Here is a 119,953-nt window from a genome sequence, read left to right on the forward strand (position 1 = left end):
CAGACAACAGAAGATTGGAAAAACATAGCCTGATCTGACCAGTCTCAGTTTCTGCTACAAACTTCAAATGTTTAGAAGTTAGAATCTGGCACAAACAACATGGATGGATCCACTGTGTTGGTTCATGCTTCTGGTGGTGGTGTAATGTCATGGGGGATATTTTCTTGGTACATTAGTACCAACCAAGGATCACTTAAATACCACAGCCTACCTGAGTATTGTTGCTGACCATGTCCATCCCTTTATGACCACAGTCTGATGCCTGCTTAAAGCAAGATAACATGTGATTCACATCATGGATGTGAAGCATGAGAATATCATGAGCTTAAATCTGAGGAATGTTTCCAGCACCTTGAGGAATTAAACTCAAAAACTGCTATGTTTGAGTGAGAGGTTACTCATGAACGAATTAGGTATAACCTATTAACTTTGAATGCTAAATTAATGAACTAATGATTATCTTACAAACACAAAGATTATGGAGTATGTAACAGGAAAATAGCTGTTCTAGTTGAGAAACTACTACTTAAGGGGTCATTATTAGGTTGGTCCTAGGTCAGTCCCTTGGCAGTCTTTCAGATGCTAAATTGATGATAACATGCAATTAATCTGAAAAAATGTAACACTCAAAGGAAGACAAGCAAAGACATAAGAATAATAAGAAAAAACTTTATTTATCCCAAAAGCTTGGAAATGACTGCAAACATTACTAAATAGCTAATGTTTTTAAGACATTTCTCAATTCCTTCATTGCTTTTCTGTGGCTCTGGCAGTGAAGTATATTTGAGTACATTTCTCAAAATTGGTCATCCATCTATCCATCCGTCCATCTATCCATCCGTCCATCCATCTGTCCGTCCATCCATCCATCCAGTTCAGTGTCACGTGGACACCGGATCCTATCCCAGCTGGACAGGACAGGTCACCGGTCTCTCACAGGGCTAACATGAAGAGACAGTTAACAGTGTCACATGTAATAACATCTGTAAGCATATTGTGGATAAATGGCAGAAGAAAGTGCATTGTAACACATTCTTATTTTGCTTGTCATAAAACTGACTTTTGATTGTTTTTATATAATATTGTTTCTTGCACTGTGGTTATATGACAGCGACTGTGGTGTGAGGGTTCAATTGTTCCCACCAGCTGTTACCTTAAATACCAACAGTGTTACGCTGCTTTGAAATATGAATGAATTAGAGCTGCCAAATGTGTTTATTGTTCAGTAATAAGGAGCTAGTTTTGTGAATGGGTATTTTTACCAGTGAAATTGGGAGTAAAAGGTTATTTAAAGAGGCTTGTGGCTCTTTTACTATGTGTCACAGTACATGAATGACCAAAGCAGCTCCCCTGCAGATGAATAAATATTTGCAATGTAAGGTTTAAATAAAATTGTACTGCGTCTTTACATGCGCTGATTCCAGTCTGTGTAACACATGCCACACAGTCAGCTTTTTTATATTTCGCTAAACACCCACACATAGCTCAGAAGGCCTTAGTCACTGTCCTGGTTTCCATTAGACAGTTACTCAGTTTTCCCCCAAACTCTGGGGTATTCCTAATGTGTTTTCCTATTTTTAGAAATTGCTTAGTCATGGAGTCCAACATATGAATAATTTATCAGCCTTTTCAGTCCTGTGCTCTGAATTTCCCCATTTACAAATAACCTTAAAACCTTGAAGGTTATTGAGAAGAGGCCATTGTTCTCCCTGGGATCCCATGTGTGAGTTTCATGTGGAAAACAAATATAGGAAGCTACTCTGACTCATCTAAGATACTATCATAAATGTGATCACAAAATAATGACAAATCCAGCACATATTTGTAATCCATTTCAGCCTGCGCTACAACATGGCTACATTTTGGTTTTAAACTGAAAATTGTGAAAATACCACAGAGCAGGAATGTAATGTTTTTATGCTTACATTCTTGCATCTTTTTCTTACATTATTGCATGATTTTGTTCTTGCAGGCAGCACAACTTGAACATGGCTTGACTGGCACAGAATATGTACACACTGCCAACAGAGGGGCAACAATCAGACAACTCCCCAAAACAGGAATGGTTTTACAGGTGGAGACCACTGACGTTTTTCCCTCCTCATCTTTTCTGACTTTTTTCACTAGGTTTGCATTTGGCTATGGTCAGTGTCACTATTTGTACCATGAGGTGATACCTGGACCCTACAGAGGTTGCACAAGTAGTCCAACTCCTCCAGAATGGCACATCAATATGAGCCATTGCCAGAAGCTTTGCTGTGTCTCCCAGCACAGTCGCAAGAGCCTGGAGGAGATTCCAGGAAACAGTTATTCTAGGACCCATCAGCAGGACAGTCTCTGCTCCTTTGTGCAAGGAGGAACAGGATGAGCACTGCCAGAGCTACAAAATGACCTCGAGCAACCACTGGAGTGAATTACTCTGACCAAACAATCAGAAACAGACTTTATGAGGGTGGCCTGAGGACCCGATGTCCCTTAGTGGACCCCGTGCTCACTGCCCGGCACCATGGAGTCCAATTTATATTTGCCATAGAATACCAGACCTGCCCTGGCACCCTGTGCTTTTCACAGATGTGAGCAGGTTCACCCTGAGCACATTTTATAGACATGAAAGGATCTGGAGAAGCAGTGGAGAATGTTATGCTGCCTCTAACAGTGTTCAGTAGGGGAGGCATATCCATGGAGAGACACATAGACCTCTACAGGCTAGACAACAACACCCTGACTGCCATAGAGATGAAAGTCCTTGGGCCCATTGTCAGACCCTACACTGGTTCAGTGGGTCTTGGTTTCTTCCTGGTGCACAACAATGCCTGGTCTCATGTGTTGAGAGTATGCAGGCACTTCCTGGAAGATGAAGGAATTGATACCATTGACTGGCCCCCACACTCTCCTGATCTAAATCCAATAGAACACCTCTGGGACATTATGTTTTAGTCCATCCAGGTCCCGATATGGGAGGAGATCCCCCAAGGACACCATCCATCCTCTCATTAAGAGCATGCACACATGTTGTCAGGAATGCATACAAGCACATGGGGACCACACGAACTACTGAGTACCATTTTGAGTTGCTTCAGTGAAATTTCGGCAAAGTGGACTAGTGTAGGAGTCGGTGGAAGGAGACACGAGCAGGTATGTAGTCTCAGCTTTATTCGGTAAAACACACACAACTAGAACTCCAAATATATCTCCCCCAAAAGGAGGAGTCAAGCCCTTTTATCCCAGGCCTCTCTCTCCCGCCTTTTCCAGATCTATATCGGTCTCTCTCTTCACAATAAGAGCTTGGGGCATTCTGGTGTGAAATGTGCATATATGTGGCCACCACACAGGCCCCCCCTGAACACACAGAATGGCAAACAATACAATAATAAAAACAGCAACCATTTTCAACACAACATAGCAAAAATAAAATACCACCTCAAGAGTATCTCCTAGGGGGTTTAACAAGGCGGCCGCTACGGCTGTGCTTGTCGACCACAGGTGGTGAAAACGAGGGAGGGGCATAGCCCCGACCACGGCGAGACTGCCCCCTGGCAGGGGAAAAAACAGCAGCTGGGGGCAGGTCCTCCGAGTGAGGCATAGAAACAGGAGGACGACCGCGGCGCGGAGGTTGGGCCAACTCAATAGGACCATCCGGAAACATGTGAGCAGGCTTAAGGCGATCCACCGAAACCCGCTCCTGACGACCTCCCAGCTCAACCAAAAAATCCTTAGGTCCCACCTCTAGCACACGGAATGGACCATCATAAGGAGGTCGAAGTGGAGAACGGTGCGCGTCATGGCGGATAAAAACGTACTTGGCAGACATCAGGTCCTTTGGCACATATGACTGTGGAAGGCAGTGATGCGCCGCTACTGGGGCCAAAAACCTATCATTCCCCGGGAAAACCGGCCCGCTCCTTTTGTCGGCCCCCGAAGCAGATGCACCAGGAAGGAATTCCCCTGGAACCCTCAAAGGCTGGCCCAGGACCAGCTCGGCTGAAGAAGACTGCAGGTCCTCCTTAGGTGTCGCACGCAGGCCCAGCAGGACCCAAGGAAGGCGGTCAACCCAGCTGCTGTCCACCAGCGCAGCCCGTAAGGCAGCCTTCATGGTACGGGTGGAACCTCTCGCAAAGGCCATTGGCCTGCGGGTGGTACGCGGTAGTGCGATGGAGTCTGACGCCAAGGTTCTCCGCCACAGCAGTCCACAGCTCAGACGTGAACTGAGGACCCCTGTCAGATGTCAAGTCAAGCGGTACGCCAAACCGAGATACCCAGGAGGAGACGAACGCACGAGCAACATCTGCTGAGGTGGTTGACGCCAAAGGAACTGCTTCAGGCCACCGAGTCGTCCTGTCCACCATTGTCAGGAGATGGGTGAAACCCCGGGAAGGGGGAAATGGACCTACCAGGTCTACATGGACATGTTCGAACCTTCTCTGGGGTATGGGAAAGTGCTCCAGAGGGGATTTGGTGTGTCGTTGCACTTTGGCGCGCTGACAAGCAACACATGAGGAAGCCCACGCCCTGACCTCTTTCCGGAGGCCGGGCCACACAAACTTGGCCCCTACCAACTTAACTGAGGCTTTAACTCCTGGGTGCGAAAGAGAATGAACTGCCTCAAAAACCCGCCGACGCCAGCAAGCAGGAACCAAGGGGCGAGGCCTGCCCAATGAGACGTCGCAAAGTAGGGTTACGCCACTATCCTGAAATGAGACATCTTCCAAACGCAAACTGGACTCGGCCCTCTTAAAAGCCTGAATCTCCGTATCCGTAAGTTGGTCGGCAGCCATGGCAGAGTAGTCCACTCCCAAATGCACAGAACTAACCTGCGCCCTGGACAGACAGTCAGCCACCCGATTACACTTGCCGGCGACGTGCTGAATGTCAGTGGTAAACTCTGAAATAGCAGAAAGCTGCCGTTGCTGCCGTGCAGTCCATGGTTCTGAAACCTTTGCCATGGCAAATGTGAGAGGTTTGTGGTCTACAAAAGCGGTAAAGTCACGGCCCTCAAGCAGGAACCGGAAATGACGCGTCGCGAGAAAAAGGGCAAGGAGCTCCCTGTCAAACGTACTGTACTTTCTCTCCGCATCCCGAAGCTTCCTGCTAAAAAAGGCGAGGGGCTGCCAAGCACCGCCCACCCATTGTTCGCACACGGCCCCGACTGCAAAATCGGAGGCATCGGTAGTAAGGGCAACAGGCGCCTCGGGAGACGGGTGGGCCAGCAGGGCAGCGTTGGCAAGAGCAGCTTTGGCACTGTCAAATGCCTGCACCCGCTCAGGTGTCCACTCTATCTCTTGGTTGCCTTTCTTGCCCTGAAGTGCACTGTACAGAGGGTGCATGAGGTGAGCAGCCCGGGGGATGAAACGGTTATAAAAGTTCACCATCCCCAAAAACTCCTGCAGGGGCTTCACTGAGGAAGGGCGCGGAAAAGCAGAAACTGCCTCCACCTTAGCGGGCAGGGGAAACGCCCCTTGGGGCGAAACGAGGTGTCCCAAAAACTCTATGGCCGGCAGACCGAACTGGCATTTAGCTGGATTCACAATCAAACCGTGCTCACTGAGACGCTCAAACAACTGGCGGAGGTGCACTGAATGCTCCGCGGCGGAAGGGCTGGCAACCAGTATGTCATCCAGATAGACGAACAAAAATGGCATACCACGCAAAACGGAGTCCATGAGGCGCTGAAACGTCTGTGCCGCGCCCTTCAGACCGAAGGGCATTCGCAAAAACTCGAAAAGGCCAAAAGGAGTGATAACCGCGGTCTTGGGCACATCACGCGGATGGACAGGAACCTGATGGTATCCCCTCACCAAATCCACCTTTGAAAAAATAGTTGCCCCCGCAAGATGAACCGAAAAATCTTGAATGTGGGGAACCGGGTACCTGTCATTAGTCGTCGCATTATTAAGGCGCCTAAAATCCCCACAAGGGCGCCACCCACCGTCAGCTTTAGGGATCATGTGCAACGGGGACGCCCACGGGCTGTTTGAGCGGCGCACAATACCAAGGCGCTCCATGTTTGCAAACTCCTCCCTGGCTATCGCTAACTTCGCGGCATCGAGACGGCGTGCACGCGCAAAAACCGGCGGACCCACAGTGGTAATGTAATGCTCCACACCATGTTTAGCTACGGCTGCAGAGAAGGTGGGAACCGTGAGGGTGGGAAACTCGGCAAGCAAACGCTGGTACTCATCACCTGTGGCAAGCATGTTAGCGAGGGGCAGGGGGCCAGGACTACCAAGTGTACAGGGGTAGGTATCAAAAGACACAGCATCTATCAAGCACCTATTAGCTACATCGACCAACAACCTGAAAGCACACAAGAAATCAGCGCCGAGTATAGGTACTGACACAGACGCTATCACAAAGTCCCAGTTAAACTGACGTCCCTTGAAACACACAGTCACCAACCTCATTCCATATGTGCGAATGGGGGTACCGTTCGCCGCGTCCAGCAGGGGTCCGTGACATTGTCCCAAGGCGTCCGCAGCTGAAGCCGGCATGATGCTACGCTGAGCACCCGAGTCCACAAGCAGACGGCGTCCCGAAGCAGTGTCCTCAATGAAGAGCAGCTTGTCCGAGCTGCCAGCGCACACAGCTGCTAGTGAGCACCGGCCCTCTCGTTTCCCTGGTGCTGGAAGGTACACGGCGGAATGCAGCGCTTCGCCTTCACTCCGAACCGGCGATGATAGAAGCAGAGCACGCTCTCCTTCCTCCGGCGCTCTGCGACGGCGGCCACAGCACCAGCTTCTCTCGTCTCCGCCCCTTGTAGAGCCGCACTCGGTAAAAGTGCATGCACACCGGAATGCCTGGATGCCAGCAAAATCTTGTCCGCCTCTTCAGCTAGCCCGCGGTAATCCTTGGCCCGTATCAGAGCGGAGCTGGCTAGCGCGGTGCACACGGGAGGGGGGAGCTGGCGCAGGAACAGATGCGTAAAGAGAACGAAGCGTCGCCCGGGCCGAGCAGAGCCAGCATGTGCTCCATCAGCTCGGAGGGTTTACCATCTCCCAAGCCATTCAGGGATAACAGGCGATCAGCCCGCTCTCGTCTGAAAGCTGATAAATCCGCAGCAGGTTCTCCTTCAGCGCTCCATACTTGTTAGCAGGCGGCGGGTCCCGGAGCAGTTCCCATCAGCCGGCGGGTAGAAGCAGAGTCCACGCGCCGCGACGACATGGTAATACTTGGTGTCGTCTGAGGTGATCCCGCGGAGGTGAAACTGGGCCTCCACATGCTGGAACCAAGGCTCTGGATCGTGCTGCCAGAACTCCGGGAGCTTGACCGTGGCCGCAAAAAATAGCGGGAGAGAAACGGCGGCGGCTGGTGAGGAAACGGCGGCGGATGGTGAGGACACAGCGGCCGCGGCCGTTGAGCTGTCGTCAGCAGACATGTTCTTTAGTCGGGGTCACCAATGTAGGAGTCGGTGGAAGGAGACACGAGCAGGTATGTAGTCTCAGCTTTATTCCGGTAAAACACACACAACTAGAAACTCCAAATATAACTCCTCAAAAGGAGGAGTCAAGCCCTTTTATCCCAGGCCTCTCTCTCCCGCCTTTTCCAGATCTATATCGGTCTCTCTCTTCACAATAAGAGCTTGGGGCATTCTGGTGTGAAATGTGCATATATGTGGCCACCACACTAGCCTGCTGCATCATTTTTTCACTTTGATTTTCAGGATTCTTTGAATTCAGCCTCTGTAGGTTGATCATTTTCATCAAACAATGTGGAATCCTTTCATTCTTAACGCATTACCCAGTCCATATCCGTCTAGATGTCCAGCATGATTTTTTTTCCCATTAAGATCTGATGTTTTCAAAGTGATGTGCAAGTAAAAGAACAACTTTGACTTCAAACAACTATTTGACACATTTTTCAAAAAATAGACAAATTAAATAGAATTTGCACATTGCCAGAACTGCAATAATAAGTTCAGTCTGTATTTAAAAAAAAGAACAGCTGCAAAAAGATTTAGTGCGAGTTTAATACTTTTCACTTAGTGGCTGTGAGCTTGTTTTTTTTACTGAGCAGCTTTCCAAAACAGGGTTGTAGGTTTGATACTGCCACTCTCAAGTCATGTTCAGTGTTCAGCCTTAGTCTTTACTCTGTCTTCAGTGAGGCAGCAGCAGAAAAACCCACCGCACAGAGACAGGACGTAGCAAAGAGAAGCAGAATGCCCACAGCTCTCTATCCTGCGAGTGGATGCTCTCTCGCCACACCAACCCAAAATTCACTCAGGTTGTGCTGAAAACCTCAGCCTGAGAGTGGAGTCAGAGGTCACCTCGATGAACTGGTCTTCTTCAGCAGAAGTAAAATCAGCAGGTGCAGCTGCATTAAATGGATCTTACAGCCAGTCATACTGAGCACTGTTGCATGGGGAGTATTTCTGAAAAAAAAATGCTCTCGGGGATGAGATGTGCTCTTTAAGACGTGATCAATGTGCTGAGTCCCAACTCACCGGCTTCAGCAAATTCACTCAGATCCTCAAAGGAATCAACATTTCTTTCATCAAGTCGCCTGCTGCGCATCTCAAGTTTTCTAGTGAATGCACTGACTTTATCTGCCAGTTGAGGAAGATATTTGTCTCTGCCTTGAAGCTGAAGATTTAAATCATCAAGCTTTCCAAATATGTCGCTGAGATGGGCCAGCTTCATCAGAAAGTCTTCATCACTAAACTTGCTTGCAACTTCACGCATGTGTTCCTCCTCCGAAAACATCCGGATTTCTTCTCTGAGCTCAAAGACTCACATCAACAATTTAACTCATGAAAGCCACCATTCCTCGCTGTGAAACAGCTACATGATCAGCTCCCATCGCCTCACAAAGTGCCAAGAACAGTCTCGCTTCTTTTTCCTCCGTCGCGTTCTGTAAGACAACAGTCAAGAAGCTTAACAAGCTCATCAGCTGTTGTGTTACTTGGATTCTGGATTACTTGGATACTCACACTTGGATTCTGACATGAAAAAGAGAATATAAACAATAAACAGTCTTTATTGCTGTCCGTAGCCTTGTCTACCACTGGTCTCTCCTCATCTCCTACCACATTCACTGTGAAACCAAGAGCAAGATCATCATGTCTCCTTTTTGGCTTTTTTTTTGGCTTATCATCAGCACTTGCCTCATTTGTCTCAGAAGCGACGCCTGCTTTTCTTTTCATAACTCTCAAATATCGCTCCATTTTGATGACGCTCTGCGGCTGTGACAGCAGCGAATGAACAGCTTGCCAACATAACCTACATGAATTTCTTCGTTCCGCTGTGAAATGATTCCGATGTTAACATTTGTTCCACGTGACTTTTCTCCCAGGTCGTTCACGCCCCACCTGTCATGGCCCTGCGCCTCACCATTTGGGCACACCCCACACTTTGAGAACCACTGGCTTAGAATAACGAACAAAAATGGGGAGGAACAGCTAGCATGGCTTTGTGTAAGGGTAAACTACCCAGCTGATATATAGGCGCAATATTTGGTGCCAAATCCTCATGCAGGAAATGAACATTCTACAAATGAGTATTTATCTATTTGCATTGTTAACTGCAAATAATTCAAAAAACAGAACAGAAAAATTCATCAAAAATAAACAAAAATAGATAAATAGAAATCTTTTTCTTCATGTCAGTCTAGAGATTTTGGAATTTTAGGAACTAAGAAAAAGGAAAAAGTGAAGCTTTTGGATTTTCAGATGCTGCATTATAAGATACTTTATGAAAAAGCAGCTAAATTTCCCCTCTGTGGGACAATAAAGGCTGTTTCTTCTTCTTCTTCTTCTTAAATCAGGCCAGCGAGCAGGTCCCAGGTTAGCTTGTTAACAGTGACCGAATTTTAACTAGTATTTACATGTCCTGAAGCCACATAACGCTGATGTTGAGTTTATGGCCAGCTGACAATGGAAAGTCCAATCTGCTCTTTAGCTTTTCAGCACTTTTGTTTCCCTCCAACAAATCCTTCCAGCTGAATGTTCACCGCAGTTCTGTGTCTTTGACCAGCACTGCTGCACAGTCATGCTGCAGCACAGAGCTGGCGTTCAGTGGGTCAAACAGCCTGTGCTGCCACAGGGCCACACATATGCTCCAACAGCAGTTACTAGGTGAAGTTGCCTTATATAGAACTGAATTAAAATCAGGCTACTACAGTGGAGAGGGGATTGTTCTCTGTGTGTGTGTGTGTGTGTGTGTGTGTGTGTGTGTGTGTGTGTGTGTGTGTGTGTGTGTGTGTGGTGTGTGTGTGTGTGTGTGTGTGTGTGTGTGTGTAGGTGTGCAAAAAGGAGAAACGGACAAAATTGCAGTTGCTTACTTAGTTGTGCTCAATTTGGGTATGAAAACATGAATTTCAGTTTGAAATTGATCACTTCAGTTCTAAAGGTGTTCTCAGGATGGATTTTTGAGACAAATAGAGCAAACTTAATGTGTGTCAAGCATGCTTTGGTGTTGATTGCAAACACTGATGCTTACAAAATGTGCCAAGGAAGATAGGGATAAGTGCTTCCAGATCAGAGTCTGAGAAGGTCTCTAGAATGACCATAAACAGATGAGTGAGCAGACCGGGCTTAGAGGGAAGAATAGCTGCTAGGAAGCCATTATTGAGGCCTGCAAACATCCAGAGACGCCTCAGATTTGCCAGCGAGCACAAACACTGATCTGGTGATGATTGGAAGAACGCTGCGCTCAGCATCATCGTGTTTATGTGAACAGAAAAGCTGGAGAAGTTTTGTTATCAAAGCCAAAATGGGGCCATACAAAATATTGTGTTTTTGGTTATTGTGTGTGATTGAGGACTATTCAGTTGTTTCAATTAGTTATTTTCCCAATAAATAACAATGTAATGTTTAGCTTTAAATATGCTTTTGGTATCCATCCATCCACTCATCCTTTTCAGGGTCGCTGGAGCCTATCCCAGCTGTCATAGGGCTAGAGGCAGGGTACACCCTGGACAGGATGCCAGCCTGTCACAGGGCTAACACAGAGAGACAGACAACCAATCACACTCACATTAACATCTATGGGAAATTTAGAATCACCAATTATCCTAACCCCACTAACTGCATGTCTTTGGACTGTGGGAGGAAATTGGAGTACCCGGAGAAAACCCACGCAAACACGAGAAGAACACGCAAACCCGGGCCAAAGTAGCTCCGAACCCAGACCTTCTTCCTGTGAGGTAACAGTGCTAACCACCGTGCTGCATCACGTTTTTGACAGATTACTATAATATTTGTGTTCTCTTGTTTTTATAACAGGTGATCTAATAAATTTGATAAGCACTGCATATATAAAAGGTTGATCAGATTATCCTGTGTGTTGGTAAATGAGATTTAGAAATACTCTCAGGTGCCTACTGTCAATTTTAGACAAATCCAGGATGCCTTTTTTCCCTGGTTCTAGTCACAATGCTCGACTAACTTATCCCATCACCTGTATTTGGTCCCAGGTTCCCCTGGATTAATCTTTCATCTGGCTCTGACTGTGGCACAGTAGTTGTCACATGTGTGTCAGTGGAGCAAACATGGCTGCTTGAGCCAGCATCTGCTGCGAGCAGTCAACCTGTCATCCACCCATTTACCGTCCTGCTGTCGAGATATCCAGACACAACACGCCCAGCGTTGTGGCCCATCAGGCAAGCCGTTAGTAAGCAGTCTGCATAAACAGACGAGCTTATAGCCGCAGCCCAACAGAGCACCATCTGCCCCGCACGTGGAGCGGAAGACAGCGGACTGGGTGGGAGAGGGGGAAGAGATAAAGGGATGAAACGTGCTGCTTTGCTTTTGGCTGGTGGGGAAAGAAGCAAGCATAAGTGGGTCAGTGACTCACTCAGAATAAAGGGAAAATCCATGAAAAATCCATGATTTTATTCAATCCTTCTTATATAAGGCCTCAGCATGGAAGAGTTTAATGGACACGATGCAAATGAGCAATGCCAGAGGGCAATGTTGCTCAGGATAAATTGCACACACTGACTGCACAGTCATGCTGCAGCACAGAGCTGGCGTTCAGTGGGTCAAACAGCCTGTGCTGCCACAGGGCCACACATATCCTCCAACAGCAGTTACTAGGTGAAGTTGCCTTATATAGAACTGAAGTAAAATCAGGCTACTACAGTGGAGAGGGGATTGTTCTCTGTGTGTGTGTGTGTGTGTGTGTGTGTGTGTGTGTGTGTGTGTGTGTGTGTGTGTGGGTGTGTGTGTGTGTGTGTGTGTGTGGTGTGTGTGTGTGTGTGTGAAAGTGTGCTTCCATCCATCCATTTCCATGTGCCTCTAACATCAGCTCCAACAACTCCAACAGCAGTGTCACTCTTTTTCACACACACACACAAACACACACAAGCATCTACCATCAACAACTGCAAACACACAGTTTGGCAAACATTTTAATCACATCTCTCGTAATTCCTTTTAAAGGGCAGTTCCGCTTTATTACAACTTGGGTCTATTATTTTCATAGTTTTGGCAACATCTGTAAAAAGGAGCGAGGCAGGGCGAGGAGCGAGAGCTGTCAGACGACCACACAGGTTGGTTAGTCGTGTTTATTTCTAAGTGAAAAAAGGCACGAAGCACACACACACACACAAAGGTGGAGCTGACTTGATCATCTGGCTGTCTGTGCTTCTTGCTTTGTTGTTGGGTTTGTTCCCAGAAACACAGCAACATCTTTTCTAAACACAATGTTTTAAAATTTGAGAGACGTGAAGGCCAAACTGCCAATTATCTTTGTACTCGGCTTTTATAATATGCACTATGGAAATATTCCTCCGTTAGACAGCACGAAATCATGTGAAGCAAATTTTGTTCATTGTTTTTTTCACCTGGATGATTCAGGTTTACAGTGACGCGGTCTGTAGGTACAGTTTGTCTGTGGTCACCTGTAAACAGCTTTAGACTTGTGACATTACAAATAGGAAAATCAGTCATTGTCCCATTTTAACCTGATTTTAGCAGAAAACCTTTCAGACAACAAAGCAGAACACAAAGCCAAAAGAGTTTTAGTGTGAAACTAGATTAGAAAAGACAGTGTCTTTGTGATATGGTGACACTGTGACATCATTAAGGAGGTATCAGCAAGGTTTCAGAACAGCTGAGGTCTCAGACTAGTTAGCAACCCCCTTGGCAGCCTCCTGCCAACTACTCTGAGTTTTAGTGAAATTTGAAAAAGCGTCACACAAACATCTGAGTTTCCAGTTTCTGTCACGCATTTCACAGTTGCGTACCGTTCGGCAAGTAGTTTGCAAGTGTTCACAGACAAGCCGGCATCTTATATGCTGTGACTATGGCAACCTGCAAGGAGATTTTTGGTGGAACACTGTTACATCTTTGCAAACAATGTCACAGTTTAACTGCCTGCAACCTCCCAGCAACCGCTCACCAGCTGGTCACAGAATACATATGATTCCCTTGCAGGTTGGCAGATGGTCTCAACCACGAGGGCTGACTTCTTATGCTTTTGTGTGCTTTTTTCTATTTTAGAGACCATTTTATTGTATTTTATGGTCCCAATTTTCTTTTAGACCTTGTAAGCCATAAAATATATTTAAAAAAACATTTTTGGTAATAGGCTTGAAGCAGAGAAAAACACAACACAGGCACATGGCAGCCAATCAGGCACCCTACAACAGAATGAGGAACCCCCCCTCCCCATTTGATTTTTGAGTCTCAGTGGCACAAGTTGCTGCTGTTACGTTGAGGATGGCACAATATCTGATCCAGTTTTTCTCAGAGGCCTTAGCTCAGTTCTCAAAAGACACTCAATGTTTTCAAACCATGTGTGAAATCCTTGAAAGCAATTTGTTTCTCATTCAGTGTAAGCATTGTAAATGTGTTAGGACACTGATGAAAACTTGTATGTTTGGTTAGTGATCAACTGAATGTTTAACTCCCCAAAATAAGTCAGCAATATTCACTGGAATCATGTGCAAAAACTCAGTTTTGCTTTGACAAATGCATTCCTCTGACAAATGGAGTTTTTGTGTCAGGCATTAAAGTCATCATCACCAAAATGACAAATTCCTCTGACACCGTGTTAACCAGGGTGCACAAAAGAGTTAGATACTATGTCAGATTCTGAGAAGAACTGACCTGACTGCTACTGTGTGCTTACATCTTACTTTGCACAGAGCACAAACATTTGCATGCATGGGTAGGAGGGGGGAAACAGAAAGTAACCAAAAACGATAAAAATGTACACAATCGTGGATGGTACCAAAGAATGTAGTGCGGAACCAATACGTGGAATTGCACACCACAGAGACAAAACAGTTCTGGGAATCACTGGACATCATGTTGCTCCTCTTCTTCAGCAACACATTCTCAGATCACACCCACTACCTTCCCTTGCAATGTAACAAGAGAGGAAGTTTCCATGCTGCATCATCCTCGCACTCTCCCCATATTTTGTTGCCTTCTTCATGCTATAACACCACACATCCTTAGTGTAGACGGTTGTACCTTCAGTTTTTTTTGCCTGAATGTTTTTGCCCTCGAAGAATGAGAAACGCTCTTTCTGTCTGACAGTTTGACAGGCGCAAAGCGCATTTTTTGCACCAATGAGGTGTTCCCAAGAGCTGTTAGACAAAAGCTTTGCATATCTCATCACGGTGTGCAGTGTAAATTTAAAAAACTGAGGAAACTGGATGAGTGAAGGACATAAGAAGAGGTGTCGGGCCTAAAATTCTGTCTACACAAATGAACAATATCCGAAATTCACATCCCTAAGAAACAGGAAAAATCCAGTAAAGACCTGATACAGGCCCTGAGAGACACATCTGACCCTTCAGGTAATCCATCTGCTGTTTGTCAAAACCACCAGAAATAGTCTCAGTAGAAGAGAAGCTGTCAAGGAGCCATTCTCAAGGAAGCGAAGCAGGGAGAAAGGGCTCTTATGGAGTACTGAAATCAAATTTGAGATCTTTGGTTCAAATCATCGTCAGTATGCACGGAGGAGGTCAGGAGAGCTGTACAACAGTGAGTGGCTACAGCCAGCTGTAAAACACGGTGGAGGCTCTGTCCTGGTTTAGAGCTGCATTTCAGCCAGCGGTGTTGGAGATTTTACCAAAACTGATGGAATCATGAACACAGAAATGTACAGTCAGATTCAAATCCACCACACAGTCTTCATTTTTCAGTATAACAACAATCCCCAAAACACTACCAATGCAGTAAAAGTACACCTGGATAGAAAAACATCTGGAATCATCTTGATAGACATTGGAACAAAAGAAAGGCAACAGGAACCAACCTTCCAGGACAGACTGAGAGAGAGAACTTGAAATCATCTTATTAGATTAGAATTCCAAGCAGGTAAAGATGTACATCAAGAATGGGCCAAGGATTGGAAAATACCTGCCGAGGAGGGCAGAAGGCAGGCCTCAATAGCTCAATGCTGTCATGTGACCCAGGGTTCATGGAAAAAACTGAGTGCGACGCTGCACCACCAGCTTTAATGTGTTTTAGCACTGATTCCTTAGAACTTTCAGATTTGGATGAACATCATTCTTCCAAAAGATATTCCTTCCTTTGGTGTTTTGACCATGGTGCAGAAGAATACCATCAAAAGCAGTTTTCAAATCTCCCACTGGTGTTTTTCTGGATTTGATATCTAGCAACTGTGAATGCCAGAGCATATGCTTTATATCATTTTTCATCCTCATCAAACTGTGATCCAGCATGCCCTATGAGGGGCATTGTCATCTTGGAAGAAGCCAGTCTCTTCAGGCTAGAAATGTCATCGTTGCATATAGGGGATTACTCAGCACAACCTGGTATTGATTTTCAGTAAACCCTTCCTCCCAAGTAAGCAAGTGGACCCAAGCCATCTCAGTAAAATACCCTCCACTGCACAAGAGAGCCTCGAGATTCCTTCAGTACACGGTTAAAGCGTTCAGGTTTTCATTAAATCTGTGCCCCATCTGTGCCTTCAAAGGTAAACACACGATGAGTACATAACACCGTTTTAATCGCTGCATATCTTCAAAGTTTAAGATCCTACTTTCAGTGAATGTTTCAGGATGGGGCTTGGTACACAGATCAGAATGCATACAGCTGAGCAAATATCAAGCTTTGATATTAATCTTTCGTATTGTTTCAGCTAAAGCCACACACATGTACTCCTGACAGGCCTCAGATGGGTGACAGTAGAGTTTCAGCTCACGGGTACAGTTACAAGTTTATTGATGCTGTAAGTCTTGTGAAAATTCAAACAAGTATCCTAACGGACGGTACTGAGGGTGCATAAGTTGTCTTTCTCCCTCCACGTATTTATAAAAGTCATTGCATAAACCACAAAAAAACATGCAAGCATATAAATATTTAAGCTACCTGTCACTGGATGCATTTGCGTATCTTGATTGGACTCATGTGTGTGATGTATTGTGTTTCCAATGAAGTCTATTATCTGTGTTACAGACAGCTGTTTATTCATTGTGTCCAAGAACTCAAAAGGAAACTAAATACTTATTTTTCTCAGACAACCTGGTTGGTTTTTGTTGTTTTGAAATTTTGTTTTATTTTTTTAACCATCATATTGTGAAAGTGATGCCCCTCAGAGACCATATTTTGGAGTTTCAGGTCTTGAAGAGTCGAGTCCTCTGGTAACAGACTAAACTCCAAGCCAAGCGTCCAACACAGGAGACCCAACGCGTCTAAATGAAGATCCCTCTGCTTATACTTGACATCCACAAGAAGTACGCCGCTGCACCGCAACATTCACCAAACTGCTTCACTGCAAATGACAACTTCAACAAACTCTTTATTTTCACTTTCCGTCCACACAGCAGTGGGCAGCTGCACACAGATATGTGCGTGTGAGTCAGTGGGTGGCACAGGTTTCCCATCCTGATTAAAGAGGTTGCTTCAGATGTTTGGTTTGGAAAGTCCTCATCATCATAGTGTAAGAGGTGCAGACTGTGAGGACTCTGAGATGTTAAGCATGCAAGAATATTGTAATCTCAGTGACACTGAATAATTTGCTCCATATTTCCATAGTCCTCATGTTTTGTGCTTTTCTCTTGCAGACGCAGGAGTTGTTTTTCAGTTTTGAAATCTTGCTTTGTGACTGAGTTTGCAGCTGCAGTTTAACTTTATTGTTGTTCTTGTGGTGACCTTCAGTCTTGTGACATTTCATGATTTTTTTGCTTTATGGTTATTATACTGATTACTTTCAGATTTTCAGTCTTGTAGTTCAAATCTTGATTTCTAGGATTTGGGTTCTTCAGTGTTTCCCTCTGTCAAGTCTAACATCTTGTTAGTATTCAGCTTTGTATTCATGCTTTTATTTATTTCCTCTTTTACTTTGAAGGCTCCTGATTGTCTTCACCTGTATAATTTCTTTCACCCGTGTCTCATTCCCAATCAGTACAAAGTGAGTGTGTGTGTAAAAGGGACGTTTTCTCAGCAGGAATGCTACCAGGAAGGATGCTTCCTGGCAGCAAGCCAGAGAAGAGATGTTAGGAGTGGCCAAGGTGAATACGAAGAGATATCGCAGAATTTGAGACGATTTAAAAGCCTGACTTGCTCGTTTCTTGGGCCAATGCTCCAGAGAGGTCACCGTCAGCAGAACAGAGGACAGGTTTATTAAACTGGTTTCAGACAGTTAGCTGGGAAACAGACAGAAACAGAGTTACAGGATAAAACGGTGCAAAGAAGTGCTGGTTTCATACTGACAATGAGAATCTGGTGGAGCATCAGCTGGTCAATAAATACCACGAGTCTGTTCTGATGCTTGTATTATGATCTGAGGGTTATGATCATGAGGATGGAGCGGCGGCAGCCTCAGTGTCCATCTACCTGCAGAGCGTGTGTGCTGTCAGATGGAAGCAGTGTCAAAAACATGTGATGTAACCGGTCTGTGGGCCTGCTCTTAAATGTGCTGTTGTGGTCCATCAACTGTGGAAAAGAGTGCAGTTAAACATTACAAAGAAGTGAAAACAATGAAAAGTATCCATAGCATCCACTGTCTGTACTTATCATACTGTATTTTTGAGCTTTGATTATTTTTGTTTCTCCCATTCCTGGTGAAATTTCCTCATTCCCTCTCTTCCCTAGTCCGTCCCACTTGTCAGTCAGCACTCAGCTGAAGCACAGGTAATAAATGAAGAAATACACATTATCTCATGGTCCTGGGCCGTGTGCCCCAGCGTTTTGTGTTTAGTTCTGTTATGTCCTAGTCTGTTCTGGTTTTCACAATTCATCTTAGTTTCCTGTCTTATTAGTTATGGTTTACATTTTGATTTCCTAGTTCCCTTGGTTCTTGTCCCCCCTGCGTCTCTGTCCTGTGTCTGTGTGTTTCCTGTTTTATTTTGAAAGTCCTTGGTTCCTTGTGCTTGTCTTTAGTTTTGCTTCCCCTTGTCTCGTTTGGTTAATTACATTCAACTTTGCCCTCACTTGTTGCCTGTTCGCTGATTACCGTGTGTGTGTGTGTGTGTGTGCGCGCGCGCGCGCGTATTTAGGTCCTCAGTCCTGTCTGTTCCTTGTCATGTTGTTGTCTATGATTCCACTGTTGTGTGTCACTTTGCTGGTTTGTGTTCTTGTATTTAGTTCTGGAACCCATGCTTCCCAGTATATTCTTTTGTCATTCCACAAACACCCTTTCAGTTAAGTTTTTGCCTGCGAGTCCTGCATTTTGGGGTCTACCTGCTCCTGCCTCACAGCACACCATGACACATTATAGGACTTACAGAGAAAGGGGTTCCAATATGTGGGTATTTTTCCAACTTTATGGAAGTAGCAACAGGCTACTACAGCATATTCCTACTTGTCAAAGTAAGAAAACAACTTGATGAGGAACTTTTGAGCTTTCCTGTGGCATCAAAGCAAAACGAACTGGTGTTTCTGAGCTGTTCTTGAGATTCTTTAGATCGGGGCATCGTGTGCTGTTTTTGGAGATTTTCTGCTTCACTTTGTCAGACAAGTTGTGCTTGAGTGATTTCTTGATTCAACAGGTCTGTGAGAGGGCGAATGCTTTTCACAGCACAGTACAGAGCTAACAGGTCTACAGTGGATATGACAACCACAGCTCTCCATGCTGCCCTGATGCTAGGCTCCTGTTTGGGAACATCATCCTCCCTCACAGACCCAGGATTTCTGTTATAATTTTATGGTTACTTTTAGACACTTGTGTATCTGTATTACTACAGTTTATATATTTATTTTTACGCCTTTGCAGGCGTTTGCACTGATAGGGTTGCATCCAGGTTCCACTGTACGTGTGAAATGACAGTAAAGATTTTTCTTTTTTTTAACAGCAAATTCTAAATGTGTTGCCTTTGGCTAAAAGATGCACCCAGGGAAATAAACTGTCCATGGTTGTTACTGTGATGGAATGTGACATTTATGCCTTAAATCAGTGGCAGTTCAGTCTTCTTACTCTGCAAACACACTGCAGAGTGATGAGTTTGGCATTTAGCACATAAAAATGTGTCAGAGCAAGTGTGAGACCAAACTTGTCACTTGAGTTTCTGTGTTCCTGTTTTCCTGTAACTGTCACTGGCAGCCGTCCTTCATCTCCCTGACTCTCTGCCAGCCAGCAGCCTCCACACACCACACTGCATCCCTGCATCTTCTAGTGACAGAAACCGAGATGTTGCATTTCAAATGAAATCTCAGACATGCTGAGACTGCAGTTCCCTGTTAAAAGCTTTTTCCATTTGAATGAAATTTCCATAAAAAGTTGTTAACAAAAACCGGACCATTAAAACTATCAAATTAAACGCTAATCACATAAACTTAACTCCTGCTTGTTGCTTCTGCCTGTGCTGGGATCATGACACCTCGTGGGATGGCAAAATTCCAATAGCAGGTTCACCTGACATCTGCTGGACAGAAACTGTCATTGCAATTCAAAGATCCATCATTTTCACAGGCATTTCTCTGGTTTCCCAGACCAGTGCTGTTTTATTAGCCCATTTCCAATAAACAATATTATGAGCCTGTAGCAGCCTGACTATTCAGGGTCACCTGATCCAACTCTGACCTAAGCTTTATCAGAACGGAACGTTGATGAAGCCTGATTTTAAAAGTAGAGAGGGTCTCCTGAACCTAAACTGGGAGCTGGTTCCACATGTAAGGAGTCTGATAGCTGAAGGTTCTACACAGAACCCTGTAATGGTGTTAAACACTGAGCCTCCTTATTTTGCCTCTGCACACTACCACAAAAAAAGCATCACAATAACTGTTTAGAAACCACAGCCACTCAGGGAGTGGGTGTGAAAGTGGCTGTAATTCCTAAACAGCTAATGTGATACTTTTATTAAACCTGTGAAATTAAAACTGAAAGTCTGAACTTCAATCACATCTGGATGGTCTGAGTTCGCATCCACTGCAGTGCTGTACAGAGACACAACTACAACTACAACAAAAAGAAAAGTGTCATACAGATCTTGTAATTATACAATCTGACCACAAGGCGGCAGCAGTAGTTCTCCAATAATGTAGCCAAGCTACATCACGTGACAGGTTTGTTTATTTATTAATTTTGGTTACAGTTGCAGAAGCTTTCCTCAAATTTAGCTTCAAATTCCAAACCTCTGAGCAGGAAACTTAGAAAGTATGAAAAAGGTCAAACGAAGGTATTCTAATACTTTGAGAAAGTATCCATGAATGTGCAAAACTAAAACAAAATCCCACGTTTACATTAATGATCAGAAAAGCTGCAGTTACATCATCATCTACTTGTTTCATTCAACTGCAGCCAACAATGTGTGTGTGTGTGTGTGTGTGTGTGTGTGTGTGTGTGTGTGTGTGCGTCTGCGGTTAAACACATTTGCATAGAATTTGTGTTTTGTGTTGCTTTTGAACACTTGTTGACATTTTGCTTAAACGGCTGCAGTCAGGATGAATTTGCCTTTAAATGCTTCCTTTTTAAACAGCTCATTCTGGGGTCACAGAGATCACTGCCCCACTGTGCCACAACTGCACACCAGCAGCATGGTTTAGAGCAGTAAAGACAGTGAGTACAGAGCAGACCAAGCTATTTTGTCTTTAGAGTTTAGAAAATAAAGATAAAAAAATAGTAATCATATAATCATAAATGGCAGGTATGAAACCAAAGTGGTTCTGACATCCCAGTTTCTGTGGAAAACATTCCTGTAGTTCCCACATTTATACTTTGTGCCAAGAATGTTCACTTCATTTCCTTCACTGCATTGTTTGGGCTGTGGCGTGAATTTTTCACATTGTACCATTAAATGCTCAACTGCGATATTTCCAGAACTCCTGCATCACATGGGATTTAAGGCAGAAGCACTGATGGATCATTGTCGTGCATGTGGGAAGAAACAAGGTGTTGAAATAGTGGGGAAGACAGGAAATACTCCCTCCCAACACTTTACTGTACTGGCTATGGAGCTGTTATATCATATTTTCAATGCACACAAGCTGCTTTGATTCACACCCTGACCAACAAATCACCACAAACACACACACTGAACTACATCTCTTACTTCATTACACATTACCATCCATCCATCTTTATACCACTTATTTGGGACCAGGTCACAGGGTCAGCAGTCTAAGCAGAGAAGCCCAAACCCACTCCAGAGTCTAGTGGCAGCGTGGTTTACACCACTGCATCCAACACTTTGCATTGTGTTGGTGATGTAAGGTTTGGATGCAGCTGCTCGACCATGGAAACCCATTCCATAAAGCTCTCTGTGCGCGGTTCTTGTGCTAATCTGAAGGCCTCATGAAGTTTGGAGGTCTGTAGTGATTGACTCTGCTGAAAGTTGGTGACCTCTTTGACCCCTCATAATTTACATAAAGTCTCAACCCCTGAAACTCGAACCCCCAACCAATCACCTGTTGAGGCTCTGCCAACACAGGAAAGACCAAGGAGGTCCCACGTGGACTAAAGAAACAAACGTCACCAGAGTACCTTTTAGTTTATGACAGTTCTAGCAGGTGTCACAATGATGAAGCTTCTTTCAATTAAAGCCTCTGCTATGGAAACACCTCTTTGACAAGACTTTGCTTTTTTTTCTCATTTCAAATTGTTTCTGAACTCTTCATGCTATGCTGGAGCCTCAAGTCTCTACCTTCTCTCCCCTCAGAGATCGAGGATTTCAGCAACAGACAGCCACGTCCCGTAAGCGGCACGGATGTAGTGCATTTTATATGACAGGCTAGACCCTCCTATTTTGAGTGACACCTCGTTCGGCCAATCATGTAACTGGCTGCAACAAAATCAACCGAAAAGCTACGTGACACCCCCTGGCTATTACTGGCTCTGGAAAACCCATTTCTTAATATGACTGGCCGAATGAGGTGTCAATCAAAATGGACAGGACATGGCCAGTTAACATAGGAATGGTCCCAGAGGAGGCCTCTATCAGTAGGAAAAAGCTGTAAAACTTCTAAAAATACAGTTAGAAGTCTAAAATTTATGCCCTTCCCATTTTCCAAAGCCATGCAGTGGGCAAGATTGGAGACTTTGCCAGGCCAATTCTAGCCCCGGGCCTGTTTGACACCCCTGCCATATTATATACCCTGCAAGCTGGTGAGAGACCTCTCGTCCATATTAATCATGGCTGTCTACATACCACCGAGGGCTAATGCTAAGTTAGCTTTAGAGGAGTTGTACTGCCTGATCAGCAAGCAGATGAACGCCAACCCGGAGGCGGCTGTGATTGTGGCGGGGGACTTTAACCATGTTGAACTGAAGGCTGTGTTTCCCAAATTACATGTTACAGTAGACCAGGTCTACTGTAACATCCCTGGTGCTCCCTGGTGCTGGTGCTCCCTGGTGCTTACAAGGCTGCAGCAGCCCCACACCTGGACATGTCTGACCACATCTCGGTGGAACTGATTCCTGCCTATAAGCCTCTGGTCTGCAGAACAAAGCCGTCCACCAGGACAGTGCAGGTTTGGACTGAGGAGGCCTCCTCTGCACTTCAAGACTGCTTCGAACACACAGACTGGAGTGTATTCAGGGTAGGGGCAGACCTGGAGGAGTATACATCGTCTGTACTGTCTTAAATTCAGTTTTGCACTGATGATGTTCTCCCTGTCAAGGCCATCAAAGAGTTTCCCAACCAGAAACCATGGCTGAACAGCACAGTACGGTCCCTGCTGAAAGCCCAGGATACTGCCTATAGGTCTGGAGATAGACTGGCTTATAGCAGGGCCCGATCAGAGCTGAAGAAGGGAATTAAGCAGGCCAAGCTCCGATACAAGCAGTGCATTGAAGAACACATCAATGGCAACAACCCTCGAAATATGTGGAGGGGCATCAGGACCCTGACAGATTATAAAAATTAGCAGTCAACTGGCCAGCCATGACCCCACCTTGCCTGAACCTTAAACAGCTTCTTTGCACGCTTTGACAGGTTGGGCAGCAGAGAGGCTACGCATCTCCCCCAGCTGGAGGAGCAGCACCAGCCCTTGTCCTACAGCAGCACCAGGGTGAAGTCCACCCTGAGGAGGATCAACACCTGCAAGGCTTCGGACGGACAAGGTGTCAGGCCGGACTCTGAGAACGTTGCGCTGACCAGCTATCAGGAGTGTTCCTGGACATTTTCAATCTGTCCCTGCAGCTAGCCATGGTTCCTGAGTGTCTCAAGTCCTCCATCTCATACCGGTAACCGAAGAAGACGTCCATCACCTGCTGAATGATTACCGGCCTGTTGCTTTGACCCGGTAATCATGAAGTGCTTCGAGCGGATCCTTCTGAGTATATTAGAGACTCCATCCCTGCAGACCTGGGACAGCCTCCAGTTCACTACAGAGGGTATCGGTCAACAGAGGATGCTGTCTCCATCACCTTGCACACAGCCTTGACCCACCTGCAGCGTCCCAACACCTATGTCAGGATGCTATTTATAGACTTCAGCTCATCATTTAACACCGTCATCCCAGACAAGCTGGCGCTGAAAACTATGTGAGGTGGGTTGCCTGTGTCACTGTGTCACTGGATCAGAGACTCCTCACCAACAGGTCTCAGGTTGGTGAGAATAGGGAGGCAACATTGGTCCCCCTCTGGTCCTTAACACAGGCACACCGCAGGTGTGTGCTCAGTCCGTCCTCTTCACCTGTTTACACACGACTGTGTTGCCACCCACCCCATGAAACAGTGGTGAAGACGCAGACGACACCACAGTAGTGGGTCTCATTTCAGACAACAATGAGAACCCACTACAGAGAGGGATCCAGCAGCTCACCCAGTGGTGTTCAGCCATAACCTTGTGCTGAACACAGGAAAGACCAAGGAGGTCATTGTGGACTTTAGGAGGTCCAGGAAGACGGAACACACCCCCTCCTCATAGACGGAAAAGAAACAGTGGAGCGTGTGGAACATTTAGTTCTGGGCCTCCACATCAATCTGACCTCTCCTGGTCTACCAACTCATCCCACCTGGTGGAGAAGGCAAAACAAAGGCTCCTTCTTCCTCAGGAAACTGAAAAGGGCTGGACTCTCATCTCAGGTGCTCCTGAATTCTACCGGGCCACAATTTGAAAGCGTGCTCTGCCTTAATGTGCCAGTGTGGTATGGCAGCTGCACGGCACTGGAGAGGAGACAAACTGGCCCAGGTGGTAAGAACAGCACAGGGCATTGTGGGCTGCCCCCTCCCAGCCTTGACTCTATATATGCAAGCCGGGTCAAAAAGAGACCAGAGCCATGTCACAGACCCCAGCCATCCAGGCCACAGACTGTTTCAACCACTTCCATCAGGAAAGTGGTACAGAGCATACGGACTTCCACCAACAGACTGAAGAACAGTTTCTTCCCCAAAGCTGTCAGATCCAATCACCCCCCCCCCCCACCCCCCACCCCCCCCCCCCACCCCCCCCCCACCCCCACCCCCCCCCCCCCCCCCCCCTCGCCCCCCAAAGCACCACACACAAACCTCACACACCTAATCTCGCTTGCAGTCACTCACACCCAGACACCTACCCCACCAGCAACATTCAATCCCCCACTACAGCCACACACTGCACTCACACTCACACACCCCTCCCACACACCTACTCCCCTCTGCAGTTGCACACATAATCCCTCCCACTTAATAAGGGGAGGCTGGAAATTACTTCCTTCCTGCAACTATTCTGACATCTTATTTATTTTATTTTATCTAACTTATTGTGTATTGTTTACTATTGTTTCTGTTTATGTATAGTGTATATATGTCTTTTTTAACGAAAGCTGCAATGGAAATTTCGCTGAACATTCAGTGACAATAAAGCAATCTAATCTAATCTAATCTAATCTAATCTAATCTAATATACCTTTGGAACTTGCATGGAAAATTCATTTTGCACCTCTTAGACACTTCTGATTAAGAGGTTTAAAAAGATTTAACATTGAGTGATGCTTTTAGATAATTTTTTTTAATAAAATGGGGGGGGGGGGGGTCACTGGTTGTTGAACTGGTCCCACCTTATAGATATGTACACAGCATTTTTTCATATTTACATATTCATAGTTATAATCTGCTTGTGCTTATTGATCTATTGTGGACTTCTGGACTGCCAAGCTTGGTGCTTGTTTTCAGGAATATGCAGTTGTCACTGAGGGAAAACCTGTGTGGAATTATTTGATTGAGCTTGATCCAGTTCAATTTTATTTACTTTACCAGTCGAAGGTTTGTCCAAACTTTTGACTGGTACTGTAAATAGCACCAAATCACAGATGTATCAAGGCGCTGTATATTGAAAGGTAAAGACCCTACAATAATTAGAGAGAAAACCCAACACTCAAAACGACCCCCTTGAGCAAGCACTTGGCGACAGTGGGAAGGAAAAACTCCATTTTAACAGGAAGAAAACCTCCAGCAGAACCAGGCTCAGGAGGGGTGGTCATCTGCTGCGACCAGTTGGGTGTTTTCAAAAAGGAAGGCTTTAAGCCAAATTATAAAAAACTTTCCTAGTTATCCAACTTTAGTTACTCTTTGGTCTTCCTTCCTTTGCTTCTCTCTGTGTGCTTTTGAAAGTTCTAGCATCATTCCATGGTTTCCCCCAGATCACCGCACAAGAAGCATTTTCAGGGGTGCTCTGTGTCACCGAGAAGAAAATAATAAGGAGAAGAAAAGCAAATACAGATGAATATCTGCATTTATTTCTCTTCTTTTACTTATTTTCTGCTCGGTGCTCAGTGTGAGCGAGAAGAAAATAATAAAATCTTTTACTTTGTGGTCAGCTCAACTCTGAGATATGTGTCTCTGAAATTTGACTTTAGCGCCTTTTTTTTTTTTTTTTTTTTTTAGCGGCTTTTTGTGACAGTGGAGAGAGACAGGAAATGGGGGAAAAATACAGGGGAAGACACGCGGGCAAATCGGCGCCGGGGCGCGAACCTGCGCCGCCGGCGCCGCAACGTGGCGTGTGTATGTGGTCGCCGGCTTCTCCGGGACGGAGATCTACTGTCACAGATGCACCTTTTCTTCTTTGGTGGGGAGACCCTTCTCTCAGGTCTTAGTTCAACATTAACCTCGAATCTCTTTCTTCTCAAGCCAAGCTTGATAAGGGATTCTTGGTCACTGACCAAATGGTCAGTGTCCATTGGCTCCTCGGTGCATTCTTGGTCAATGTCCATTGGCTCCTCGGTAAGTGCTTGGTGAAAAATCCAAGACTGCAGTAATCTGAGGATGGCCTGCTCTTCCTCAGATGCTGAATTTTTGTTTTTCTTGAAATGTTTGTCACCTTTTGCATAGGGAGCTTTTCTAACACAGTTCTTAACTTTATGGTAATAAGACACAGAGGAGTTCTGGCTTCCTCTCATGGAATGGGAAAACTGGTCAGAACGGACAGCCAAGCAGGATTTTTCAGCCATTTCACTACAAGAAACTCTCTCTTGTAACTTGTTAATGAGTTTGGATACATTTCTTCGAAGTTTTTGTCAAATGAAGACAATTTAGATATTCAAATGATGAGCTCTGAACTTTATTGTGCATTCACAAAGTACAGTGTTATGTTATGTTCTGCTTTGGAAGTGTTGGGGCTTAGTTATGGAAGGCCTTTGATCTTTAGAATTCCAGAATTCCTTTGTTACATCTGATGCCGTAACATAGGGGGGGCGGGGCCACAGGGGCATTGGCCCGATCTGAAATCTGATTGGCCCCCTGAAGTGCCCCTGTCCTGTCACTTATTGGTCCTTTGTCCGAGAGCGAGGATCAAATTATAAGTGGATGCAATTCCATGCCGAAACACCAGTAGCGCTAATGAGCCAAATAGGAATGCTCAGCGTGAACAAAGCTTACAGAAGCAAAAGAAGATTTGAACGCTCTCACGGAGAAAGTGTTTTAACCGGCAGCCAGTGTTGCCAAGTCCGCTTATTATAGGCCGCTTTGGGCTTGTTTTTTTTCTAAAGTCGCTTGCAAATCTCGTGAGTCGTGGGCTGCGTTTTTTTGGGCTTGTTTTTGAACGTCAAGTTGCTTATTTGGGCTTGACTTTCTTTTCGAGTGAAACTCGTTGATTATCTCTCGACGCCCCATTATAAAGCAAAAGACGAGTGGTAGGGTAGTTTGTCCCTTCCAAGCCCCCGTTTCCTGTTTATCGCTCCCGCACAAGTTGACCGGGCGTACACCCAAACAAACACAACAGCCCAGAGTGAAGAGGCAGCGTAAGGTGATTTGGGTCGGCTAGTTAACAGGTTAAAACGTTCACCGCTACGTTTAATGTCGGTCTGCTTGTTACAACTATCTCAATTAAAAGCAAAGAGAGATTAACTAATTGTGTTCATGTTATTCTGCTCAAGTTCAACAACGCAGCACAGCTCAAAACACTGCTTATGACCGGAGATTTCATTTACACTACATGACAGTGCATTCAGCTCCAAAACACAGTGGATGCCAGAGGATTGGGTTTGAGAAAGTTTGGTGGTTATTTCTGTCCAGAAGTTTTGTATTGGTGTGTTAAGTGTGCATTGTGTGCAAACATCTCAGTTCCTTAACAAAAATATATTCCACATTGTCAACTGATTCTAATTTCTGCCTTATCCAAGCAGGCAATATATATATTATATATATATATATATATATATATATATATATATATATATTAGGGGTGGGACTTTAACGAGTTAATTTCAATTAATTAATTACGGGAAATTAACAAATTAACAATTTTAACGCATTTAAATTTTAACCCCTAATATAATATATATATATATATATATATATATATATATATATATATATTATATATATATATATAGAGAGAGAGAGAGAGAGAGAGAGAGAGAGAGAGAGAGAGAGAGAATTTAAAGCTACTTTCACCCTGATGGTGAGTGAATACTTTTGCCAGTATACTGTAGTGTTAGACTGAATGTGAGCTAAATTAAGCAGAAATGGTGCATTTTGTGAACAAATGTGCACACATTGTAGGGCTATACTACTGCAGTAATTCCATTTTGTTTATTTTGATATGTCCATGTATTTTATTCTGTTCACATGATCTACTGGATCTCCCAGATAGGAGACACGTTGGGTCTAATCTGGGCTTCTGTTTGCATTATTGCTCAGTTGTGGCACTGGGAAGTGTGCTGTGGTCCAAATGGAGCCTAAAAATCCTCCTTCATAGACTGGTGACCAAACTGACAGACCCGGGATTATCCCAGGATTCCCACCTTTGCCTGGAAAATCTTACAGTTCCCACTGCCTCAAAAAGCCCAGTGTACACTTAAAGATCCACCCCATCATGTACCCTTTGTGTGTGACCTGCTGCCCTAGGCCACATTTCAGGACAATAAAAGCACAGATTAAATAATATTTTTTTTATCCCAAGCCATAACTGCGCTAACCCTGCTGGAATGTTATTTTTTTAAAAAGAATTAATCATGCTCTGACTGTCGGATATGAAAACGTCTTGTGTGGTGGTGGTGGTGTTTACTTTCCTCTTTAGAATTTCTGTTAAATTTTATGGTTACTTTTAGACACTTGTGTATCTGTATTACTACAGTTTACATATATTTATTTTTAAGCCTTTGCAGGTGTTTGTACTGATAGGGTTGCATCCAGTTTCACTGTACATGTGAAATGACAATAAAGATTTTCTTTTTTATAAACAGCAAATTCTAAATGTGTTGGCTTTGGTTAAAGGATGCACCCAGAGGAATAAACTGTCATTTATGCTGTTGGTCATTCCTTCAGCAAGTGGCAGTTGATTTGTGAATGAGCGCAATAAAACATTTGTTACTGTGACGTGATTCAAAAATAGCATTTAAATGTAAATCTGCTTTGATGACTTAAACCAGTAACAGTGCAGTCATCTTACTCTGCAACAGTGGCGGCTCCACATATTTTCTGCAGGGTCTAAGGGGGGCAAAGCATTTTACTGAGGGTGCTATGAAAGATCTGTCAGTTCTCAACACACACAGACACAAGTTATTTTTTGGGGGTGTTACAGGGGTGCTATGACTTTTCCAGGGTGAGCTATAGCCCCTAGCGCACCCCCCCCCCCCCCCCCCCCCCCCCCCCCCCCCCCCCCCCCCCCCCCCCCGGCGCCGCCACTGATCTGCAAACACACTGCAGAGTGATGAGGACTTCCACATGTGAGGAGTCTGATAGCTGAACCCTGTGAGGTAACAGCTCCTCCTTTTCCCTCTGCACACTACCACAAAAAAAGTATCACAATAACTTTAGAAATCGCAGCCACTTGGGGAGTGTGTGTGAAAGTGGCTGTAATTCCTAAACAGTTTAATGTGATACTTTTGTTAACCTGTTGAATTAAAACTGAAAGTCTGAACTTCAGTCATATCTGGATGGTCTGAGTTCACATCCACTGCAGTGCTTGTACAGAGACACAACTACAACTACAACAAAATCATGCCCAAATACTTATGACATAGCTTGTAATTACACATTCCTGACCACAGGGCGGCTCTCGTCCTCCAATATTGTAGCCGAACTACATCATGCAGCAGGTTTTTGGTTGGTTGGTTGATTACAACAGAAAATTTAAGGTAGAACTTAATATACTAATAATAAATGTAAAAATAAAGCATTTTACTTTGTTTTCTCTGCATTGTTTGGCTCTGAGTAAACATCACACAGTCCACTCTGCATTGTAAAGCTGATTTACTGCTACCAACAGTGTGGATGATACCTGCCAGCTGCACCGCACTCCTGCATCGCACTGACCAGCCTCACTGCAACAGTTTGGTGTCTTTTCTCAAGAACAAGAACTTTTTGTTAACTTTCCACACAGGACATTTCATAAGTGGAGTTATGAAATAATCTGTGTGCTTGACTTTTCTGTTTTGCTTGCATTTAATATTAATGTACAGACTTTTTCTTATTATCTTACAAGATTAAGATTTTAATAGTAACTGTTTTTTTGTATTTACTTTGGGTATTGAAAATATATTTTTCTGTATATTGTTATACATTGAGCATTAAATTGTGCAGTTCATCAATTTTTGTAAGTTTTAACATGCCTCTTATCCACTGTCAGCAGGCATAGGCTCCAGCATCACAGCGTTCTTCTGTGAATAAACAGATGAGAAAATGGACGGATGGATCTGAACGCTCAGAGGTTACGTTTGCAGCAGTTTTCCTCAAATTTAGCACCAAATTCCAAACCTCTGAGCAGGAAACTTAGAAGTATGAAAAAGGTCAAAGGTATTCTAATACTTTGAGAAAGTATCCGTGAATGTGCAAACTAAAACCCAAAAATCCCACATTTACATAATGATCAGAAAAGCTGCAGTTCCATCATCATCTACTTGTGCACATGTTTCATTCAACCACAGCCAACAATGAGCCGTGCTCTGTGCGTGTGTGTGTGCGCGCACATGTTGTGTGCGTGTGTCTGCGGTTTAAAACCATTTGCATAGAATTTGTGTTTGTGTTGCTTTTTTGAACGCTGACGGCTTCCCTTAAATGCTTCCTTTTTAACAGCTCATTCTCTGGGGTCACAGAGATAACTGTCCCAGAGTTTAGATAATAAAGATAAAAAATAATCATATAATCATAAATGGCAGGTATGAACCAAAGTGGTTTCTGACATCCCAGTTCTGTGGAAAACATTCCTGTAGTTCCCACATTTATACTTGTGCCAAGAATGTTCACTTCATTTCCTTCACTGCATTGTTTGGGCTGTGGCGGGAATTTTTTCACATTGTATCGTTAAATGCTCAACTGTGATATTTCCAGAACTCCTGCATCACATGGGATTTAAGGCAGAAGCACTGATGGATCATGTCGTGCATGCGGGAAGAAACAAGGTGTTGAAATAGTGGGGAAGACAGGAAATACTCCCTCCCAACACTTTACTGTACTGGCTATGGAGCTGTTATATCATATTTTCAATGCAAACAAGCTGCTTTGATTCACACCCTGACCCAACAAATCACCACAAGCACACACACTGAACTACATCTCTTACTTCATTACACATTACCATCTATCCATCACAACAGGGACCCTGCCACCAACGAGTTGTTTAACCACCTCAGTGGGCTCAGCCCCAGTGATGGGTATGTCTGTCATCCTCTTCATTCCCAGACTCTGCTTCTGCTACAGAAGTCAGTGGGAATTGAGGAGATCCCTCAAAGTATTCCTTCCACCACCTCACTATGTCATCAGTTGAAGTCAGCGCCATACACCATGTTGGCAGAGCACTGTTCCCTCCTCCTGAGTTGCCCTGATGGTTTGTCAGAATTGCTTCAAGTCTGACTGAAGGTCTATTCCACGGCCTCACTGATCTCCTACATCCAAGTTTTTGCTTTAGCTACTGCCAGAGCTGCACTCCACTTGGACTGCCACTACCTGTCAAGTGCCTCCGGAGTCCCAGAAGTCAACCAGCCAGATAGGACTCCTACTTCTGGTTGACGGCTCCCTTCATCTCTCCATCACCTCGCTCTGTGCAGCACTCTCAGCAATAAGGGTGCAGAACATGATCCATTCTGACTCAATGTCCCAGCTTCCAACAGAATGCTGTTGAAGTTCTGCTGCAGGTGAGAATTGAAAATCTTGCAAACCTGGGCCTCTGCCAGATGTTCCCAATGCACCCTCGCTATAGCTGTGGGCATACCAGGCCTATCCAGCATCTTCCCCTGCCATCCATCCATCTCACCACTGTTGTTGCTCATGTGAGCATTGAAGTCTCTCAGTAGGACAATGGATTCACCAGGTGGGGCACCCTTCATCTCCCCCATCCAGTGACGCAAGAAAGCTGGGTACCTCTGAGCTGTTTTTTGGTGCATCAGCGCAGAGTTGAAAGGCATACAAGGATACCCCCCCCTGCTCACTGCCTCTCATCGAGGGTACTCCAGATTAGTGCAGAGTTCAGCATCTCTTCAGGAGTCTGGTTTCAGGAGCCCAAGCTGTGCGTTGAAGTGAACCCAACTATATCTAGCTGCTATCTCATCCTCACATACCAACTCAGGCTCCTTCCCCACCATGGTGGTGAGGTTTCATGTCCCAGTAGCTAGCCTCAGCAGCTGGAGATCAGACTGCCAGGGCCTCCACCCCTAAGATGGCGGCGCGCATAGTCGCAGCGGCTCAGTGCTCTCCTTTTCGGTGCTCTGTGAAATTGTGTATGTTGTTATGTGTGCTTCAACTGTGGCTCAACACATCACCATTATGTCGGGTGGACATTATAACATACAGACGGCACGAACTCCTACATATAGGAGCACAAAGTGAGCAGGCGGTTATGGCTGACTTCCTCCACTCTCACAACATCCCGGTGGACATCGCCAGACCACCTGGCTCTTTGTGGTTCATCATCCCTGTGAGGGGGGGTCGCAGACGGAGACGGCGCAGAGAAAGGAGGCAGAAAAGAGGCGGCAGAGCTGGCGTTTGGAGAGGCTACGTAAATGGCCTCATAGACCTCCGTTACCCAGTGTTTTCCTCCGCCAATGTAAGATCACTCCCGAATAAAATGGATGAGTTGAGACTGCTGGTGGCTACAAACAGGACCGTGAAGGACTGCTGCGTTTTGCTCTTCACTGAGACCTGGCTTCATTCATCCATTCCTGATGCAGCCATCGAGCTAGCCGGCAGGACAACGCACCGGCATGACAGAATGCGGACCTCCGGTAAGAGCAGAGGAGGGGTGTGTGCTTGTATGTAAACAACAGCTGGTGTACAGACAGTATGACTGTGAACAGCCACTGCTCTCCGGACCTGGAAGTACATGACTGTTAAATGCAGGCCCATCTATCTGCCCCGTGAGTTTACAGCTGTTTTGATCACTGTTGTTATCTTCCCCCTGATGCTAATGCTAACTCGGTGTTAGTCTCTTACATGACACGGTTTGCAGTCAACAGAGCAGATATCCTGAGGCTGTACACGTCATTGCAGGAGACTTTAACCATGTTGATTTAAAGACTGTTCTACCCAAGTTCCATCAGCATGTTAAATGCCCTACAAGAGGGAACAACACATTGGATAAAGTCTACTCTAACATCAAGCTGGGTTTCAGGGCTGTGCCACTGCCACATCTGGGCCAGTCAGACCATCTGTCCCTGCTTATGATTCCAGCATACACCCCCCTCAGCAAAACTGCTCTTTCTACATCTAAGACTGTTCAGACCTGGCCTGAAGGTGGCCTCTCAACAGCTGCAGGACTGCTTTGAAACAACTGACTGGGACGTATTCAAGCACCAGGACCTGGAGCAGTATACCTCGGCTGTTCTGGACTACATCAAGTTCTGCACCGACACTGTAACTGTGGACAAGAATATCCGGGTTTTTCCAAATAGAAAGCCATGGATGAATGGAAAGGTGCAGAGCTTACTCAGAGAAAGGAACATCGCCTTCAGAGCTGGTGATGGGGCGCTTTACAGCGCTGCCAGAGCCAACCTGAAGAGGGGCATCAGGGAGGCCAAGGCTGTGTACAAGAGGAGGATTGAGGACTGTTTCCAGAGCCACGACTTCAGGCAGGTGTGGCAAGGGGTTCGGCATATTTTGAACTACAAACCCAGCCTGTTAGTTTATCAGCGTAACATCAATCTGGCAGAGGAGCTGAACAGCTTCTTTGCACGCTTTGAGGTACAGCAATCAGAGACAGCCATCCAACATCCCTCAGCAGGCAGCAGCAGCATCCTCAGGCTGCAAGAGCAAGAGGTGAGGCGTATGCTGGAAACTGTGAACCCCAGGAAAGCTGTGGGGCCCAATGGTGTCTCTGGACGGATACTGAAGGTCTGTGCGGCTCAGCTGGCTGGTATTTTTACCAGCATTTTTAACCAGTCCCTGAGCCAGGCTGCTGTCCCTTCCTGCCTGAAGTCCTCCATTATCGTCCCCATCCCCAAGAAGAACACTATCAGAGGTTTGAATGACTACAGGCCAGTAGCACTAACACCAATTGTTATGAAGTGCTTTGAAAAGCTTGTCCGGGCTCACGTCATCTCCAGTCTCTCTCCCAGACTAGACCCCCACCAGTTTGCCTACAGAGCCAACCGGTCCACAGAGGACGCCATTGCCACGGCCCTCCACTCTGCCTTCTCTCACCTGGAGCAGGGGGGGAACTACGCTCGGCTGCTCTTTGTGGACTTCAGCTCGGCGTTTAACACCATCCTTCCTGGCAGACTGGTGACTAAACTGTCAGATCTGGGGATACCACGCTCCACCTGTCTTTGGATCAAGGACTTCCTGACAGACCGTTCCCAGAGGGTAAGAGTAGGTCCCCACCTCTCTTCAGCCATCAGCCTCAGCACCGGCTCTCCACAGGGCTGTGTGCTGAGTCCCCTACTCTTCACCCTCTACACACATGACTGCACCTCCATACATGCCAGTAACTGCATCATTAAGTTTGCGGATGACACCACTGTGGTGGGGCTCATATCAGGCGGGGATGAGTCAGCATACCGGGACGAGGTGCAGCGGCTGTCAAGGTGGTGCAGTGAGAATAACTTGATCCTGAACACCACTAAGACAAAGGAGATGGTAGTAGACTTTAGGAGGACAACACATGTCATTCAACCTCTGTTCATCGAGGGGGATGAAGTGGAGCTGGTTTCAGATTTTAGGTTCCTGGGAGTACATCTGCAGGATGATTTGACCTGGAGTATCAATACAACCAGCATTGTCAGGAAGGCCCAACAGAGACTGCATTTCCTGAGGGTTCTTAGGAGCAACTATCTGACCCAGAATCTGCTGGTGTCCTTCTACCGTTGCTGTGTAGAGAGCATCCTGACCTACTGTCTGTGCGTGTGGTTCAACAGCTGCACAGCAGCAGACAGGAAAACACTCCAGCGAATCATCAACACGGCTCAAAAGATCATAGGCTGTCCCCTGCCCTCCCTCCAGGAACTGTTCAATGCCCGCTGCCAGAGGAGGGCACAGAACATCCTCCAGGACCCCTCACACCCTGGACACTCCTTGTTTCAGCTACTGCCATCAGGCAGACGTTTCAGGACAATGAAGGCCAGAACAAACAGACTGAGGAACAGCTTTTATGCCAGGGCTATCATTGAACTGAACTCTGTGTGGTTTGGACAGTGATGTGGGGTGGTAGTGCTGACTGTGTGCGTGCGTTGGTGTGTGTATTGGGGCTAGATTCGTCTTAATTTACTATTGTGCACTGTATTTTAGTAATCATTTTTATCACTCATATTTTTATTATTTTATTATTTATTGTCTGAGGCACCTAGAAAGGAATGCATTTTAAATTTCGTTGTGCAACTTCTGTGTACAATGACAATAAAGATTCTGATTCTGATTCTGATTCTGAACTGCTGCCCACCACACACTGCACATGACCTTTATAACACCTCCTGTGAGTAGTGAGCCAACCGCTATATGAAAATGAATCTCTGGAAGTTACAAATTGCTGCCCTCAGTACTTACCCTCTAACAGCAGTGCTGTTACAGCATGACATTTAAACACAGACACAGTGACTGTTACGCCCATCTGCAATCCCTACTCTGTGTAGTGGCAGTGAGAGAGTTTCATGGGCTGCCTCTGCTAATTGCTGATTATCTGCACCTGATGAGGTGTGGATAAAGGTGTGAATGAGGTCAGCTTTGCGGGGCTCACCATTTTTGCTCTTCTGGGGGGCTCATCCGGGATGATTTGGACCCTATTTTGGATATTTTTGTGGAGACCAATTACATTTTTTTTTTTTTTTTGGTATGAGTGATGGGTTACTCCAGGTTTTGACTGTGACTGGGCAGACTCCTTTTAGTAAGAGTGTTTCAGTTGGGTGGCTGTGTTGCCCTTCCATCGAAGCACTTGTTTGTTATTTTGCTTTGTTGTTTTAGTTTATTGTGTTTGGTGGTTATCCTGCGAGGGGGTGCGCTTTGGAGTTTGGCAGTAAATGACCTCTCTGGCTTCCTGTCTGCTCGCGAGTTTAGCGTTCAAAGTTGCCTGAAGCCTGGTACTCCGCTGAAGACTAGTTAGGTAAGTTAGTTTTTGTGTCAAGTCAGGCTGGGAGTTGAAACCAGTCACAAGCCATGGTTGTGGTTGAAGCAGGTAGGCTTTAGTTTAGTTGACATATAGTGTGTTCCAGTCATGTCTGCATATGCTTCTGTATATCCATCAATATTCATGGGTGCTGAATGATAAGGTGATTCTTGTGCTGTTACCTTTAGTGTTGTGGAGAAGTTGGCCACTTTTCACATCACTTGTGAGTGTTGCTCGCCAGGTGATAGCAGTAACTGTGTGGTGTTGTGATCATTGTTTGGACATAGTTCTCCATTTGTGGGTAGTTACTAGCACACTTGCTTTACTGAATTTTGTTGATTAAAGTAACTTGTTGTGCTATAGGACCACTTGGTGTGTGACCATTTCTTGTGTGGAGGCAACAGATTGCTTGGTGGGATTATTGGTTGCTACTTTTGGTATTGTGTTGTAGCAATTGTTTGTGTAATCCTTTTGGTTTGTGGCTGTTGTGCTCCTCTTTGTGTTGGTCACATGTTACTTTGTGTTTAGTGCAGCAACTTGTGATCCTCATGTAGGAGTCTTCATGTTTAACGATGTCCACTGAAGTCATTTGAAAGCACTTAGTTATTATATCAGGGCTGGGAGATGGACAACCAGAGGACCCCAGATGGACATGTTTGTTTAGGGCTCCTAGGGGAACCCTTTTGAGGGGGGAGGTGTTACGCCCATCTGCAATCGCTACACAGCAAGTAAATCTATCAACAAGCAATTAAACACAAAACAAAAAATTAAAGAGCAATTTAAATAATTAACAATTAAAAGATACAAATAAAATATGAATATGTAAAGTATGTTTCCAGGTAGGATTTAAATACGGATAGTGAGGCTGATGATCTAATCGGACGATGGAGACAATTCCAGAGTTTTGGAGTTGAATCTGAGAATTCCCGGTGCAAGCCAATCATGAATCTGGGATTGCCAAAAGCTGCTGATCACCAGCAAGTGTAGCAAGACTGTTAGAAAGTGGCCTTCGGCGACAGCACCAAACATTATATTGACAATGACACCATAGTAGATTGAGGTAATTCATTTTGAGCAACACTTTTAAAATGAGTGTCTAAGACATGTTAAGCAAGGAAGCTGCATGTGCTGCATGCGCAGGCCTGTCAAGTTCTTCCACACCAAACTGGCTCATCCATGTCTTTATGGTTCTTGGTTTGTGCACTGGTGCGCAGTCATGTTGGAACATTGGAGCAGGAATCCCCAAACTGTTCCCACAAAGTCGGGAGCATGAAATTGTCCAAAATGTCTTGGTATGCTGAAGCATTAAGAGTTCCTTTCGGTGTAACTAAGGGGCCGACTCCGGGAAAAACAGTCCCACAACATAACCCCCCCCCTCCACCAAACTTTACACTTGGCACAATGCAGTCAGACAGGTACCGTTCTCCTGGCAACCACCAAACGCAGACTTATCCATCAGATTGCCAAATGGAGAAGCATGATTCATCACTCCAGAGAACATGTCCTCACTGCTCTAGAGTCCAGTGGTGGCGTGCTTTACACCACTGCATCTGACGCTTTGCATTGAGCTTGGTGAATTACGGGATGTGTGTGGTCAAAGTCTTCCATCAGGAGCTAGAGCTGAAAACCTGAAAGCAGGGGATTCTGGTGGGTGGCAGTGGCGCAGTGGGCAGGTGCTCCGGAGGGTTGCTGGTTCGAGTCCCCATCTGAGTGCATGTTTTCATTGTGTCCCTGGGCAAGACACTTAACCCACATTATCTAAGGCGCTGTTTACACGAGACTGTTTTCATTTTGAAACGGCGTCGTTTTGATGCGTTTCGCCCTTCTGTTTACACGACAACATAGTGAAAACGATGTGTTTCGGAAACGGGGTCCAGAGTGGAGCGTTTCAGAAACGCACCGGCTTGCGTTCTCGTGTAAACACTTGAAACCGGGGTGATTTGAAAACGCTCGACTCGCACATGTGCACTATGGTTGCGACGGCCACAGTTTTTCGCGCATGCGCAAATTGATAAAAAATACTCGCGGATTCACGAGTGCTTCTTATGCTTTTCTTGTGTTTTTACCGTTTTGTAATTTAGCGTTGTGTGCAGCAGCGATCCAACCTCATCGTCAGTCCACACAAAACCTCTCACATTGGCCGTTTTGTAAGTAATGAACAATTTGCCGCACTACCTACTGTGTCACTCCACGCATGCACGTCTTGCATAAACAAACTTTGCAAAGAGAAAACCAACGCCAACTTGTGGCCTGGCATGGGAACTACATCGTTTCCATCGTTTCACATGTCCTCGTGTAAACGCGGATCGTTTCTGAAACGCCATCGTGTAAACGAAAGGCTGAAACGCATCAAAACGACACCGTTTCCAGTGAAAACGGCTTCGTGTAAACGGCACCTAAGTGTGAATGTGGTTGTGTGTTTAGTGGTGGTCGGAGGGGCTGTAGGCGCAAATTGTTACGCCTCTGTCAGACTGCTCCAGGGCAGCTGTGGCTACATTAGTAGTTTACCACCACCAAGTATGATTGAGGTGTGAATGAATAGTGCATGAAATTGTAAAGCGTCTTTGGGTGCCTAGAAAAGCGCTATATAAGACTAATGCGTTTATTTGCCCAGCATACTGGCATGTCAACCTTGGTTTGTTTTTCTTCTTCTTCATAAATAAGAATACTTTCTTCTTGTTCTTATACTGGTGATTATCACAGTATAAATTACTATGAGGGTATTATTATTATTATTATAGCCAGATTCCCACTTATGTAGGCTATAAATGAGGAGCTGTGTATGAAAAAATGTGTCTTTATAAAAAAAAATTTTGTGGTCTTGACCATTTTTTTTTATATTAATTGTGAACGGTAAAACTGTTTAACGTCTTTTTTATATAAGGGGTGGAGTTGTTTCCCATCACGTTCCTGAAAGCCTAATGATTGGTAGTGAGTAATAAAAACACCACAAATTGCAGAGTGGAAGGAGCTGGAGTGGGCGAAGTCTGTCAGGCTTACACGCACTACTGTAACTACTGTAGTTACTGTACTTGCTGAATGGGACGTTAACGGGAGGGGGCCATGGGTACGGGGTCAGCATTCCATTAACCATTCCTCTCGCGGGACTGTCCCAGCGGAAACATCGCGAAGTTTCCTCCTATTTAGTATTTTAGTGGCATCAGACAGCCAGCAGCGAACGTTGGAGGCAAGTCCAAGAAAGGGGGAGACTCCTGGTTAACTTCCTGCACTATAATCTAGAAGCACTACCGAGAGACAGAGAGAGAACCAGGGAGGCTGCCGCCGCCGCTGGGGCAAAGACGAATGGATATACTCCTCACTTGACTTCTTTTTCATCAGTGAATCGACGAAAAAAAACACTTTGCGTTGGTTGTGCTCATCTACCTGGCTAGTAGTTAGCTAGCAGCGAGGCTGCTGGACGACAGTATCCCAGCTTTTGATAGCGAAGCGCCGAGAAGGATAGGAATGGGTGAGTTTCCATGATGTGGCGCTTGTGTGTGCGTGTCTGTGTGTTGTGTTTATGTGTTAAGGGCTTTTTATTTTTCGACCCACCCTGTTAACGTAACCCAGACTGAGCTTCAAGCCAGGGGTCTTAAATCACGCTGTCAGCTTTTGCCAGCAGGGAGTTAAAGTTAGCCAGCTAGCCTAGCCAGCTAGCTGGCTGCCTAACTGGATAACGCCACCTCCATCCCACCGACGGAGTTGGCTGCGCTTCTAGCTAACGTTACCAGGAGCTCCCTCAGAGCTGGTGTCGATACGGCCTCTGCGAAACCACTCACTGCCCTGAAATTGCTGTAACAGATCGGAATTCCCGTTTTATTCCCACTTAGTAATACCACTTGTCCAAAGTGAGGACAGCGGTTCACAGACGGGAAACTTCTGACTTGAAGTTGGCGACTTCTGGCTCTAAAAGGTTTTAACTTACTTTTCTGACATTTGCTTTAAGGATGATGTGAGGAATAGGTAAATTTTTGTTGTGGACATTGTGCGTCGGGATTTAGAAATTTTCAATGATGGAATACTGTGAGTTTCCACACATCCTTTACTTTTCTCCGCTTTAGCCTGCATGATTATACAGCAAGGGTCTGTTTTTAACGTGGACCTTTACATCATATGAAGGAATCTGGATTTCAGTCTGATAAGAGTCGATTTTTCTGCACTTCAAGAACTCTGCAGTTGCCTTCTCTTGTAACTTCAGTCTTTGATGTTGCGCATATCATGTTTCTGACGCAGAGAGTGTGCTGCTGTTGTGAGGGTCTTACTGCTTTGCTGCCGACATTTCTGAGCAAAACCCTCTGATCTGTGTGTGTATGGTGCAAACCTCCTCTGCTGTATCATGAGACTGCAGCTCTGCAGATTGTGGTTAGTGTAGCTGCGTGCAATAGGATGTGTTAGCTATGCTGTAAAACAGGTTTTAAGCGCAGCCTCTTTCAGCCTTCGTGTTGGGTTGCACAGTGTGCGTTTTGGGAATTTGAAGTCAGGGAGATGCTTAAAATAAAAACAGCTTCGTGTGAGAGCCCACCGCAACAGGTAGCCGAGAATCTTTGTCCCTGGATGTGGTATGCCTTTCATCGAGTGGCTCATTCATGAGTATATCTTTAGCTGTGTTTGAACATGTCCCAGCTATGTGAGTGAGCCCCCCCCCCCCCCCCCCCCCCCCCCCCCCCCACACACACACACACACACACACACACACACACACACTCACACACTGTTTGCTTTCCTTCAACTTAGTTTAGGCTACAAACAGTCGGCCTCAAGGTGACTAAACCCACCACCTGGGTTTTAGCATGAGGATGGAAATGCTGGTGTTTGGTGCAGCAGCAGCTCTCCAGGCTTGAATGTTTAGCCTTTTTTGATGGCAAGAACAGGGGGCGCTGAGATGACAAGAAGAAAGGTCCCCAGATATGAACACATCACCGGAGCCTTAACAAGACTGGACATGGGCCAAACTGTTTGATTTAATATTAAACTCAACCTCTGCTGGCCTCAGCCAGTATTTACCAGCCTGTCGGCAGTGCTGACTTCACACCCTGGTCGTAGTGTAATTGAGAAGGATCATTTCTCTAAGCCTGTATCTAAATATGATTCTATTCGTTGCCTGTTGTTATTCTTAGGTATTTAAAACAGGTTGGAAATCTATGAAGGAGTTGAAAAAAGAATAAAGAACTAGGCATAAATACTCTTACCTGTTAGCTGATATCTGGCCTTATGTGCACAAATTAGGGGTTAGGGCACACTGGATCATTCTCAGCCATATGCAAAGTGTTAATTGTGATTGAGTGCGCTCTCGCTGTTGTCCACTTGTTTAAGGTCTCCTGCACTGGTTGACACTCGTCTTTTTACTGCACTCTCAGTGCTTTGACTGTCCTGGTTTTAGATAGATACACACACCCCACATCTGTTCAGTGGTCATTCTTGGCCTGTCTTAGCACTATTCGTGTGTAGCACATCTTTGAGTTTGAAGGAAGAGAAGGAGGAGTTTGAAAAAAACTCAGTGTGCTGGGTACTAAATATGTTATTGAATTAGGAAAGGATCACTTTGAGATTTCAGTGTAGCTCCCAAAGAGAACTTTTTCACAGCGAATAATCCAAACCATGTAGCAGTGTATATAAAATGACGTGCTCTCAGACGTCCTCTTGGGTGAAGTTTTGTCTTTCTTGTGTCTCCTTCCAGTGGGCAGAGAAAAAAGGTGCCATCTTTTTTTTTTTTCTCTTCCCATCAGAGACTCAACATGTACTTATTGAAGAAGTTCAGCCTGATGTCTGACCTGTGCTGTGTTTGTATTATCCTAATAGCTTTTTAGCTAGCAGTGTAGCACATTATTATATGTAAACTTGTCCAGCTTCACAGTTCCTCCAGATATTGCCGGTATTTAGTACCTCAGCAGTGCAATATCTTTTTTTAAATGCCTGTTGAAAGATGGGATGTATTGTGATTATTGAGTCGAAAGTGTCGACTCAATAACTCGAGAAGTGTTCGGCCTACACTTACCGAACTTCATGAGTAGATGGCTTATGAGCAAAGCAACATTGACATTGTATATGGGGTTACGGGGGTCAAGGTCAAAGGTCACTGTTAAAACGTGTACAATCAATAACTGGGTAATGACAACCGGGGTTGCAACATGCGTATTTTAATAATCGCACATTTGTCGATATACCTATATTTTAAAATGATAATTTTAACAATGAACACAAAGTAGACTGATAATAAATAATGAGATCTATTTGATTTGATAAAATGTTTTTGTTATTCATCTTTTCTAGTATATTTTTTTATATTTCACCGTAGGAGTTTTTAATCATAATTGCTCTGTGTTATTTAATGACACCTCTGTAAACCACTTTCAATTATCTTACACTTTAGGAAAGCTTACTTTAATAAATTTCAGCTTTTTTTTTTTTTTTTTAACCTCCTGTGAGATTATTTCATGTAGGCATGACAAAATATTACTCCAAACTGAAATGATGCAGCTGTGTGTTGAAGCATGTGTTTATTTTGTTACTTAGACCATCCATCCATCCATCCATTTTCTTCCGCTTATCCGGGGCCGGGTCGCGGGGGCAGAAGCCTAAGCAGAGAAGCCCAAGCTTCCCTCTCCCCAGCCACCTCCTCCAGCTGATCCGGAGGGACCCCAAGGCGTTCCCAGGCCAGCCGAGATACATAATCTCTCCAGCGTGTCCTGGGTCTACCACGGGGCCTCTTCCCGGTGGGACATGCCCGGAACACCTCACCCAGGAGGCGGCCAGGAGGCATCCTAATCAGATGCCCGAGCCACCTCAACTGGCTCCTTTCGATGTGGAGGAGCAGCGGCTCTACTCTGAGCCCCTCCCGGATGGCCGCACTCCTCACCTTATCTCTAAGGGAGAGGCCAGCCACCCTTCGAAGGAAACTCATTTCTGCCGCTTGTATTCGCGATCTTATTCTTTCGGTCACTACCCAAAGCTCGTGACCATAGGTGAGGGTAGGAACGTAGATCGACCGGTAAATCGAGAGCTTCGCTTTTACGCTAAGCTCCCTCTTCACCACGACGGACCGGTGCAGCGTCCGCATCACTGCAGAAGCAGCCCCGATCCGCCTGTCGATCTCCCGTTCCCTTCGCCCATCACTCGTGAACAAGACCCCGAGATACTTAAACTCCTCCACTTGAGGCAAGAACTCGTTCCTGAGCCGGAGATGGCACTCCACCCTTTTCCGGCTGAGGACCATGGCCTCAGACTTAGAGGTGCTGATTCTCATGCCAGCCGCTTCACACTCGGCTGCGAACCGTTCCACTGCGAGCTGGAGGCCCCCCCCTGATGAAGCCAACAGAACCGCATCATCTGCAAAAAGCAGAGATGAGACTCTGAGGCCACCAAGGAAGAAGCCTTCCGCCACCTGGCTACGCCTAGAAATTCTGTCCATAAAAATTATGAACAGAATCGGTGACAAAGGGCAGCCCTGACGGAGTCCAACACCCACAGGAAACAAATCCGACTTATTACCGGCTATACGGACCAAGCTCTCACTGTGGTTGTACAAGGACTGAATGGCCCGCAACAATGGGCCAGACACCCCATACTCCCGCAGAACCTCCCAAAGAACACCCCGAGGAACACGGTCGAATGCCTTCTCCAAGTCCGCAAAGCACATGTAGACTGGTTGGGCAAACTCCCACGCACACTCGAATATCCTTGAGAGGATAAAGAGCTGGTCCAGCGTTCCACGACCAGGACGAAAACCGCATTGTTCCTCCTGAATCCGAGGTTCGACTAACGGACGCACCCTCCTTTCCAGCACCCTGGCATAGACCTTACCGGGGAGGCTGAGGAGTGTGATCCCCCGAAAGTTGGAGCACACCCTCCGGTCTCCCTTCTTAAAGATGGGGACCACCACCCCGGTCTGCCAATCCAATGGCACTGCCCCAGATCTCCACGCGATGTTGCAGAGGCGTGTCAACCAAGACAGCCCTACAACATCCAGAGCCTTCAGGAACTCAGGGCGAATCTCGTCCACCCCAGGGGCTCTGCCACCAAGGAGTTGTTTAACTACCTCAGTGACCTCACCCCCAGTGATGGTCAAGTCATCCCCCTCATCCCCAGACTCTGCTTCCACTACAGAAGGCGTGTCAGTGGGATTCAGAAGGTCCTCGAAGTATTCCTTCCACCGTCCGACTATAGCCTCAGTTGAAGTCAGCAGCACCCCCCCCGCACTATAAACAGTGTGAGTGAAGCACTGCTTTCCCCTCCTGAGTCGCCTGACGGTTTGCCAGAATCGCTTCGATGCCGTCCGAAAGTCTTTTTCCATAGCCTCACCAAACTCCTCCCACACCCGAGTTTTTGCTTTGGCCACTACCCGAGCTGCATTCCGCTTGGCCTGTCGATACCTGTCAGCTGCCTCCGGAGTCCCACAGGCTAACCAAGCCCGATAGGACTCTTTCTTCAGCTTGATGGCTCCCTTCACCTCCGGTGACCACCATCTGGTTCGGGGGTTACCACCACGACAGGCACCAACCACCTTGCAGCCACAGCTCTGAGCAGCAGCCTCAACAATGGAGGTGCGGAACATGGTCCATTCGGACTCAATGTCCTCAGCCTCCCTCGGAATGCTGTCGAAGTTCTGCCGGAGGTGGGAGTTGAAGATCTCCCGGACTGGGGCTTCTGCCAGGCGTTCCCAGCACACCCTCACAATACGTTTAGGTGTGCCAGGTCCTGTTACTTAGACTATCTTAATTAATCTGTCCAAGTCAAACAGGGGACGTGCTTATCGCCCCTTAAAGCTCCACATTTCCCTTCTCTGTACCTGGTTAGTACCTCCCAAAGGACTCCACCAGAGACGTCTGTCTTGCCCTCGCAGCAGCAGCACCTGACATTTGGCTCTCCTCCTCGGTCTGTGTCATTGTATTCAGTATTGTGGTGTATTCTGAGGTGTTTAATGAGGTTTGTTGTGTTTCCACAGCTTCTCACTGTTTTCCCACAAACAGATCGCGTCTTAGCTATTTGTGGAGCTAAAATACTTCCACACGTGACCATCTGCCTTTGTGTCTATGTTGTGAGTAGCAGCAGCATGCTGCGCTTGGGCATTACGTCCTTACACATTACACACTTGCCAGGCGGAAGCCTCTCAGTAATTTAGTTACTTTCTAACGTGTTCTTGTTAAGATACATTATCTCAAATGACTGAAGTATAGAAAGTGTTGATACTTGGATTTGAGAATCGATTTTAAAGCATAAAGGTCTGGTATCGGAAGTATCGATATTTCAGTATCAATCAGCACATCGTTACTTCAGTCATAACATGGTATATCATTAGCTAGCTAACTTACTGCTAAATTCTAACTCCATTAAAGCCTTAGGGTCATAAGTCCTCCTTTTCCCCTCTGTGGGACAATAAAGGCTGTTTCTTCTTCTTCTTCTTCTTTTTTTTTTTTTTTTTTTTTTTCCATGGATGCCTGGATGTTACAGTTTATTGTAAAACTGGGGAATTGGACTTGAAAGACTGTTATGTAGGTCTTAGTGGTGTATCAGTGCTTGTTTGCACTTTGAGAACTAAAAGAGCATACCTAAAAATGGCTGATGTTGTTTTGATATGGATATCCATTAAATAAGTGCTGCCGGTTTTAACCACTTTTCTGGGCTAAACGTTGGTGTGTAAATAAAGAAACCACCTTGGCTTGTCTGTCTCACACCCTTCTTGCTCACAGCAGTTATCATTATGCTTCATTTCACTTCACTGTTGCTAACAAAGTGACCTTTTCACTGGATCTAGTCAGTTTTCATACCACTTGAAGAGTCTTTTGTTTTTTTAAGGCCTCCCAAAAAGCTGTGGTACATCCTCCTGCTTCACAGTGTCTTGGGGGGGGAGGACTCTTCTGTTGCTTCTAATTTCTATTTGAGTGCTAACTCTCTATGTAAATATAGCTGAAAACACACAGCACAGCCACTCTCTTATGCTTATATTCAATTTACCCTTCCCATCCACCATTTACAGGGCAAAGCCTTACATCTGACTCAACCTGGTTTGTCTTGTTTTTCCAAAAATAGATAAAAGATAAAAAAACAAACAAAAAAAGCCCACCATCAATACTGTGGTTATATAAAGAATGTCATTATCTTAAACTGTGCCTGTTTAGAACAGGTTAGTTTCCTCCAGCAGGAATGATGTGAAGTGGATTGCCAACATTTAGCTGCAAACCTTTAACAACACTGGACTTACTGTGGAAGAGGAGGCTCATCATGTGTGCACGAAAGTGTTGAGAAGACTTGGGGTAACCATGGCGATTGTCTTTTAGGTTTAGCGGTAGCTTTAATTGAGTTTTGGGAGTTTGTGACGGGCGGCCTGTCCCAAAGCTTGTTTAAATAGCCCTTTTTTTCCTTAGCATGTGGCACTGTTGCATCAGTGTTAAGCAGCCACATTCATCTCAGACTGCTACGACCTGTTTGACATTCATAGCTGCTGTTTGCTTATAGAACTACTGGTTAAGTACTTTGTGAAGCAGGACCGGTTTAAATATTAGCTTAAATAATGGGGATGGATGCTGCTGAGGACAAGTTTGTCAAGTTGACCAAACATACCTTCCAGTTGTTTCTTGTGTGTCAGGGTGTTGGTAAAACAACCTGTTGAGCAGTTATCATCACAGTGCTGTTAAATGGAAAGTGAATACAGGCAGCTATTGTCTTTTCTCCTGACAGCACGTTGCCTTTTATATCAGCCACCTCTCAGATCAATGGGAAGGAATGCAGTTAGGAGTTTCCTCCTTACTGTGTGTGTGTGTGTGTGTGTGTGTGTGTGTGTGTGTGTGTGTGTGTGTGTGTGTGTGTGAGAGAAGCACAGAGAGCGCACTGATTTAGACAGCCTGCCTGGCAGTCTGTTCGCCTGCGTGGCCTTGTGTTACCCCCACCCCCCACCCCCACTCACTCCTTCCTTCCTGTCCCCCTTTTTCTCTCTCCCCTGTAACATCCTCCTGTCTGTCATCTACTTATATAAGGTCTCCTCTGTGCAAACCCTTTACGTGGGAGGAGAGTAAACACCATAAAGCTGGTCTGCTGATCATGGATCTGCACACAGGTGGGGCGTACGGTGGGAATTTGCTGTGCTTGGCTTATAGGAATTTGATAGAAATTGGTATACTTGTCATATATGTGTATTTAGATGGAAACTATCAGTTGGATAGTTTTTTTTTTTTCCCTCTCTTAGTTGAAAATGGAGACTCTCTAAGTTGCATACAAGCCAGGACTTGAATTTCAGTGCAGTACTGGGGGTATGGTGCAAATATAACACTTTTACTACAGGAATTTCCCGCACACAGCTACAGCGGTCAATGAGCTGACGTTGCACCTTCCCTCTGCAACTGATCTGATCACTAGCTGAAATTGAAATCCATGTTAACTGACAATGAAGCCCTTATATGAAGCATGCAACTCTGTGAGGTTTGAGTCATCAATTCAAACCGTAGGCAATCAGCATGAATCATTTTTTTTGTTTTTATTAAATTGTTCTCCCAATTCGGAACAAAGAAAATAATCATTCCATCACACATTTAAAAGTATTCAGATTTTTTTTTTTCCAAAAAGTCTGTTTTGCCTTTCTCCAAAATGTAGCTTTGGATTATAGCATTAATATGGGGTTCCCACCTACGCTGACTCAGACCTCAGAGGGTTAAAGGATGACTTGACTTCCTCTAACTTTGTTTTAAAGCCCTGCAGCTATAAAAAATTATTTGAGTAGGATAAACCAAATTAATTTAATTTCATTGAATAATTCAGTTGAGCTTTTTTTAAAAAAAAAAAAAATTTACTAGTTAACACATTTGCATGTCAAGCAAAAGGTTGCCGGTTCCATTCCAGTCCAAGACACCTTTTCTCCTTCCTGTACAATTGGAAAGGCATGGGATCATTAGAGATATACTGAAATGGACAACTTCCTAATTAAGAAGAAAACAAATGGATTAATGCAGTGCATCATATTACAGGTGCCTTAAGTTCCCTCAGTCAAAGGTTAAATGAAGTGTATCCTACAGAACTAGATTATATTTGTGGCAGTGGCATGGGGTGCACCTGTATGTGCACAGACTACTGTCTGTACTTTGGAACATTAAATAATGGCCCTGCAGCAGATTTTCAGAGCAGAAGGATCACTGGTGCCAACTGCAGTCCATAACAGTGGAGCTGAAGTTCATCTGTCTTGGTTACTGACATTTTCAAGCATTTGCTATAATATGTGTCCAATAAACAGATGACCCAGTAACATGTTGGTGAAGGTAGTGCAGTCACTTCAGTTGCTTAGCTCAGTGTTGAGAGAACTTTAACTCAGAACCTCTCTTGTTGCTTTTATTCCGTTTGCTGAATCTCACTGACATGACTCTGTGTCTCTGTCTCTTCATGTGTGCACACCCCTGATACGTTCAGAACACTTCATGGGGGTATATGGAGGTTTAACAACAGCAGACTAGCTTACAGGACTGCTAGTTACTCAGCAGTCTTGCTGGGACTAAATACTTTAAATGATCAGGCCAGTCATAGCCAGCAACAAAGCAGTCATTCAGTTCGTCCACCAGGAAGTGTTTTTCTTGTCTCTTGATATGGAAAGATTTGAATACAAGATAGAAACTTAAACAGTAAAGAAAGCTCTTGATAACTGCAGTAATGTTCAGGGCCTTGAGATCCTCATTGGATTCAGTTTTAAGGTATAAATGTTAGTTAATGCCATTAGGATTGGCCTAAATTTGATCCACTGTGTGGACTGGAGCTGATCTTGACATTTAATGGCTATTGGCTCTGTAAAGCCTGACCCACTTCCACACTTTGCTGTGGGGATTTGCATTTGCATTCCAGTACAACCAATATAACCAGCTGTCTGAGTTAATATTTAGATTTTTAAAAGTACTGTTTTTGGTCATTATACAAAACATTATAGATATGTGATAATGCAAGTCTGATTTTAATTTTCAGAACAAAAATACAATAGAGCTACATTTGAATGGACTCCTTCACTAAATAGTGAATATCTAAAGAACCAGACCAGAGCTGAATGCAGTAAATTCTGAGTAGGACCTCCTGAGCCAGCTTTTCTTTAGTATTGAAGTCACAACAGCAGCAAGTGTGTGTTTTTTAGTTGTGGAATGTGTGTACGTCTGCAGAGGAAATGGTGCGCACCAGGATACACTCGGTACAATTCGAGCCAAAATTCCCAAAGTAGAACGACTCCTAAAACACAAGCTCTCTCTCCCTCTCTCATTTGCGTTCAGTTGCAGCAAAAATGTCAAGAATCTTCAAGCAGCGCTCCCCCAGGCCTAGGTGTCATCACACTGTTAACATGAATGATGCCATGCCATGCCTGCCTTTTTTTTTTTTTCTTTCTTCTTCTTCTTCTTTCTAGCATTATTTTCTGCTAGTCTCTTCACACTCACATCAGAGACAGCTGACCTTGCTTTCCCTCTGTGGCCGTGCTCAACAATCAGCAAGAAAGCAGCATGGCAGTGTGGTTTGTATCCACTCAGGGCTGTGTTTACATTTCAATAGAGATTGTGTCTGTAGGCTGTGTGGGTCTACCATACAGTCAGACAATGTTAAGTGGTTTGTAAACGGTTAATGTTTTCAGCTGTTCCACATTGTGATCCGTATGTATTACAGGCTGCTGAAGTCCCCTTTCGTGTCTCTATTTACTGAGGGAAGGAGGTTTATTACCCGTGTCTGTAACTGTAGTGAATCAGAGGCAGCTGGACCTGCTGTTTTGACTTAGATTTACACCTGGCTTAACAAGTGCAGTTTGGCTCATCCAGACACATCCTGATGCATTCAGACACTTTTTTTCACCTACCTAGATAAGCTACAGCATGCTGAGCGGTAGATTGACAGTGTGCAGATGCCCAGATCTGTACATGCTGTCTTAATTAATTCAGTGTTACCCACACACAGACAACACTTGTGCAGACTGCCTAGATATATTGCGCTGGCCAGCAGTTTTTCAGAGGCTGTCTAAAATGTGTGTTTCTTTATAAGTGTGCTGAATCTAAATATGACAGTTTCCTTTTTTTTTTCTTCTTCTTTTTTTTTTTACATTTTACAGCTATGTAGATAGTTTTGCCTTATTTCTTGTCAGTTTATAGTTGCTTCATATAATAGCATTTCACCCATTAATAGCACCTGCTATTATTGCTCTGTTGTTATCACAAAGTATAGAAGGTATAATTTATGAATTAATTGAAGAAAACATGTGTGCACATCCTTTCACTCACACAAGTCCACTACTGACATAAACACAGTGTAATTCTATGGAAAACATTGTAATTTATAAATTATAAGTTTCTCCTCTGGAAATGTTTAGTTTGTGGCTAATAAATAAGTACAATTAGCTGCCTCCAGTCAGTCTCTCAAATGAATTGAAGCTTTAACAGCACTTGGTAGTTGTTGGTCTGTTCTGCAGCCCTGGTGAGTTTAGTGCACAGAGGTACATGATCCAGCTCTCCATCTGCTGCAGGTTCTCCTTAGAGTAGACCTCCAGCTCACAATTCTCCAAAGCATATCAAGGACTAATTGTCTCCACCTGCAGTGGATTTGGAGTTGGGGAGTGATACAGACTACTGCCACAACAGTGACTGGGCCACTGAGCCAGCCTGTGGATAGAACAGTTCATGGTAATGGCTTGGGGTAGCCGGTTAGCAGCGAGTAAATTTTCAAGATAGGGACGAGGAGTCTGTCTGCTAATAAGCTGAAGAAAATAATAAAATAAGTCACCATATATACCTGGCTTCATGCCCAAGTCTTTATATGGAAAACAGTTATTGTTAAATGATTACTCTTTTATGTCATCATTTACATAAAAGAAACAGAAATTATGGAAACAATGGTTAAGAGTAGATGAGCACAGTTATGAGTTCTGGCACCAAACAAAGGCGTGCCACGTGCAGGATGCCCTCTCTTTCATCAGCTGGAGCTCCTCTATTTTGACTCTTCCTACCATTTAATTCATGTGCTTTTGGCGTGAGCTCTTAGCTTTCTGTCCCAATTGTGCATTTAGAGCAGGACAATAGAAGCAGTCCTGCGGCAGGGTTGTGGGTGCTGCTGGGCACATTATTGATGTGTTCTAAAAGCTCGAGCTGCTCTTACCCCCCCCCCGCCCCAATCAATATTGTGTTCAGATTAGCATGGAAATGAATGAAAATGTGGCACAATTAATTTCAGATCATTGACTTTGTAGGATAGTTGTGCACCAGTAACAGAGCTAATCAGTTGTAGTCTGGTGTCCTTTGGCCTTGAAGGACTAGTAGACCTGCTAACCTACATCCACACTGCTAGTGGACACATGTAAGCTAGTTCACTTCCTGCTTTGGTGCTAGAAACTTGCCTCTCAACACCTCAGATGTACTGCATAAAAAAGCCTAGTTATGAGCTGTTATGATTATTGAAGTTAGAGCAGTGTTAGCTGTTTCTGGGATAGAGGCAAAGTAAATCTCTGAGCAAAAACCTGAGGATAAACCCCGTCTGAAAGCTCCTACTTGATCTGAGCTTGTCCGGGTTAGTCCTTTTTTCCGCAGGCTTTTCTTCACTTTCATTTCTCAGGAAAGTCTAAAGGCCCCATTGCAACCCTTACCGTGCACCATCAGTAATGTCATCACACAGCCACTTCTATTTATGCTCACCATAGCTGCTTAGGTAGCCACAGCAGTGCTCTCCTGATCGATGACTGTCTCCACTCAATACAGAATACTGCCACATGAACTCTGATATAGAAGAAGTCATCAAAACCAGAAGCAAAGTCACTGTTGCAACATCTCCCTCTGTTTGTATATGAATCTCTGAGCTTTTGTACTGATATGTCAATAAACTGGTGGTAAAAACAACACGATTGTACACTAGTGTCTTGAGCCCAGCAGCGGCACAACGCACCAGACTACAAAAATTGAGAAGTGCATGACTGGCAGAAATGGTGGTGAGTGACAGCCAATTTTACGTCAACCGTGCTGTTTACAAAGCACCTCGTGGCTGGTATAAAACGGCCCTAAGTGTCACCCTATTGGTTACTTCATAAGTTACAGCTATTTAGGCCCAAATCTTGGTGCTGCTGCATGACTCCAGTGAATTGGCAGGAAGTTTGCTCCTGCTGCACACACACACCGCCTGTATGCCAACTTTTTATGTGCATGTATTTAATGTATTTAGAAAGTCATTTCTTCTAAGGAACAAACCAAGAAGACTTTGTCCACTGCTGCACCTCTGGTATTTAACATGCCAACACCTATCATTGACTGCACCCATTCAGGAGCAGCAGCTGAACATCACGAGACATTTAGTTCAGCCTCACAGTGCTCCCTCCTTAATGACCTCACTAACATTTTCCAAAGGAACACAACTTAGTCTGGTCAGTATTATAGACAGAGACTTTTGAACTTGGGTCTTAGGTGTTTGTCCCCATTCTGTATTTATGGGTTAGTAAGTACAAGTTAAAAAATAATCTCTCTGAAAATAGTTTATTTGTTCAAGTACAAATAACTCAGGAATATAACCTGCTGCCTGTGCATGTGTGAGTGACTTTCCACCCTGTGAACACCTTCAGACCTCACTGATTCATAGCAGTTTGTGTTTCCAAGCTGTGAAGTCTGTTTTCCTGTGCATTCAAGTGAAGCTTAAGCTATACTAAAAACCCTGTTCAAATCCTAAAAGAAATACAGTTAACTTTAACATTGTTAACCATTGTTAGCAACAAATAAAGCCATTCATACTACTTTCAGCAACTTGCTTTAAGTTACATTTATGAGTATGACCTTGACCTCTGTATAGCAGGAAAGAGCTTAACATGAAGTCTTAGAAAAAGTTGTGATCTCTAAGGCATTGGTGGTCGCCACTATCCTGATTTGTATTTGCATAGCTCACATTACCATTTGTATGTGAAATTCTATCCTCGGCTCAGGGGCCACTTTTCACATAGTGCACCATGTAGATTACCTTTAAATTCAGTCTTTGGCAGCAGTTTGTGAAAGTAGTAACAAGAAATGTTGTCAACAGCTGGGGTCAAAGGTGGTGGAGTTGGAGTCGGTCTGACCGTAAGATGACATACTAACTGGAGAAACAGTTGAATGGCAGGGAGGACTTCCACGGCAGTGGCTTTTCCACTGGGCCAGCCTGTAGTGGAAATACATGATGGGAAGAGCTGTGGCTAGTTTTTGAAATAAGAGCAAGTGAATGGTACACTATTAAACAATCACAGCTGGACTCTCTCTTAAAAATGCTAAAATGAGTGGCCAGAAATACTTGGGTGGCTCTAAAGCCTGTGTGTAGCATACTGGGAATCATACTTTCACATGGTAAATGGACTAGTTCTACTCTGAGTACTCAAAGCGATTTATACAACACGTTTACATTCACCCATTAATACAAGCACTTCCATGTGTAACAAAGCTAAGTGCTTACTGTCACGCTTAATGACATTCACACACATTCATACTCCAACACTTGCATCTGAGAGCAACTTGGGGTTCAGTATCTTGCCCAAGGATACTTGGAGCAGCCAGGAATCGAACCGCCAACCTTCCAATTAGTAGGTGACCTGCTCTACCTCCTGAGCCACAGCCAGCATTCTTCAACACTGGTATTTATACTGATGACTGTGTTTCCATATATGTTACTTGGGCTGGTTACCTATATATATTAACTAGGGGTGGGACTCGATTAAAAAAATTAATCTAATTAATTAGAAGCTTTGTAATTAATCGAAATTAATCGCATTTTAATCACATTTAAATCTTTAACATGAGAACTATCAGTTTAAGTTTGGTTGATGGATGAATCAATATACATAAGCTTAAACTTCAAAATTTTGTTTATTTTCCCACCAGTCTCCCACACAGACCAGCGAAGGGTGGAAGTGCTTCTGTGATAAGCAAACTCCTGAAATTAAAGTTAAGCATCATAACTGGATAGTTTTATTCAACATTAATGTCTCACTTAATATAGTTGGAAATTAATCATTCCCACAGCTGTATTCCTTGATGTTGAAATGTGTTATGCTTGTTTTAACAGCTTATTTTGAATTAAAGAATTAAAATTAAACCACAAAAAGAAAAAGTTCATTCTCCATTTAACCAGCTGCTTTTACACAGCTGTGTTTTGCACTCATGGTTGCTAGGCGACATGAGCTACCTGAGGTGAGGGCAGGCGACGCTGATATGAAGGCTAGCCGCTCACTTCCGGCCTTTGCGGTCTACGTGGGCCGGGTCCTTCGAAGGATGTGGCCCCTGAATTTGGACAGCTCATCATTCTTATCACATTGTGCGTCGATATAATCTGTATGCCTGGAACTCGTGCACTGAGAAACGTTCCACGGTGCAAAGTGCGATTAAAATGCATTTAAAATTTTAAATTCATTTTTTTCCCTGTAATTAATTAATCGAAATTAACACATTAAAGTCCTACCCCTAATATTAACAGATACCCAGGGATATTTGGGAATATTTTTTTCTCGCTTTTCTTACGTTTATATTATAAAATTATATTGTTTATGAATGGCAATTTGCATTAGATGGCAGCTGGGATGTGCTCTAACACCCCCCCCCCCCCCCCCCCCCCCCCCCCGCGCGCATACCTGGATAGGGATAGGATGGGTGGAAGACAATGGATGGATGGACTTGAATTATGTAAGATCAGTGCCTGTATTCACAAAACCTAGAGTGCGACTGAGAGTCGCTCCTCTACTGATTCCTATGAATTCTGCCTTAAAGGACTAAACCGTGGCAAAAATAAAAGCTTTACATCTTAAGAGATTAAGAGAGGTGGAAAACTGTAAGGAGTGACAAGGAGAAGAAGCTTAGGGGTTCCTTAAGGAGAAGAGAGTGTAGTGGAAAGACAAAGTGTAGAGCTACTACAGGCTCTACAAACACTTTTGCCCCCTCTCCAAGTGAGGAAATAGAATGTCCAGTTTGCATATTTATTTGTTTGCTGATTATTCTGTTGAAAGCTTTAATGGATCGGGTCATTGACTAAAGTGTGACATGCAAGAGAGCCAGTAAAAACAAATTGAGTAGACAAAGAAGTATTTAAGGTGTGTCCATTGAGTCACATCAACTCATGTAAGAAATCATTCTGCGTTCCAGGTTATCCATCTACTGGTTGGCCTTGAGTGGCTCACCGGATTTATTTATTTATTTTTCTACAGTAGGGCTGCAACGATTCATCGACGTAATCGATGACGTCGACTACAAAAATTTGTCAACGTGGAATTTCATCGTCGAAGCGTCGTACTTTTAAACCCATCCATCTATTTTGTTCCCCTTATCGTGTGATTTTGTAATTGCAATACACTACAGGAAGATATGGGGGCAGTATTGCCTCCATTGTCTGCCAGCGACAATACCAACGAAGAAGAAAGAAGCAGAACAGCATAACGCTAGTAGAATAGAGAGGAGGGTGGAAAGAATTAAAGAAAATGGAGACAGACTGTCAAAGGTGTGGGAGCATTTGACAGAAAACAAAATGAAGCTGAATGCAGACTGCAAAGCAGAGCTTTTCACTGCAGTGCTGAGCGTTTAAAACGCCGGCACCCTGGAGCTGTGACGTCAGCTCTGGATGGGTACGTTAGTGGGTTGCTGATACCTGTTAATGTTTGTACAGTAATGTTTCTGTTAATTTACCTGTCGGAAACAAGCTCTCATGGATGATGTTTGCTAAGCACCGCCATTTCAGTTATGTTAGCTAACAAGTGAAGGACAATAGTAGCAGCTACATTGGCTCCTATTTTTTTTTCCTCATATTAATATCAGCGTTCATTCTGAATAGTAAACCTCTGTATGAACTGAATCGTCTGTAAACTTTTCAGCTGTTTTGGACGGAAAAATTTTTTTGATTTAATTTGAAGCCTTATTTGAACTTTTGGACAGAGGCCATTTTTATTTATTTGCACATTATATTTGTTGTCAGACTGTGACACTTAGCAAATAAACTCCCATATGATGTGAGAATGTAATCATACTGTCTATCAGAGGAATAGTGTGACTTTATTTATTCATTTATTTAATTTTAAGGCCACTCAAGCCTAAACTTAGCTGGCATAGTGTTAGCTTATAACAAGCTGTTGTTGTTATAGCCGGTGTTGTGAAAAAAGTGATCATCTACCAAAAAAATGATTGCCCGTATTTAAACAGTTGTACATGACCTGTTGGCCAATAATCTGTCAAACATTTCACTCATAAATGAAGGCATTTTGAGCCAGTAAGAACATTGCAGCTTCTACCTTGTGACAGTAATCAGTTTTTGGCTAAGTGACTTTTATATCTTTTGTTTATCCAGCTAAAAAATGTCATTGACAGTAAAAATGTCTTTTTCAAGAGTGATCTGGCCAAGAGGGCAGCTAAAATTGGAAAAAATTTAGCATCGCAGTTCTATCAAGATATTTTAAGTGGCCAAAAAGGACTGGATTGATTATAATGTTGGTACACAACACAGTCATAAAGATACTTGGAAAACTGATCAGTTCTTTATTTAGCACCACAAGCAAAGATGTTACACATAAAACACATAGAAACATCAGAAATCATTTTTAGCAGTCTTTAAATTTCTGGCACAACACCTGGCTTGTCAGCTGTCCGGAGATGGGATGATTGCATGTCTGATCTGCGGAAAATCAGTAATTGCAACAATATCGGGACTAAAATCACAGGGTTATGCACATTTTTGCGCGTTAGAGCGCTGACTTCAGTTCAGGAGGCTTCAGGCAAGGAGGAAGGGGATGAGGTGGAAATGAGGGAGGAGAGAGCAGTGGAGGAGGAGGAGAAAGCTATAATGAGAAAGAGATATGAAATGTATAACTCTGAAATGATCATATAATTTTTTTTTTTTTAGCTGTATTTAAGTGTTTAGAATGTTTATCAGATTCCCCTTTAAGAATTCTCAGGCATTCTTATAGAATTCTATTGGACTAAGTCATAATGGTCCATACGTGTTTGGTCATTGGACTGGAGCAAAAAACCCTAGACTGAACCTAACTCACAACCCAGCGTCCCTGTGATTGCGGTCTCATCTCACAGTAACACACACATTTAAAAAGAAAATGCAAAATAAAACAGTCTCTTGGTTGCCTTCTCTCCACTGAAGGCTAGGAAAACAATAATTATCTTAAGATGACTTCAGTAGGCAAAATCGACAGCACAAGTGATTGAAGTCGTACTGATTTAGCCGGCCTGCCTGTCTCAGGCAGGGTGTGTTTGTGTGGTCTCTTAGGTGCTCACTCTGCGGTTGCAGAAAGTCCCTTTTCTCCACATTCAATCCTGCGCCCCGTGTATTGAATTAACTCGGTGTATGATTCTGTCTGTCAGTGCCGTCTGTTTTGTTTACTACAGGAGGTCATATCTCTTCCTGTGGTTACACAGACAGATAGTCCCAAATTACTGTCTGGGGCCTTGGATAAGCTGTTTATTTTTGTATTGCTCAGCTTGGGTTGTATTCTTTCATTCACTTAATGTATTTAGACTGTTGTTTACAGTGTAAAGTGCAGACTAGTTTAAAAGTTGATTTCAATACGCTGATCAAAAAAATGATCTGAAACTATTTGATGAGTGACTTTTTTTTTTTTTTTAAGTAAAAATGTTGATAAAGCCCAACACTCTGGTTACAGCTTCTCCAGTGAGAGATCCTTAAGAAGATCCAGAAATGGGTTATGTTAATTGTTGTAGCAATCTCCACCTGCATTGCCATTTAGCGTGTGGCAAAGTCAGAGGAAAATATGCAGATATAAATAAATATTCCTCTGACTTTGCCTCACAGCAGGGGTTATTTTCCACTTCCAGTGAGTGAGCACCAAATCATTTACATGCATCGCTTAATGATTTAGTCAGTAGGCAGCATAAGTGGAAGGATATCAGCTAAACCAGTGTTTTTCAACCAGCGTGCCGCGGCAACACTAGTGTGCCGTGGGAAATTATCCAGTTTCACGTAATATGCCATGAGTGTCTGTGCTGTAGTAGTGACTGGGAATATAATCATGTAATACTCTTCCATATCACTAGACTAGACAGCAGCAGGTAGTGAATTGCATTGTACACAGAGACAAGAGAATTAAGCCGCGTTTCCATACGGAACGACTCGCCACGATTTGACGGCATCTCCATTAGAATCAGGAACACTTTGCCGGTCCTTTTTCCATACTCACTCACCCGAGGTTCTAAGCGATCCAAGGCGATACAAAAATATGACGCGGAGTACAGCCTGCCACTGATTGGCCAGGGAGTGTCGTCACTAGCGGAGGCATGAGAGCGACTCCTTCACCACAATCATTTTAAAAACCCCACAGCCCAGACCGACAGTTTGCAGCGGTAGTTTTGCAACATGAGAGCCATCTGAAATGCACACACAGCATACATATTATTATAGTTAACAATGATAACCTTCATCCATTAAAACATTGTACGGGGACTTATGCATGATGATGATATTAAACTGGCATTAGCTGTGAGCTTGCCTCTATCTCATGTATTGTTGTGTTGTGTTATTCCTGGTAATAGAATGCTTTTGGACAGAATTAGAGTTTGAAAAACACTGAAGTTTTTGAACTTTTTGAAGTGGACATGTTAAGTGCACTTTTTATTTGAAAGAAGATATATATTATATGATAAAGTTATTTTTTGTGTTTATTTGATTCCTATTCAAGACACTTTAATAAGAATGACTATATTGTTAATATAGGCTACAGAGTATCATTTCTTTAACATTTTTGGCTGCCTCATGATTTTTTTCAATGAAAAAAATGTACCTTGGCTTAAAAAAGGTTGAAAAACACTGAGCTAAACAACTGGAGCTAAGCAATATATACCGTATTTTCCGGAGTATAAGTCGCACTTTTTTTCATAGTTTGGCTGGGGGTGCGACCTATACTCCGGAGCGACGTATATGTGACATTTATAACACATGAACCAAAATACTCCAGCCACTTGACATCTCCGTGAACTGCAGCTTTAAGGCAGTCTTGCGTAACCTGTGGGCGCAGTGGATGATGGATGGAGAGCACAGCTTAACGGCAACTGGGAGAATGCGCCACCCAACTTTCCTGGAAGTCATTGGATGGATCAAGAAAACATGGGCTTCAGTGACAAACCATCCTGTTGGGATTCAGAAAGGCTGGAATAATTGGAACTGCAGCTGACGACGAGTCTGACTAACGCGACACAGAAGAGGAAGCGGCGCTTCGTCTACGGAGTGTACGGAATTGTTTAGAAGTGACACCGAGGATGAAGAATTCAATGGATTGATGGTTTGGTTAACTTGTTAGTATGTTCTTTATGCTATGGTTATCTGAATAACTTAATGTTACGTTAACATACCGAACACGTGTTCGTTGTGCGCCATGTAGCTGAATGTGCTACGTTAGCATAACGTAGGCGTAACCGTGTTCGTCCTGTTCTTTAATCCATTATTATTTTAAATTGCCGTTCAAGATGGAATTTCTGCTCTGGGTCTCGGATTCTATCAACCCCCCCCCCCCCCCCCCCCAAAAAAAAGTGCGACTTATAGTCCAGTGCGACCTATATATGTTTTTTTCTTCTTTATTATGCATTTTTTGGCTGGTGCAACCTATACTCCGGAGCGACGTATAGTCCGAAAAATACGGTAGTCATAACATTTGCTCCACTGCACTGTAGCTAATAACCAAATAGTAAAAAAAATTTATTGGTGATGTACTGTAAAAAATGTCTAGCCAGTGTGGCAATACCAATGGTTGCAAAAATAATTTTGGTGCTATAGAAGTCTATGACCTCTGAACTCTTTCCTGATTAGTTTATGGGGTCAGTCATTCATTTCAGGTCATATTTAATATCAGCGTTGTAACTGACAGCTTGTTAGCCAATAAGCATGTGGTTTCACAGTCAGCTCCACCTTCACTTGTCAAAACACTAAGACAGCAGCAGGACGGTCTCTGTGGTGTCCAGACAGAGTTCACACAGGGAGAGCCGTGACCCCTCCATCACATTCCTCTCACAGCAGGGGATCTGGTAACTGGTATGGTTACCCTCAGTGATGTGTTTCAGGGAGCGTGTGATGGAGTCAGTGATGCAACCTAGAAAGTTTAAAAAAATCAATTTATAATTTAACGTGTAGTCCTTAATTCAAAGTTTTTTCTCAAGATAAGTTACGACTCTTAATTTTGTATAAACCCTGTTAAAATATGGGGTTTCATGTTCTCTCTAAGTGCCAGGTCTGTCTGTATATGGACTTTACACCATTTGTAAAGTAAACTTAAGCCTAGTCTTAACTATGCTTATCTTAGCCAAGGCACCATCATGTGTATGCACACTTGACGGCTCTTTGGTAAGTTCAAAACTGACATACAACACTACATTACTGTAAGACAGTCTAACCTGGCTTAAATATTACTTTGGACTTTGAACTCCTTGTTGCCATCAACGTAGCTTGAAATACACAGGCAGAAAACTTGTTCATTGTAACTCCAGTTACTCTTAGTCATGGTTAGGGGTGGTCATTATTTTATTCAAAAATAAGTTCTAAGCAGACTTTCAGTGTGTTATTTACTGTTGCTGCCAAGTGTAGGTGGTGGTGAGCTGAAGTACACCCAAACACAGGGGGAGATCCTACCTGAAAGACCTGAATGACTCAACAACAACATGGCCAATGAGCCAGTGGGAAAACATGCACAGGTGTGGAACATCTGAGCTTTCAAATTAAGAGCAAGGGGACTGTCCACTAGTATAAATAGGTGGTGTCGTCCTGCTGAATAGATTAAAAAGACGTCAGAGTGAGTTGCTACCTACCTGAGTGGCCCACCTGGTAGTCTATGTGGGAAATACTGATGTGACTTTGGGCCATCAGGGATGATGTTGATCATTATGAAAGGATCATGATGACATTTTTGGATGTGGCTCCAAAACTGTGCTCTCATGTCACACAGTGAAAGGTCCGAAGCAGGCAGCTGGAGCATGCTTTGGACCAAAGAAAAGAACTGTAGTGTGAGAGATTCAGGTATAATACACTTCTGATAGCATGGAAAGAAACGGAAGTGTCATGAAATAAGTCTCATCAGCCTTTCTAGTGGTGTTCTTATAATGTCAGCAGAGCAGCCCTAATAGGAAATAGGAACTTATTTTTTCTGACTATGGAGGGTGAATGCAAACCTCCAGTATGGTCAGTGCTGTTTTTAGCCCACTTTTCTCACAAATTAGTAGGAGGCTGATGTGAATCTGGCATTTGTCTGACTGACAGTATGACGTGAGCATGACAAGATAATAGGCATCCAGTTCATATCTGTTCTGCTGTTCTTGTGATGGTGATCAGTATCAGCCTTAAAAATTCCTATTACAGTGTTCATGTAAGTGTTTCCATCAGTGTGTGTCAGACGGGTGTTAAAGGAGGGCCTTCCTCCGCACGACTCCTCCTCTTCTCGGTGTTTGACGTTGAGGGGAAAACTGCTCTGAGATCATCGGTCAGGGCCAGTTTCTCCTTGGATCTGGGCCCAGCCTGCCGGGGATTGTGATGTCAGAGGGAGAGTACAGCTCTGGGTTTACACAAGTACCAGCGGCTGAAGCTGAGCCAAGTTTTCCAACAGTTCATCCTGTAGTGCTGAATGACTCTGCTCAGGTGTGCACCTGTACAGAGTATTTGCACACCGTGGCATGTATGTTTGTGCTGAGTAGAGAAACAGTTTACCCTGCATGTTTTTGTTTTGGCTCTGTTTGGTGTGAAGCCACCCGTGTCAGTGGAGCCTGTCTGCCATGAGTCACGAGTTAAAAGGCCAAACCGTGTAGTGGAATACCTCACAACCTGTCAGTCCTCTTCAAACTGCCTATTACTGTCAGAAGTGGTCCAACCTGCTGTACTAGAATCAGCCGGGCAGCCTCTCAGTATCTGTTTTCATGGTCTGCTATTACTGGTTGTGTGTTTTTGTGCCAATTTGTTGCTAAATACTGCCTTAGAGGAACTAATCACAGCCTGTACATAAAAGATGGATGTAGCCACTGTGACGTCACCAATTGGTTTCTGGAGTTTGTATTTTTGTATTTAGTGTTTTGGTTGCTGCCATGTTGGTATTTGGAGAAGAGTGAAGTTATCATCTAATGCTAGCAAGCTTGATTTGCAATCTGTTTCCATAAACTGTACAGGTGCACGTATCTGCTGTTAATGGCTAAGTAACAGACTAATATACGACATTCTGTGCTGCACAGCAAGTCGTGCTGTTTGGCAAATAATCCCAGAATGCTCTGAACAGCACCAACACAGTCGAGGTCTGGTTCAGTGGCTGGAATTAGCAGCAGTGTTAGCACACCTGTGAGCTTAAAGCTCACAGGTGCCATTAAAGCTTAACTGTATCCAAATGAATACACTTAAGTTAAATACACGTATTTTAAATACACTCATTAAAATTCAGTTGCTGCTAACCAGCTAACCCCCGAGCTTCCCGTGTCTGTTTTTCCCCACTGGCCGGATCACTGGCTGCTGTTTTCTTGGACATTAAGTGTAATAATATATTTTGTATTAAGTTTAGAAACTTTAAATTTTGCACTAATTTTGTGTTTCTGTTTGCCCCTATCTTTCTTTCCCTAAATTTCATCTTATCTCATCTACCCCATGCTCTTCCACCTTTGTTGTGCCCCCCCCCCTTATCATTTCCCTTCTGTCTTTCTCGTCTATGCTTCCTTTCTCTCTGAACCTCTACTGTCTGGAGTAGAGGTTGTGGTGGAGTTTGATTACGTAGCGCTCCATGATGACGAGCTGACTCTGCGACTGGGCGACATCATCAAGAATGTGCGCTACATTGAGGAGGACGGCTGGATGGAGGGGGATCTCAACGGGAAGAGGGGCCTTTTTCCCGACAACTTTGTTAAGGTGAGCGATGCATTAGCTTGTGTTAATTTCAGAATAATGCTCTTGGCCATTCCTGTTGACTGGCTCGTATCAGATTGCAGCTGGTTAGCTTGTTTTCCTGTGTGGAGCTGACCATGCATTTGTTCTGAGGTTTTAAATGCTGCTGTTGTCCCATTAGTGATAATCCTGTTGAAGCTGGGAGCACTATCAGACCACAGCAGTCTGCGGCTGAGGCTGCTGCACAGAAGCAACATTTCTATGATTTAATATTCCTTTGATCAATTGACTGTTTTGTGTGAAAGAATAGAAAGTGTGTGACTAGTGAAATCCTTTTGCCAAGTTATATTTGTATTTTGGAAAAGCAGAGCCTTTTTGTTGGAGTGAAGTAAATGAACCTGCAGACTTGAAGAGGTAATTTGAGCTTGTATCATTTTGACAGATTGTTTCAGGGACTGTGGGTGATTCACAGTAAGGTTTAAAAGTGCAGCCTATTTCAGCACCTCTGCTCTCTCTACCTTGTCTCTCTGCCCTTGACCTCCAAAGAACTGATAATGCTGAATTGAAAGCACAAGTTAATGGTTTGATACTGACACTGCAGTACTCAACTTATAATTTGTAACAGAGTGTCTTGCAAGTAGTACTCTGCTGAAGAAGCAAATCCAGAGGAGCGGTATCCAGATTAGCGTGTAGACTTTTCTGCTCATTTGGGATTGAAACGGTCGTCTGCAGACTTCAGCCAACTATGATGACCTTTTGTTTTATTTCATGCCGCCTTAACAGCGCAGTGTAGAAACTCTCATTTCACAAAGTCATTATTAAAGCTTCAGCTCCACTTCAGACGTAAACCAACTGATAACGCAGTATAACCTGTATATAAAGGACACATTGCCACTGTGTCAACACCCACCAGTTTCTGGACTCAGCATTTTGAAGCATTAGCTTTTTGGCTGCTGACTTTTTTTTTTTTTTTTATTTGGAGCCAGAAGGAACCTTATTTAGGCTAGAAGGTTAACTTATCAGTTATGGTTAACAAGCTTGCTTTACAGTGTGTCCATCAACTGTGTGTGACACACACACACTGCTAGTTAGTGGTATTCATCAGATAAAAGCAGTAATTTTTCTCACTGAAACTGAAGCACAGCCATAATAATTCTAAAACACTGCCATTAACAGTGCTCCTAAAGTACCAACAGGACAAACACATAGAGCTCTCCCACAGTTATCTCTTTTTTTTAATATATATATTAATAATCATGCAGTTGAGACATCTGACTTCTCAGCTGTGAACTCCTCGTCTTCTGCACAGCCAGTCCCCTGAAATGAGTCACTGTACTGCTGCCCTCTTCTCTCCCCACCATCCTACAGTCCTATGTAGTGAGATAGGTAATCTGCTAAGCAGCCTGGCCAAGTCACTGAGCTCAGGTAGTTAATCCTCTAAGGAGCCTGCAGGCTGTTGAACTTTGCTCCTAATGACATAACAGCGGTATGACATGTATTTCTTCTTCCTTGTCCCTTTAATTGGAATCATACCTGCGTGATCGGGGGGCATGAAACTGAGGACATGGTAAGGAGCTGGTTAAATGAAATGATGATAGGAACACTTAAGAGGATTTTTGAGATTAATAGTTTTGTAAATGGGTCAGTGAGGGTTTGGAGAATTGTGTATGTGTGTGTGCTCATAACAGGCAAGTGATACTGTTGGGTGTGTCTACATCTATTCACTTTGTCCTGCTTATGCTGGTTTGAGTTTCAAGGTCTGGAAGTGTTTGTGTGTTTGAAGAGTATGAGCTCTGTGACTTTTAATTTTTCTCTTTCAGCATTGTTTACTACCACAACTTTTTCTCTTATACTTAATTGTAGCTTCAAATTCAGCATTCAGATGCATAACCTTTCAGCAGACTGATTATTTAAATGTGGCATAGAAACACAGAAGCGCACACTCTCTCACCCTCGTGTGGAAAACCCTCCATGCGGAAGCAGCAGGACTTTATATGTGATCTGACTGACCTTCCTGACACTTGGTCACTCCCGTGTGTGTGTGTGTGTGTGTGTGTGTGTGTGTGTGTGTGTGTGTACTTGTAAAAAGTGTTAGACGGGGACCTCAAGCAAAATACACAGCCCACCAGAGTAAATGTGTCTGCTTTTAAACAGTGCACATTCAGGATCTGTGTGTCTGTGTGTATTTGAGACAGAGGGTGTTTAAAAACAGCCACCAATCAGAAACACGTGCTTTTAATCTGTGGATTCAAATTGAGCTTTTTCGGGTCTGTTTCTCTTGTACTGCATTTATTTCAGCACACAGCTAATAGAAATCTGGCCAGGGTGGAGACACACAACAACACACACACGCACACCCAGATCTCACACACACGCTTTTCACCTCTGTTCCACACCTGGTCTACATTTCCCCAGCACACACGCTAACCTCTCAGAGGTTAGATTCAGATATGATTCAGAGAAGGTTTGAGATGGAAGTGCTGCGGTCAGATGAACACAAAACTGAGCTCTTAAGTATCAACTCAACCTGTCGTGTTTGGAGGAAGAGAACCCAAAGAACACCACCCCCACAGTCAAGCATGGAGGTGGAAACATTATGGTTTGGGGCTGTTTATCACAGTGAGGGGCCAATGAACGGGTCATGTACCGTTAAAATCTTGCAAATTGCTGTCATGGAGTGGCCTAGCCAGTCTCCAGACCTCAGTCCTATAGAGAATCTGTGGAGAGCGCTGCTAAAGGATTTAATGTTTCTGTTAAGACGAGTTGACCAAAATCCCTCCTGAGATGTGAGCAAACCTGGTGTCCAACTACAGGAAACATCTTACTGCTGTGCTCGGCAACAAGGGTTTCTCCACCGAGTACTAAGTCATGTTTTTCTTGATGATCAAATACTTATCGCACTTAATGACATACAAATCAATTTATAACTTATGTAATGTGTTCTTTCTGGATTTTTAGATTTTTGCTTGATATTCAGTCTCCATTAAAATGAAACTAAATGAGCGAACTTACAGATTCAGCAGTGGATCAAATTTGCCCCACTGTAGTGCTGCTAGTAGTGTTATTTTTCCCACAGTGGGGTTATTAATGATACCAATCAGAAGTAAGATCTTTTTTTTTTTCTCTCCAAATATATAAAAACATTTAAATTATTTAATAGTCTTCCTACAACTGAGAATTATATGCAGAGATATGGAGGTTGCCAGGTGTCGTTCGCACATGGCTATGAATATTTGAATATTTCAGAAATGTTGGATTAATGATAGAATTTTTGGGGAAAAAGCATTTCACTCAGTCTTAGATGAGAACATTTTCACCAACGAATTGACCATTCAACCTCCAGACTTCATCAGTGTTTTACACGTGAGCAGAGAGAGGAGCGTTACTGTAAAGGACGAGTAGTTTTCACTTCTTTGCTGTTTCTGAGAAGCAGATTGTTCGGTGCTTCCTCTGTAGGTGTTGGCAATGTTAAAGTCCCCGGAAGGCAAGCGTGCACAGAGAGAGGTCCTCAGATGGCTGAGTTTGCTGGAAGGAGGTTTTAATGCATTCACTGTATGAACGGTCTAATTAACACCTTGGCTGTGTGAATGGTGTGGCATGGTGGCAACATGTGGTCACGCATTTTAAGCTCTCAGCAGAGAAGAGCTGTTGTTGAAGCAAACATATCATTGTGTTGATTTATTTCATTTGTCATCTCAGTTTGAAGCAGAGCTGTTTTTTTTTTTTTTTTTTTTTTTTTTTTTTTTTAAATATATATTTTGGTACATACACATATATGCAGACACACAGCTGGACTTCCCCTTAAGTAGAATAGTAAAGTGAGTGTGTGTGAACCGGGAAGTGCACCATGAACTAGGTCATTGTTCACACACAATTTATCAGCACAGCTTTAAAGTCCTGTCATTAGACGTGCAGGTCTCTTGTTGTCCCACCAAGTAAGATCCAGACTATTCTGAACATTATTTTTGTGGAGGTTGGGGCAGTCTTAAGTGATAAAAGCTTTGAGGAACTTTGAAAGCGTGATCACACCTACAATTCTGTTGAGGGTTTTCTGTGAGAGGTCATTGTAGACAATTTAAGATGCAAACACCAACAGTGGAAAAAAGAAGTGAATCCATTTTCAGCAACCACAGGGCAGCTGTTGTCTCAGTTTTTAGCAAAAGTCAAATTCAGCAATCATCTAGCCCAGAGGAGGTCACTAACAGGCGGATTGCAGTCCATTATCCGGATCCAGAAGCTGTCCCATACGGACCTGGACCTACAGCCAAAACAGGAGGTTGTGATTTAAAACCTGATGGGGTGCTTCGATTTTAACCAGTGCATTTTTTGTAGTCTTTGTGGTCGTGGATTAGCGGCTGAGGAACCACACAGATTAATCCCACCAAGTCATCCCACGTGATACCACTCAGCCAATCAAGTCTGTACATTCCAGGCAGGAAACTCTGCGACTTTACTGTGCAGACAGATGAGAGTTAGAGGCAAGTTACACATTCAAAAAATGGTAGAAAAAGAAAGCTGGCGACACCATTATAGAAAACAAAGAGAGGTACAGACAGGTGAGCTGAGAAAGTTCAGAAAGACGAGTGAGACGTTCCCAAAAGAAGTCACACTGTACTTTAAATGTGTAAATTGTGAGTCTTTCCAGATGCAACTCAATCTCCAAGCAGACGTGACCCTGAAAGAGCAGTTCGTAAGAGCAGGTCCTTCCACTTTTTGCCCCCAAATGGTCTGTGGACAGCAGCCCTGTACATCTTGACCATATTTGACTCCACATACAACTGTGAGGCAGCTTTCCCCACAATGAACATTATCAAAGCTAAATATCATTCGAGGCTCATCAATGAGCTCCTCCACATGTGAACATGCACAATTTTCACATTTTATTTATTTTCTGTGTAAGATACATATATATCAGGAGCTTATCACCTGAAATGCAGGTCATTTACTAAATAAAAATAGACCTGCATTTCAGGTGATTAGCTGCTGACACTACATAGTTAGACATTATGATCTTCTGGACCTTTGTTTCAAGAAATTTTCTCTAACTGGACTTCTTTAAATTTTAGTTGAATACCCCTGATCTAAACCTCTTAATGCATCTATACTCTGTTCACTGTCAAGCCCAGGCAGTGAAAAGGCACTGACAGCAAAGCCTTGCAGAGAGGTCCAAGTTCAGCTGCCCTTTCACCCTGGCTGTGAAGAAAAAAGTATACATTTTTTTTATCATTATTATTTATTTGCATCAGTGATACAAATCTGCAAAATGATAAGTTACTAAAGCTTTGAAATAAATCTAGTTGCGTTGCCTCTGCATGTTGCAGGTGTTGCTGACAGAGAGGCTGCTGCCCACCTGCAGCAAATGTAAAGACTGTAGCAAACTAAGCTAAAGGTTTACCTGCAGGCACACAGCCTGTATTTAAACTTTCAGAGCTGATGTCAAGCTCTGCTGCTCTGTGAACCAAATGGTGGCAGACCAGAGTTAGTCATCAGGTGTCTTCTCAAGTCACTCCTCAGTACTTCTTAAGGCAATTAATATAATACATTGAAACCCATAAGCCACGTGACCACAGCACATTAGCGTCCCTCCATCTGTACACTCCTCGTAGTATTTAGTGAAGGTGTGACTTGGACTTTGTGCTGCTGGGAGTTTCCTGGGCAGGCAGACTGTGGCAACTGTTTTACAGCCTGACTGTGTGACGTGATTGGGATCATTTCCTCAATAGCTACATTTAGCAGGACTGGTCTGCGAATAGTACAGTCCTGTTCTGAAGACTGACGCTGGTTTCTGTAGTTATTGTTTCACTTTGTACTTTAGATCACCACATTTCAGTTCCCCTTAAGTTATGTGAAACTGACTTTTCCTGTTTCCACAAGTCTGATGTCTTATCGTCCCATTTGGTGGCACTGGGACCGTCTCAGCTGCCTTCCTCCTGCTTGGTTCACAACAGCTTTCTTAAGCTCATTTCTTCCCCTTCTGCAGTCAGAAGGGGAAGAAATGAACTTAAGATGTTTTTCTGAGTTCATTTTTTAAACTCACTGCTATTTTGGTAAATGCTGCAGTGTGGAAATGGTGCACAAAAAGAAAGGCCACAACAGTAAGAATAGATTTTCATATGCTTGGAAATGACACACAAACTGGTATATTTGTGGATGTCCACACAAGACCAGAATAAAATGAAATTCATTAAACAGAAATTACAAAGAAAAACAAAGACCAAAAAGGGTGGACACACACCAGTAAAACACACACAGGCCAGCTTATATAGTTTAGATTAAAGCCTGAGATACATGAAACAAACGGGCTTCCCTAAGATTGCTATTTGTAGTGATTTGGGAGTCCTCACTAAGACACAAACCACTTGGTGTTGCATCAGGAGTGTAAAAATCTGCCAAATCAAATATGTGGTGCTACTCACTGTGGCAACCCCTTGTGAAGAAGGGAGCAGCTAAGATTCGCTTACTAGGGTGTTTCTCTTGTGTTTACTTTTTAGATTTTAATTTCTTGACTGGTATAAATGCAGATATATCAGCTATATACTACAATATAATGGATATATCGGGCTGTAGTTTGGATGCCTAGGTGCACTGCATTGACCTGACCCAACCTCCCTTCTAAGCCAGGTAACCTCGATTATAGATTAGGACCAGCTCCAAGACCATGGGAGGGCTGACACAGAAGGAAGTAGTCTGAAATAAAAGCAGCATCTGTGAAACATACCTGGTTTTCAGTCATTTTCATTTGCATGTAAAAATTGTCCCAGATAAAAGTGTCTGAGGCTGATTGTCTGGAATTGTTTGCGTGTGTGGGGGTGTGTGTCTATTCTAATTCCTGTCTCCATGTTTGTGTTCTTGAACTCTACAAGAGTAGCTTTGTATGATTCACAGTTCCAAACAATCCTTACATTGTCTTACAGTGAGAAAAGAAGCCATTTATTTCCCTTCTTCCATACTTTAGGCCAACTGTTTTTCTCATTGGCTGCCCCTTGTAAACTGAAGGTTTAAATAGTACATGGGTGGGACTTCTGTGAGGTGATCATATTAGGAATATCTGTTCACTCTAACATCCTACAGCAGGAAGAAACTGTGTGGAACGTAGTTTTTGAGGTCTTCGCTCACGGGATTTACTTGTTCACATGCTGACTTTTATTATTTGAAACTTGAAACGATGTTTAATGTGAGCATCCACCAATGTAACAGTATTTATATAACAGAAAATAAAGAAAAGTACAAGAAGATCCCTTTAAAAAAAAAAAAAAAAAAAACACTGGAATTTGTTTCCTTTCCACTGAAAGGAGCCAGTTGAAGTGGTTCGGGCATCTGACTAGGATGCCTCCCGGGCTTCTCTTGGGTGAGGTATTCTGGGCATGTCCTACCAGGAGGAGGCCCCGGGGCAGACCCATGACAGGCTGGAGAGATTATATCTCTTGGCTGGCCTGGAAATGCCTTGGGGGTCCCCCCTGGACGAGCTGGAGGAGGTGGCTGGAGAGAGGGAGGTCTGGGATACTCTGCTTAGCCTGGATAAGCGGATGAAAATGGATAGATGGAATTTGATTGTTACATCCCCCTGAGACCTCATGTGTTCTGTATTGGTCACAAAAAAAGTTAAATCTAAAGATATTTTTTCCCTCAGTTTTCAGGTTATAAAGTCACACATGCAAAAATAGCTTTAATTTGTTGATCTCTAAGTAACAAAATCCAAAAGTTTGCTTAAACATAATGTAAAAAAATGCTTCCCACTTACTGCTGGGTGTCTGGTGTGTGATTGTTTTATTTATTTTCCTTAGGAACTGAAAAAGGACCCTAAAGATGGCAGTCAAACAACAGACGAGCCAAAGGACGCTCAGCCGCAGAAGAGAGAGAAGGTGGGGAATGTGGCCGGCCTGGTTCAGAGGATAAGCGTACTCGGCATCCCGACCGGTGCCTTCCAGCCCCCAGTGCCCCCAGCTTCAAAGAGTAAGAAGCCTCAGTTTGTGTGCATGTTTGGATAAAATGACATTTTTTTAAAATAGATCCTAGTGCTTGGTGTCAAGGATGAGTACAGAGTGCAGACATCTGGCAAACGATTAAAAGCAGGTTAAAAGAAAATTGATGCTTTTTTTTTTCTTTTCTCCATGTATTATTTCAGCTGGAAGTTTCATATCTTTCCTGTGTCTTGTCTGGCTCAGAGGTCCTGAACACAAATCTTTGTCTTCTTCCCTCCAGCAACTGCTTTTATCTGTCTGTTCTTCTAAGTGCAGAGGTCAGTGTGTTGATGTTATAGGCAGGCTGAGGCAGCTTCAGTGCATTGACAAAATGCTGAGTGCCTTTCTGAAAGAATTAAACAAGTGGATGCATTAATGCGTCAGACACTGATACTGAAAACCTTCAAGTAGTTAAAGTAAAGCTGACAGGCTTGTATCCATTGACTCATCCTCCTGATTAATTTTAAGATTCAGTTCATGGAGTGGTGAATTAAAATAAAATGTGTGCTGCTTCTTGTAGTCCTCGTCCTGCTCGGCAGCCACAGTGAGCAGCAGCACATGACCCAGTTTTCTTCCTCCTTTGAGTGGCCCTCAACGTCACAGTGAATCTCCCGAGCGAAACTCTCAGTATTGTACTGTTGAGTTGGATTGTGGGATGAGAGACTCCCTCGGTAGGCAACTGAACACAACAGCCAGGAAGGAAACAAAAGAAGAGTGAGGGAATTATGTAGTTGATCATGGGTTGCAGACGGTGTTCTTCTCTTGGAATGATTTAAAAAGTATTGAAATAAAAACTAAAATTAGTAAACGTGCAAAACTGCTTTTCTGCGCTTACACAGGACTCGTACACGAATGTTTGAGGCTTCGGTGCTCTCTCACTTTGTGTTCACTCTGAGGGAGACGGCGTGCATCGTCTAACTAAATTATAAGTCCACTACTTTAATTATGGTTATGATATTATTCAGCATCCAGTCACATGGAGCTGCACAGAGCAGGTAGGGAGAGCAGCAAATCAGAGATGAATGTTATAGAGAATCCAGTCAGTTTTTCAAAATAAAAGACCCTATGCAAACTAACCAGCTCTGCCACTGAAAAACATGAAAAAGCAGCCTCTCTCCCTGCTTTCTCTTTCTCCTGGGTCACTTTCAGGCATTTTAATGGACTTGTTCAGTCTCCTGACCACCTTAATCAGATTCACTGTATCCTATCCACCAATCTCTTTTCTTTTTATGTTCTAGTTTCTCACCTTTTTTTTCCCCACACTGTCATTCATTTACTCCTCCTTTTCAATTTTATTTTAACACAAAGCACAGATTGATTTCACTTGCCTGTGGAGAAAATGCATGTTGTGATTTCATCCCTTCTGTTTCAAATGCAAACTCCTACAAAGCTGGGTGCTGTTACACCTGGATGATGCAGCTTGAAGGGTCCACTGTAAACTCTGTAAACTGTGGCTGGCAGCAGGCTCATTCTTTGCAGGTCAGCATTAGAATTAAGCCTGCACGGCTTGTTGGTGGTCCATGATTCACTTGCTGCTTCGCTCGCTTGGCTACTCGTTCACTTTCCCACTCACTCACCCACTCACTTTCATTCCCAAATGTTTAGTTGCCTCACTCGCTCGCTTAAGTCATTCACTTACTAACTCATCCACCAATTATTTTGCATATCTCTGCCTCTAATTGCGTCATTCATGTCAATAAATTCTAAAATCTGTGCTTCAAAGGTAGGTGTTAGGTCAATGCAACAACATCAAAACTAACAATTTATTTATCATTACATTAATAGGATTTACGGGACTCTCTATTCAAAAATGTAATAAAACATTTTTTTATAGTGTTGTGCAAAAATCTGTTAGTTTGAAAATGGTCTTGAGCGGTAGTTCTCCAGGCTTTCCGAATGACTTTCAACGATTTTCCTGCTTTTTCCACTCACTGTCAGTTCAGTCCTTGTACCTGACCATTTAGAGCAGTTGAAAAGACACTTTTCTTCTTCCCATTTAACCTGGTTAAACATGTAATCTGTTGAAACTCTTAGTGGCTTTTTGGGTAAAAACTACAGGAAAAAAAAACAACTTTAATTCCCTCCAGCTGGGTTCACTGCCTGTCACATCCTGACCTTTCAGCATGTGTGTGTGTGTGTGTGTGTGTGTGTGTGTGTGTGTGTGTGTGTGTGTATGTGTGTGTGTGTGTGTGTGTGTGTGTGTGTGTGTGTGTGTGTGTGTGTCAGTCAAAAGAAAGGCACCAGCTACATCACCACTACTACAGGTCCTCACTGGACCTTTTTTCTAAAGAGAAGCAGAACCTGCTTGGGCTGAATCTTAGACTTTATACTCACATGTGCTCCTGAGCATATTTCACAGTCAACACGCTTCCTATTTTTAGTTGCAAATGTGAGTGAAACGCTCACACTGACAAATCCTTCACCACCAGCATCACCTTCCTCTTGCATTTTCATGCCAGAAAACCCAGCCTCGTTAATGCCTGTCACACTAGAGTAAAAATAGGACAGCAGTCTACTTGCAGTCACAAAATATCGCTGATTGCGTTTAATTTTTTTCACTTTCAGCAACCGATCACAAGTAGTTTTGGTAAGCCGCAGCAGTCTAATTTATAAACACAGATTGCCAACACATTGCAATCAATCTGAATCAGTCTCGGCTGGTTGCCAGCTGGCTGTATTCTGGTTATATTCCTATGTAAAAGCAAGGTCGCTGAGCTCCTATGTCATTTTGCAGTCAAGTCACTGCCCTGCAGCAACTACGTCATTATTTCTGAATGTATATCTGTGTGTGTTAATGCAGGGAATGTGAACCGACAGCATGTGGTCGCAGACCTGCCCCCATGTTTTTGATGCAACAGTTCCTAAGGCAATAATACTGCACGTTCATTGCACATGGTTGCCGTAGGTTTGGTCATGCTGCGTTCGCCAAGCACTGTTTTTCCTAGTGTGACTGCAGTCAACTTTTTCTGTTATCTTGAACCACGTTATATGCTGTACTGATTAGTAACCTTCAAACTTTAGGCATTTAAATTTATCATTATTCAGTATGAGAACACATTGCCGACAGTACGATTGTGACAAAAGAGGAAATTCATAATTTGGTAATACCCACAGTTTTGGAGTTACAGTCATAGACTGCATATAAAATATCGACTTAACCTCAAAGTCTGACAAGAAGTGCCTTAAAACAGCATTCTAGTTGCTAAAAGACGTCTGATTATATAGACGTCTGTAGGAAAACAACCTCACTGGCTCACTTGATATATAACAAAGTTATGGACATTGTTACTAGTTTCACATTTTACTGTATTAAATGTGATTTTCTTTTTGTAAATCATGATCCCATTTATCGTAAGATAGATGATAAAGTGGGGCATGCTTTAAGGTGGGCCTACCTTGTGACGAGTTCTGACTGTTTGAGTGTGCCATGTCCTTTGGGTTCTGTCACATCCGGTTTACAAAAGCAAACAAAAAAAAACACAGTGAACCAAAAATGCTCAGCTCAAAGCTTTAGGAAAATTGCAATTGTGGGTGATATTACACTGGTTACATCCATCTTTTATATACAGGCTTTGGTCAAGTTTTAATACTTTTTGTGCCGCAAAGAACATAAAAGAAATGCATAGGTGAACGTTTTACTTAGAACCGGTTTATCAGCAGATGGACGTTATTGAACAGTATTAGTTATGTGCTGATCTGCATTTATAACAGCCAATAAATGAAAGAGTAAAGAAAAGACGGGAGGAACACCATTCACTCATGTTGAAGGCAGAGCTGTAATGCCTGAAAATACATAACTACATTTAACAAGTATTGAGAAATGTGATTATGTTGAATTGTTCTGAATGAAAAAACATTTTGAGCACTGTATTGAAATATTGGATCACTGATTTTTTTTTTTAATTTTTTTTTTTTTTTTTATAGTCCTTGGTTATAGATCTTGTGCAGCACTTTGGTCAATGTAAATGTGCTATATAAATAAACTGACTTGACTTGATTATTGGTATAATCATATATAAAAAAGGCTGCCAGTCAAATATGACTTATTCTGACTGACTGTTTTTGATCACCTTCAAAATTATCTTTCACTGAGTAACACATTTATAAGTTGAATGAGTGACTTTGCAATTCTCTTTATCTTAGCGAATGCTTTTCTTCTAAAATCCGTGTTCTTTTTCCTAACATCATGGTGTTAAAGTTTACAACATCTTTTTTTCTTTGTTGTTTTTTTTCCTCGTTGTTTTCCTCGTTGAATATTTTGCAGTTTTGCTTGTTCAGTAGGGCGGGTCTGCTTCATGTCGCCGGATCACCTTGCGGAAGAATCCCAGAGTTCCCCGTGGGGAGGGGTTCTTATCGACGATCGTTCCAGTGGCTGGATTCACGCCTCTCTGGCGTTTTCACACTGCCCCCTTTTACTTTGCAAAAACACAGGTTTGCTCAAAGTCAACAGCGACCTGCTGTCTTGTTTTTCTCCTCAGAGCCTAAGAAGAGACAGTGCAAGGTGCTGTACGAATATCAACCGCAGAACGAAGATGAGCTGGAGCTGAAAGTCGGAGACATCGTAGACATAAATGAAGAGGTACTGTCAACTATATGTAACCAGGCCACATTAAAACACCTTTTAGGCTAACGGCTTCCTTGTGTGTCGGTGGAATGTTACATGCATGTTATGGTTCTGCAGTGTAGACAAGTTTTGGCAGGTAAGAGATCTGTGACTTAAGGGAGGGAAAAGTTTCAAACCTCTTGGTTTCAGTTTTTCTGTTTTCCCCTGGCTTGAACTCATCATCCAAAGCACCTTTCTGTTTATCTTCATGGAATGAGGAATATTCTGACCAAACCTCAGTCTGGCATTTGCAGAATAAGAGGAGGAAAAAAAAAAATCAAACGTATGCGGTAGACTGATTGCTTAATTTGACCTGTGTACAGGTAGAAGAGGGCTGGTGGAACGGCACGTCGAACGGCAAATCGGGCCTGTTTCCCTCGAACTTTGTCAAGGAGCTGGATCCCATGGGAGACGTCGGAGAGTCCAATGACGCCCGAGCAGATGAGACTGGTAAAAACACTCGGGTTAATGCTGGGGTGCAGCTGGGTTGGAAAAACATTAGAAGAGTGCTGCTATGGTATGCTGGGTTAAGCAAGTTGGGTAACATGACAAGCTGTAATACTGGCTTTTTGTACAGTTGAGCAAAACTGTGCTGTTCTTGGTAACTGTGCATGGACTGCCTCAAATTTCAGTTCTTTTAATATTTATAAAGAATTCAGTGTGCTAATTATTCAGTAAACTCAGAGGTTCAGAGCTCTGGTAATAAGACCTGCGATGTGATTCTGGCTACATTTAAAATAATTACTCAAGAGAGAAAGTTCGAAGCAACAGAGTCTGTTGTCTCTCACTGTGCAGCGGTGCACAGCAAAACACTGCAAGTCTCACAGCAGAGAGAGGGCTGCTGCTGTGTAAGGACAGTAAGATGTCAACACAAAGCAGTAAGTCACTGAGTTAACAACAGTGAGGTGAACTGAAGTGTAATGATCCCTGCTGTGAGTGAAGAAAGGATCCAAACACCTGTCCATAAGTAAATATCCGGTCAGTAATGTTGGCACAGGTGATTATTCTCTGAATCTAGAGCCTGTTAGTTTAGCTGTCTGACATTTTTGTGTTAAAAACCATTACTTCACCTTTAGTAGAATTAAGTGTAGTTAATGAAGCTGTTCAGGCGAGAGTGCAGTTCAGCTGAAACAAGCCTCAACAAGCCGGCTGGCTCAGTGTTTAGTCTGTAGCTGCATGTTTGTTAAGCCTTCAGCCTGCTTGTTATGACTGGGAGGTACAGGAGCGCTTTATATAATAAAATATATCGTTATGACACTTTGGACTTATATCCTTATTTATATACTTAAAGGCAATTAGTGTCATTGATAAACCATTATTAGTGATGCTGTTAAGCAAAATGCAGTCAGTTTGTACAACAACTGAGTGGCTATGCTGTATATCTGAGTATCAGTACAATGACAAAAAAGTTGACTTGAATGCGATGAAGCAATAAATGCCAGAGACATGTTGTTGCTATCACAGCTAGCTGCCTGACCCCCCCGCCCAATGCTGATTGTCACTGTAGAATGTAGATTCTGCATCTTAGCTTTGTGCTGTTGCATAATTTACTGAGAGAGCTGCTGGAACTGACTGTCAGCACCAGGCGATATTACACAGAAGTTTGCAGCATGGATCTTTGTCAGCTGCAGAAGTAATATGGCGAGCTAGCCAACTAGCATTTCCACCCAAGTATGACTTTATAGTGATAATGTTAGCAAGGAAGCTACAATTATCTAGCTGTAACTTACCTACACTGCATGCATCTGGCGATTTGTTATTAGATTTATAAGATTAGCTGATAACATAACTTGAAGATGTCCAGGTAAGTGAGCAGCTCAGCCCTGGCCGGTATCCAGAGGACGGTTCAGGAACATTTTGATCTGAACAATCACTAAATGAATCAGACGCCCAGCTGATACTGATGTTAGTTTCCCCCTGATGGACAAATTCATGATAGCCAACCTTAGTTTACTCACTAACCTAGAGAAAATATTTGATCACTAACATCCCTGTGTGCGTGTGTGTGTGTGCGTGTGCGTGTGTGTGTGTGTGTGTGTTAGTAAATCAGACTCATTCTAAATTGGCGGCCTTGTGCTTGCTGCCTGCAATCTGAATGCTATCTGCATACAGCCAAACCCCCATTTCTCTATATCAGGAAACATGTTTACGTAGAGGTTTAGTACAGAGAGTGGTGACGATGTTGTAAGAGTGAAGCCTGCGCCGCTAAGGCCGAGGTCTGAGGAGGAAGCCAGCTTTTCAAGTGTTTCCACAGGAGTGATGACTGTTTAAAAAAATAAAAATAAATAAAAAGCGGCATTTGGGCTGAAATAACTGTGACTAACAGAATTTTGTTCTGTTCTGATACCATTAAGAAATTGTCTTTTTCAATGTCAGGTTTTTGTTAGTGTGCTCAAATATGGGACTTTACAGGACTTGTTGAATTTTTTTCATACTTTAGCCGGCCAGTACACAGACATTTTTGATGTATCTGTCTCAAATTCTTGGTCCTGATTCAACTTTATGGTTGGAAAGTCTGGTGAAAATTTTAGATTTTTATCTTGAATAGTTTTTGAGAGATTCATGTTGCTGACATTTCAGTGTGTGAAAATACAGGATTGGAGTGAGTTGATGGACCATTTTTTGATATATTAATGTAAAAATTCACAGCAAGCATTGGACTTTTGACCATAACATTTTAATGCAAATCTGAGGTGGTCAAACAAAACAATGACTTGAGATGGAAAGATCCCATCAAGAATTAAATCACAGTTATTAATGTATGAAAACAAAATAATGAATTCTAGTATGTTATGAAGTATGACAGTAATAGGAAAATAAACCACGTTTCCTTTATTTCATTCAGATGGAAGTGGAGTGGACAGCGCTGGTACACCCGTCTCACCGCTGCCCCCTTCAGGGAACGGAGTTATTGCTCAGCCCAAGAAGATCAAAGGAATTGGCTTTGGAGACATTTTCAAAGATGCTTCTTACAAAAAAAAGCCCCCGGTGCAAACCCCCGACAAAGAGGAGAAGAATGAGAACGTAAGTGTGATTTATAAGGCGGTGCTGACAGATACCAGAGAGAAGCCAATCACAGAGCTAATAGATCGAAGTGCCACATTTAAATTGAATAATAACGATGGACTGACACCACAGTACAGTGACTGAATGGTGAATTTCTGCTTTTTCATTTTATCTCCTGCAGTTACACAGATAAGAGGTTTCTTGTATCAGCCATCACAGAATCGGGGTGTCGTAATAGCACACATTATTGTGGGCAGTGTGTCACAATATTATTGCAACATGATTGTATCGTACCGTGATAGCATTGTTTCCTAACAGTGCTGTGAAAGTGTCACGTTGTTACAGTATTATACCACCACAGCGTTGCATCCTGACAGTATTATAGTATGATAATATGGTACCGTGTATACAGCATCAGTATCATCACTCCAGTAGGTGTATTTAGCCTCGTTTACTGGTGACACTGAAGGGCCATACCCAGATCCATGTGAAGATGCAGTTTTTTTGTTTTTGCTATCATCAGCACGTGTGTGTATGGCACTAAATCCAAGCCAGAAATTATGGCTTCACCTGACGCTATTTTATGTATCACCGAGTATGATTTTTAGCACATAAGTCTCAAGTAGCTCCTGATAATCAACTCACTGCATAATCAGTATAGCTTTTAGCATTTTTCTCAAACTTTGCCCTCTTTTCCTTCTCTCTCTTCTTCACAACAGCTCTCACACTCTCTTACCACTAACTCGGCTTCCCTCGCTCTCCTCCACTCCTTACATACCACATTTCGCATGCTCTCCCACACTCGTCTTCACAGCTTCAGGTATCTTCATATGGCCTTCATCAGCCCTCATAATCCACACACTACTCTCCAACTTAACTTGTTGGACCTTTCTTTTTTTTTTTTTTTTTTTTAAATAACTTCCATTTAACCTGAATAGGTAGGATTCATACCTGTTCCTGTTAGTGGCTCATTGTTGCTGGCTTAAAAACATTTCTCAGTATTCTTTATCTTCATCCTCTTCTGTTTCTTTCTTGCCTGAAGCACTGCTCATCAAATTGCAACACAGCAGGGAAGAAGAGGCACATGCTTTCAGTGTTTCAGACTTTCTTCTTTTCTTCTATATCCTGTGATCCGTAACATCTAATCTTCATAATTAACAGCACCGTCCATCCAGTGTCCATTTAATAAAAAAAAAAACAAAAATCCTGTTCAGGTTATTCCACTCATTTCAGTTCAGACACACACTGTCTCACAGACGAGACTCCTCCAAACATGTCCACTCATGTCCGATAAATCATTCCCATCTGTATGGTTTGCTTCATTTTAGCCAATCCCATCAATACCCCCTGCTGCAAAGCCCGCCCTTCCCAACACGACAGATTCACAGAAAGTGGTCGGAGACAGCAAATCCAAAGGTAAAACCTTACAAACATACTTCAGCTGTGTTAGTGTATTTTCTGTTATCAGACTGCAGATCTGTATGAGAGTAATGTTTTTGTTTGTTCTGTCTGAGGATGGTTGTTAGTGTTGTTGGCATAAAATACTGAAAAGCCTGCATCAGAACCAGTTAGAGTGGAATTACACGCCTTAAAATGTTTGTTTTTTTTAGATGATCTGCTCTTATTTTTTTAAACATAATGTTATCAGATCTTTATGTGCCTTCAATCTGCCAAGGAGTACAGCACCCAAATATTAATTTTAATACATGTGTGTGTGTGTGTGTGTATATATATATATATATATATATATATATATATATATATATATATATATATATATAGTATAATAGTGCATTCATGGGTTGCAGAATAATTTGAAAAATTATTTATAGACTAGGAGAATTGACAGATTTAAAATTTACAGTTTCAAAACTGTCAAAGTACAGAATGCAATACAGGCTGTTATCGAGGCCGTGCAGAATATTAAGTTTTTTGTTTACTGTGTTTGAATAAGGCTTATTCAGTTGTTTCAGTTTATTTGCCTAATAAACAAAAGTATAATGTTTAGTTTTAAACACATTTTTGACAGATTTCTGAAATATTTGTGGCACTCCAGTAAATTTGTTGAGCGCTGTGGATGTTTCAAGCTCTGATTGTGTAGTTGTTTGATGCTTGCTGGGTTTCTATGCTCTCTGCTGTGAATGGCCCTTAAAGGGTAACAGACAGCAGGACAGTGACCCTAAACATCATTCATTGTTCAGATTCAAACCCTATAGAGATGCTCTGGGTTGACCTCAGTAGCTGTTTCCATCCCAAGAATGTGACTGAGCTGAAGCAGCTCTCAGAAGAACACTGGACTAAAGTCCTCCTGGAGGTTGTGCTTGTGTGATCTGTAGCTGCTGGGAATGCTTGTTTGTTCTGCTGAAAGATGTTTGACAGCTTAATAAAGCCAAGCATTCTTTTACCATCAGCACTCTGAATTTTTTTTTTTTTTTTTTTTTTGCATTTTTGGCCACAGCAGCTTTAATGGGCAGTGGAAAGAGACAGGAAATGGGGGAAAGATACAGGGGAAGACACGCGGGCAAATTGGCGACGGGCCGGGACTCGAACCCGTGCCGCCCGCACCGCAACGCGGCATATGTATGTGGTCGCCGGCTTCACCACTAAGCCACCCAGGTGCCCAGCACTCTGACTGTTTAACGGTAGTGTTTAATTCCATTGTTGAAGAAGCAACCTCTTCAAACACCATTTTACTTAAAACTTGAGGTAAAAGTTGCTGAATCTTTAACTCAACCATCTCATTCATATGCAACGGTCTAATGAGCATTGGCTTAAAGAGTCACATGATAATTCACTTCCAAGGCCCACATACATTTTAATACTATTAAAAATCATGAGCTTTGGCTAGTAACCAAAAGAACGAGATTGCAGATGCAGATTGAAGCGGTGGAAATGAACTTCCTCTAAATTGTGGCTGGGCTCTGTCTCAGAGGTGGGGTGAAGAGCTTTGTCAATTCAGGAGGAGCTCAGAGTAGAGCTGCCACGCCTCCACATCCAAAAGAGCCAGTTGGGATGGTTTGGGCATCTGATTAGGATGCCTCCATGCCGATGAGTCCCGGGCATGTCTTACAGGGAAGGAGGTCCTGTGGCAGACCCAGAACACATTGGAGAGATGATATCTTTTGGTATGGGAATATCTCGGTATTCCCCCAGATGAATTGGAGGAAGCAGCTGGGGAAACGGAGGCCTGGGCTTCTCTGCTCATACTGCTGACCCTGTGAGCCTGTGCCAGATAATCAGCGGTGGCTGGGTGGACTATTAAAATTGATTACCATTTGGGTGAAAGGTTAGGATGTTTGTTGATGTGGATAGGTGAAAATTAGATTTACGAACTATATCTGTGTGCTTTTTACCTTTTGCATATTCAACATGACTTTCATTTGGCACCACAAAGTGTAAGGTGCAACATATTTGTGTTGTAAATCTTTTCCAGGTTTACCTGGAATGAATGGATTCAGGTGTGCTGCTAGTTAAAGCATGTTGCATTTGTTGGCTGTCACTTTAGCTCAGTGGGTGAGCAGGTGCCCATGTGGCCAAATGTATCAGCCCAGGTTAGAATCTGACCTGCGGCTCTGTGTTGTCTTTCCCTGCTGTCTTTCTCCTGCGCTTCATTGCTATTATTGAATTATGGCAAACAGCCCAAAAATTACATTAAAAAAAAAAGTTTCATTTGTTTGTGTCACTTGTGAAGATCAGTGAGAAGTTGATGCAGAAAACCAGGAAGGCTTCCCATACGTTTCGTACCCCTGTATGTGGTTGGGGAATCTCATGTAATATATAGATATAATTTTATAATTTCTGTTAGTAAAGAGTAAAGTACAGGAGTGCTGGTGATTTTTATTGTTTTCGGTGTGGTCTGTGTCCTAACTCTAACAGAAGCCAATGTTTTGTTTCCTCAGCTAAAGAGTACTGTAAGGTGGCGTTTACTTACAAAGCCACGAACGAGGACGAGCTCACCCTGAACGAAGGCGACATCGTCCATATACTGAGCAAGGTAAGCTTTCAGGTCATTCATGCAGTAAAATGATGTAATGAAATATATTTCATCTGTCGCCACCTAATGTGAAGCAGAAAAACAGGTAAGCATGAAGATGATGATGATGGCAAAAATGAGACATGAAGTCCTGCTATACAGGAAGTGTTTCTGTGACCACCAGCTCCTCCAACATGATCAGGAGCCAAACACGGGTGCAGCTTCGGTCACTGAAGGTTTTTATGTATACCAGACATTATGATGTCATAATGTTGCCTAGCAGCATCTAGCATTGGGCTAAGCATTTAAGCACGTATAACATTGTATAAAAGTATTGTATCATTTTAATTTGACAATAGAAACATTGAATTATGCATGACATATATAATGATGCCATCCGGTTGCCTGGCAGCCACTTAGCAATGGCTTAAAATGAGCTGACTTTTTCCTTTATGGCCCTGCAGCACCTTATGAAAGCATCCGTTTTTGTTTCACAGCAATATCTGATTTATAGCCACAGATGAATTATACATGATATATTATGATATCATCATGCTGCCTAGCAACCAGCTAGCAATGGGTTAAAATCAGCCATTTTTAGCATTTATGCAGCTGGAACGTCTCGTGAAAGCATCGTGCGGTTTTCATTTCATGGCCAACAGCACCGTAGCACGGGCATGCACTAATACAGTTCAGTTCTTTATACTGACTAGTTTTTTGTTTTTTGGGTGAGTTTCTACCTGTCCTAGAACTGCACTGTAATGAAATCTTGTGCATAACTTAAATATAACTTCTGACTCAGTGCACAAACTCCGGGTTCTGCTGCTCGCTGAGCAGATGGAGGCGTCCCTCACTCCGAGCTGCCGAGATCTCCAACAGATTCTTTGCAGTGTGCTTATTTGAAATAGAGCTGGATGATGAAGTCAGTATTAATTTGTTATAATTTTTGTGCTTTTAGTGGTTATGAAAACAAGTTGATCTAGATAAAATGTTAACTTCTTTCCTTGCATGTTCACTATTGAGTTCTTTCTTCCATTTGTTATAAATCACCTCGTGTCCAGAGATGCTGTTTGGTGCAGCTCGAGCTGCTCCTCAGGCCCGCTCTCTGTTTCTGCTGAACAAACTGGACATCAGTTTGTTGCATTTCCTGTCACGAAACACTCAGTTCCAGAACAGTCCTTTTGGAAACAGAAAATAATTTGAATCCTTTAGCGATATATTTTTTTCTCTTTGTGTCGAACTTCTCTTTAGTTATATGTGACCTGTGATTTAGGAACAGGAGCTCGAGCACAGCGAGGAGAGGCTGTACTCAGGTTCTACAAGATGATATCAGTATCTTAGCAGCAGAGAAAAAATAATAGGCTGTATCTTCTGATTATAGGAAGGAACACACTGAAATTATATCACACTATTATTGTGTTCCCCTGAAAATCACTGTAGTTGAGTGTTTAGTTACTTGCAGCCTCTTCAGCTACCTCAGTTGACTGTTTTAACTCAGCAAAGTGACCCAGACTCAGTCATTCAGACTGCTGACTGAGCTCATCTGCCTCTGACATGCAGTGATGCTGCGATGACTCTCACACAGCCCTTTATTTAGTAGCAGCAGAGCAGTGACACACACACACACACACACACACAACTACAGCTTCTCCAGCTTCACTGCCACAAGCACTTGGAATGCTGCCACCATCTAGTGGAGACACGGGAGAAGTGCATTCAAATGAAAACATTTTTGTAGAAAGAGTTGGAGTCAAATCAGCGAAAATGTTTTTGGTCTCTTTGTTCTTCTCTGACCAGTTTGACTCATTCTTTCAAGTTACTGTTGGGAGTCATTTGTCTGCTAAGTGTTGTACATTAAAAGTGTATCCATGCTCTGTGTCTACAAGAAGTGTGTCAGTTTTTATAGATATGGCCAGGCTGAGCCAATTAGTTACATTTGGGTGGCACAGTTATTTGATTTATAACACACACACGCGCGTGGTAAATTACTATCAGCCATCTCTTTTGGACTCTTGTTCTCATCATGACTGCTGTAGATGTACATGTAGATGTGGATGTACACCATAATGGTATGGATGCTGATATTTTTTTAATAATAACAATCAGTTCTGTCAGAAAAAGAAGGGAAAGCATTAAATAAATAAATAAATATATATATATAAAATTTTGTTTTGTTTTTATTTTTTTACATTTATTTCCAGGCAAAATGAATTTCAAAGAATGAGGAGGAACTTTTAGAGTTCTTCCTAAATATGTTTTAAGTATAACTGCATCATTAATCTTTTATTAAGTAGCTTTGAAACAGTTTTTGTTGCCATTTCCCTTTTTTTGTGACATAGATTTTTTTTTATTTTTATTTTATTCCATTAAAACCTCTTTTTTTTTTTTCTTTCTTTTTTTTTTTAAGTCGATCTGACGTGAAGGGCAGAATTTAAACACTGCCTCTAAGCTGTAATATGTTGCCAGCTCAGGTTTCTGTTAAAGCTTATATTTCCCATAAAATGTGGGGACTGAGGTGACTGTATGAACAGAAGACATAATGAAATAGCTCTGATTAAAAACTAGTTACTTTATGTAGCTTGAGATCTTATATATATGTAAATAAAATGATTTTTCAATAGTGTGTCAGAATGATTAATTGCTCTGCCCTCTGATTGCCAGGACAGGCCTACAGTCACATATTCTAATAGTACAGGGTTAGGGTTAAGACTACCTAGATTTCAAAGTCATAAATAACACCTTTTTTTAAAAAAAAAAAAAAATCCTGATTTAGCTTTAAAAAAAAACAAACACCTGGAATATTGGACAGAAGAGGAGAAAACACAAGTGTGTGGTTGTGTTATTAACCTCGACCCCTCCTGTTTCCCCTGTTACAGGACACAGGAGAACCAGGCTGGTGGCGCGGTGAAGTTGGAGGCGAAGAAGGCGTCTTCCCTGACAACTTTGTGGTCATGATTTCTGAAGCAGAGAAAGAGGTGAGATTAGAAAATGAATAGAACGAACTGATCAGGCCCCACTGAGGACGATTCCTGTCATTTGTTACTAGAAACATGAGGGAACCAGATCCTTCAGGGAACTGAGGGAGTGACTGAGCTCAGGAGATTTTCACCTTTATGGGGTGAAAACCTACTTCAAAACAATTTGAAAGCCCCGTCTTCCTCATATACTTTACAGTGTAAAGGACTTTGGGATGACTGTAGTGTGGCTAAAACTGAACTGAGCATGATGAACAAGAGTTAGACTCTCATGACCATTTGGACTTATTACTAAAATAATTTAAAAAACCCATAAATAAACTAGTTTGATTTTTGAAGCTGAACAAAAATTGTATTAGTTGATGAGCACAAACGCAGCAACATGAACTTCCCTTAAAGGGGTTCCTCCAGCCATGCCGGGCCTCGGGTTGCGCTGCTGATCAGAAACCTCCTTAATGAGCGCTTCGGGATGTGGACACAGCAGCCATTTCTCTGATTTCTGACATTTTTATCAACCAAACAAACTGTATGAAAAACCTTTTTAAATGAAAATGACTTTTCAGTAAATGCATAGATGTGGTTTTAAGAACAAAAGAGAAAAAATGAGTTAGACTTGTTTTTCCTAACAGCCACAGTATTAATAAAAACAGTTTGTACCCCCTAAAAGCTGCTCATCTAAAGATGTTGTTTGAATGCTGATATTTGAATTTGATTGTTTTATATTTCAGAGCTGCTTTTTTTTAAATTTCATTGCTTGCAAAAAAGTTTAAAAAATGCTTTTAGTGAGGAAATGTTTTGATCTTTCCGTCCCTTCACTAAGATGTAAACAGGTTAAATCAAATAGGGAGGTTAGATTAAATTTCCCACATCCCAAATGCAGCTTTTCCACATGAAAGTTGCAAACTGTTAATAATCATCCAAACGTGTTTTGTGGTAAAAAGATGACTTTAAAGATCAGAGGGCCGGCTTTTAAAGATGTGTAGCTGTGTGAATAGTCAGACTGATGGACTCTGACTGTTGTTCATGTCATTAAAGCTATTTGAGTGATTTTTTTTTTTTTTAACATTTTGTTCTGTGTCCTTGTTTTCATGTTTAGGCTCCTGTATCAAGAGGGTCCTTGAAATCATCACCAAAGCCAGAATCAGAAGAGGTAAGCTGCCCTCTTTTTCCATCCAGAGTAACCCCCCCTCCCAACTGCTGCTTTCATTTCAGGGAGCAAAAAGGTCCGTTTAGATCTTCATCTGCCTGTCCTCATCCCCCTGTGTGGAAAAGCTGGATATGTGGCTGCTGTTACGTCACTCACTGCTTTGAGATTTTTGCATTTGGATGCTCCGGCTGTCTCACTCTCGCTTTGTGCATAATCTTTCTTGACTTCATCAGTGGCAATAACAAGTAAAAAATAATAATAATTCCAAAAAAAAAAAAAAGTTTGCACAGCCTCACTGATCCATTTCTGACTTTTGTCAGTGTTCTCCCCCCGGCGTCTGCACGGTTGCTGGTTTGTTTGTCTTTTCTGAGTTTAATCAGTCGGCATTGAAGCTCCTGTTTTGTAGAGCACATGAAGAACATCTCAAATTCAAGTGCCATTAACACCTATTTAAATCTGCACTCACGGTGGGAAAGCAGAAGTGAAACAGCAGAGACTGATGTTCAAAGCTATTTTCAGACTGTTGCTGCGTGATCTGTACAGCAGAGTCCACATGCTCAACGCGTGCTGGACTTTCATTAAAATCACTGTTACCCGACATCTTTACCGTATGTGCACGTGAACAACATCGTTGTGTAAAAAGGTAGACTGTGTGGGCGTGTGTTTGATTTCACAGGCAGGATTTTTTTCCCTGTAACTCTTCAGATTGATTTGTTTTATTGCAGTTATCACTCGTCTTTGTGTTTGTCTTAAATGCAGATATTTATAAAGGTGACTCTGAGTTAGAGGCACGCATAATGTTGATAATTGAATCAGATCTTTAGACTCTGTCATGTGAATGAGTTGGATCACTGCGTCTGTCAAGCTCAAAGGCTCCTTTTTACTCCTATGTGAGATATGAAATTATAAGGTTAAGTTTGGTTAAAATATTTTTTCTGTCAGAGGCTGAACATGATAAACACACTGCAACATTGTATTTAAAATGAATACCCTTACAAAAATTCACTATGGTTTCCTATGGTTTTTATGCAGTAACCATGGTTACTGCTCATTGTCACTGGCCTTCCACGCTGTCGGTCAAAACATGGATGGAATGAGCTCCATCGTCTTTATATTGAGGAAAGTTTTTGCATGCTAATTATTTCTATCGTTTTATTGCCGACTCTGCTTCAAGTCGTTGCTGTTAAAGGTTCAGCTGATTCATGGGGTGTGTTTAGTTTTTCACAGGACTGCATGGACTTTTACATGGCTGTACAATAAGATCAACCACACACAAAAGACCCACATGTGCTAAGATTATTTCTGTAATGTATAATAATTAGTTATGTTCACAGAATCTATTAATCTCTAACTTTACTGCACCTTGAGAAAAGAGCCACTGTGTGACTTTAAGCTACTGACAGACTGATGGTTAAACATGTAATGTGCGTGCCCTCAAATCCCCACATAATCCCTTCTATCCTTCCATTTTTGGTTCATACTCTTAGATGTGCATTGTGGGGATGAAATCAGTTTTCATTTAATCTGTGGGAGATTTTCTATGTTTGGTAGCTAGAATCCTTTTTAGCAGCACATGTTTAAACACCGTAACAAGAAAACTCCAGAACACGTTTCATTCATTTGCTCTCAGTGAACTCAGTTTAATGTTAGTATAATAAAGTAGGCAAACCTCTGAGCACACTGGATCTTTTCTCTGATGCTGAATTGAAAATGTTTCCAGAGATGTTGGTGTGTTTTGTTTTTGTTGTTGTTTTTAAGATACCCCAATAATTTTGTGTGTTTGTGAGGCACCTACTGGGTTATATAATATGTTTGAGCTGTCAATGAGTTCCTCACTTAATGGCTGTCAGCCCATCATTGCTGATTGCTTAACCTGCAGTGTCTTAATATTTTTATGGAAAAAGATTTCATTAATGGGCATGGAGGTGTCATTTCTGACTCCAGGTCTGTTAAACTACGTCATGAGGATGGAGGAAAGGTGTTGGTTGACACCAATATCATCTTGTTCAGGAGGATTAAAACTAAGTGTGAGGATATTGTCGTCTGTCCGTCCATGAGGTTTTACCTTTCAAGTCTATAGAGTCATGAAATTCAGCTTTACTGTTCAAAGATGTGCAACATGATATTCATATTCCTGGATGCTCAGTGCCCTTTGTACACTTTGGCTTTATTTATCTGAAGTGGAGAGTAAACAGCATGGAGGATTTCAGGCTTATAATGCTTTGATAATATATGCTAATGATGCGCAACTGCTTTCTAATGCCTGATTGGCTTAGCCTAATCATGTGATCATATTGCGCTGTGTGATTAGCTACACCTACTTCACTGTTGTTGACTGAAATGGAGAAAGTGGGGATTCCCCATATCTAGCACCTGGTAGTGAGAAACTGGGGAATCTTCTGGGTAAAGGGCCAGTCTGTTTATAGACTGCAGCCTTATTGATTAGACTGATGCCAACTGCTGATTGGCTGAGCTTTGTCTAACAGGGATGACTCATTCCCATAAATACTACAGAATATGACTCATCATTGAGTAATATTAAAGTCATACCTATGGCTCAAATGTAAACAATGTGGTTGCATTATGATTATAGGAATGTTATACATAATGCATTGATATCAGCAGATTCTGTAGTCATATTCCTGTACACACGAGTATAATGATGGGAAAACCTTGTAAGTATGCAGTAAATCTGACTTACAGTTGCAGATTATATAAATAGGCAGTATGTAGTGTAGACCCTTGTACAGAGTGCAGTTTGTACTTTCTCTAATTTGTTTACCGTGGACATGTTTGGTCTGTTCCAGGATGTGGTTACCAAATAGTATTTGTAAAAATGTTAAAGATAATCACAGAATATTAATCTCTTACAGCATGCTTAAAATTGTTTGTGTATGGGTGGCAATGGCGCAGTGGGCAGGTGCTCACCTTACAACTTGGAGAGCTGCTGGTTCGAGTCCCTCTCTGAGCGCATGCTGTCATTGTGTCCCTGGGCAAGACACTTAACCCACATTGCCTAAGTGTGAATGTGGTTGTGTGTTTGGTGGTGGTCGGAGGGGCCGTAGGCGCAAATTGGCAGCCACGCCTCTGTCAGACTGCCTCAGACCAGCTGTGGCTACATTAGTAGCTTACCACCACCAGGTATGATTGAGGTGTGAATGAATAGTGCATGAAATTGTAAAGCGTCTTTGAGTGTCTAGAAAAGCGCTATATAAGACTAATGCATTATTATTGTTAATACTGAAAACATTTTTGCTGGAATATGTATTCTATCTTTACTAATTTTTAGTAAAGATATCTGTCTTTACTATTTGGCTCAAAGTTCAGGTCAAGGCCTCCAAATTAGGGCAGAATGGAATCAGATGTCTGCTGAAGGGTTTCTGTTATGAAACAGGGCTGTAATATTTTCATGACTTCTACATTTATTTTATATTATCATTAATCATGGGAGGATATCCCCATCGGTGATGCTGGTGTGACATATTGATGTGTCTTCGTTTTAATCACATTAGACCATCAGAATTGTGGTTAATTGAAGAGGATCTGTGACGTGACAAAAAAAAAAAAAAACTGCATATGTTGCTGTCTTAATGCAAAAGAGGAATAACAGCATGACTTCACATTATTACTGAATTGAGCAAAACAAATTGAATTATCCTCTTTTAGACCAACGTGAATTTGTTGTCCTTTTCTCCTGGTTGGTGGGGGTTCTGTTTCTGAGATAATCACTGTGCCCTAATATGTCATCTTTTACTCTGTTATCATGCTAACCTGAATTATGTCTCGCTTTCTTTTCCTGTCAGAAACCGAAAAAACCACCTCCACCATCGAAAAGTGCAGGTAAGGAACAATTTAACCTCTGCATCTGTTTAACTGCTCTGAGGACAGTGGCAAGTGTGAAAACACAACTGATTAGACCTCTGATAAGATTTTTAAAAAAGTAGGTAAGAACTTATACACAGCTGGTAAAAACTGTCCTACAGTGCAGTGAAAAAGTTTTTGCCCCCATCCTGATTTTGGCATGTTTGTCTTAAATCAACCAGATTTTAATATTGAACAGATAATCTGAATAAATACAATAGTTCTCTCTCTCTCTCTCTCTCTCTCTCTCTCTCTCTCTCTCTCTCTCTCTCTCTCTCTTTATTTTTATATATATATATATATATATATATATATATATATATATATATATATATATATATATATATATATATATATATATATAATATGAGAGAGAGAGAAAAAAAAAGTAAAACAAAAAAAAAGACAGTTGATTTAAAAACAAAAGGCATTGGATTCCCAGCCCTGTCCTCTTTGTGTTTCCATTAAACTGATTGGGGAAACATCCAGGAAATGTTTGATCTATTTTACATGCAAGTAGCAAACAGCATTGTGGGTTCAGTTTAGAAACAGCAGTGCTTGGTATCAGCACCAGTATCTACAGTTTGCAAAATGCACCCTTGCATAATTGTCTACCACAGGGTTTGCATTCATATCCTGCTGTGTGTGTGTGTGTGTGTGTGTGTGTGTGTGTGTGTGTGTGTGTGTGTGTGTGTGTGTGTGTGTGTGTCTGCACGCACAAGTTCCTGTCTGTGTTGAGATTCTTTTAATGTGTCGATGTCTAACATAAAACCACAGATGGGTGCATGCACCGATACATAAGCAGTCGTGTGCCAGATGTGCGTGATGAAAACGGAATTGTCTGCTAATTTCATGCCTGCCTGTCAGTGTGTGGTAGAGGGCAGTGTATTTGTGTTGGTGGCTTTTCTTTTGTGAGAGTGTCTTTGAGAAAGTGTCTTCCCTCCTGCACCCGAGTCTTGAAGTGGTCGTCTCGGACAGTCAGGTGACTCTTGTGTGGACCATGTTTCGTTTTTCAGCTCTTAAGCCGGAGATCCCGAGTGCTGACAAGAAGCCTCATCTCACCAGGCCAGAGGACAGAGGTACGGCTGCACTCTGCTCACATCCGTCTTTATCCTCACTGGCATGTTTCATCCTCACATTGCTCACATTGCTCACACCTTTGCTCTGCAAATCAGAATCAATTTTTTTGACACTTCACTCCAAGTTTGGTAGTAAAGACAGACCTCTGTCCCAGGTTAGGTTCTCATTATGGCCTTTTCAAACTTCAGCACACAGCCATTTACTCAACGTACTGTTAGATGGACAGTCTTCCACTCTGCTTGGTTTAAAGTTACCATTGTATTGTATTTATGATGCATGCTGCAGAAGCAAACACAATAAAGTGGGATATTACTTTGAAAGAAGAGGCTTTAACCATGAATTTAGTATAAAGTCAAGTGAAGTTCTTGTTCTCTGGTAGGAGATGGTTCAAAATGGAAAAACTCATTCTGGTGTTTATTTTTAAAATTGTAACAGACCAAAGTTTGAGCTTTTACTATTCTTCAGAATATATAGCTGAAATATAGCTTCAGAATTAGCTAGTTATTTTATATTATTTGGTGTCTGTCGTTTCTTTTAATGTAATTCTATTTAATTCTTAGATGTTACTTTTTTTTTTTTGAATGTTTTTCCTTCTTTAAGACAAACTCTTTTTTAATAAATAAAAAAAATTTTTTTTAAGCAATACTGTTTCCTAAAGGTTGAAATAATAAAAGCTGAAGATAAACAGAACACAGTGATTGGCATTTAAACCTTATATTTAACTAAAGGTTATGCAAATAAAACCTATCAAATGTTGAGACTATTATTGGTTTATTTTTGAATGTGATGCCAGCAGCATGTGTAAAGAAAAAAGCTCACAGCACACATGTAACACAGTTGGGTTTAAACGGAGCGCCCCGGAGTGGCTGCCTCTTGAACGTGAGGACGGGTTCAGCATTCTGTAACAGGCTGCATGTTCCCGCATTTAAATCATTTCAGAATTTTTCATTGTGAAATTCCAAAGAATTTTGGGTATTCATCATGTACATAACAGTTATAAGAAGTAGTACACAGAATTCAGACAAAAAAACTAACAGAACTCCGTATCTGTGGCGCACGGGTGTAACCACTATTGAATTAAATTGGACTTAAAGCAGATTTGATTCAATGGAGGAATTCAGTTCAGGAAAAGTTTTCCTGTGTGTGGTTAATACAAATTTAAAACTCTGCCAAACATCCATCCTCTTCACGGGGGGGGGGGGGGGGGGGGGGCTGGAGCCTATCCCAGCTGACATAGGGTGAGGGGCAGGGTACACCCTGTACGTATAGGGCCAACACAGAGAGACAGACGATTTAGAGTGACCAATCAACCTAACCCCACTAACTGCATGTCTTTGGACTGTGGGAGGAAACCGGAATACCTGGAGAGAACCCACACAGACACGGGGAGAACATGCAAACTCCACACAGAAAGGCCCGGGCCAAGGTGGAATCGAACCCAAGACCTTCTTAGCAGTAGTACTAACCACCATACCACTGTGCTGCCACTCTGCCATACAAGGGGGAAAAAACCTGTGTGGTGGCTGTTTGAGGAAACCTGCACACCTGAGGGCATTTTGTTTTCATGATGTAATCACAGCACACGCTGAAGCGAGCTCTGTCGTTATGGTGCTGTCAGTGCAGTTTCTCTTACTGAGCTGAACGCAGGAAATGAGCTGTGTGTGTGTGTGTGTGTGTGTGTGTGTGTGTGTGTGTGTGTGTGTGTGTGTGTGTGTGTGTGTGTGTGTGTGTGTGTGTGTGTGTGTGTGTGAGAGAGAGTTGCCTGCATGGCTGTGTTAGTGTTGCATCTGCATTCATTATTCATTTTAGACCAAATGAATTTGGTGTTCACAATTGAAGCTTTGTGTGATAGAAGTCTCCATTGTGTTTATGTAGAGATTCTGAATGCAAGTGAAACAGGTTAGGAGTGAAATCAGCAGTTGTGAGCTGTAAGGCCTGAATGTCCACAGAAGACAGAAATGGTGGATGATCATGGGATCCTTTCCATAGTGAAATATCAAAAATAGTCTCTATATAGCCAGGCTTAGTTTGCGTTGTAACATACCCCCCAGGAGTTAAACTTCAAGGATAAATCTTAGCAAAAGTTAATAATATATAATAATTATTTGTATTATTTATATATCAGGTTCAAGGTCTTTGTCTACAGTGTTGACAGTAATTTGATGCTGACACTGAAAGTTCAGTTTCATGTGTGTTAAGTCTTTGTATAGATTTTAACAGTATCTGCCTGGGTGTCATCAGCAACACTGTTTGCTGTCAATTTTTGCAGCACTGCAACTTTTGCAAACACAGAAACAGTTTTCTGCAGTACATGAATGTAGTCTTCACTTCAGTAAGCAGGTGTCTGCTCACTCATTGTGATCTTTTTCCCTGATTGCTCTTTTTTTTTTTTTGTTTATCTGCCACGATCTTTCTATTTTGCTACTTTTTCATCATCCTGCTGCCTCTGCGTGTTTCTTTTTTTCCTTCCCTCCACCAGTGTCCTAGGAGGTCTTTCATGGGGGGTAAAGGAAAAATCTAAGACTCACAGGCTTATTTAAGTTCTTAGTAAAGGAAACCAGCAGATAAACAGGAAAAAAAAACCTGTCACAGCAGCTGTGTTATGGAAGGAAAGCTAATTCATCCTCCAGAAACTGCTGTTGCTTCTCTGTGGTCAGTGATTTCAAATAATCAGTACATCCCATCACACATCACAGAGACGTTCTGTTGCTTCTAACTTTCAGTCTCAGTGACCATTTTACATGTAGAATGAGGTGATAGAAAATCAGACAGAAGCCTGACTTCTGAGTTTCTCTGAACAAGGTAATTCTAGGCTGTACTCTCAGCTCATCCTCCCGGCATCGCTCTCGGTCACAGCATTAATCATTCCTTAGGTCACAAATCTAAACTTATTGCTGCAGTCTCTTGCTGCAGCTCAGAACTGTGTTTGTGCGCTCTGTGCACTCAGACATTGTGTTGCTTCTAACCTTGTCTGAGTAAATCCTACTGTTAAGTTTAATATGTGTTTGGATTTTTTTTTTTTTCCAGCAATTTTGTGCTCATAAAATTAATGTGGCCCACAATCCAAGCCTTGTACAGAACTATTCTCTGTTGATAGAAACTTCAGATCTCAGAAATGGTATTTGGGGCAGTGAAACATCCAAACACAGCCTATAAGCTGGACATACAGTGTGTGAGTTTTGAGCTGTTGCAGACAAAATAAATGACAAAATGCGAAACAGAATATTTTGGGACGCCAACAGTGAAGAAAATGTTGAAAACTTATCTGGACCAGAAGTTTTAGTGTAGGTTACTGTTACTCGTGGAGCTTGCAGGGTGGGGGCGGTTATGGAGGCTGTCACAGATGGATCGTTTTTCTCTCTGACACAGCCTGTCCTTACTGCAGTTATAACTTCAGTCTTTTTAGGACATTCTAAAAGTCATCAGCAGCTAAAAGTTTAGCTGAGGACAAACAGGATCAGCAGACAGGCTGCTGAACACGATTTTATCCTGCTGCTTTCAGCTCTGCACAAAAACAGGGCTTAAGCTAATTTCCATTAGTTACCCTCAATAACAGTGTGTGTAATTGTAGAATTGGTAGCATAGCAAGAAGGTAAAATGGAGTTTATTCAGTCAGTAAAGCTTTTTTTTTTTTCCTCATTTGTTTCTCTGCCCATTTCCTTCCTTTTTGGTCCAGCTTTCCTTTTTCTAACATCTACTTTAAACCCTTCTTTCTCTTCAGTTGACAAGCCCACACCAGATCTTAAACCTAAACCTGCTGCGCCTGTAGTCCCACCCAAGAAGCCGGTCCCCCCTCCAGGGAAAGGCAGGCCAGGAACGATCCCACCAAAGAGGCCCGACAAGCCTCTTGCTCCCTCACCCAGCATCAAGTACGTACATTATTCACCCATTTCAGTGTACGGCTATCTGAACAAACTGCAGTGCCTGCCTGAGGAAACCGAGCTCTTTTATGTACATCTTAACAGCTACTTTCACAGTCATAGTATCATAAAAGAAAGTATTCATATTTTGCACATACTGTTTTGCAGATTTATTTTTAACTAGATAACATGTCTGTCACCCTCACTAGTACAATTGAGTCCTAACAGTTTTAGCTTCAGGTCTCTGCAGGCTTTGCACAGATTCAGCAACTGTATTAAATCTATGCTGCAAGTGCACCATAGTTCTATACCCTACACTGTACCCTGTACCCTTCCCAGAAATGTAATTGCATGCTGTGGTGATGCAGGCCTTGAAAACAGTGATTGGGCTACTCAGTAGTGATATATCCTGTAATTGTATCCGGGTTAAGCACTCGCCAGTATTCTGCCAATCTGGACACATGCTGTTTGATTATTTCTGTAGTTTGGACAATCTGTGGCCGCTCCCTTGTAAAAGAGATTTAATCTCAATGGTGAGGCAGCTGTTATATTACTCATAAGTTCCTATAATGAATATTTCTGAATGCAGACATTAAAAAAATTCTGAGTGTATATAATTCCTCGGGCCCATCCACAGTGGGTGCTTGCGACCAAGTAGTCCCCAGAACTGTTAAGTTCTGCACACATACTGTGACGTTTAACAGCACAGAGTTTTAACTTCTGTAGTAAGATCTGTGAGCTGTAGTGAAGTGTGCTGAAAGTGAAGCTGTTTAACTAGTTTAGGATTCTCTTTGATTTCCCTCTTAACCACAGGCACAATGGAGAGGTGCCTTCCACGCGACCAAAGTCTGAGTCCGAGCCATTATTTCCCACCAAACTGGCACCGCTGCCTGCTGGAGACTCTGGGGAGAAGTCAGATGCTGGTATGTCCCATACATGTATGTCAAATTACTACAATCATAATCCGGAATAATGGAGTACCTGATTATTTGAACTGCAGCCAGTTCAAGTTTTTTTTTTTTTTTTTTTAAAGATACAGTATCAGGGTTTTTTCTACTGCTTTGATTATTGTGTTTTGTCTATAGGAAGTCAACAGATGACTTCCCCAGGTGATATTTGCTGTGACTCTAAGCATCATTTATGTCACTGTAGCCAATAACAGCTTAGAATTTAAATTTTTGGCAAGAAAATCAAGACTAATTCCTGAAGAGCACCTTTATAGTTGTATTAAGAGCAAAAACTCATTAACTAAACTAAAGGAAATCTATAATTCAATTTCAATTCAGTTTAATCCAGGTTTATTTGCATAGCATCAAATAACAGCAATAGTCATAAGGCACGTATACCTAATTAGCTGAAGCATTCTGAAGAAGCAGATCTGTTTGCCTGGCTGAGTAAGACTGGAATACTATGAAGCCTGCCAGAAATGTAATATTCAATAGGATTTGTTGCAATTATTTATTATTTTTTCAGTGAATTAAGTCAGCATTTCCTGATATATTTGCTGTTATATCAGGATCAGCATTTATAAAGGCCAATAAATGAAAGTAGAGGTGGAAAAAAACACCCTTCAGCCATGCTCTGAGTGTTGATATTGCACAGTTTTTCATCCCTGATGGTAACGTGTTTGGAATGCCACAAACACACCCAGCTGATCCACGCGGAGCGTAAACAAGCAATCCACAACTTGTTGTGACAATAAAAGAAAATAATTTTTAAACTGTAATGTCGTCATGTTTCAGTAAGAACTCATAAATAACTACACATAAAAATCTGTATATGTTTTGTGTGTCTGAAGGGGGGGGGGTATTGTCCTGATCCAATCCCAAAGGGGATTTGTGTCTCCAGACGGGCATCCGGCCAAATCAAACATCCAGAGCTGCCCGCTGCAGCGATGATGGCAGAGGAGCAGCTGAGAGCAGCTCTGATGTAATCAGAGACTTTTAATCTGAAAAATGATTCTTCAGGTCTTTTAGTGACTGCAGCTTAACAGAGATGTAGAAAAAACAGAAGCCTCTTTAATTGATTATTGAATAAAGAGTTTAATTTTAAAATATTAACCACACAGCATAAACAGGAAGTTAAGTTTTTACTAAATCTTACTGATGTCTGATGGCAGACGCTTCTTGAAAAGCCACTGAGAATTTTGTGATATCCATTTAACTGCACATGTATGTTACTGTGACATGAGGTTAGTGAAGAAAGCCCAGGAAGATTTGGGTTACTGTCACATTTAAAGTGAAACAGTGAAAACCCAGCGAGTGCTGTGCAACAGCACTTTGCACCTACTCAGTGGTAAACTGCTGCCATGTAATAGCAGCTAAGTGAACTCTCATGTTCATGGCTGTGAGTGACAGACTGGCTTCCGGAGAGTCGTGTACTTTTAGCACCCCTCAGCACCTCAACAGAACCCCTGAGTGAAATACGCTCTATTAAATCTTTTCTCTGAGACCTTTCAGCCTCCCTGCCTGCTCCCCTGTGCCTCCATAGGTGACTACACTCAAGGCTCTGAGCCTCCGAGCTATGAATGCTTGGATGTCTCCTGCTCCTCACAGTTTTTGTTCCTCTAACTTGCACTGAGCTGTAATCAGGTTTTTCCATTTCTTCATGCGTTTCCCTCACATTCATTCCAATTTCTGCTATCTCCATCCAGGAATTTGCTGTCATTTGTGAGTCCTTATATTGAGGCAGTGGTTATTTTTTTTTTTCTCTCACTGATACATTCAAAAACTGCGGCAAAAATATATCTAGAAATGCATAGAAGCCCTGCAACAGACTGGCGACCTGTCCCGGCTGTCCAGACCTGTCCAGGCTGGCAGCTGGGATAGACCCCGGCCCTCCTGCAACTCCAAAGTGGAAGAAGGTGGATGGATAGAAATGCATAGAGGGAATCACTGTTTTATTATAGACTTGCAACACACAAATGTCTGTTTGTTAAGGTTATAGTGACTTGTATGCATTCACTTTGATGCCTGGCTTCAGTACCAGTAGACTTCAAGTCTTCTGAACATTTGTAATGAACTGCAGCAGCACCACTTCCAGGAGGCTGTGAGCTGTTAGAATAAAGTGACCTTAAGAGGCACTACAGTGATTAAGAGGACTCTCGTGTGTGCAGCACACACTGCCTAAAAAAGTTGTGGTGAATAAATGACCTTTCTGCCAGAGGAAACTAAACCACTTTGGTGTCTTTGAGAGAGAAGAGGAATTAGATGTGATGGATGGACGTAGCCACCATGATGACAGCTGTTGTTTTTGAACTCAGTGGAGCCTTTTGGCCGCTGCCGTGTTTGTTCTTTGAAGACAGAAGTTGCCATATTTTGATCAGACTGTGGTAGCCAATAACTCATTATTAGCTACCACAGTGTGAAAGTAACTGACTCACTGTCATGTTTGCATCATGGTGTCAGTGAAGGATGAAGCTGCTTGTGTTGTCACAATTCCTTTAAAATGTATTTTATTTTATTAGTTTTTGTTGTTGTTTCAGTGGCTTCAGATTTAAATGGTTTGAATTCTGTTATTAGCCTTGTGCCTCGTCTCCTCCTCTGACTTATTTCCTGCTTGCTTCTGTGTTTGTTAAAATGTAATCAGGCAGAAAATAACCCACAACCCAAACTATTTGCGAGCGATGACGGTGCATTCAAACTGAATCAAATGAAATTATAAGTGTCAGATTCACTTGTGGATGTTGCTTTAGTCAGGCTGGAGTGTTCCACTGAAAAATAATCCTGTTATTTTTCCACTCCTGCCCCTTCCTCTCCCCTCTGTCCTCAACAGATCTGATGACTTTTGATGACTTGTCGTCTACCTCGGAGAAACTCTCTCACCTCACTACTAACAGACCAAAGATGCCTGGCAGAAGGCTGCCCACACAGTTCGGTGGAGGACATTCGGTGAGGATGTAGAAAACATTAAAAGTGCTAATACACCCCCCCCCCTTCCCTTTAAGCGGGCAGTGACATTTTTCTTTTGTTGGTTATGATGAACATCACTGGTGACAGATTAGATCAGATGGATGTCTGATGATATTTCTGCAAGTCAGTTTCTGTATTTGTTCCTGTTTATTTAGTTATTAGTCCCACACTGTATTGCAGATGAATGAGTTACCTTAAATTCACGTTGGATGGCGCTTTTATTTTGGTGGTGGAAGTTCAAGCACATCAGTATTTTCTGCCCTCCTTCGTACCTGTGTTATTTTTTCAAACTGTACTCTGAATCAGGAGGCTGTGCCAGCGAGAGAGCTCGATCACATTTACACTTAAATACGTGATGAATGATCAAGCCTAAAATAATTAGCAAATGTAAGTCTCCCCACCCCCCACCCCCGTAGCACATTTTATCCAAACATAAATCTGCTGTTTGCACTTCGGTTTGACCTAACCTTTCCCCCAGTCACCTTTGAGATCGTGTTACATCATCAGTCAGCTGCTCACATTCACATAATTATAAAAGATTCATTCACGTCCTTGACAATGAGCACATCCCTCTGATGTCCCTGAGTTATATCGGGATTTTTTATGATTTTAAATACATCATTAATGATTTTTTTCAATTGCAGCCCAACAAGGAAGTGAGCGTGGAGAAATCCTTTAAGATCGATGAAGAAGACGCTGCCAAACCAAAGCTAACAGAAGCCGTAAAGGTAATTTCATTTCATGTCCGTTTAGAGGAGAAGCTCAGTTTTAAGCTGATGTCGTTCACTGGAGCCACTGAAGTTCAGCTGTTGCCGGTGGCTCTGCTGATGGTAGCACATCACTAATGCTTTACACTGACAGAGATTCTCATTAGTTTCACAGCCAGTGTTGTGTGGTCAGTATTAAGTACTGCAGAACCACCAGAGTGGAAGTAACCACACTCACGTCTAAGTAGTTTCTGAGCAAACAAGCTCTGACTTCTCACCACCTCACATTTCAGCTCATGCATCCTGATCATTTCATGACGCCTTACCTCTCATCTCTGTTCATCCAGAGGCTGCAAGCTGTCTGACTGCTTCATTTAGGCCCTTTGGCTTTCACATTTGGCTAATTAAAAACTAAAACTATCCCCAAGGTGGCCTTTTGGGAAATTTTAACGTGTCACACAATCCTGTTAGTGATGTATCACTTCTTCAGAGTGCACTCCACTGTCTGTAAAGACTGTGCTGCTGTTCCCTCAGTCTCACCGTTCCTAAAACCAAACATTTAGTTTTTCTTGAATTCGGTGTTTTCCCTACATGACGACACTGATGTGCAACGGAGCAGTAAAGACTGAATATGTGCGTCCGCTGAAAAACAAGCAACATAACCACGTTGTTTAAATCAGCCCCGCGTGTTTCTTCCTGTGCTGCAGCAGAGGGTTTAAATTCCTCGTCTGCCCTGCTGTCACACTGGATTTAATTTGAGCCTCACCATTAAACTCGCTTCACAGATACTTTTTCCTGAGGGTGCAAGTATTAAAATGACAGGATAAAACCATCCTGTTAAATAGATATATAATTTAAATTTACTTTTAGATTGAGTAACAGTCACTTTGGTTATTTCACTGTATAAATCAAACAGACCAGCTCACAGGGCATAACTACAATACAGTCAGTTATAACGGGGTTTGCCTGTGACCTCACGCTAGTCACTTAATTCTGGACATTTCTCTGCAGCATCACTGCAGTAAACACAGGGACAGAGGACCACCACCTGCTGTTCAGTCGTCCAGTTCACCATTGCATCAGTTAATGTTACCTATCGTGCACTGGTCACAGTCAAGTCAAATTACACCTGGCTCTTTAGCTGGGGGGGGTATGCAGTTTGAGTGAGGCAGAGTAAAGCCTGTCTTGGACCTCTCATAACCCAGAGGATCAGAGATGGAATTACAGGACCGGGAATCTTTGGGTCCTTCTCCTCACCCTGTTATTGTTTCAAAATGAGGTTGCAACCCACATGATGTTGTGAGCTGGAAGAAAGCAGAAGAGAGCATGTTAGCCTTGCAGAGCTTGTAGGCGCAAAAAAAAAATCCTTACTGAATCTGAATTACAAGAGCTACTCACAGAGAATGAAACTAGTCTAAAGAATGATGTATAGATGTACTCAAGTGTGCGTGGGTGTGTGCAGGTGTAAGGATAATAACAAGCGCATGTACAACAATATTCTGCAGGGACAGAGAAAGAGCCTAAACAAGTATCCACTGTTCCCTGTCACAATTATGTGTTCCTCTGGCATGAGATGCAATGAGAGCCAACTTGAAATACTTGAGAGTAATGGGGTTTATTCATGACCTAAGCATGAGCGAGTCATCGTGCCTTTGGACTGCAAAAAAATAACGAAATTTAAAATCTACAAGGCAGGCCATTACATCCTCTCCACTCCCAGATTCTGGAGGTAGTCCCTGATAGCGTCATCTTGGAGGAGAGCGTTCAGTCCCAGACTGTGGGGATATGGGATCGCCACTGGCTGCAGAATCCCATCTCGATACCTCTCTGCCCTGAGATTGCCTCCAATGATGCTAAGATTGATTTTCCGCACCAGAAGCTCAAAACAAGACTCGATAGCAGAATAAGCTGTTTGGGATTGGCAGAGAAGACTTGGCGAGTTTTTCATGGGAGCTTCTCATGATAGCAGCAGTGACTCTGACCGTAGCCACGTGCAGAAGTAGTTAAAAACGGTCAGAAAAGATGAGGAGGGAACAAAGGTCAGCAGCCTCCACCTGTCAAACCGTTCCTGTTTGGGGTTGTCTCATTGTTGCCCCTCTAGTGCACCTGTTGTTAATGTCATGAACACCAAAGCAGCTGAAACTGAATAACAAACCCCCCCACCCCCGCTACTTACTGACCACATCAATATCCCAGAAGTTTAATTGACTTGATGCTAAAAATAAAAAAAGTGTGCGTGTCTGATTAACTCTGAGTAATCAATTTGATCTTGAAGCTTTTATCCTGATGCAAGTATCGTCTCTGAAGATGAGAACAGGATCACTGAATAATTGCAGTATGAAAATGATGCAAGAAAACAATGAGTCATTCTTGCAGTCGCCTCGTAGCACTGTTTTATTTCTTTGGTGGAACCAGTTTGTGCTGGGGTGGCGATGCTGAGACTAATTCACAGGAAGTGTTGTCCTGTGTATTTTTCTTTTCTGTTTGGTAAATTACTGCCACTTAAATAGTCTTTTTTTTTTTTTTTCCCCTTAAAATGTTCCCATACATGTGCCGGATGTCACGTGCTAGCTTTACTTATTGGACTTTACACTTTTGTACAGCAGCATCGAATCTGTCTGCGCTATACATACTTTACCTTTCTGACACTTCTTCCGTTACATTTTTCCATCTCTTTTGTCTTAATAGCCTTCCACCTTTTCCCAGTCACCATTGCTCCACAAGCCTGCCGAGGCCAAGCCAGCCCCCACGGCGACACCGAGCTCAGACGCCGGAGCCTCCGTGAGCAGCAAGGCCAGAGTGGAGCCCGAAGAGCCGAGCTTCCAGCTGGAGGAACTGAGGAGCCAGATGAAGGAGCTGCAGCTTACAGTGGATCTGATCAAGTCCCAGCAAATGTAATGAAACATGAGTGATGAGGTTTGAAGAGTTCGAGGAGAGGTCAGAGATGGAAAGTTGAAATTATTCTTCAAGGCTGCAACCTCCATAAAATAAGTTTTAAATGTATAATTTATACAATTTATTACGTTGCTGCCAAACCCAGTATAATGTTGAGCTAGTAATGCATGCTGCTGCCTCTCTGAATTAGCAGTGGTTTTGGTTTCTATTGAGCTGTTTTATTGCCTCAAGCAATTTCCAGCCATCATTTCTCTTGACCCGTTAGAAATCATCACTATACTAATACTGTGGATTCTGGCTGCATTAAGGAGCTAAAAAAAAACAATCCTGAGGTTTGTTTAAATGGAAGAAAGCGTTGGTTATGGGTTTTAAATGAACACACTGCATTTTGATCTTACCTGTGACGGTAGCCGCATGCTAATGAGCGTGTTTGTTTTATTTCCAGGAAAGAAATAGCGGAGCTTCGGGGAGAGCTGGATGAAGAACGGCAAAAGCGTGTGTCCCTGCAGGTAGCATCGATCACAGCTGAAACACACACTGAGCTGTCCACATTCGTTAATCCCATGAGTTTAAACAAATATTGACACTTTTTGTACATACATTAATAGCAGACGGCTTCATACAGTAGTGACTTAACTGGCCCAGTAATAGAGGCAGAAGACATGGCAGCTTAGCTACCTGGTCAGTCTAATACAGGGCTCAACATTTACTTTGTCCTTTGAAAAAGTACATTTTATTGACAGTGTCTGAATGGAGGGGGATGAACACTGATTCAGTCAACTAAATAATGATGTGCAACACTTGAAGACGGTAATTTCTCATTGTTATTCCTTTATTTCAAGTCCTGCTGATGGTAGAAGACCAAAACCCTCCAATCTATGCTGCGGTGATTAAATTCAGAATGAAGTTACCCTCGTCTGCTAATATTACTACCATTTTAATATCGTCCTCAAAGCACAGAATGCTCTTAACACTTTCTAGCCTTGAGGCAGTGTTTCATATCACAGTCTATGCTTTGGCACATGCTGAGGCCTCAGTTTATTACCAGCAGCAGATTAGTTTCCCTTTCTTCCTGTTCCTGTCCTAACAATCACACATTAATGCAAATCAGAAAGACAGAAAACTGGCTGCATTTACTCGTTTTGAATATTTCAGCCCTACGGCATCACTCACACATGAAGCCGTCCTTTTTTTTTTTTTTTTTTTTTTGATCTACACACTGAAAGTGTAACTGTTCAGTAATAAATTGAGCCCTTAAGTGGGGCACAATACCAGATACACACATTAAATTTACTGTTTGTCATAAGCTGTCCCATCAACTCATAAAAGCACAAGTGTTGTATCAGCTTTGGTGAGGCTAGTAGGGTTGTTGTCATCTCATCTCCATATGAGAGAGAACAGGAGGGAGGGTATTTCTCTTAGTTGTTTCTGTATAAATTTCAGCCTAATGTTCATCTTCAGAGATGCTGGGTTAACTTCCTGTTTCATCAGGCAGCATGAGCGCAGCTACTACAGATCTTATAAATAGATGTTATTAACCACGTCCTGTAGAAGGTCAAGAATGAACTTTGCTACTTATTCACTCAAAATCAAAGAAAAAACCCCCTGACGACTGAGGATGACCCTCTGAGCTCCCTCGCTGCAGTGAACACATTCAGCCTCCCCGTGTGGCTGACGTGCTATGTTCAACTGACAGATCTTTCTGGTGAAACTGGGCGTACACTGTCTGGCCAGCCTTTCCGTTCCCAGCATGGCACCAATGTAAGTCACATCACAGGAGGAGGGTGTCCCCTGCAGAGAACCCCAGGCGCACACAGACTCTGCAAACAAAAAACATAACTGCAGATTAGTTGAAACCCCCTGCGGTTCACTTCAGCTTCAGATGCATAGAAAGAAATGGAAAAGGCAGCCCAAGAAATGAATAAAATGGAGGGACTGCATCATGGTTATTGTCCCACATGAGTTTGGAGCTTTTCTCTTGGTTTCTTATTGAAGCTTAGAAGCATAGAATCGCTTCAGCCTCAGTCAAACCATCACTGACTGTTACAAGTCAGTGTTCTGTCTGCTGGGCCTCAGCTCTGATAATTCCAGTCTCTAACCTGGACCTCTTGATGTCCTTTGATGTTAGCTCCTTTTTTAGCTAGCAGATCATCTGTGGTTTGCATGGAAGATGTTGTTAGCAAACACAAACTAACCTTAACTGATAATGTTACCATCTCACTCACTCCTCCGGTTCTGGAGTCACTTCTGGCTCAATGTGGGTGCAGTCATCTTGTGATTGTTGTTGTGTGACGGTGCAGTATTCCAGTTGTTTCTCACTACAATTATGAATAATGAAGCTTGAGTCATCAAGCTCAAACTGTAGTTCACTAACCAGTGGACTGTTAATTTTAAGTTTTGCATGTATATTATTTTTATTATTTGCATTATTATATTATTTATACTGTTATTCCAATCGTAGATGGAGCAGAAGTCACAGTTGAGTCCAGTGTGCTGAGCCCAGATGTTAATGTACTTTCTTCCACAAATGAATAAAAGTGATTTCCCAGTCTCCTCTGAACTTATCACCATCAGTTCCCTCCATCGATCCTCAGCCAGTGGCTGCTGGGATACTCTAGTGCTACTTTCCCACTGCCGAGGAGCCGGTGCTCGTGCCAGTGCTGGTGCTGGTTTCAATGAACCGGCGAAACGCTTAAGAACGGTCCCGCGTTTCTGTGAACTGCTCCTTTACGTATGAGTGTGGGCGGGTCCTCATCTGGACACGGAAGCCGAAGCGCACAAACGTGGGAGAACACGCTCTCCTTTCTTGTGCTGCAAATACGTTTTACGGTCCAAACCAAACTACTGCAGCATCTGTGTGCAGCACAGAGGGAAACACAGACAGCGATTAGAGCAAGACCACAAGTACGCACTTTGTGTCCTTTTATCTGTGATATGAACTGATACAAAGCAGCAAGTTCAGCCTAAGAGCCCAACCTAATTCACAGCTGTGAAAATCGCTTCACTTTTCTCATGTAATACACATGTAATATGGTAGAAAACTTGATGTTGAGACGGCAGAGTCATGCCCTTCTGCCGCTTTCGTCACGCATTCTTGGTTCGAGACCAGCTAGCTTGCGGGGCCGGAGTTGAACCCGTTTTTCAGCCGAACACCGAGTGGTTCAGTGGTGGAAAACCCGCTTAACGGTTCAAATAAAGGCACCGGCTCTGGAACCCTTTTGGTGGGAAAGAGGCCTAGAAGTGAATGTCCGTGCGTGTGTCAGGTTTTTCCTCCAGCTCGTGCTTTCATTGTCATTCAGTTCTCCTAATCCCACCACTGAAACGCCCCACAGCAGGATGCCACCATACCTCACAGCAGGGATAATGACAATGGCTGAATTATAAAGTGAACCTACTAGTTTTTCATAGTGATGGGTCAAAACATAATGACCAATCACAATTTGAGGTTATTTTGAACCTGAACTCTGTGTAACCTCTGAAGGTCTCAGGTGTTGCATCATTCACAGCATGTCCTGTAAAGCCCTGCAGTGAATGCCTGTAGAGCGCACAGCATTATCATTGTGTGCATGAAATCATTGTGTGCATACCTGTTTGTGCGTTCATGTACCTGCAGTGATAAAAGTATATAAATCTCTGTGTGAGATGAGACTGAAGAATCAGATGTCAATCACAGCTGAATGTATCTACACGGTACTGCATTCGTAGTCTAGGCAACATGCTTTTGGCTTCTTGGAGAGCTGCACCGTGTTTTTCCTTCTGTGTGGGTGGAATTTCCATCGTCGCTCCCTCTGCACAGCCAAACAGCTACTTCAGTGGACACTAATGTAGCTCCGTGAATCCCACATTACACACTAACTGTAAGAAGTACCTGCAGAATATTTGAACCTGCGTTTATTTTATTTTATTTTTTTCTTGCAGATGGAGATCGAGAAGCTAAAGCGAACCATCCACTCGACGTGAAGACCCTCAATCTAACCAACAGCAGTCCTCGTGGTCAGCTGCTGGCTCTGCCTGTCGACCAATAAGAGAGCAGGAGGGCAGTGACGGACGGATAGTTGAATGGATGGAGAGAGGGTGGAGAATCACATCAACCACCTGAAGCACAATCCTTTTTCAGTGATCTACAAAGAAGAAAACAATCTCTTCCCATATTTGTAAGACATTTTGCACATACAGTTTTTTTTTTTTCAAACTAGGTGTAATTAAATTAGTGTATATGGTTTTCTTTTTTTTCCCCCATCTTGCCAACAAACACACCCCCGTACACACAAAACAAAACTAAGGCCTTACTTCAAACTACTGTGCTGGACTCAGCTCTGCCGCTCCGGCTCTCTCCTCTTCACTCCGGCGTTCCTTGAACTCCTCAGGGATGCTCTCAGTACTACTGACTTTGTGTAAAGCAGCGGGTGCTTGTTTTCCTCGCCTATTTCTTTTTTTATATATGATGCACAAAATTAATTTTAAAATGATTTGATTATTTGAGTTATCCTCTTCAGATTGAAATTTTTGTTTGTTTTTTTTTTCCTTTCCTGCGCGGCGCCTGTCAGCACAGTGCTGCCGCAGCGCTGCAGAGCAAACTCTCGCTTTTCTTTTTTTTGTCATTTATATGTTTTCTAGCATTCCTATCCAGGGTAACACTACTGTGCCTGCTTAAAGAGAAAAACAAAAAAAATTCTATTAAATGTTTGTAATGGGATCTGGAATATGTGCAGCATGATATTGTATATCTATATTTTTAAATCTACTGACCTGCCTAGTCAAATATTATATAGAGGGCCTCTTCTATGCTGGTCTCTTCTATTTTTGTCAGACTGTTTTCACCTACTGGGAATGTTCTCAGAAGCTCAGCCAGAGTCACAACATGCAGGGGAAGAGTGAGGAAGGAGGGACTGCAATCTTCCAAAAAGGCAACGATCATCTCTGCAACAATCCCCCCCCACACATCCCGCATCCCCTTCCTTTCTGCCCCCTCCCCTCCTTCCTCTCATTTATCTTTGATTCATGCTGAATCGTGTGATGTCTTTCTGCTTGGTAACGCCATAATGCACGGGCTTGCACGGGGCTTGTGTGCTGTCCTGACTTCGTTGTGCACGATTCCCTTTGTGTTGTCATCTGCGACTCTTCCCACATTCCAAGCACACAAGTGAAACTAACTGGAAGAACTCTGTAGAGCGGCCCACTCCCATCCTCCTCTGTCTGTCTGGGCTGGGGGAGCGCGGTTCAGTTAAAGCCCCTGTGTGGAGATATTTCTGTCCTAACATCCTTTTTTTTTTTTTTGTTAACTCATCTGATGGTGAATGCTGTTGAATGAGATGATCCTGGTGGGAATCGGGGCAATAAATGTCAACCAGTGTGTTTTTAGCTGTTTTAGATGGCGGCTGCTGTCATAAATACTGGAAGCAGTAATGAGGATGATTCCAGCAGACTTTGATGCTCATCTGGAGTTTCATTTGCATCACCATGATTTGAACTAGCAGATGTTTGTCGTTGAATTCTGCTCAGACTTTTTATGAATATGAAAAATTATCGATTAAAAACCGATGCTGGCCTTTCAGATTTAACCCCGTCTGTCTGTGGACATTTGTCACCAGGCCTGATAACTGCCACGCATTCTCCCAGCGTCACATGCCTGCAGAAGCTGCACGTTTAATATTTACCAATTGGCCACAGCATTAAAACTACTTGACTGATATTGTGTTGGTTCTGCTTGTGCCAACAAAACCGCTCTGAGCCTTTGGGCACGGATTCAGGACCTCGGTGGAAATCCTGCAGCATCTGTGAACTGGCAGTGCAGATCAGGCAGCTTTGAGGACTTCTCCATCTTTTGCTCTTTGCTGTGTTCTTCTGTCCCGAGGCAGCGCATCGTTCTGCTGAAGGAGGCCACTCTGCTTTTTGCAGAGGGGGTGTGCTCGGTCTGTTAACCTAATGTTTTGGTGCTGAAAGAACGTTGCTCTGTAACATGATGCTCAGTGTCACTTACCGCACCTGTCAGTGGTTTAAAGGCAGTGGCTGATTGATGTATGAGGTCACTGAATCAAATTAATTAAGCTTGGTAGAGCTAGCAGGGCTGACCGCTGGGAGTCCACACAGTACATCAGTTGAAAATAAACATGATTACTTACTGTACATTTCCATCTCAGGCAGTTTCAGTAGCACAAAGCAAATTGGCAACTGGATTTTTCTCACTCGTCATGAGGTTTAAGACTGCAGAGATGGTGGAAGTGTCTTAAAGCAGAATGCTGCACTCAGTTCTAACTAGAGATCTGAATATATTATTTCTAGGACTATATTGCTGGGAAGGGTCAGCCCAATTCATAACAAAACATTTGTGTGCAGCTGGGAGGAATCTCTTCCAAAATGAAAATGATCTGATTCATGCAAGCTTTGTTTACCATGTAAAATGTAAATAAAGACAAAATGCAAAATAGTAAAAGAGAACAAAAAATGTTGAAACTGATAATTTTTTGATTAATGCAGTTGTGTCCATAAATATTTGGACACCAGTTGCTTTTAAATCAGTCAAGAGTTTGAATTTCAGCTTTAATTCAAAGGTTGAACAAAAGTTTCACATTAGTTGTTCACTTTTATGAAATATTAGTGGTGATGTCACCCGGTGACAGACATGCCTCTGTCACTGCTTACCTGAAATGTGTTGCTGGCATCAAATTTAAAGTGAGCGTATCACTTCCAAAAACAGCTTTCTCTGTTTTAACATTTCATGGATTATATTTTTTGAGCTATTTTCATTTGAATGTGGGTTTTAAATGATTTGTAAGTCTTTGTGTTCTGTTTTTAATCACCATTTTACACAGTGTCCCAACTTTTACACAAATTTACACGCGTATGAGCTCACCAGCCAAACATGCAAACGGAAAAGCCTGTAACAGAAAACTTAACACCTGAAACTGGCTGTTTGTGAGCTGGGACAGTTTGCAGCTGAGTGCAAAGTGGCTGACATGAGTATTAGTGTCTTAAAGCTGAAGCAGGCGTTCCCAGCTGGAAACATGTGGGCTTCCCGCTCTGAGCTGAGAGTGAGTCTGCCTCTGTATCTTGGGGTTGGATGGGGAGCTCAGTCATTTGGGATGGGAGCTGCTCCAGATGGAAAGGATGCAGTTGAGGTGTTTTGGGCAGGGGAGCTGACGTATGTCATCTAGCCAAGGAAGGCCTCAGTGTGCCCCAGAACAGCTGGAGGATGGACTGGTTAGTTAACTTACCTTGAAGACACGGCTCAGCTCTACACCATCATCTGCTGAGCTGTCACTCTGCTGCTTGTGCTCAAAGTGTTGTTAATGGATCTGGACAAATTACACAATTTTTAAATGAGCGCGGACATTATGATGCTGGCTGTGCCCTAACTTTAACCTGTAGCCCTGATGCTCACAGTGAGTACTTCACACTATTCAACAGCTTATCTAAAAAAACTGAGAGCAGCACAGTACCATCCGCCTCTGGCTTGAGTGCAAGGTAAAGGAAGGAAGTCTCAATGTTTTATTTCCCAGGCCGATGTTCCGTAACTGTCCCACATTACGTTCCCACAAGGACAAAAGCCTGTTACTGTTGTCTGAATCTTTGTCTTAATATCCTTTTACATATCTCACAAATGTCTTAAAGAAGCTTTGCTCTGTACTTTTCAATCCTGTGTCTAAATGCTCAAGTGTAACTATGCGTGGTGGTGGAAAAAGTCTGGGCCACAGAGTGCTTTGACCAAGTTGATACTCTGTATCTGACCTTCGTGCAATACATCTGTGTCTGCATTTAAACAAGCGTGGCTCTTTAACAGTATGGCTGGACAATGAACTAATGTGGGGAAATGAGGGGGGGGCGTTTGGGTGACGGCTCTTTACTCAACATCTGTAATGCGACTTCTGCATATTGTACATTCCAGAGTTTGACACAAAGAAAAGAAGAAATCTGTGCACATTTATAACATATTTTCAAGTGATTTTGTTTACAAGAGCTGTATCCTTGCATGAACTGAGATTCTTTGCAACAATGAATAAACATCATCTTTATTTACTGTCAGACTCTTCCCTTTTTTTCCCCCCCTCTGCCTTTGAAATTGTGCATCACTTAAAAGTTTGTGTGGACTCACAACAACCCCGAGGCCTTTTCATGCTTGACTTCTTTAAAACATTCTAGGAAAAATTGAGTGGAAAATATTGACCGTTCACTGAAAGAGGGAGATTTTTCTGTGGAAATGCAGCTTCCGGTGAAATTAGCAGCAGGTGACGTCTTCTATCACAGCGTGTCTACCGTTGAGTTTGTGTGTTTAAATGCGCACCTGGTGGGTCTAAATAATAGGATATTATACACACAGCTGTGGACATTGAGCGAGCACACACCAGCATGGAGCTCTTTCAAATAAGGGATCAAAATTTTAATTTCTGATGTTGCCACAAGACATCGACTCTGACTGCAGGTGTTCGCATTTGGCACAAGTTTGTGTCCATGTTGGTTCACGGTCGCTCTCTTGTGTTCGTTTATTCAGCACTGCAAAGCTGTCAAATAACATACAGACACAAGTATAAGAATCTCAAACATTTCCAATACGTTCCCCCTTTTGATCCTCCATTAATCATGCAAGTATATCACATTTATGACATAAACACCAGACCCAAATATCCAAACACATGTTGCTGTCTTTACTGGGCACAGACGTCCCAGTGATTCTTCATCAGAATAAGATGGAGTCCAGTCAGGAGCTGAGAACATGTAGCAGAGACTGAACAGAGATCAATCTAATCCGTGTCAGCCTAAAACATGCTGCTACATAACAAAGTTAAAATGACAAACACATTTAACAGTGAGGCCACATATTAACTTGTCTTTCAGGCCTGGTTTGGTTTGCAGTGGGCAGAGAAGTCATAATCATTATTCAAGACCTTGTAGGTGAGGAGAAGGATTTTAAATTCTATTCTGGAGTTAACAGGGAGCCAAAGAAGAGAAGCCAATATGGGAGAAATCTGCTCTCTCTGCAGCATTTTGGATCAGCTGAAGGCTTTTCAGGGAGCTGATAATAACAACCTGATAATAATGAATTACAATAGTCCAGTCTAGAAATAATAAATGCATGAATTAGCTTTTCAGCATTAGTCTGAGAAAGGATGTTTCTAATTTTAGACATATTGTGCAAATGCAAAGAAGCGGGGTCATCATCCAAGTCTTTGTGTCTTTAAGACATTCCTGCAGTTTAACTAATTGGTGTGTTTCGCCTGGCTTCATGGATAAATCTGGGAATCATCTGCATTAATAGAAGTGTTGTAATGAAACATGGAGCCTATGCTAGCTGACACAGGGTGAGCAGCGGGGTACATCCTCTACAGGTTGCCAGCCTGTCGCAGGGCTAACACAGAGAGACAGACAACCATTCACACTCATGGGCAATTTAAAATCACCAGTTAACCTAACCCCACTAACTGCATGTCTTTGGACTGTGGGAGGAAGATGGAGTACCCGGAGAGAACATGCAAACTCCACAAAAACCATTTTGCACAACAAAAGGCTGCAGCCAGATGGTGGATTCAAACCTAGGACCGTCTTGTGGTGAGGCAGCAGTGCTAACCACCACACTGGCTGTACAACAGCATAATTTTATAAAAATGTAATCTTTGTTCTTTTGCTGTTCTGTTAACCCTGATCTCTGACCTGTTCATACCCCAAATCACCCTTGTTATATAAGATTACTGCTGGCACATTAGAAGCATCACTTAAACCAGAATTAAACAGGAAATAATTGTGCTGGGACAGAAAGGCCAGTTTCTACAAAGAGCGCTGCAAGATTTTTGAGTCTGCTAATGAAGGCTAAGTTGCTGATATCTGTATATTTGGGATAAAGATCAGTCTTGATTATGTACTTAATGCAGCTGATTATACAATTCCAAACACAAACAGCAAAGATTATGGTAGAAGTTCAACACCCAAAAGCTTTTTAAAACTTTATTCTGGTGCAAAGTCAGCAAATATTTTGGATTATCATATTTGACTGGTGATGTAGCGACTACAAAGGCCTAAGTCGCTTGAGAGGAAATACTGGGAACTGTCTATTTGTGTGACGCGCAGCTTTCGCTCCTAACAAAGCCCACGATGATTTTGTGTCATGTTTATTGATCCACCGCCAAGCTTGAATCTAAATGAGGATCATCAGCGAAACTGGCAAACAAACAATACATACGAGCTTCGTGCTTCATGCATTACTTTGCATGGAGTTACGTTACTTTGCGGTGCGTTGCGTTGCGGTCAACAAAAATTACGGCCACCCAGCTAACCTCTCTCCTCCATTTCCTAAGCAGGTGAGTATGACACCCCTTTAACCCTGTCAGCTGTTACACCCACACCATGTGATCCATGCATCAATACGTCACCACGACCGCTGGCGTGATATCAAAACACAACTTAAGACAAAATGTATCTGGCACCTACAGGTGATTTTAGGCATTTTGGCCCTTTTTTATGTCCTAGTGACCTGTGGTTGTTTCATCTTTTTGGGGGTTTCGTTCATTTCTTCATTTCTGACTTTGATCTAATTTGATCTTAATTAATTAATTTGATCTTTTACAAAGCCTGCAGCTGTTCACTTCTTTTACATGGATTGCATGTACAGTAGGAGTAGTAGCAGCACATGTGGACAGATTTTTTTTTTTTAAACTCTTAGCAAAACACTTAATAAAATTGTTTAAAAGGTCAAGTTTAGGCAACAAGAACCATTTGGTCACTTGGACAAAAAATATTCTTCACACTGAAATACACTCACTGCCCACTTTTTTGCTCAGTACCAGCCAGGAACTCTTTTGCCTTCAGAACAACCTCAATTCTTTATTGCGTAGCGGTGCAGGAATCATTCCTCAGAGATTTTGGTCCATATTGACACGAGAGCATCACACAGTCTGCAGACTCGTCAGCTGCACATTCATGGTGTGAATCCCTCACATCACCACTTCAGCATATCCCAAAGGTGCTCCACTGGACTGAGATCTGGTGGATATCTGCTAGCGTAGCCCATCTGCTTCAAGGTTTGATGTGGTGTGCATTCAGAGATGTTCCTCTGCATAGTTTGGGTGAAGCGAGTGTCTGAGTTCTTATTAGCTTGAAGCACTCTGGCCATTGTCCTCGTACAACTGGAATCAGCAAGGCATTTTTCTCAGAACTGCCACTCAAGGGTATTTTCTCTCTCTTTGATGGCTGTACAGGAAAATTCCAGCAGATCAGCAGTTTCCAAAATAGTCAGAGCAGCCAGTCTGGCCCACGAACCATGCTGTGCTCAAAGTCACTTTTCTTCACTTTTCTTCTCAGGATGAACTCCAGCAGGTTGACCAGTGTATACATCACTACATGCACTGAGTTGCTGCCATGTGATTGGCTGATTAAATATTTGTGATGAGTTGAACTATTATTGAAGGAATTATTTTTTTTTAATTTTTGAACCATTCCTGTAATTCATTTATCCATCCTCATTCTACCATTTGAGTGCTGAAAGCTACATATGGCAGCTTTGTATGATGAGCCTCAGGTGTGTCAGACAAGGAGTTGGACTTCACCGATTAAAATCAAAACTCCCGACCCTGATGTCAGAAATGTTTCAGGCTACAACCCATCAGCCCAACTGTCAGACTCCCACTGAGCGCTTTCTCATCACAGAATTGAATTATTAGCCTGGTCAGCCCTGCTGACACTCCCAGGAACCCAGCAGGCTCACACACCTTTTTTTCCCTGACACTCATCTTTCAGCAGTTCTTCTGCTTGCGTGCAGTTGTTTGCTTGCAACATCAGGCAGTTGGGGATGAAGTGGACAAGCCCCACTTCATAGAAAAGGGTGGGGGGGGGGGGGCACTTCAGGGGCTAAAACTATGTAAATATTGAGCATGTAAGAGGGCAGGTGCTTTAATTATTTTTTTTTTTTAAACAGTTAACATGTTTAAAAGAAACCAAAAAAGAAACATGGAGGCAGAGATTTTTGTAACAGGCATTTAGGAATAAATGTCATGGTTACATCACTGAGTTTGAGTGCATATCTGGAAGTGATGGGAAAAAAGATCAGTTAACCCAAGAAGGTATTCGGGGGACTTCAGATGACAGAAATGCATAAATTATATATACAGTTGTGTTCAAAATAATAGCAGTCCAACATGACTAACCAGATCAATCAGTCTTTTTGGTAGAAATCATATTACTACATGGCAACTAATTTACCAGTAGGTGTAGTAGAGTCATAGAAAACCAACAGACCCAACATTCATCAGGTTTGGTCCAAGGGCCCCAGACAGTTTGTCAGACGACCCCCAAACACTGAATTCAAGCCACAGTACACAATGAAGCATGATGGTGCAAGCATCATGATATGGGGATGTTTCTCTTACAATGGTGTCGAGCCTATTTATCGCATACCAGGGCTCATGGATCAGTTTACATATATCAAAATCCTTGAAGAGGTCATGTTGCCTTATGCTGAAGAGGAAATACCCTTGAAATGGGTGTTTCAACAAGACAAGGACCCCAAACACACCAGTAAGCGAGCAGCATCTCATTTCCAGACCAACAAAATTAAAGTTATGGCATGGTCAGCCCAATCCCTGGACCTTAATACCATAGAAAACTTGTGGGGTGACATCAAAAATGCTGTTATTGAGGCAAAACCAAGAAATGCAGAGGAATTGTGGAAAGTTGTCAAATCATCCTGGGCTGGAATACCTGTTCACAGGTGCCAGAAGTTGGTCGACTCCATGCAACACAGATGTGAAGCAGTTCTCAGAAACAGTGGTTATGGTGCTAAATATTAGTTTAGTGATTCACAGGAATGCTAATCCCTAAAGATTTTTCAGTTCATAAAGTGAATATTTGAGTTTATAAAGAAAAATGCAGACACTGCTATTTTTTAAAACAGCCCAACATTAATTTTTCTTAATTTCCTGTAAAGTAATTGGAAAATTTATACATTTTTCTACATGTTTTGATTAGAATATAATGTGCAGTGTCCCCAATGCCTGTAAATAAAAACTATCATAAGGATTCTGAGCTCTATTCATGTTTTTGAATGCACTGCTATTATTTTGAACACAAGTGTATATCACTTTTATAGAATACCATCCTCAAAGCAATTTGAAGTGAAATGCCTGAGCTGACAGCTGCAAGCCTTGAATGGCAGCCTGGACTAAATTTAATAATTCAGAATTATACAGGATTTCATTTCAAGGTCTGCAGGTTTTCCCTGTTAGTTAATAAAAAAAAGCTTAGCAACAGTTGCAACTGCAAAGCTGCCATCATGAGCAGACTACAGTAGATGCTATGCTAGCAACAATATTCCTGTGGAAAGTCTTAAGGCCTTAACTGGTATTTAAAGGTCTAATCTTAGATCTCAAAAATCTTAAAATGACTAAAACACTAAACACTATCAAACAAGTAAGTTTTGCCCTTTCAAATAAGTGTTCTTCATCAACATATCAAGTTATAATAGTTGGATGTTATTCAGACTTTAGCAGAAGCCGTTGTGGACGCTATGATGCCACAGGTCTGCAGATTCATGAGAACCTAGGGCACCTTTCCTCCAACCATCGTTGATTTAAACAAGGACCAGTGTACAGAATTTTAAAATCTATCAACAAGTGTTTAAAGTTACTTGTGATAAATATTTCAAAGGCAATCAATCAACCAGAGACACTATACTGACCTCACCTCCTGGTTTGGCAGCTGGAAGAACTGAGAAGCAACAGCTGTACCTCCAGCAGGCTTTTCAACAGCTTCCTCCCACAGGCTGTGAGGGCACTGAACAAACTGCAGCCAGGGAACTTCTTTGAACAGTTGTAGAAATCGTGTTGCTCAATACTCTGGAAGAGGCTGTAAAACTTTGTCCAACAAACTTCTGTCCAACAGGGGTCAATGAGGGAGAGAAGCTCACTTATTTCCAACTGAGGTGAGTTGTTGAGGATTTCCAGGACTTGTCCATCAGTAATGGCCGCTGTGTTCGCGCCGTTGGTTACAGTTAGCCGGCGTGACTGAAACTTTATTCGAGGCGGATCTGTTGCTGTTAACAACTCTGACACCAATCGAATAAACTCTCGTACAATGTGAGAATAAAATCAAGCTGTTTATCAGAGGGAAAATGTGATTTTTAGGACACTTGAGCCTAACATTAGCTGGTACACAGCTAGCTTATAACCAGCCGTTGTTAATTAGCTCATGTCAGCTGTCTGGAGAGTCGCAGGTATGATCTGCTGAAAATCAGTAACCGTGACAATATTGGGAATAAATTAGCATCTTTATGTATGTTTTATGCTAGAAGCTAAATCAGCAAACACTCACTCTGATTCACTGAACCTTATTTTTCTTCATTTATCATCAGATAGAACTCAATTTATCACCATCCACACTGACTCAGTGACTCAGCGTTGGTGCTCACCTCTGGTTTGTAGGAAGTCGATGAAATCTGCACTTCTGACCCGTCCTGCCAATGGAAGATTTTCTGTTATTACTGCAGTTTATGGCACAGCAAAATCGAGCACCTATGGCGGTCATTCTCACAGACATTCAGGAAACGTGCAAACACTCGATGCCAAACACTCTGAGCCGAAAGCCACAAAACAGAAATACAAATGGCTGCCTCGGAAGTCACGTGATTTGTCGGGGCCATGTCCAAACATGAGTTGCTCGGTCTCCCTTAATCAGGGGTCTTTGGTAAGCTGCAGATTAAATTCCACACCTAGCATTTGAATGCTAAATAAGATGTGTTAGACTTGTGTCAGTTTTTTTCCTAAATCTTTTATTGCAGTCATTATGATATATTAAGCAGCTAAATTAAATTTTCTTGATTTTTCTGTTGAAGAACCAACGAAGGAAGAAAAACAGGAACATCAATGTGGATTTTTGCAAAACACAGCTGCCTCCTTTAGGAATATATTCTCATCACTTGCTAAAATCATCTGCAAACCAGTTATGGCTTTCTGCTGCTGCTGCTACTGCTGCTGCTGCTGCTGCTTGGAGAGTGAGTGAAGGTGGTCGAGATGTTATTTGACTGGCAAGAATCAATTACAGGTGCACTTGAAATTTTCAGACTGTAATTAGAGGATAAATTTCCTGAGATCCCTGCTGCACCAGTAGCTTCACACAAATGGAAATGCAAAATACAGCAATTAGGCGCATCAGACTTTAGTGAAAATATAGCAAAGCCTCAAGTACACAATAACAATATTTAGTATTTCTGACACAAATACTCAAAACTACTCAAATGTTCTATTACTACTACTCAAAAATGCCAATTAGCTATCTATAGTTAGTGTGGCTATATGGAGGTGAAGGAGCTTTAAAATAAAAGAAGTATATATACAATCTTGCACATATTTTCCTACACAATCATATCTAGAATTTAAAGAGAATGGTCTGAGAAAAAGAAAATATCCAGTGAGCAGCATTCCCCAATCCATATCGTATCAAACTTAGTAAACAATCTTTTAACTACATGTACAAACCCTGTTCATTTACTGAGATCAGCAGCTGACGTGAACATGGCCCAGCTCAGTAGTGTGTTCTACAGTGAATTAAGCCAACAAACCATGTGCGTGGTTTCAGCAGGATGTGGCAGACAGCAGTCTTGTGCATAGCTGCAATTCAGCGAGATGGAAGAACTGCACATCTGCACGTGCAAGCTGCACATCTCACCTTTGTAGGGAACTCTGATGTCAGTGATCAGGTGAGTGGTTGACTCAGTATTTCTGGTCTCCTGACATTCTGAATCTTGTTTGCTTCTGTTTTATTTACTTACCACACTTTTCATTCTGGAACAGCGCCACCTTTTGGCTTAATGAAAAGCTGAAACTGAACTGATCCCGATCATCCCGCTGCACACAGTGCGGTCTCTGCTGTAACAGGATCGTGAGTACTCAAAGTGAAATCAGCTTCTGATTTGACTGCACTGTAGTCTGTTCTCAGACGCAGGGCTGAAAATCAGAAGGGAGCTAAAATTTTGTTTTATTTTGACCCAGTCTGTAGCACTCCAACACCACTGGTTGAAATGCAGCCCCAAACCATGACAGAGCCTCCACGGTGGTTTACAGATGGCTGCAGACACTCACTGTTGAAGAAAAAGCTACATTTACCAAAATACCCATGTGTACACAGGTTCTGGTTCATACCTGAAGTTAGTTGCAATTTTTATGCACCGAGGCAAGACTTTTGCAGCAGACAGTGTAAAAATTCCCTTAATAATGGACCTGCTGGGTGGACGAGCATTAAGATGGGTTAAAAAGTAACATTCAAAACTAATGTAAAATCTCTCTTTTGTGTGTTTGATAAAGGCTAAGAGGAGTGTGGCAGATTTTTCAGTGGACTTTTGGATACTTGCTGAGGAAACTTGATCTCTCTGACTCTCGACGCTTTAATCTGTACGTGTATCGGGATGGATGACTCATGAAAATACCAAATTTAGTGACTTCAGAATCAACATCAACTAAAGGGTCTGAATCTTCAAAAGAAGGTTTGACACCTATAGTGCCAGTCAATAGTTCAGACACACCTTCTCATTCAAAGTTTGTATTTTCTTCCTACATTATAAATTAATACTGAAGTCATCCAGATTATGAAGGAACACAAAAGGAATTATGTAATAAACTTAAAAGTTTTACACAAACCAAAATATGTTTTCGATTTTCGATTTTTCAGAGTAGGCACCTTTTGCTTTGATTACAGCCAGATTGTGACCCGCAGAACGTGAAGGGCACCGAGCCGGCAGAGCGGGTGCACACAAATGCCCGTCTTGCAATCAATGCACCACCGACCCGACCTACATCGTACCCAAAACACACCACTTTAATAAGCCATAGACATGCATTCAGTTCACAGGGATTCGATTTTAATATATAAATACACAATTATTGCATGGTGCAGCATTGGCATGGTGTGGTGGTTAGCGCTGCTGCCTCACAGCTAGAAGGACATCTTTCCTCCCACAGTCCAAAGAGATGCCGTTACTGGGGT

The 119,953-nt window shown here is 42.7% G+C and overlaps 1 protein-coding gene across 3 annotated transcripts; it reads left to right on the forward strand.

Moving 5' to 3' along the window:
• The first annotated feature begins 39,315 nt into the window (after positions 1 to 39,315).
• Positions 39,316 to 108,014, forward strand: cd2ap (CD2-associated protein). Of its 3 annotated transcripts, none has more exons than XM_030721664.1 (19): positions 39,316 to 39,706; positions 62,882 to 63,039; positions 70,800 to 70,968; positions 75,455 to 75,555; positions 75,903 to 76,029; positions 78,425 to 78,603; positions 79,914 to 80,001; positions 82,485 to 82,579; positions 85,435 to 85,533; positions 86,630 to 86,683; positions 90,484 to 90,520; positions 91,558 to 91,620; positions 95,343 to 95,490; positions 96,295 to 96,419; positions 99,256 to 99,371; positions 100,037 to 100,120; positions 102,788 to 102,993; positions 103,434 to 103,503; positions 106,913 to 108,014. In XM_030721664.1, the coding sequence occupies exons 1-19, from the start codon at positions 39,703 to 39,705 to the stop codon at positions 106,952 to 106,954; spliced, it is 1,965 nt and encodes a 654-aa protein (XP_030577524.1). In that variant the 5' UTR covers positions 39,316 to 39,702; the 3' UTR covers positions 106,955 to 108,014. The 3 variants fall into 3 exon arrangements, with proteins under 3 accessions (XP_030577524.1, XP_030577525.1, XP_030577526.1); XM_030721665.1 differs by having other exon boundaries at positions 39,317 to 39,706; positions 103,440 to 103,503; XM_030721666.1 differs by having other exon boundaries at positions 39,319 to 39,706; positions 96,295 to 96,404; positions 103,440 to 103,503.
• Positions 108,015 to 119,953: the final 11,939 nt, after the last annotated feature.

This window comes from Archocentrus centrarchus, chromosome 24 (assembly GCF_007364275.1).
Source record: "Archocentrus centrarchus isolate MPI-CPG fArcCen1 chromosome 24, fArcCen1, whole genome shotgun sequence".
In the NCBI taxonomy this organism is placed as follows: domain Eukaryota; kingdom Metazoa; phylum Chordata; class Actinopteri; order Cichliformes; family Cichlidae; genus Archocentrus; species Archocentrus centrarchus.

What these genes read in the sequence shown, in the direction of transcription:
- cd2ap (XM_030721664.1), top strand. An exon ending in TTCCCGACAACTTTGTTAAG is followed by an intron (nt 63,040 to 70,799) that starts GTGAGCGATGCA and finishes TATTTTCCTTAG; the next exon opens with GAACTGAAAAAGGACCCTAA. An exon ending in CTGATCAAGTCCCAGCAAAT is followed by an intron (nt 102,994 to 103,433) that starts GTAATGAAACAT and finishes TGTTTGTTTTAT; the next exon opens with TTCCAGGAAAGAAATAGCGG.